Genomic DNA, 121,896 nt, shown 5'->3' on the forward strand with positions numbered 1-121,896 from the left:
ACCCACACAAACACAAAAACAAATCAATGGATTTGTCTGAGAAGCCACATGGTACATTAGAAAGGTATTTCTATACAACATGGACCATCTGGATTCTGCTATCAATACTTACTAGTGCTGTGACTTTGAATGTCTCCCCTTCTCGGGGAAACCTGTTTTCCGCCTGATAACATTAAGGGATTTGGAGAGTTGGCCTCTAAGCTATAACTGAGGTCTGACAACTATGATAAACTCTTTAACATTTGAAGCAAATTTCTCTTATCACAGAAAAACATAAGATCATCATAAGAAAAACAAGTGTTTAGCGGAGAAGGATCTAGTGAAATATCAGAAGACAGGAGGTATTTGTAAGTTGCAGAACAACTGCAACTTACAAATTGCAGTTGCAGGCTGAGGAACAGAGTTTCCCCCTTCTTTACTGGCCATAAGCCAGGAGCACATCAGTGAAACTTGCTGAGGCTCAGTGTCTGCATCAGGGAAACTGGAGGCACACACCTGCCTTGCCTTGACATGAGGAGATAACGAAGATTACGAGTGAGAACACACTCTGAGAAAGAGAAAATACTGAACGTGTACTTTTTTTCATATTGTTTTTAAGTTTATTGGCCTTGTCAAGAACAATTCTCTTTAGTTTTTAAAATTAACTTTCTTTTCCTTTTCCTTTTATTTTTTAATTTTTTTATTTTACCCTTTTGTAATTAATTTTTATTGGAGTAAGGTTGCTTTACAATGTTGTGTTAGCCTCCACTGCACAACAAAATGAATCAGCCATACACATACAGATATGCGTCCCTTTTGGACTTCCCTCCCATTTAGGTTACCACAGTGCACTAGGTGAGGTCCCTGTGCTATACAGCGTGTTCCCATCAGTTGTCCGTTTTATACATAGTATCAATAATTGAACATGTATACTTTGTAGCATCAAAAGAGTTTGTTCAATTCAGCCCATGGCGATTCTGCATACCAGTTTCCATCTTTACTGGGACCATCCTATAGAAAAATAGTCATTCTAATAATAATAACAGTACTTCTAACAGCTCCGTTTATTGTCTTCAAGGTGCTAAGCACCGTGCCAAGCATTTAAATGCATTATCTCATTTAATCCTCACAACTCGGCAAAGGCTGTGTCATCAACCACATTTTACATTTGAGGTACTTAAAGTTTAAGGCAGTAAAATACATGTGTAAGGTCCCACAGCTGACTAGGGTGAGAGCCTTAACTCCAGCACAGCTCTTTACAAAGAGGTAAAGCTGCTCATAACCTCTGTGTTGAAAAAAATTACTCAAGATTAGAAAAGTTCCAGATTCTTGAATCCAACTTTTTGATAGCTTTTAATACCATTTTATAGCGCATCCCATTACCTCCACGGCCTCTCTCCCAGATGCCTCTAGGCAATGACCTACCTGGGAAGGGACGTGGATAGGTGGTATGAGGCAGGATAGCATTGACCTACCTTACTCTCTCATTTTTTTTCCACAACAACCTATGACATAAAATGGGTACAATTTCTAATCCTAGTTTTAGAGATGGAAAAGCTCAGGCTCAGAAAGTTTTCTTTTGATATCTTATCGCTCCTTCTTTCCTAAACAGAGTCATCTCCTGCCAATTTCTGTTGGAATAGTTTTATTTTGAGAGTTTGGAATAATACCAAGTCATCTAATGGACCCCTGCTGACTCTTTTGCCCCACTGACCTCACCGTTATCATTTCCATTGACCCTTTCAAGGGAGAAAGTGCATTTTTTTAAGTGAACCAGATTAGTTTAGTCGTTTCCACTGTTCATTTTCAGATTAGCTTAGTCATTTCTGTTATTCATTTTCCATCCTACAGCTCTATGCTTTTTTCTGAACTTTTGCTGTAAATTTCACCCCTGAGGACAGTTTTCTAGTTGGTCAAGATGTGAGGATGTAACTGCTTCTCTTTCTTAGACACTGGTCAGCCCCACTCCCTCTCCCTGCCTGCTGAGGGTCATCTGGCCCCGCTCCTGCTGCCCGAGTGACTCAGCCTAGACATGAATGCCTCCCCACCATGTACTCTGTACCGTGAGTGAGACCATATATTATGTTCTATATGCAACACTACTGTATACCATACACATGCATATGTAGAAGACTGAATTAACATGAAATGAACAATATTTTCAGTCATAACAATACTTTATGTATAGGTGTATTCACATATACATGTACGCATGTATTATATCATGGCCATCACAATTTTGTATGTATCCACATAGGTCTTGCTCACAGGTAAGTCTTGAACCACTGATCTGGGTCTTGGCTGAATGCCTGTGACCACCCCGGAACACAAGAGTATGGGAGGCCTGTGAGGAGCTTCTGGGAGGCCGTCTTCTCCTTGCCTCCCTGCCTCCCTGCCTCCCTGCCTCCCTGCCTCCCTGCCTCCCTGGAGAGGCTGTCATCATGAGACTGTTTCCCATCTCCTCCTAAGTTCTGATGAGGTAAGAAGCCTTCAGGCTCCCCGCTCAGGATACGGCAGCAGAATATAAAGCCCCTGAGCTAGAATTGGCTCCTCAGCAAAGGGTGTCCTATCACTCAAGCTACAGTCATTTGGCCACTTTTGTTTGGGTGTTACCCTGGGAAAGAGCCACAGGGAGCTGGCACCTTTAGCTACTCTTCCTTCTGCTGTTAGTGTAAGTAATAAGCTGTCTTTATCTGAAAATGATTCATTGTCCCTTTACCAGTTGAATCTGTCAGGCCTTAGCCCTTGCCTTATGCTTGACAACATGTGTGTGTTGTGTGTGCATGGATGTGTGTACGTGTGTGGGCATGTGTGTGTGTGTGCATGTCCATGTGTGCATGTGTGTGTTTTAAATAAAAAAGAGACAATGTCACACCTCATCTTTCTCCATGCCCAGTCCTTGTTCATAAAACTATTCTTTTCACCTTTTCTGGTTTTAGTTTATCTCTTCATAAATTTTAAAACATGAAAATATTTCCATTCCTTGTTTTTCAACGCTAGATTACGGTTCACAATGAATGTGATGACTCAGCTCTCTTAACACACACTTCCTACCTCTGCTCCCATGAGCCTTTTCCAAACTGCACTGTTTATTTATCAAATACTTATGTAGTCCTTACTACTGCCAGGCACTCTCTAAGTGCTTTATAAATACTAATTTTTTCCATCTTCATAACAACTTTGAGGTAGACACTATTGCTAATTATATTTTATAGATGAGAAAGGAAAGGTGCAAAGAGTTTAACTCATTTAATCAAGGTAATAAAGCAATTAGTGCCAGAGCTGGGATTTGAACTTGGCTTGATGACACCAGAATTTGGACTTGAAAACACTCATCTATATTGCCTGTCTTTGTTGGTCTATCAGGTTGTTCATTTAAATGACATATGTGTATTTCTATTGCTTGTTCTGGGTTTCCTTCATGAAAGATGAAAATATTAGTCTCTCTCTCTTTCTCTCTCATTTCTATTTTCTAACTTCTGTCAGTTTTATTTTTATGTTGTCAAGTTTTTAACAGTCTCGGTCTGTTTTGTAAGCATAATAATGTTTTCCATAGTTTGTTTATGGTTGAATTCCAAAGTTTAAAAGTTAAATAATGATATTTACATTGCTATTACTAAAAATATTGTTCATTTCATGGTAAAGTGTCTGCTAGGATTCTCTCTCTGTATGGTCTCATGATATGATCCCTGGACAACACATTTTCAGAGCAGTGAGATAAAATATACTTGGTTTTCATCAATGGCTTAAAATATGGTACATCTGACTTTGTTTCACATTTGAGCCACAGTTTTCAAGCTTTCTGTTTTTCTTGGAGTTTCTAATTGTCTTCCTTGTTTTTCCTTTGTAAGAAGAATAATATGCCTTTAACATATCTTCAAGTTCATCCAAATCCTCAATTATAATGTCTATGGCATGAAATACTCTATTTTTCCTCCAGAGAGATCCTTTCTGGAGTTCTCTGATTTGCTGCTACAATCTCAAAGGCTGCTCTCTTGGTAAGCTGCAGAGCTGTCCTCCCAAGAATTTTATTTACTACATCTCTGGCTCTCCAGCCTGTTCTCAAGATCCCATTTCTCTTTTTGCTTCTTTGTTTCTGGTTACCTATTTTGTTGGAGTATATCCTCAAGCAACATTAGCCACCAACTGTTTCCTCAGTTATCTCTGTAAATGACTATTATTCAGATGTTTTCTCTGTCTCATACGTTTTGTTTTATATTATCTGCCTTTTAATCTTTTTTCCACTGCGTCTTGAAATTTACTTTATCTTTCATCATCTTTTTTTTGCATTTTAAAAAAATTTTTATTTTGAGATCTTTGTGGATTCACATACAGTAATAAGAAATAATACAGAGATCCTGTGTATACTTTACCCAGTTTCTCCCAATGATAATATCTTGCATAATTATAGTACAATAACATAATCAGGAAATTGACATTAATAGAATCTATCAACCATGTAAATATTTCACCACCTTAATATGCACTCATTTGTTTATGTGTGTAAACACTAGTTCTACGCAGTTTTACTGCATGTGCTGATTTATATGACCACCACCACAGCCGAGACAAAGAACAGTTTCATTACAAGATCCTTGGTTCTATCCTTTATAGCCACAGATACCTTCTTTCCCCTCCCCACTCAGCACCTAACAACCACTAATCTGTTCTCCATCACTATAATTTTCAATATAGCATTTCAAGAAATAATACAGTCCTTAAAAACGCTATTTAAAGAGGACTATACAGTATGTAACCTATGATGGCCTTTTGTTTCACTTAAGATCCATCCAAATTGTGTGGATCAAGAGTTCTTTTTTTTATTGCTTTTTATCCCGTGTTATGGATGAACCGCAGTTTGCTTAATTATTCATCCATGGAAGGACATTTGGTTACTTCCAATGTGGTCTGTTACTAACAAAGTTTCTAAGAATATTCATGAACAGATTTTTGTATGTTTCCATTTCTTTGGGATAAATGCCTAAAAAGAAATTGCTAGGTCATGCAATAAGTGCATTTTTCACTTTTGTTATAAACATCTGTATTCTTCTCTAGAGTGATTATATCATTTTATATCCCCGCCAGCAATATATGAGTGATCTGGTTTTTCCACATCCTTGCCAGCATTTGGTGTTGGTACTTTTTTATTTTACCCATTCTAATTGGTGTATAGTGATATCTCATTGTGATTTTAATATACATTTCCCTAGTGGCTAATGATTTAAACATCATTTCATGCTTTTATTTGCCATCTGTATATTTTTTGCAGTAAAATATTTATATCTTTTGCCCATTTTCTAATTTGATTTTTTTCATTTTTTACTGGTAAGTTTTTGAGTTCTTTATATATTCTAGATACAAGTCTCTGTTGTATATGTGGTTTGACAATACTTTCTGCCAATTTTCAACTTGTTTTTTCAACCTCTCAACAGAGTCACAGAGCAAGAGATGAGATCTAGTTTATCAATTTTTCCTTTTATGGATCATGCCTAGTCTAAGAATTCCTCACCTAGCCCTACAATCATTCACCCAAGGAAGGAAGGACATTTGGACTGTTTCCAGTTTGGGGCTACTACTAATAAAGCATTATTAAAACATTGTACATGTAAATATGTGATGCATTTTGAGTTAATTTCTGTATAAGGTATGAGGTTTAGACCAAGGTAAATTTTATTTCATTTTTTTGCTTATGGATTCTCAATTGCTCTCACACCATTCATTCATTTATTGAAAAGACTTTTCTTCCTTCATTGAATTGACATTTTTTAAATAGATTTTATTGGAGTATAATTGCTTCACAATACTGTTTTAGTTTCTGTTGTACAACAAAGTGAATCAGCCATATGCATACATATGTCCCCATATCCCCTCCCTCTTGAGCCCACCCCTCTATGTCATCGCGAAGCACCGAGCTGATCTCCCTGTGCTATGCTGCTGCTTCCCACTAGCTATCTATTTTACATTCAGTAGTGTATATATGTCAATGCTACTCTCACTTCGCCCCAGCTTCCCCCTCCCACCCCATGTCAAATCCATTCTCTATGCCTACATCTTTATTCCTGCCCTGCAAATGGGTTCATCAGTACCATCTTTTTTTTTAAAGATTCCATATATATGTGTTAGCATATGGTATTTGTTTTTCTCTTTCTGACTTACTTCACTCTCTATGACAGACTCTAGGTCCATCCACCTCACTACAAATAACTCAGTTTCGTTTCTTTTTATGGCTGAGTAATATTCCGTTGTATATACGTGCCACATCTTCTTTATCCATTCATCTGTCGATGGACATTTAGGTTGGTTCCATGTCCTGGCTGTTGTAAATAGTGCTGCAGTGAACATTGTCGTACATGTCTCTTTTCGAATTATGGTTTTCTCAGGGTATATGCCCAGTAGTGGGATTGCTAGGTCATATGGTAGTTCTATTTTTAGTTTTTTAAGGAACCTCCATACTGTTTTCCATAGTGGTTGTATCAATTTACATTCCCACCAACAGTGCAAGAGGGTTCCCTTTTCACTACACCCTTTCCAGCATTTATTGCTTCCAGATTTTTTGATAATGGCCATTCTGACTGGTGTGAGGTGATGCCTCATTGTAGTTTTGATTTGCATTTCTCTAATAATTAGTGATGTTGAGCATCTTTACATGTGCCTCTTAGCCATCTGTATGTCTTCTTTGGTGAAATGTCTATTTAGGTCTTCCACCCATTTTTTAACTGGATTGTTTGTTTTTTTGATATTGAGCTCCATGAGCTGTTTGTATATTTTGGAGATTAATCCTTTGTCTGTTGTTTCATTTGCAAATATTTTCCCCATTCTGAGTGTTGTCTTTTTGTCTTGTTTATGGTTTCTTTTGCTGTGCAAAAGCTTTTAAGTTTAATTAAGTCCCATTTGTTTATTTTTGTTTTTATCTCCGTTACTCTAGGAGGTGGGTCAAAAAAGATCTTGCTGTGGTTTATGTCAAAGAGTATTTTTCCTATGTTTTCCTCTAAGAGTTTTATAGTGTCTGGTCTTACATTTAAGTCTTTAATCCATTTTGAGTTTATTTTTGTGTATGGTGTTAGGTAGTGTTCTAATTTCATTCTTTTACATGTAGCTGTCCAGTTTTCCCACCACCACTTACTGAAGAGGCTATCTTTTCTCCATTGCATGTTCTTGCCTCCTTGGTCGTAAATTAGGTGCCCATATGTGCATGGGTTTATCTCTGGGTATTCTATCCTGTACCGTTGATCTATATTTCTGTTTTTGTGCCAGTACTGTACTGTCTTCATTACTGTAGCTTTGTGGTATAGTTTGAAGTTGGGGAGCCTGATTCCTCCAACTCCGTTTTTCTTTCTCAAGATTGCTTTGGCCATTCTGGGTCTTCTGTGTTTCCATACGAATTGTAAAATTTTTTTTCTAATTCTGTGAAGAATGCCATTGGTAGTTTGATAGGGATTGCATTGAATCTGTAGATTGCTTTGGGTAGTATAGTCATTTTCACAATATTGATTCTTCCAATCAAAGAACATGGTATATTTCTCCATCTGTTTATGTCATCTTTGATTTCTTTTATTAGTGTTTTATAGTTTTCTGAGTACAAGTCTTTCGCCTCCTTAGGCAGGTTTATTCCTAGGTATTTTATTCTTTTTGTTGCAAAGGTAAATGGGAGTGTTTCCTTAATTTCTCATTCTGATTTTTCATTGTTGGTGTATAGGAATGCTAGAGATTTCTGTGCATTAATTTTGTATCCTGCAACCTTACCAAATTCATTGATTAGTTCTAGTAGTTTTCTGTGGCATCTTTAGGATTTTCCATGTATAGTATCATGTCATCAGCAAACAGTGACAGTTTTACTTCTTCTTTTCCAATTTGTATTCCATTTATTTCCTTTTCTTCTCTGATTGCAGTGGCTAGGACTTCCAAAACTATGTTGAATAAGAGTGGGGAGAGTGAACATCCTTGTTTTGTTCCTGATCTTAGTGGAAATGCTTTCAGTTTTTCACCGTTGACTGTGATGCTTGCTGTGGGTTTGTCATATATGGCCTTTATTATATTGAGGTAGGTTCCTTCTATGCCCATTTTCTGGAGAGTTTTTATCATAAGTGGGTGTTGAATTTTGTCAAAAGCTTTTTCTGCATCTATTGAGATGATCATATGGTTTTTATTCTTCAGTTTGTTAATATGGTGTATCACACTGATTGATTTGTGTATATTGAAGAATCCTTGCATCCCTGGGATAAATCCTACTTGATCATGGTGTATGATCCTTTTAATGTGCTGTTGGATTCTGTTTGCTAGTATTTTGTTGAGGATTTTTGCATCTATATTCATCAGTGATATTGGCCTGTAGTTTTCTTTTTTTGTGATATCTTTTACTAGTTTGGGTATCAGGGTGATGGTGGCTTTGTAGAATGAATTTGGGAGTGTTTCTCCCTCTGCAATTTTTGGAAGAGTTTAAGAAGGATCAGTGTTAGCTCTTCTCTAAATGTTTGATAGGATTCACCTGTGAAGCCAGCTGGTCCTGGACTTTTGTTTGTTGGAAGATTTTTAATTACAGTTTCAATTTCATTACTTGTGATAGGTCTGTTTATATTTTCTAATTCTTCCTGGTTCAGTCTTGGAAAATTGTACCTTTCCAAGAATTTGTCCATTTCTTCGTGGTTCTCCATTTTATTGGCATATAGTTGTTTGTAGTAGTCTCTTATAATCCTTTGTATTTCTGCAGTGTCAGTTGTGATTTATCCTTTTTCATTTCTAATTTTATTGATCTACGTCCTTTCCCTTTTTTTCTTGATGAGTCTGGCTAAAGGTTTATCAATTTTTTTTATCTTCTCAAAGAACCAGCTTTTAGTTTTATTGATCTTTGGTATTGTTTTCTTCGTTTCTATTTCATTTATTTCTGCTCTGATCTTTATGATTTCTTTCCTTTCACTGATTTTGCGTTCTCTTTGTTCTTCTTTCTCTAGTTGTTTTAAGTGTAGGGTTAGATTGTTTATTTGAGATTTTTCTTGTTTCTTGAGGTGACATTGAATTACTATAAACCTCCTTCTTAGAACTGCTTTTGCTGCATCCCATAGGTTTTGGATCATCGTGTTTTTGTTGTCATTTGTCTCTAGGTATTTTTTTATTTCCACTCTGATTTCTTCAATGATCTCTTGGTTATTTAGTAACGTATTGTTTAGCCTCCATGTGTTTGTGTTTTTTATAGTTTTTTTCCTGTAATTGATTTCCAACCTCATAGCGTTGTGGTCAGAAAAGATGCCTGATACGATTTCAATTTTCTTAAATTTTCTGAGGCTTCATTTGTGACCCAAGATGTGATCTATCCTGGAGAATGTTCCATGTGCACTTGAGAAGAAAGTGTATTCTGACACTTTTGGGTGGAATGTCCTATAAATATCAATTAAATCTATCTGGTCTATTGTGTCATTTAAAGCTTGTGTTTCCTTATTTATTTTCTGTTTGGATGATCTGTCCATTGGTGTAAGTGGGGTGTTATAGTCCCCTACTATTATTGTGTTACTGTCAATTTCTCCTTTTATGGTTGTTAGCATTTGCCTTATGTATTGAGGTGCTCCTATGTTGGGTGCATAAACATTTATAATTGTTATATATTCTTCCTCGATTGATCCCTTGATCATTATGTAGTGTCCTTCCTTGTCTCTTGTAACGTTCTTTATTTTAAAGTCTATTTTATCTGATATGAGTATTGCTACTACAGATTTCTTTTGATTTCCATTTACATGGAATATCTTTTTCCATCCCTTCACTTTCAGTCTGTATGTGTCCCTAGGTCTGAAGTGGGTCTCTTGTAGACAGCATATAGATGGGTCTTGGTTTTGTATCCATTCAACAAGCCTGTGTCTTTTGGTTGGGACATTTAATCCATTTACATTCAAGGTTATTATCAATATGTATGTTCCTATTACCATTTTCTTAACTGTTTTGGGTTTGTTTTTGTGGGTCTTTTTCTTCTCTTGTGTTTCCCACCTAGAGAAGTTTCTTTAGCATTTGTTGCAAAGCTGGTTTGGTGGTGCTGAATTCCCTTAGCTTTTGCTCGTCTGAAAAGCTTTTGATTTCTCCGTTGAATCTGAATGAGATCTTTGCTGGTTAGAGTAATCTTTGTTGTAGGTTTTTCTCTTTCATCACTTTAAGTATATCCTGCTACTCCCTTCTGGCCTGCAGAGTTTCTGGTGAAAAATCGGCTGATAATCTTATGGGGATTCCCTTGTATGTTATTTGTTGTTCTTCCCTTGCTGCTTTTAATATTTTTTCTTTGAACTTAATTTTTATTAGTTTGATTAATATGTGTCTTGGTGTGTTTTTCCTAGGGTTTATCGTGTATGGGAATCTCTGTGCTTCCTGGACTTGGGTGACTATTTCCTTTCCCATGTTAGGGAAGTTTTCAACTATAATCTGTTGAAATATTTTCTCAGACTCTTTCTTTACCTCTTCCTCTTCTGGGACCCCTATAATTCGAATGTTGGTGCATTTAGTGTTGTCCCAGAAGTCTCTGGGATTGTCTTCAATTCTTTTCATTCTTTTTTCTTTATTCGGCTCCTCTCTCTTTATTTCCGCCATTTTGTCTTCCAGCTCACTTATCCGTTCTTCTGCCTCAGTTATTCTGTAATTGATTCCTTCTAGTGTATTTTTCATTTCAGTTATTGTGCTGTTAATCTCTGTTTGTTTGTTCTTTAGTTCTTCTAGATCTTTGTTAAACATTTCTTGTAGTTTCTCAATCCGTGCCTCCGTTCTATTTCCAAGATTCTGGATCATCTTTACTATCATTGCTCTGAATTCTTTTTTGGTAGATTGCCTATTTCCTCTTCATTTATTTGGTCTTGTAGGTTTTTACCTTGCTCCTTCATCTGTGACATATGTTTTTGCCGTCTCATTTTTTAATTTTTTTTTATGAGTGGGATTGTGTTCTTGTCTTACATGTTGTTTGGCCTGAGGCTTCCAAACACTGGAGTTTTTAGGCTGTTGGGTAGAGCTGGGTCTTGGTGCTGAGATGAGGACTTCCGTGAGACCTCACTCTGATGAATATTCCCTGGGGTCTGAAGTTCTCCGTTAGTCCAGTGGTTTGGACTTGGAGCTCTGACTGCAGTATCTTCACCCAACCACTGGCTGGTGAACCAAGATCCCCCAAGCCACGTGGGGTGGCAAAAAAAAAAAAAGACAATAACAAAATAAAAAATAAAATTAGACTAGGAAACTAACAGTTATGTTAGAAAGACTATAAAAATAAAAATATAGATGAATCAACAACCGGGAGGTACATCAGTACCAAAATAGTAAAAAAGAGGAGGAGGGAAAAGAAAAAAAAGGCAGGGAAAGGCCTTGGCTGTGAAGGGTGGGGCCTAAGCAAGGGCGAGGTTTGGGTGGTGAGTGGAGCCAATGCTTAGGACCCACAGGGCTGGAAAAGGCCCTGGGGGCTGTGGAGGGTGGGGCTTACACTCAAGGAACAGAAGGGGCCCAGGCGTGCCCCCCACCCCTGGTCTCAGAGGGCGGGGCACCTCACCTGGGAGCCCAGAAGGCTTGCTGTGCTCAAGTGGGCAGGGCAAATGCCCTCCTCTCCTCTCCTACTCCTCTGGTCCCAGAGGGACCCTCCCGCCTGCCTTTCCTGATCTCCCGGCCTCTCCCTTATGCCCCCAAGGACCCACATGGCCTGGAGGGGACCGTGAGGGACAGGGGACTGGCCTGGGAGCTTGCAGGCTCCCCATGCCCGAGTGAGCAGGACAAATGCTCTCCGCCCCCTCTCCCGCTCCTCCTGGAGGGTCCCTCCTGCCTGCCTCTCCTGATCTACTGGGCCTCCTGTCTGGGCTCCACTTCTCCTCCCCCCTCAGTCCCCCCACATCCTACCAGTTAACTTGGGGGTTCCTCCCGTCTCCTTGGGCGTCAGGGTTCCCCACCAGTGGCGGGCAGGTGCCCTAGTTGTGGGGAGATGCTAACTTGGCATCTTCCCACACTGCCATCTTGACTCCACCCTCCGAATTGCCTTTTCACATTGGTAAGAAATCAGATGGGCATATTGGTGTGGGTCTATTTGTGGGCTTTCTATTCTGCTCTATTCTATTCCACTGATCTATTTCAGAGAGTGTGTCCTCAATCATGATCTTCATTAGTCCCTCATATCAAGGTGAAGCAGGTGTCTTGGTTTCAATTGCAATGACGTAGTCACTGAGGCTCAGAAGGTTCTGGTGATGTGCCCTTGCCATTTAGCCAGTAAAGAAGGGATATTCTGTTCTCATGCTTATCCCATGCTCATTCTGCAGCCCGCAAATGCCTACTGTCCTCTGCAGTTTCACTAAATCCTCCCTTTAATAATGAGGCAACACCTTCAAGCCCATTTTACAAGCCCAGCATTACCCTGATACCAAAACCAGACAGGGATACTACAAGGAAAGACAGTTCCAGGTCAATATCCCTGATGTACATAGACGCAAAAATCCTCATCAAAATACTAGCAAACTGAATTCCACAGCACGTTGAAAAGATCATACACAAGTATGATCACATGCAAGTATGGCTCAACATAACACAAATCAATAAATATGATATACCACATTAATGGAATGAAGGGTGGAAATCATACAATAATCTTAATAGATTCAGAAAAAAATGGCAAAATTCAATATCCTTTCACGATAAAATCTCTCAACAAATTCGGTATAGAAAGAATCAGAAACAAGACAAGGATGCCCAGTGTCATACTATACGATCTCACTTGTATGTGGAATCTAAAGAAGTCAAACTCCATAGAACCAGAGTACAACGGTGGTTGCCAGGGCTAGGGCCAGTGGGGTGATGGTGGCCAGGAAGGGGAGATGTTGGTCAAAAGGTACAAACTTCCAGTTATAAGATGAATAAGTTCTGGAGATCTAATGTACAGCATGGTGATTATAGTTAATAGGGCTGTGCTGTATACTTAAAATTTATTAAGAGAACAGATCTTAAGTGTTCCCACCAACACAAAAAAGTAACTATGTGATGTGATAGATGTGTTAATTAAGTTGAAAATGGTAATCGTTTCACAACGTGTATGTAAATCAAATCATCACACTGTATACCTTTATAAAATCACGTTGTGTAACCTAAATGCATACAAATGTGTTTGTCAATCATACCTCAGTAAAGCTGAGGGAAAAATAATGAACTCATGACATCAAAACTAGAACAGAAGAAACCAACCAAGAGACAAGGATGGGATCCCACAGTTGACTTTGAACGCAAAACCACACGTGATTTCATAAGTTTGCTACATGGAGTTTGAGCGGCAGCAGCCACACATTTCTCAGCCTAATTGCTGGTTACTCATTGTTCCAAAACACAGCCAGATATTTTGACTGCTTCGGAATCTCAGCATCCCCATTTTAATGAATCTGATATCCAGGCTGCTGTTGTAAACAGACGCCTGTCAGTAAGCGCTTTGGAGGGGCCAAGGCACAGTGTGTTCAGCCCAAGACCTTTCCTCAAGTTCCCGTGGAGAAGCTCTGGAATCTGGGGAACTGTTTCATTGAGAATGGGGTACTATGTGGACAAGTCAGCATGAACCACAGCTATTTTAGCAGTGATCAGTACTGGCTATGCAGACAGCTGGAAGGAAGAGATCCTCTGGCTGTGATTTATTTTCTGCTGTGTCTCCCTTGATATATTCTAAAAACAAAACATAAACTATTTTCACTGTAGGGAAGGACAGCAAACACATGAGAGCATTTTCTTTTTCATTGTTCAATTCCAGTGGTAGTTGGTTTAAATCATGTTTTTCCATTGATTAATGTTATTTTCTGTTTGGAAGTATTGGCTTTTGTTCTCTTGATTAAATAGAAAACATGAAATTTGAACAATTCTTAAAGTAGCTTTGAAATTATTTTGTTAATAGACACAGAATCTAAAACCAAGACAGTTACTGTCAAGAAATGAAGCCTTGTGTTTTACCTGAATTAGAAATGGAAAAACTACTAGTGACTTACAGACTGTTTTAATCTAGACATTAGCCAGTGTTCTCTGGCTTTTCTACACTTTTAAGTTTCTTGAAGCAGGACATGTAAAATGAATGCTAGTCACATATTACGCATTCTAATCTTGGAATGTTTGTAAATTTGTGCAAAATGAATGCATTACATATTTATTTTTGCAATCTGAAAAGGGCTAAAATATATGAACTGTTTAATGTTAGTTTAGTTAAGAATGATGTAGGTATTACAATTCAGAAATTCCTGCAAGATTTTCTTGAATTACTTGGCAGTTCCTGATTCACACCATGGGGCCAGATGATCTCAAGCTGGGCAGGGTGGTGAACCCATCCCACTGTCATAAACAGCCAACCATGAAGCGTGGCTCCCTACGACTACCAAAATCTAGACCTGGATCACACACGCCACTTTGAAATTGCCTTTGCGTCTAATTTTACCATGAGAGATATAGTCCAGATTTTCAGTTCTGAAATAACCTTCCTTGTAGATTTACAAAGAACATTGCCATGAAACTGAGCTCTAATGAAATGTCCTCCTTAGGGGCCAGTCTTTCTTTGGGAAATGTCCACTGAAAGGATGCGTTCAGAGGAATTCAGACATCATTCCATCTCTGGATCCTGTCCAACTAGCACACAGGCCCATTTGGCACTGGTCGTACCCCAGCTTTCCCACAGACTCTGGAAGGGCTCCAGGAGCTCATTTAGGCTCTGCCTCTACATATGGATCCAAGCACCAGAAAGGAATCATGGAGGAGACCAGTCTCGGGCACCAGAGTTGCAGAAGAGACCTGGAGAATATGTAAAGGACACATGTTAGCCGTGGTGGTTTATACAGTAATCTGGGAAGCCAGACCTGAGGCAGGGACCACATTCTGGACCCCAAAGAAGGCAGAGCCAGATATTCAGCAGTGGCTCTCAGGTGCTGGTATTCAGGGACCTCCAAGCAGCCAGAGCACCCCACAAACTGAACATGATCGCCAGAGAAAATGAGAAATATAATATGTGCATCTATGTGCACATAACAGAAAAGAGACTTATAGAAAGAGGGTAGGATTTTTCTTCAAGAGCCAGTGAGATGATGGATGGAAGGCTACCTGACACCAGTCCACGGTAATGATCTTTAGCAAGTCTCTTGCAACCTCCGTGCCTCAATTTCCCCATCTGTACAAAGAGGGCTCTGGAAGAAGCAGTCCCTTAGGTAACTTCTAGTCCTTTCATTTATTTGGACTTAATAACATTGGGAGAGAGTCACTTTTCCAATGGCCATTTCAATTACAAATCCTCAGCAATTCATAGATCACTATAAGTAAAAATGATATAAGCGGTACAGATGTATGTCCAAAATGGATATTCACTTTCCTTTCGAAGAAGGTAAATTATAGCTCTCAAGCCTTTTCTGTCTGTGGGGCATGACCTTCTTTCGCAAAATGTTAACAATCACAAAATATAGGTTAAAAGATGAGAACGCAATACAGTACAGTTCATAACTGAAAAACATACAGTTACTACCTAATCAATTTAAAAAGTTGAATATCACAGAAAATGAACAAAAGTTTGGAACAGGGAAGTAACTAAAGATGCAAATAGTCAATTAACAAATAAATATTTTATTTTAATAGCTGTCATGTAAATGCTAATTCATAAAATGGTATATCCTTATGTCGTCAGTGAAGTGAATCAGCCAAATACAGGTAGAACTGTAAATTAGTTCTGTTTTCAATTTTCAGAGAGAAATTAGGCAATATAAAGCAAGAACTTTAAATATAGTAAGTCCTTTGAGTCAGAAATTCTGCTCCTCAAAATACATTCTGAAGAAATAATCAGAAGTGTCCATAAAATGTATGTAGTAATGTTCATTGAAGCATTGTTTACAATAATAAAATTAAAAACAATTTAAATCATTAAGTTTATTTTAACACATCCAAATGTTGTCATTAAAATTTTTGATTTGAAAACACTTAATAATATTGAAAATGCTACAATGTAAAATGAAAACAGAAGGATATATAGCATGATTCCAATTCTGTGATTACAGCTGGCCCTCTGTATCCATGGGGGATAGGTTCCAGGACCCCTGCGGATACCAAAATCCACAGATGCTCAAGTCCCTTATGGTATAAAATGGCATAGTACAGTCAGCCCTCCTTATTCACAGGTTTCGGGCTAGGGAGGGCCAACTATATAAAAATAGAGTAATGTGTAGTTTCATTTTGTTTTACTTTACTCTGTTTTCCAAATATACATTACTTTTATCATCATAAAATACATTTTATTTTAAAATAAATCAACATTGAAAAATTCTTTGGTAATATCTACTCCATCTTAACATGCCCTATTCTATGATTGAGCAATTCCACTCCTAGGCATATACAACAATGCATACATATGTTCACCAAATTTTATATCTTAGACAACATTGATAGCAGCACTATTTATAATACCACAGAGCTGGAAACTGTCCAAATGGCCATTAACGATAGAACAAGCTGATAAATAGTGGTATATTCCCACAATAGAGTACCATAACCAATAAGAATGAATGATACACAACTACACACAATGATGCAGATGAACCTCACAAATATCATGTGGAATGAAATGAAAGAAACCAGACATAAAAAACATATACTTTATGATTCCATTTATATAAAGTACAAAAAATGGCCAAAATAACTAAGCTGTTGGTTACTCAAGGGAGGTGTTCAGGGAAAGAGAGTGAAATGGTTTCTGGGGTGCTGCCATGTTCAGTATCTCCATCTGAGGGTATGCAGTCCCTGAAAATCCATCCAGACATACATCTCTGTGCCCTTGTGTGTGTATCTATTATACTTCAATAAAAGGTTTAAATATAGATTAATGAAATATTCAACTAATAGGATAGAGGAAGTGGGAAAGATGGGAGGGAGAAGAAAGGAGCAAGATAAGCGCAAACCTGGGTGCCCAAGATAAGAATACCTTTTCCAAGTGAAGGAGAGAGAGGTTAGGGAAAGGACATAGGAAGAAGGAGGAGGAGCTGACCCAGCGTGGTCCTGCAGTTTGCACAAGAGCCTCGGTGAATGGTCGTGACCTCTCAACCACACTCCTCCTAAACTCACACCACTTCATTGACAATCGTTTTACCCTAGCCATTCCCTTGATCTGGAAGACCTGTTTTCTTAAATCTGTCCTTGGCTCACTCCATTCAAGTTATTCAAGGTGTTCAAGTATCACCTTCTCCAAAGGGCCACTCGCTGACCACTTATTTAAAGTAAATAACATCCCTCCAACCACACACTCATCCACTAGTCCCTAATCCTGCGTTATTTGACCTCATAAGACTTATTGCTATGTGTAATTAAATTGTATACACACACACACAGTAAAGGAGATATATAGATAGATGTTGATATATAGGTTTAGGTATAGATACAGATATTTGTTTGCGCCACTAAAATGTAAGCTTTTCAGGGGCAGGCACTTTACCTTATCCCATTTTTCTCTCCCTAATGCCTTAAATAGTTTCCAAAATATCAAAGTGCTCAGTAAATACATGTTGAAGGAATATTTTTCCCTTTGGCCACACAATGCGGCCACACTTTCCTAGGTGCCAATGTCATGTAAATGGAAATACCCTTTCCTGGTGACTGCTCTCTGTGCTTTGCTCTCCGTGGGAGCCCAACAGGATTCTGAGCATAGGGTGAGGCCACAGTTGCAGCTTCCCAGGATAATTGGAAACAGACCCAGCAACTGCACACACTGAAGTTAAGAAAGTGGTTGTTTGGAGAATGGTGGAGCCCTAAATGCTTTTGTATTTTTGTTGAGCAATCTGAGCTGCTGGGCACATTTCATGCAAAGGGTCAGCATCATACTTTTCGAGAACTCCACTTGAGAAATAGTAGATGAACAGAGGTCAAGATAATTTGAGTCCATATGGACCTCTCTAGTACAGGGGATTGGTGTAAAATGTGTTCTCACGGGCTGTGTGTAGTCAAGATTCAAAAATTCCCAGAGTGTTTGGTTCACATGTGATTTCCTTATTTCCGTATTGAATTACAATAGCTCGAAGGCAGGAATCTGAGGTTCTCATTATGGCTAGGGGAGCTCAACTGGCCTGTCCCAGTTCTGGGAGATAATGTTAAAATTTACCTATATGTTGACTTGTGACTCAAGTAACTACCTCATTTGATGTTTATCACAATTCATTGAGTCGGACAGGGCAGACTTTCTAAGTGTTCCCTTATGCCGATGCAGGAGCTGAAGTTCAGAAGCGGTGGCTCATTTGCCTAACAGTGTCATCCCTGTTAGGACAGCTGCCCCATGTGGCCAGATACGCTTATTAGGTCATCACATGTTGAGATCAGAGGACTAGTAGATGGCGCAACTGGACCTCAAATCTTTCCATTTTAAGAAAACAATAAAATCCTTAATATTTAGCATGTTTTTCCTTTTCTTATCTATTCTTTCCTTCCATTGCATAATCTGGTCCCTAGACTTTGTGTATTTATATTTTGAGAGCTCCTACAGTTCCCTGAGTCTGGATCATTTTAAAACAAGACAAAACAGGACTGAAAAGAGCAGACAGAGAAATTCGCTTTTCAGTAAAATCTCAGCCTTATTCTTAGTAAGTATATCTGGTTGCCATTTATTTTCAGGGCTTTGCCAAATAGCTATATGGCTAATAGCCCTGAGCTAGCTTCCCAAAGCACTTAAAAATTTCACTAGGTGTCATGAACTTGGGGAGTGTTTGACTTCATAATGTGCGCCTGGGTTCCTCAACTGTGTCTATAGAGACTCTTTTAACATTTTCATAATCAATTTACTTAAAAGGTCAATTCTTTCCTTTTGTCTTGTTTGACTAACAAATGTTCGAACTGTGCAAACAGGCAGAGTATTCTCTATATGTTCCTGTTAAAAAGGCACCCTAAACCCCTTTTAGTTCATCCTGTGCCTTGTGTTATTCTTTGACTGCTCCAGGCCTGCCCAGCTCTAGGCTGATCCGATCTGTGGCTGATCCAATCTGTAGCTCATCTGTGGGCCCATCAAGCTCTGAGATTACAAAAACCCCAGGGAGTTGGTAGGCTCCTTTTTTCCCCCCCGCGCAGCATGTGCGATCTTAGTTCACTGACCAGGGATTGAACCCGTGCCCCCTGCAGTGGAAGCGTGGAGTCCCAACCACTTGACCGCCAGGGAATTCCCGGTAGGCTCCTTGACATTGGCAGGAAGACACTGAATTTGATCTGCTGTCCTGAGCCCTATATCTGCTGCCTTTAAAAGCCTCTGCTTCTATGTTGTGCAGACCTCACCTAAGGCCTGTTGGCCCAGCTCTTATGCTTTGGTTTCCAGATTAGAGTCAAATTGCCCCAGTGATATTAGAACTCTCTCAAGGTGCCTTTCCAATGCTGGTCTTCTCTATATCCTGGGCTCAGTTCCCTCCACTGTGGGTCAGGTTATGAAAATATAACTGTACCGCGAGCCCATGGCCTATGTCCAGAGATTCTGCTGCTGCAGCTTTCACACTCATTATTTAGAGCTCCTGAGACACCAACACCACTCTGGACCATCATGACCTCTTCAAAATTGTGATATGAGCTATTGGATATTTCCCTTATGGGTAGGAGACAGACCCACAGCCAGAAATGTCCTCTTAACTCCAGATATATTTACTCCAGCTTGCTCCTCAAGCCAAGCAGGCCTCGTGGGCGAACCTATATCTGTCATAGCAACTGCATCCTCCCCCATTCTTCTGCTGCCTGTGGAAACCCTATCTGTCATAAAGCCCCATGCCAAACTCACCTCTTTCAGGATGCTGCTGGATTCTCTAGCTGCTCTGACACTTTATAATCTTTGAGTGGCAACTTTTTTTTTTTTTTATTTTAATTTTTGGCTGCGTTGGGTCTTTGTTGCTGTGTGTGGGCTTTCTCTAGTTGCAGGGAGTCGGGGCTACTCTTCGTTGCTGTGTGTGAGCTTCTCATTGCAGTGGCTTCTCTTGTTGCGGAGCACAGGCTCTAGGTGCACGGGCTTCAGTAGCTGTGGCATGTGGGCTCAGTAGTTGTGGCACACAAGCTTAGCTGCTCCGCAGGATGTGGGATCTTCCCGGACCAGGGATCGAACCTGTGTCCCCTGCATTGGCAGGCCAATTCTTAACCACTGTGCCACCAGGGAAGTCCCTGAGTGGCAACTTTATCCTCCTTATATAGTCACTCATTCATACCATTTGCATAATCATCTTACTTAAGAATAAAGACACTTGTTTATCCAGTGATGCCCTTTGTTTGTCTTATCATGGCTATTTCTAATTAATGCACTGATACTTTGGCCTGCCTCATCTTCCAGTGAAAAGCAATTAGAGAACACGGGGTTAGTATAGAAAAGTCCTCACCCTGATTAAAAGAGGTGGTTTGAAAGTTTCAGGGTGTCTTAGTGCGGCTGCCGTAACAAATACTATAGATCATGTGTTTATACGACAGAAATTTATTTCTCAGAGTTCTGGAAGCTAAGAACTCCAAGACCAAAGTACTGACAGATCTGGAATCTGGTGAGAGCCTGCTTCCCGGTTTGCAGGTGGCCATCTTCTCATTGTGTCCTCACATGGTTGGGAGCAGAGAGAGAGATCCCATGTTTCCTCCTCTTTTTATAAGGGCATTGATCTCATTTATGAGGACTACACCCTCAGGATCTAATTGTCTCCCAAAGATCTGACTTCAACACCATCACTTTGGTGATTAGGCTTCAACATATGAACTTCGGGGATATGGGGGTGAGGACATCCAGTCTATAGCACATGACTTCCAGGCACTTGGATGTACCTCTGGGGTGTCACTATGTCCTGGAAAACCACATGGTGGGAAGACTGCCCATCAAGCCATGTGGTCAGGGTGTCTTGGGTGACTGAGTGCAGAAAGCATTTAGCACAGGCCTTACTCTGCATTCTATGCCTCACTGGGTCCTGCGAATACAGAAACATACTCCATGTGGTCTCACAGTTACTATAGGACACATAAATGACTCTCACTGTGATACTGTATGTGCAAAAATAGAGAAACTGGGGATATATTTGAGGCAGAGAGAGAGAAGGAGCATTTAGCCCAATCTGGAAGTCTGAGAATACTCTCTGGAAGAAGCGACACCAGAAGTGAGTTTTCCCAGGATGATTAAAAGTTAAACAGAAAGAAAAGTGAGAGAGGCACTGTGAAAAAAAATGTTTCCAACTTGTTATGGGTTGAATTGTGTTACCCAAAAAAAGATCTGTTGGAGTCCTAACCTAGTACCTCAGAATGTGAGTGTATTCGGAGATCAGATCTTTACAGAAGTAAAATGAAGTCATTAGGCTGGGCCCTAAGCAGATATGCCTAGTGTCCTTATAATAAGAAGAACTTTGGACGTAGAGAGCCATAGGGAGAAAGCCATGTGAACATAAAAATAGCCATCTACTAGTCAAGGAGAGGGTCCTGAAACAGATTTTCCGAAACAGCTCTCAGAAGGAAGCAACCCTGCCCGCACTTTGATTTCAGAGTTCCAGCCTCTAGAGCTGTGAGACACTATATTTCTGCTGTTTCAGCCACTCAGTTTGTGGTATCCAGCAAACTAATTCACAGTGTGAGCCATTTGGGGGTGACCATAAAAAGTCAGGTACCCAATCCTAGATCCCACCAGACTGGCTGGGTCCTGTTTGCCCATCTCATGCCCGTCAGCTTGTTCCCCAGACAGGCTCTGCTGCTCTCCAACCCCACCTTGCTTTGTCTGAGTCTGAAGAATTTGTGGACACTCACTCACCACAGTCAGCATTCAATCATTACTAATCAGAGCTCTTTCCTTATTACCATCTTTGTCATCTACTCACATAAACAGCAGCAGTACAGTGAAAAGCACTTAGCACCTTGTACGCAATACTCTGATGAAGAATATTCAGCTTTTAAGCTTATGCCCTGAGGCCAGATCCTATTCTTGAGAAAGAGGAGGAATTCAGGTTGTTGGATTTCAGTATCCATGGATTTTGGCCCACTAATCTGATCTTTTATTATCTTTAGAAAGCTGGAAATGAATAAACAAACACATGTCTGTTCCTACTTAGAGCTGGATGGTTGGTGTCTATAAAACAGCCTATCAGCAATCCTTCCTTTACTCTGAGGTACTTAGGCAGCAGTGAGGCATTTCTCCATCATTAAATCAAACTGCCTGATTCTGCCCGCTGGGTCTGCAGGCCACAACAATAGGGGCTTCGAAGGGGAACTGCTCCTTTGCCCTAATTCTATGCTGGATCTGTCTCTACTGTGCACATCCACAATCCATCAACAGGGGACACAGTCTGTTGATGAAAAGGGTGGGCTGAATGGATGCCACTCGTTTAAGTAAGTGCAATGATGGGAGTGTCCATTGTGACCCTGTGTGCTTCAACCAACATAGCCCATCCTCAAACTGAGATGCCCGTGGTCTTTCGTGACGAGAAGATACCTCTGACAGGTGATGCACCCTTTGTTTTCCTGACCCCCTGCACTGACTCACCCAGGCTGGCCCAGTTATTTCATGTTCCTGACCTTAACACTTCTTACCCTTCTTTTTCTGTCCTAGCCCTACTGTTTCATTTGGCGGCTGATGTAGGTCTTTCCAGTTCAGTCCCAAAACCTCAGAAAACTCTGCCTTTTCTGCTCTGCCACCTAGAATGGGACCCCAGCTCAGATGGTAGCACCAGCCCTCTTTGGCCATGCCTTTCTCTAGGTAGGGGTTGACCAGCTGGCCATTCCCCCGTGTTCCTAGGGACATCCCATTACTAAGGAGATGTGATTCGACCAGTAATTCTCTCTCTTTTTTTTTTGGCAACAAATTTTATACATCTTTTGAGCAGCTGTTTTTTAATTTGCTCTTTAAAAATTACTTTTCCAATGAGACAAGTAATATAGGAACACACTTATGTGCTACATCTCCACACCTGAATACAATCCTCCACTGATGATTTATCATGCATATATGTGAATTTTCAGCCATGTTGTCCATTAGGGAACCACTAGTCACATGTAGCTTTTTAAATGTAAATGATTTTAAATTAAATAAAATTTGAAATTCAGCTCCTTATTCATAATTGCCACATTTTACACACTCAAAGCCATACGTGGCTAGAGGCTGCCATATTAGACAGTACAGATGATAAGACATTTCTATCATCAGAAAGTTCTATTGGACAGCACTGATCTATAGAAATAGTCATCTCTGTGCTTATGTGATGTGTGCCTGTTTTTGTTTTACATAAATTTACCACGTGGCACATATTGTGTTGTAACGTTTTTGTCACTAAATAATGTGTCTTGCAGATCTTTTAATGCCACTGCATGTATATCTCCCATGTCATTTTAGCATCTGCCATTTCTATATTGATGGAGTATAGATTGTTCCATTTTGATTTTATTTTATGTTTGCAATTACAAATGATGTTACAATTAACATCCCTGCACATCCCTTTACCTGCCTGTTCATGAATCCAAGTGATTATTTTCCTAGGAGAGTTAACAAGAATTTCTAAGAAGTAGAATTTCTAAGTCAAAGCGTATGTCCATTTTTAGTTATTACAGTTACTAAAAATTACCCTTTAAAGCAGCTATATCAATGTGCAGTCCCATTAAACCTGTTACCTTGTTATCACCAATTTTATCGAACTTTGAAAATTTCACCATGCTCATGGTTTTAAATGATATCATTGCTGTTTTAAATGGACACTTCTGGATAAGAAATTGACTATCAGTCAATACAAATTACTGACAATTAGTATTTCCTTTACTGTGAACAGCCACTTCAAATATTTTGATGATTTTTCGATTTGTGTTTGTCTTTTATTGAATAAAGGAGGTCTTCATATATTTAGGATATTGGTCTTATATCTATTACATATGTTATTAATATTTACTTATAATTATTTTTAATTTTTAAAATAATGTCTATAGTTTTTTAACCTTTTAAAAATGTTTTTGATTTTACAGTTTTAAATGTTGCTGTCATCATATTTGTTAGTCTTTATGAGTTTAGTATGCATTTCTTATTTTAGGTCTTTTCTACTCCTAAATCATAAACATCCTCTCTCCTAGATTATTTTTAGCTTTTAAAATTACTATTGTTGTTTAATTCTATAACCCATCTGGAACTTATTTTTATGAATGGTATGTGAAGTAGAGAACTAACCTTTTTTTACATTTATAGCTAAAAGTTCCCACACGACTGTATTAGATAGCCCATTTCTCTCCATTGATTTTAAATATTATTATTATCTTATATCAAGTACCCACATATATGTGAAAATGCCTATACTTTCTATTCTTTAATATGTCTGTCTATTCTTGCACATTGTTTTACATTCCTTTTCTTTAAATTAAATTAGACAATAAGGAAAATGGTTACTTATTTTCCTTTTTCAAATTGTCTTGGACATAGGAATCAGAATTAGAATTTCACATTCCATAAAAAACATCATAATATTCTAATGAGTATTGAGTTGAAATGATAGATTTCTTAAGAAGGCATTGATATATTTATAGTATTGAGTTTTTCTTTCAGTGAAATTGGTTTATCTCTTCATGTATTTAGCTTTATTTATGTGCAATTAAATTTTTATTTATAAAGAATTTTATTCATAAAGATCTGGTATTTCTTGCTAGAGCTATTCCTAACTGTTGCATAGGTTTTGTTGTTATTGGAGATTAATTAAGTTTATATGATATGTTTGTTAATTGGTTACTACAGACATATTGAAATACCACTAATGTATGTTTTTTTTCTATTAGATGGTGACCATAAGTGGTCGTTAGGACTGATGGAAAGTGTGGTGCCCACAGATTTTACCCATTGGTTCTAAACCATTGTATTCTAACTTGGAGCATGCTACCTTAACGTGGTCAGTGTTTTACGGTAAATACTACATTTTGAATGTGCCCCATTCTCACAATGAACTGTGTCCAGATTGATGTCTCACCTGTTTCTAAGGGTTATTTCTCTGCTTGCTGTGGAAGTGGTTTCTGCAGCATGTGGTATGTGAAAGGACCCACTTCACCGTAAGGGGAGTTGCTTATCTGAAGTGATGTTGTATGGAATCCCATGTAGGTGGATCTAACACTCTAAGCCTCAGATAGTGATGATGACCAAGACCCTGAAGGCAGAAAAAACAAACCAATACCCCGGATACATGTCAATCATGGTCAGGATGATGCTTTGCCCCTTCCAGGGTAAGGAGGCCTGATGTAATCAACTTGCCACCACGTGACAGCAAGGTCTTCTCAATGGAGGTCACTGGTGCCACATTGCGTGTTCAGTGTTAGTCTGTTACTGGCAGCTTGACATTAGCTAGATCAGCCCTGGTAAGTAGGAGCTCATGCTTTTGAGCAAGCCCATTCTTCCAGAACCTCCATCCTTGTTGTCATAGCAACTCTGCTCATGTACCCATTGTGCCAGCACTAGGGTTGCCAAAGATGTAAGCTGTCTCATCTCACCTGGTTGAGTCATTCTCACTACTTGGCTGTTTGTGCTTTTTCTATTGTGAGTGCTCTCAGTGGCCATTCACATGTAATACAAAAGTCTTCACACTTTCCTTTTCCGTAGTTCCATCCACATGCATGTTCCTCACACCTTCTCATTTTCTATCTTTCAAGCTTTCTCCATCCAGGCCGTTGACCAACAAGCCAAGAAACTTGAAATGTTCATGAATTTACGTTTATCCTTGCCTAGGATGATTTCTCTTTCTGCGCATAACGTGCAACAAGGTATACTGCCCCAAACTCTGCCCATTTTTTTTTCCCCAAACTCCGCCCATTTTGACGTTTTCCCTCGCCATTGTTTTTCCGGACTACTCTTGAGTGGGGCTGTAATGCAGCAGCAGTTCATTTTGGGTTTCAACAAACACAGCCAAGCCTGCCCCTCTGTGAACCGGCTTTTCTTCTTTCTCTGTTAGCAAATCATAAGTGACCACCCCTCCAAGCAGCCATGCGTGTGAGCTGAGAGAGCGGCACAGCACACACGTCGTAGATGACATGGAGGTCCGGGCCCCCTGCGCATGCTGCCAACGTGTGCTCTCTGCCTCTACTCACGACCCTACCACCAGGGATGGAGTCCTCATTGCCAGCCACCCCAGTGAAAGATCCAGCTTCCAAATCGCACTGGAGGGTCTCATTCCTACGACCACTCACAGTATCAACAGTATCAGGTCAGATTCCCAGGACACAGACTCTGAGATGAGATCCACATGCAAAATATTCATTGGGAAGGGCTCTCAGGAGATACATCTGCAATAAAGTGAAGAAAGCAGGAATGTGGGAAGAAGAGACTGAAAGTCAGTGTAGGTGCAACTGAGCGCCTATCCTTCCTTGTGGGCACTCCAGAGCTGAGATGGCCCTTCAGAGCTCTCCCAAAGGTAGGCAAGGCAACCAGGCTTTTGAAACTCCACAGTGGCCAAGCATTAGCCCTGGTCTGCCTCTCTGGGAGGGCAAAGGCTATTCCCAGTGAGAAAATGCAACCTAGGCTCCTGGAACATCAGTGGGAAAACCAACGGGACCCAAGTAAGTTCTGTACATTAGTTAATAATATTATACAAGACAGCCCTCCACATTGCAGGTTCCACATTAAAAATAATAATGATAATATTATTACTATACCAAAGTTAGTTTCTTAGTTTTGCTAAATGCTCTATGGTTATGTAGGATGTTAACATAGGGGAAACTGGGTAAAGAGTAAAGAAACTATACAATTTTGCAACTCTTCTGTATGTTTAAAATTATTTCAACATAAAAAATGGTGATAAAGATAAGTTGAAAGGAGAAATGAATAAATGAGAGAAAAGGGTAATGGATTTACATGCACTATTAGAGAAGATATAAAAGGAAATATCTTCTCCAAGAAACATAAGGAATGACAGGTGCCAAGGTAGTAAATAATGCAGTCATCAAAGATATTAATAAAGTAGTTTTAGTGTTTCAAGTATGCTTGAAGCCAATTTTTATTGGATTGTGAAATGAAAGGAGATTAAAGAAACATAGATTTTGTTTTGGGGGAACTGTATCTAAAGGGAAGAAGAGAAGTGATGAGTTAAATGAAATATTGTGCATAGGCTTAAATGAGTTATATAATACAGTGTAAGTGTGGGATATGATGAATAAGCTTACTGATGGATATAAAGGATACAATTTTAACATTTGCCTTTAAAATTCATTTTCAATTCAAATGTTTTTCTGGGGAATTTCCTCATGTGATGTATCTCTTATAATGGAATGGAAATCAAAAGGAAATTGGGATTTCCTCTACATAAATTTGATAAGAACATTCTATACTTAATCTGTGTTTTCTGAAAGTTCTCCAATTAAGCTACTTGGCTTCAAGCATACTTGAAACACTAAAACTACTTTATTAATATCTTTGATGACTGCATTATTTACTACCTTGGCACCTGTCGTTCCTTATGTTTCTTGGAGAAGACATTTCCTTTTATATCTTCTCTAATAGTGCATGTAAATCCATTACCCTTTTCTCTCATTTATTCATTTCTCCTTTCAACTTATCTTTATCACCATTTTTTATGTTGAAATAATTTTAAACATACAGAAGAGTTGCAAAATTGTATAGTTTCTTTACTCTTTACCCAGTTTCCCCTATGTTAACATCCTACATAACCATAGAGCATTTAGCAAGAGTTACAATAATAGCTAACCTTTATTGAGCACTTGCTATGTGTCAGCACTGTGCTAAATACGTTGACTGCATTATCTGAGAGAAATTAAGGAGGTTGCAGAATGAAAGAGACAGGGCAGAATAAGTAATCACCTCAGGACCGGCTGACTTTATAAAGAGAACAGGCATCTCTGTAGCCTCTCAAATGAGTGGGAGATTAGAATAAGAAACCCATTAGAAAGCACAAATCACATCTAGTAACAAGAGACCTTCTTAAGACCCATGTCCTCTGGAAGGCTGATTTATTTTCATTTATTAAATGCAGGTTTCCCTTCTGGAGAGGCTGTGCAGGGAGTCTGTACACATGGGATCTGTTTTTCTCTGCACCTATTACACATAATACCTTAGGAAAACAGCCAAATTTTCTGATATGGGAGGGTATATATAAGACGGTGTGCCTAAATTCCAAGTTAGGTGGTGCATTTGAAATTCATTCTGAGGGGCTCTGGGTGCATTTCTAAAAACCCAGTCAGCCTTCAGAGCAGCAGAAACCAGGGCACAAGGGGAGAACGGTGCACAAGGGTGAGTCTCAGAGTGAATTTTTTCAATATAGCTAATGTATCGAGCGATAGTAGGTAAACCAGTGACTTGGGATATATAAGTCTGGAATTATATTCCCGTCTTGCTCTGTTCCTTCAAAATAGAAAAAGCTTCCAACTCCTGGAAAGAGTAGGATAAAGAAGCAATTTTCATACTACCTGCATCACATTGCTGCTGTCTAATAGGCTGAGAAAAGTGAGAAGGGGTCCCTCTTCTTTGGAGGCAGGACATTTCAAAAGAGCCACTGACCTGCCTTTTAAAGGCAAACTGAAAGACAATTGCATGCTGTGAGTTTAGGAATCCAAAAAGAAAATACATTAGAAGAAGCACGATTCCATAGCAAACAGAGGGATAGGTTTTACATAAGTATTGGCAAACAGAGCACATGGGAGACCAGCCTGAACCCAAGGAATCACACCTGGTTCCATCTCACCTGTACTAGATTTCTATGGCTGCCATAAGAAATTGCCACAAACAACACAAATTTGTCATCTTATGGTTCTGTAGGTTCGAAGTCTGACATGGGTATCACTGGGCTAAAATCAAGTTGTCATCAGGGCCGCATTGCTTCTGGAGGCTCTAAAGGGAAGATCTATTTCCTTGCTTGGATCCATTTTCCAGGTTCCAGAGGATGCCCTTGGCTAGTGGCCCTTTCCTCCATCTTCAAAGCTTGTAATGTTTCACTTTTGACCCTTTCCCCCTGACCCTGCTCACATCATCACATCTTTTTCTCTGACCACAGCCAGGAGGTTCTCCAATTTTAGGATTCCTGTGATGACATCGGGCCCACCTAGGTAATCCAAATCATTTTCCCATCTCAAGATCCTTATCACATCTGTGAAGTCCATTTTGCCATGAAGATAATATATTTACAGGTTCCAAAAATTAGGACAGGGACACCTTTGAGGGCATTATTCTGCCCACCACATCACCCATGTGATATATCATAAGAAGTTCATGATGGGAATGAAAAGTGAGATAATTACATCTTAAAACAAATAACTATGTGCCTTGGTTTTATTTACACATGAACTAAAGATGTCCATTGATTGGTCAGGATTCACGCAATGTATCCCTATGGCAGTATATTATCTCGATCCATCTGTCTGGGGAGGGATATACTGGGTTTCTCCTGCAAATGGACCACTCTTGGAAAGTGGGAGGTGTAAGGCTGCAGGAAGAAGGTGCACTGGGTCCTGGAAAGCAGGAGTCAGGGAATGGCAGGCCTGGCTCCCTGCAGGGGCTGATAGGCAGGCAAGCTGGGGAGATGCCCAGGGCTGAGACGAAGGGCTCGGAGCCCCCGGGGAGGGGCAAAATGAGGGTGAACAGCCCTGTGAGTGAGGAGCCCCTCCCACTCACACTCCTTCTTTCCCAAACTCTGCCCGGTCTAGGGGGCTCCCAGCTCTGATAACCCCAGCTTTTTACCCCATCCTTTCTCCGGAGAGTCATCTTTCCCCAGACTCTCACGCTCTCTCCCTAGACTATTAGGAAGATAGAGAAATTTTGTTACTTTCCTGAGATCTGGGCAAACACGGGCCCAATTTTAGCTTATATTTCTCTCTTGAAAAAAAATAACCCAGGTCTATTGGCCCCAAAATGCACATTTCAAACATGATTAGAGCTCTTTTTTCCAAAGTAACTCCTTTTACCGTAAATTACAGATAACTTGATATTCCATCCCTAAAGACTTTAGTATGAATCTGTAAACACCTTCTGTAAGCATTTTTCTACTAAGCCAAATCCACATTTCCCACTTAACAGAATTAATAATGACTCATTCAAACCAACTAATATCCAGACCAAATTCATATTTCCTTATTGTCCAAAAATATTTTTGGTGGGTTTGTCTCCACTAGGTTTCAATCCACGGCTGCATGTTGTGATGCACCTTGAATAAAAGACCAGAATTTGTGCAGAATCTGGTTCACATAGCACTAGGCTTCCTGGCGCTACTCTTTGGAATTTCTCAGAGACTGGGCTTTAATCCCTTACAACACTAAAGTTCTCAAATTTAGGACCTGAGTCTTTTTCAAAAAACAATACAGCAATGATATGGTCCTAGTGGGTTGAGCACTGACTGACAGTCAATTCTGAACATTTCCATTAACTCCTTTTCAAATCCTCCCACAGCATTGAACGTTGTGAGCAGCCACCCCACTCTCTAGTGGCAAATGTTCTGTCTGAAGTTGTCTTCTACACCTCACCTAAAAACTCAAGTTGTCTTTGCTTATGAGGGAAGTGGGGGCATCTTGAGGAGTCTTGAGTGCTTCGGGTAACTTTAGAAGTACCAGCCAGCATAAGATCCTGGACCAGCTCATGGCACATTAGAGAAGAAGGTAGAAGATGGGGAGGCTGGTGGACTTCAGGACAAGTTTGTTCCAGGGTCCAGGGTTCTGAAGGATCTGAAGTAGCAACTTTCTCTGAGGTACTCTGATGTGAGGGTAATTTGACATGCCCATTTCAAACAGAACATGCCCACATTGCTTTTGTTAAACTCTTTTCTACAAGCTGTTCTCCCCAAAAAAGAGGAATTCTGGGCTAACCTGAGGAGTCACTTTGCAAGAGATAAGGTTTCTGGGTGGGAGCCAAGGCTGCTGAGAACATGCCAAAACTTACTGCTTGGTTGAGCGGTTTCTTAGTTATGGTGGCCAGCTGGCTACTAAGAGGAAAGTCAGGAACCCTTTTGCCTATCAGATACTACTCAACTGAGCTAGACCACAGAAAGGGTGATCCTGTATTGACATCTTCCACCAAAACTGCCTCCAAAGAATGGATTATGTTCAGAGTCTGCAAACATGTCTTTGGCTGGTGTTTCTGCGCCTTTGGGTAATTCTTTCCATGCCCAGATCTGATTAATCTGACACAGTGGTAAACACGGTGGGAGGTTCGTTACAGGGAGACAAAGAGATCAGATCATGAGGATGGGCAGGTGAGTTCAGCATCAGGGAAGAGCCCAGAACACCCACGGATAGTGTCTTCAGAACTCCGGGCTCCTCATAGGTGAGAGACACAGGGGAATTATGACAAGGGCCACAAATCACAAGGAGGCACCAGAGTAGGATGCAGGGAGTGTATTAGAATAAAGCAGCTGACTGGGAAGGTGAGGCCAGACCCATCTTTCCTGGTTCATCCCTGCTAAATTTCATTAGCTCCTTAGGTATGGTGCACAGAAGGAAGAGGAACCGGAACTACTAGAGGGCGAGGCAGCAGCTTGGAAGGGAAAGATCATGGGCTGGGAATCAGGAGTTGGGGCAATCTGGGTCCCTCCCACCTCTGGCCAAGGGCCTTGGGTACAGGCCATTGACTCTCCTAAACTCTAACTTTAGAAGAATACGATTTGTCTGCCTACCCCACGGGCATGCTATAAGCATCAATCAGCTCCCCGGGGCTATGATGGCCATACTGCAAATCTAAGTCCTCACAATGGGATGCAGCTCCAAAGAGATTGGGGAACATCCCAGATTTCTGTCTTGGCCTTATTCTAGTCTGTGCCTCCACTCCAAGTGTACACATGCAGCCACACATACATACCATTTGTACACAATTTACCTATGTTTCCCTTCAGCACGCACTGTTTGACTACCTCAATGGATTTTTGTAAAAGTGAAAAACACAAACATTTTGTCTAGTTGTGTGGTTGCAAAATCAATACGTATAACTGTAGGTGGAAAGATAAGGGAGATGTTTTACAAAGTAAGAGTGTAGTCAGAAGTAAATTCTTTGGGCATGCAAAATGAAAAGAAAAAATAGTGCCAAAAACTTATTCTAATTGAATATTTGTAGCTCGTTTCCACCTGGCAAAAGGTACTACAAATAAAGAGATGAGAGATAAAGCATGACTCTTCATTGGAATTAGATGTCACCCACAAAATCTGTTTCTTATATACTCACAAGCTATGATTAAGATCTCCCCTTTTCTTGACATTTGGAAATTAATTGTCTACACATATGAAGGCTTGAAATGCTTATCATTTGAATTAGTAAAGTTTTTCCGTTTCAGAAGTCTCCACTGCTCCTTCATGTCAGGCTTTGAACTGAAAGTTTCCTCTGAGTGCCAATTAAGACCAAAGAGACAATATTTTCAACGGCTAAATTAACAAAAATTTAAATGAAGTTACCTTAAGATAGTCCTAAACCTTGCCAGTTGTAGTGTAAATTGGTATAATCTTTCTGGAAAGTAACCTGAAATATCCATCAAGAGCCTTAAACTCTCTATTTCTTTTTAGTGTATTAATTCTACTTCTAGGAATCTAGAAGCTTGGACAAATACACATGAATAATACTTTACATATCCATGTGATTCAATATTCGCCGGCTTTCATTAAAATTATGAATTAGGTCTATATATATATTTTTAAATTTATTTATTTATTTTTGGCTGTGTTGGGTTTTCATTTCTGTGCGAGGGCTTTCTCTAGTTGCGGCAAGTGGGGGCCACTCTTCATCGCGGTGCGCGGGCCTCTCACTATCGCGGCCTCTCTTGTTGCGGAGCACAGGCTCCAGACGCGCAGGCTCAGTAGTTGTGGCTCACGGGCCTAGCTGATCCGTGGCATGTGGGATCTTCCCAGACCAGGGCTCGAACCCGTGTGCCCTGCATTGGCAGGCAGATTCTCAACCATTGCACCACCAGGGAAGCCCTCGGATTAGGTCTATATTTATTCAAAGAGAATGATGCCTGTGATATTTTGATGTGAGAGAAAAACAATTTTTAAAAACCTGCAAATGCTGAACTCCTTATGCTATAGGTATATGTGTGAGTTTGTGTTTGTAAGTACATCTCATTCATATGTATAAGTACAATAAAAGCAAACTGGAAACAAACAAAATCCCACAAATGTGTGTACTAAAATTGTAGATAACTTCACTTATTTGGATGGTTTCAATTATTTGAGATCTCAGAGTATTTATTACATTTATAATCAGAAATAATAAACCTACTTTCATTTTGAATGCACTCATGGTTGAAAATTTAGAAAATAAATAAGAACTACAAAACTAAAAATCACCATCGTAGTCCCCAAATAGAGATATCATCTATGTATATTTTCTATTTTTCATTCCAGATTTAGATGGATTCAAAATAAATGTGAATGTACATTTATTTTGTAGAGAGAGATACACAAATGGGAATATATAATACTTGAATTTGAATTTTTATTTTAATTGATACATAATAGTTCATCAAACTGATGTGACTGGCATTATTTGTGCAAAGATTCTCTTATTGTTAAATGTTTAACTTGTTTGCAAATATTTTGCTACTATGATAACACAGTGATGGAATCTTTGCACGTGGCTCCTTGCACAGTCTCCGGTTAATACTTTTGGATAAAGTAATAGAAAAAAATCGATGAGCTGAAGTGCATGTACATTTAATTTTATGTATCTATATGTATATACATTTGTATATATAAATAATCATATGTAATATATAGTCATATATAAATAAATGATTGATGAACTGAAGTGCAGGCACACAAATTTCATAATCACCAGTTATTTTTCAGAAGTTTACGTCAGTTTATGGCCCCATGTATAACATGCTGTGAATAACAATAATAATTATAGTAAGATCAGTTAATGTGCCAGGGACTCTTCTAAGCATTTTGCATGCTGAATCTTTTATTCTGCCAAGAGCCCTCTGAGGCATTATTAATCCCATTATACAGATGATGAGGCTGAGGCACAGAGAAGGTAAGTGACAGCCGGCAACTAGATTTCAAACCCAGGTGGATATGCTCGTATCAATGCCCTGACCACTCTGCTCTAAGACCTGACACAGTATGGATGTTACCCTTTCTCCTCCTTCCGTCCTCACTGTTATTAACAATCTCTGTCGTCTTTTCAGACTTGACCAGTAAACAATATTCTATTATTTTCATTTATTTTATTATAAAATGTATTTTTATATCCCCATTGGCCACTTATACATGTCCTTTGCACATTATTTTTCTTATTAGGATCAAATAGATCTTATTTTCCTATTAAAGTAGCATCTCTGTAGATTAGAAGTAATAATACACTGTGTTTCTTGTTTGTTGTATTTTTTCTCTTGGTTTGTTCTTTGTCCTTAAACTGCATGTATGGTAGACCACCTTTTACAGAAATTTCCCTTTTTCTGTGCAGTCATATTTATCATTCTTTTCATTTGTGGTTTCTGCTCAGATAATAATCTGTATATATTTTATTCTATACACTTTTGATTCTAATATGTTTTTAGAAACAGTTATTTTAATCTACCTGAAGCATAAGTGTAAAGTGTGAGGTAAGAATCTTATTTTTCCCCAAGCGGCAAATTAGTAATCCCAACTATCATCTTATAAATAGAAGAAATAAATTTTCTTGTAAAATGAATAATGACAAAAGCCAGAGTGATGTGAGAAGCCAACACTGGGGAGAAATTGTAAGGAAATGGTTTCTTCTTTAAAATCCAAACCCCATGCTCCTAACAGTTCAAGGAAGACACGCTCCAGAATAAGAAGTCTTGCTGATGACACCAATCAGAAATTGCCCCTCTGCATCCTCAAACTTTCTTCTCCTTTGATCCTTCATCCAATTCCCAGTGCAATCCTCAGTCACTCACCCCCCCACTGCAGATGGGACATCCCTTTAATTTTTTTGATAGCAGGACTTTTCCTTTGTTGGTTTGTACCATGGATTTGAGTAGCATTTTTGCTGAGAACTTTAATTAAAGACCAGAAAAGAAATTGTGGGCGACATAAAATAGCACACTTCTAAGAGGTGAGGCTGTCCTCTGATCTTGCTCCTTCCCATGAGAAGGCCTGGTGCCCTGGTAGGTGGCCCTCTGGCCTGGGGAACTAGCCCACATCTGCTCTCATAGCCACAGTTTAACACTTGGCCTAGTCCCTGAGGCTGCTTTCCTGTCCCCCTGCTTTGTCCCTCACTATACATATTCAAAAGACCAGGAGGTGGCTCTTGTGTATGTGGCTCACCTTAGCAGAGCCTGAAGAACCAGCTGGGCTCTGCGTGGAGCAGATGCTGCACTTCCCATAGGTGGAAGCCAGCCAGCAGCTGGGCCCACGGTCGCTGCCTGGTCCTCTCCTTGGCGGCATTACATTCCACATTTATTTCCAACTTGAACTTCTCTTCATTTCCCACATTCTTTGCACATTTGTTTCATATAATTTTTCCCTTTTTGACCCATTTCAATTCAAACTTTACAGCTTATTTGGTCTTATTCCATTATCTCTAGCATGTCTGGACTCTTTATCATAGTTTGTGGGTGCCCGGGAATACCTCATTAAGTGGTCTAGAATGTATAGGCATTTTTAGAACTAAGCCCCAGTGTCCTAGGAAAACAGTTTCTCTTAAAAAAGGAATAGGACAGGGCTTCCCTGGTGGCGCAGTGGTTGAGAGTTCGCCTGCCAATGCAGGGGACACGGGTTCGAGCCCTGGTCTGGGAGGATCCCACATGCCGCGGAGCAACTGGGCCCGTGAGCCACAATTACTGAGCCTGCGCGTCTGGAGCCTGTGCTCCGCAACAAGAGAGGCCGCGATAGTGAGAGGCCCGCGCACCACGATGAAGAGTGGCCCCCGCTTGCCACAACTAGAGAAAGCCCTCGCACAGAAACGAAGACCCAACACAGCCATAAATAAATTAAAAAAAAAAAAAAGGAATAGAACAAACACAAACTCTTTTCTGTTAAATGTCTTTTTTATACCAGGCATTTTAAATATTATTTCAAGGGAACTCCCTGGTGGTCCAGTGATTAAGACTCCAAGCTTTCACTGCCGAGGGCCTGGGTTTGATCACTGGTCAGGGAACTAAGACCCCACAAGCTGCATGATGTGGCCAATAAATAAATAAATAAATATTATTTCATTTAATGATCATACTATTTCTCTAAGGTAGGTATTATTCCCATTTTACACATGATGAATCTGAGTTCAGAGAGGTTAGGTAACTCGTCCAAGATCACTCAACTTATAATTGGTGGAGTAAGGATGCAAACCAGTTACGACTTTCTTTAAAGCCAATGTTCTTTCCACTCTGTTGCCTCCCTGAGTCTCAACTATGGGAACTTGTCTAGATTTCATTTATGATGAAGAAGGGAAAGGTCTTGAGAAACATTAGCTGTTGATGATGTAGCATGAAGTCTCATCCCCTTTTCCTTAATGAGCAGTTTATTCTTTCAGTTTATTGGGCCATTTATGGTTGTTTCATGTCTTCAGAGATTCAGCAAGAGGTTTAAATCACCTCAATTTGAATTTTAAACACAGGACTGTGTTTAAGTCCAATCCACTTAAGGGGAATTGACAAGTAGGGAAGACTGATCCCTGCCCCAGGTATCAGTAGAAGCAGTAGAAGGGCGCCTTCCTCGAGGGGTACAGTTCAGAGTGGATTAACTTGGACATCAGAGGACCGGGCTCCAGTCCAGACCTTGCTATAAGTAACCCTTGTAAATCCCAGGCTCCCTGAGCCTCAATATCCCTCTCTGTAAAATGGAGAGGGCTTGACCATCTAGAGGATGACAAGTAGGTTTTAATTCCCATGCTCAAGGGAAGGAGTCTGTGATAATGACAGAAGTCCCCCTGATTTGGGCACAGAAGACTAGAGTGCAAGCATCTTCCATTTCCTAGATCAGGAAACCACTAAGATCCCTGTAAGTTATGACGTTTGTGGCAACATAAATCTGCCCCTTTGGCCTTGTCTAAATTCAACAGCCTCATAAATGTAAGCCCACCTGGACCATCATGAATATAGGGCATCATGGGACATGAAAACAGGCAGAGTGCTGAGCTGGTCCTCAGAGGGGGGGTGCAGGAAAATTAAAGGGAGAAATGCTTTCAGACCCCCTTCGCACCCTGGAGCCGAGTTGGAGCAATGGTGCAGTATTTGAAGCTAAGAACACACGTGTCTCAGGAATGTCAATTTTCTTCAGTGGTTAAAAAAAAAAAATGTAAAGCCTTGGGCTTTCACATTAAAACAAACAGATCTTACAGAGTAGAATAAAACATATTTACATGATTTTTTAAAAATAGGGCAAGGAAATTTAGTGCTCGCCCAACCTGCTCTGCTCTCAAGGGCCTACATGACCTGCCTCTTTTCTATTAGTTTTCCGTGGAACACTTGGAAAGCACCAGTAGGAAGAGTACCAGGAAAGTGATGACCAAATATTCAATAGGGAGAGGCAAAACCGATGGAGGCCCCAGGAGCTTGTCTCTACTGGGGAACAGCCCCACTTGGCACTAAGAGCCAAGATGTGACCTCAGCAAGCTCTAGAGAAAAGCCCAGGCCCCCACTGGGGCCTGTGGGACAGAGCATGAACGCTGTTGAGCAGTCTCCCTGAAACGGAGCCATTGTTCTGATGGGAATGGCAGAACTTTTGTCTCTCTCCTGCATAAACTCATGGCTATTCATTAGCTACAGTCCCCATCTTCCAAATGGCTCTCAGGTCAATATATCCACTTGCCACGTATTTACCGAGTATCTACTATGCACCAAGCATGATGTAAATTCAATAATCCATTTAATATCCTACTAGTATTTCAAACCCATGACTGCCTTGAGCCTGGTCTTCCTTTGTATGGCCATCTTAGTAAATGCCACCATCATCACCCCGTGATCTAAGCCAAAGACGCAGTATCATTCTCTTTCTCCCTCCTCTAAGTCCTGTCCATTTTAGGACCAACTCAGAACCTAGCAAGAAGGAACACTTGAGTTGTCTCCTCTCTGTGTTTCTGGAGCTAAGATTCATTCAGTCACAGCATCTGCTTCATTCCGAAAGCAGAAACCTCTGATACTTTCCCATGGGCTTGGCAAGCAAGTCATCCTTCTCCCAATTTGCCCCAGTGCGAACAAGGCTGAGTTCCTGGGGGCAGCAGCAGTCGAGTTCAGCCCCCGTGAACATGGCCAGCATTGCTGAGGCTGGAGGACAGGTGGGGCCTCTAGGTGGAGCAGGTATGGCTGCAGGGGTCACATCAAACCAGTTCTGGGTGTGATTTTGGCAGCTATCCTGCCTAGGGCTTAGCTTCCCTCATGCTTGATCATTGTCTAAACACTGTTCCGTGGTCTTCCTAGGGGTGCTCTGAATTATCCAGCAGCCTTTCCACAATCCCTTTTCTTGATGTAATCAGCCAGGGTCAGTTTCTGTCGCATGCAAACAAGGATTTTGCCCAAATGAGTATCAGGGTTCTAAGTATCACTTCCTGATGAAGAGAAGGAGGGGACAGAACCACAGGTGACTCCTGGGATGTGGTCTTAGCAGTAAGGACAAAGACAAACAAGGCACAGGCCAGGACTCTGCAGCCAGACAGGAAAACGCGAAGTCTGGACAAATGTTCACAGTGATGCCAGAGAGGAGGAATCTGACCTGAGCTGAGTCCCCAGAAGTCCTGTGGAATTAGAATGAGAAATAAGTGACCATAGCAGTGAATGGGTAGGCAGAAGCACTGGACCAAGGAGCTGAGAACAGAGGCAGGGCAGCCCAAAGCATCCTAGATGCTCCTGGGTCAAAACCATGGGATCAGAAACTAGTAGGGCTCCCATCACATCCTTAGTTCCCTTTGACTTCCGTGGTTCCTCCATGTCTGGATTCACCCTCCTTTGTTCCTGAGGTCTCCATGAGTCCCAAGCCTCTGAATTGTCCACACACAGACTCAATCTCTCCCCGACCTGGTATACTGTTAGCCCTGCTTATGTGGTCATTTCAGTAATGTCAGTCTCTCTCACTGGACTCTCCCATTGGACTGCAAGAAGGAAGAAACCATGTCTATGTTGATTCACCACCATATCCCCAGGGCAAGCCAACAATAGGCTACTTGTTATTATTGTCTAAGAGAGGGAAAGTCAATAGTTACAATAATAATTAATAATAAAATAATATAATTAGTAATAATTGATGTAGTCTTAATATTCCATCCTCACAAGTCAATGAGGTAGTCATTATTGCCCCTGTCTCACAGTTGAGAAATCTCACACAGATAAAGTGATGCCATTGGCCCACATATGAACTTGACCCAGGTCTATCCTCACTCATGTTCTACAGTCTCCTGCCAGCCCTTGCCCTCAGATGTAACACAATGAAACGGGCCCAGGACTTGTATTAGGTACCACTCCTTTCTACCCATTTGACTTTGGTGGCAGTCATTCTCCCTCTTATGTTCTAATCCATGGCCTAGGAAGTTAGGCTGAAACAGGGGGTGAGTCTGGTGGCAGCTGCTGTCCACAGGCCTCTTTTGTTTGGCCAGCATATTGTTTTAGTTGAATTTGAATGCCCTTGGGCAAGGAAGAGCTCTACAATTTTCAAGCTGCTCACCCGATTCTACCCTCCATTTTAAATTGTCAGGACCCAGTTCAAGCCTTAATGTCATCTGCTTGGAGTCTGTAAGCCTTTGAACCTTGAACTCCTGGACCAATGGCCTCTACACCCTAATTACACACGACTCCATTGACATTCTTGTCCCTTTCTGCCCCCCACATTTCTTGATGAACCCAGAGTCTGCCTCACGTCCACCAGGAAGCCAGTGTTACAGGAATGCTGTCTTCTCATCTTGTCAGTATATCTAAGGGTTATTTTGAGTATTTCTAGGATAAGCACTCAAGATGTGAGACCCTTAGGAAAAACAAAAAAAGACATCTACAAAAATACCTCGTATTATTCAGAGGGATTCAAACCATATGTTTCTGCTTCTTTTACTGATTCTTTTACAAGTAAACCATTAAAATGCACTCCTCTAAGAGCTGTTTGATGTCCCAAGAGCTCCCAAACATTTTACAAGCTGTTTTTCTTAGAACCAAAGGATACGTTCAACCTACCTAAAAGATGTGGAAGGCACCCAAATCTGAAGGATTCTTTCACAGCCTTTGAATTGGATGCAATAAATTGCCTGCCTCTAACTCTCCATGATGGATGAAATTTGTAACTGTCCTTGTGAAACCACTCATTTGGTTTCTGGGAGCATTAGAAAGAATGTCCGTGGAGGGAGCCAAGACCTTAGGAAAATTGTGATGTTTGTAAAGGTGGCTTCTCTGATGCCGGATGCCTTTCTCTCAGCTGGAAGTTGCTGTGGAGCAGCAAACAACTGAAGGCCAATGTTCATAACCGGCTCATCTCCAGGATCTCCCTCTCGTATTTACTTTCAAAGTTTTGTTTAACAAGTGACGTTTCTTTTTCTGTTCTAACCAGCAGATGATAATCATCTCACCACCCACAATGGATCTGAGTCCAGCAGAAAGCTAAGTCCTGTTACATCTTCATCAGCCTGTCCTATCTTGTTGAGACTCAGTTCATAACTTTCCCTTGGCTTGTGAAAAGAACCTTATTATTATCCCATCTACACTTTCTGGGGCTTTTAACAGACATGTTTCCCTCTCAAGGTATTAATTTTTATTCTGACTAAAAAAATACAATAGTAACTTAAACATCTCACTTTGTCCAGAAGTTTAGACTTTGAAAATTCCCCATGAATTCTCTTTTTTTCATATATTTTATTGAAGTGTAATTGATACATAACATTTTATTGGTTTCAGGTGCACAACGTAATGATTCGATATTTGTATTTATTGCGAAATGATCACCACAGTAAGTCTAGTTAACATCTGTCACCACACACGGTTACAAATTTTTTCTCTTGTGATAAGAACTTTTAAGACCTACTCTTTTAGTAACTTTCAGATATGCGGCACAGTATTGTTAAATGTAGTCCCCGCACTGGACAAGACATCCCCATGACTTATTTGTTTTATAACAGGAACCCTTGAATTCTCTTACTAAGTCTTACATATTATTCTTACAATAGCTATGGGACAACCTTCTCAGCATCCCGTCATCCAGAGAAGATAAGTGACGCTCCAGGGGAAAATAAGGGCAAAGAGGAGACTCAGGTTCCTTGGTTAAAAATTACTGCACCTCTACTTTGGGGTCTTTAAGCACAAAATACTTAATGGAGCTCCACAGTGAAATGACCCTATGAATATCTGTGATTGAATCGGTAAATGAATGAGTGAATTTCTAGCACTAAGGAAGCCACAGTGGGGTGAGGGTTACCTGAGAGGTAGGCATCTAACTATCCTAATTTTAAGGTTAGCCCAAGGGGGGAATTAGCCTTTCCGGTGAGTTGATGAGAACCTATAAGACTAAAGGGATACAAGTAAGGCTGAGCAGGTTCATTCTACTTTAAGAAAATACAAACTAGTCAAATTAAGAGACTTCTGGGACTGGTTAATTGTGTACAGCAAAAAATAGCCTTGGGCACCTGGTTCTTTTCACGGTGGAAGAGCTGTTTAGACAAAAGCCAGCACTTGGCCATCATTACTGGTTATCCAATACTTTGCAAAAGGCCTCGATGTTTGTAGTGCCAGGGTGATTTAATGTGAAATATAGCTTCAGTCATGCTTTGGTACAGATGACAAAGAACACGGGTGCTCTTTCTGGCTCCAGCCACATTCCCACCCTCCTCCACGTCCAGAGCACAGAAAGAGGGTGACTTAGTGAACTGGGAAGTTCCATGTCCTTGAAGATCCAGGAATGTGTCCTTCTGAGCCCAGTGACAAACATTCACACAGAGCAGCACTGAGCCCTTTTATAAAAGTTCCACCAGCTTCAGCTTCAGCTTAATATTCATTCATCCAGTCTAATGTCTCTTGACAAAGAAGGAGAAGCATTGCAGGAGGTGAGGAGTCCTGCTTTCTGTCTGTCATCCATCAAAATCGCCCTCTTCACTTCCAGCTACAGGCTCATACTTTCCTTGAAATTCTTATGCAAAATGTCACTTAAAAAAAAAAAAATGGAAAGGACTTGTTGACATCCTTAACCTGGTGATCACTGCCTCAGATTATCAGAAGTTCAATACTGCCCGAGCCACCCCACATCATGGTCGGCATCTCACGGAAGGGAGTCTCAGAATCTCTTTCTCTGTCCACAGCCTCAGCCCTGAGTTCCCAGCCTCCTTCATCTGGACCAGGCTTTCATCCAGTTCTCTTACTCTCATACCATCCAGACTTAGCACAGTTTTCTTGTGAAGGGCTTAGTTCTACCTTCTTACCTAACACCCTCCCAATACACACACACACACACACACACACACACACACACACAGAGGCTTCTCTGGATCCATCCTTTGCGTATGTCCATAAATATCCATAATGTATTATTATGGTGACGCTTGTTGCTCAGAGAAGGCTCTCACTAGTTCCTCTGGGCATCAGATGCAAACCTTGGCCAAGGCATCTTTCTCCCAGGTGGTACTCCTGCGTGCGGGTCCCCAGGCGATGGCTGATCCCTAAACAACCCAAGCATTGCGTGTTACTCACAAACACAGGTTTCGGAACCTGAGAAGCTTGTGTCCCAGTCATGCCGGCACTGCATCGTGCCTATGAGAATTGAACAACTTCTCAGTCCTCTGCCCTAACTTTGGTTTAAATCAAAGACAACTTACTTATTCAAAGTGTTGTTGACAAAGATTAAATGACGTTATCCTTGCCAGGACCTGACATTTTTGTCCTGCCTTTCTCCTTCTGTGCAGTCTCAGCCTCCTGTACCCTCAGTCACTGTGGCACTGCTCAGGGGCAGCCCTTTGTGGTTTCCCTTCTCGCTCTGTGGTCTTGTCCTGAGTGATGCCATCCAGCCCAACAGCATCGCTTCCCACCCACAATCAGGTGATGCACAGATGTGTACCTCCAGTCAGGCCCCTTCTCTGAGCTCTGGATGTGGATATCGCATCATCACCTTGATGTCTCTTCCTAGGTGACCCAGGAACTGTCAAATCAACATTTCCATGAAGGCAGCCTCCCCGACTCCTGCCAATCAGTGTTCTCTCTCTCCGTGAATGTCAGCACCACCCACCCACCTCTGCGAGGCACAGCCCTCCTCCCATCACGTGCTTTGCCCACTGCCTCTCCACACACAGCCATCACCAACGATTGTCACCTACCTGCAATAGCAATGGGGATCTTGGTGCTATAAAGTAGCGTCCATCTCCCTACACTTTTATCGATTTATTGATTCGCTTCATCCACTCATTCTTTTGATAAATATTTATCGAGTGCCTACTAGTACACTGTTGATTTTTTGTCACCTTGATTTTTAGTAGTTTTAAACACTTAAATGAAACATAAATTATATTTAGATAGCATCTCCTAGTCTCCAAAGGGCTTTCTCATTTCTCATAACAACACAGTGGAGTAGGAAAACAGAGATCAATAGACCCATTTTTCATATGAGCCAGCAGAATCCAACTTATTCAGGGATAACCCACAAATTCCCATCGGGGATAGGATGGAACCTAGATGGCAGGTCTCACATTCACTGTACTTTCAACTTCACTCTGCTCCTTCCACCAACTCACCAGGTGGCAAAGTTAATTGATTCTCCCTCAGAACCTTGGCCAGTGGTTCTCAAGTTTGGCAGACATCAGAATCATGGAGGTCTTTTAAAGTGCAGAGTGTTGGGCCTGCCTGCAGAATTTCTGATCCAGCAGGTCTAGGGTGAGCCTGAGAATCCACATTTCTAACAAGTTCCCAATGAGCCTGATGCTGCTGGTCTAGGGACCACACCTTGAAAACCACTGATGTGGGCTAACCTTTCACCTGTGCTCTTACCCCCATTTCTTTTTACCTCCTTGGAGGAGAATCTTGACTCTACCTATGTTTTCTCCCTTGATGCCCCTTTGAGCAGAGACAGCTACCCTCCATATAAGGTATAAGGACCATCATTTGTGTCCTTGACGTTGACAAGAAGATATACAATGGTGCCCACGCGGAGGCTGCTTAGTTCTCAAGCTTCTGCCAGCTGACTAAAGAGATTTGTCATGTGGGTGCTTGTCAAACTCCACTGTTAGAATCTCACTACCTCTCAGAATTGTTCAAAGTATGGCAGAGGAAAGTAAAGTTTATGGAGAATTTAGAGACTCTTGTCCATCCTTTCCTCTAGATACCACCAAAGACTAATTCCTGGATTGAGCCAAACCAGCTGAGAGCTCCCACCTGGCCCCATGGTATGTCCTCCTCTGCACAAGGCCTTGAGAGACACTGGTTTAGTGACCTGCGCATTGGGCTGGGCCACCACGCACACCTGGGACCCTACAGGAAACGGCCTCTGAGAGCACACTGTGAGCTGCTGTGAGTGGCAGCCTCATCGCTGGTACCAGGAGGAAAGTCTCTCCCAATTTGTACCCAGCATCATCGTGCTTTCACTGAACAGATGGCTTGGCTTTGCCTCATGGACACTGCAGCTCTTAGAACTAGTTGTGATTGTCTCTTCTCTTTGGCCACTAGGGGACTTGACACCAGCTCTTTGACCCTCCTTGGAGGTCTATGGGCCACCCACCTGTCTATTTCCACCTTGTTTCATTATCATACTTATTTGGAATGTGTGGGGGTTTTTTTTATATATATAAATTTATTTTATTTATTTTATTTTTGGCTGCATCGGGTCTTCTCTGTGGGGTTTTGTTATGTTATATGACAGCATTTGACCCTTCCTGAAGCATGACAGGTACTGGAAGACAGGTGGAACTGTGGACAGACAGCTGAATATGCAGAGAGATGAAGGCACTGGAAAACTCACTGCTGGTCAGCGGCAGGCACTCTCCCCACCAGGCCAGATGCAGCTCTGCACAGAGACGATGAGAGCAAATGTCTAGACCACAGCCTAGAGGGCAGACCATCTGATTTTGTTTCAGAACTTCAAGATGTCCTGTTGGAAGGGGCTTTCAAATGTTACAGACACCAGATATGCCATTTTTTTCTTGCTAAATTAGCTTAAGAAACTAATGAATTCATACATAAACCCAAAACTGGCTCTGAGCTTTGCGAACTAATATCTTCTGATAGCATTGTAATTGGTACAATCTTTTCCCGGAGAAATTTTCCAAAATATATTAAAGTAAATACAAAGGTTTATACTGTCCTTAATATCTAACATAAATATGAAAAAAAAATACTCATATGCTGTTCATCATAGCAGTGTTTCTCATTACATGATGAAAAGGCTAATAATGACACAGGTGATATGAAATATTAGGGAGTAATCAAGTATTGGTCAACAAAACTATAGAGCAACATGAAAAATATAATTTAATATTAAGTAAAATCAAAGACATAAAACTAATTGTTGGACATAAGAACAATTATGATAAGAAATATTCCTGGAAGAAATGATGACAGTGTATATGGTAATGAGATTTAAAATGATAGTTTCATCTTGCCTCTATTTTCCAAAACATTTTATTATGTGGTCATATTATTTCACTTTAGTAAAGTACATTAAATAAAATTTTAAGTGTTACCACTGATAGTAGAAACTCAAGTTGTTCAAGAGCATATACAGGCAGCCCACAGGCCTTGGCTCAGGGCACATGCAGAGATGCCAGAGATGGACAGAAGTAAACAAAAGCACAAACCATGGCTCTTGTATGGGCAGCGGCTGCCAGGCCCACAGGAGGGTCAGGGGAAATGAATGCCCAGTGTGCCAGAATCTCCAAGTGTCCGTGGGTCAAATTCCACACACCAGCTGTTGGTCCAAAGCTTTTATTGTCAGACCATAACCTCGTAGAACACTTGGCCCCACCCACTAGCCTGTGGTCTAGACACTTGCTGGCTGGACTTTTCCACTGAACACAGAAACCAGCCCACAATTGCGGCTGAATCACATATTTGAATGTGGGGCAGAATTTGTCTCATTTCGGGTGGCTTTGATTTTCCGAATCTTGGGAAGATAAATATGACTGAATAAGAAGCATCATCTGTGTGATGGTCACAGAAGAGTCGTTAAACAGCCATCCTAGCCTTCAGAACCACATCCAGGGAGGTGGGCAGTGGGCTGGGGCCTCCTCTTTCCCTCTTAGCTCTCCTTCTGCAAGTGATACTTTGAGACCAAGTGATCCTGGGAAGACCATACATTACACGGAACATGGACATCTTTAGGTTCTCAATGACATTCATGGACTCCTCCCTTTGAATATTTTCTCCTACTTCTCACCAGTGGAGTAGCCTCTGATATGTTCTGTTTTAAAGGGAAGCTCTCTGATCCGTGGAAAACTCAAAGTTGTGAATTGGCGCTCCTCGACCATCCTGAGCAGGCTGGATGCTGCAGAATCTCCTGGACCCAGCAAAATCCATTGATGTAAAGCAAATCAGAGAGCCAAGAGCAAATCAAGATGCCACGTCTGATGAGCCTCATCGGCTTGGGAGCTCTAGGAAGCCCAAGTCAAAGATGAACTCCTAGCAATGGCTGCATTTTCCAAGAGGAACCCCCTCCCCTGAAATGAGAGAACGGTTGAAAGCTCAGTCAGTCAATATGGGCCTGGTACTGACCTGAGAAGGAATGGAGAGAATATATTCACCATGACTTTCTTAGCCACATCCAGGCTCCACGAGCCTATTTCACTCAGTGTTTACTCAGGTCCTTTGCAACCAGAGGTTAATGCTCTGAGTTAGGGATTCTGAAAGCAAAATATCACAAGCTTTGCCATCTCATTCTCATCCTTCCTATGCTCCTCAGAGCTCCATCCCCAGAAGTCAGGCATCAGCAACCCACATTGCCAGTAAAGCGGTTAATGCTTAAACCAGGTCAAAGGATGGATATTGTCCCTGATTTTAAAGACCTGCAGGATTCGGCCTTACATCCTGCCTGCATGCCCCCAGGTCCCTACATCCCCACCCAAACCATGCAGTTCTTAATGAGAAATCTCTGGGCAGGGGAACTCTATTTGTGTTTTAACTCTCAGTTTTTATGAGGGAAAGTGACTTTCTCCATTGTCCCTAGTGAAGTCACCCAAACCCTCTTGCCTTTTTTCTAAATTCCATCTTTCCAGCATCTTCATCATCTCTGGGACCATTCCCAAGAAGGCCTCTGGCTTCTCTAAATCTCTCCTAAAAGCCTTCCTTTTGTACCAAATGAAAGCAAGCTGACACATTCCTTGGACCCAGAAGTCTCTAGCTTTGCGTGGACTGCAATTTTTCAAGAATAAAAAAAAAAAAAACATGTCTTTGAGGAATGAGTCAGCGGCATTAAAGTAACTCCCTGTGCAGGGGATTGTCTCCACAGGCTTGATACCTCGGCCCTGCTCTAGACATTTCCCATACTGGGGAAAGGTCTGAAATGTTAATGCCTTGGGACCCTGCCACAGTTTACAAAAAGCACCTTCACCTTCAAAAGCTTCTGTGTTAAGCAGAGGTGATTAAAACCAGGTCCTTGCCAAGGGCGTTCTTTCACAGTTCTGAACAAGTAAGGAAAAGCAGAGATGATTATCTGGCCAGCTCAGCAGAGATTTGCTCCTTTCTGTAAAAATACACATGCTGACAAAACAACAGCTGTAGATTTACAATTTGTCTGTTTTGATCACCTTTCAGCACAGGAAAACCTGGCTTGTATACTCCATTAGAGGGGCTGCTGTGGGGATTGTCATGGGAGACAAGGCCCGGCCTGGGACCCGGACCAGAGATCAAGCTCGGTTATCACCTGGAACATCACCCTTGAGATTCATCTGGAATGTCCCAGCACCCCCGGGGCAGAAAGGCCCTCTATTCTCTGTGTTCCTGAAACCCCGTGATTGACTCTTTGGCAACTTATTGTGAGGTGTGTGGTGATGTGTGCGTCTGTCCACCTCACCCAATAGCTCATGAGTTCCTTGTATTTCAGTGGGAGGCCATTAAGCCTTTCCTGACTTGTTAAGGGCTTCTCCCTGGAACACCAGGAGAGCTTCTCTTTCTTTTAAAGAGACATAAAATGGGAAGAATCGGTACCTTCATTTTCATCCAGACAAAGCAGTGCTCATTCAGGCTACTGACAAGACAGTCTAAGGCAGACCTCAAAGATGTTGCGGGTTCATTTCCAGAAAACAACAATAAAGCAAATATCACAATAAAACAAATCACAATAATTTTTTGGTGCCTCAGTAACATAAAGTTATGTTTATACTATACTGTAGTCCATTAAGTGTGCAATAGGATTATGTCTTTTAAAAAGTGTATGTACCTCAGTTAAAATATACTTTATTGTTAAAACAATCATCTGAGCCCTTAGCAAGTCGTAATCTTCTTGCAATAGTAACATCAATGATCACTGGTCACAGATCACCAAAACAAGTATAATAATAATGAAAAAGTTTGAAATATTGCGAGAATTACCAAAATGTGACGGAGACACGAAGTGAGCAAATGCTATTGGAAAAAATGGTGCCGATAGACTTCTTTGACACAGGGTTGTCACAAACCTTCAATTTGTAAAAAACCTTAATATGTGTGAAGCGCAGTAAAGCAAAAAAGCACAGTAAAACGAGGTCTGCCTCTAATTGTAAGACAGATCCAAAGGCACTTCTCTTCATAGGCAGAGTTCAACTAAAAAAGTCCCAGTTCATGGATACGGAAGATGCACGAACGCCAGAGAGGTGAGAGGATGCTCTCGCCTAGCACATTTGGCCATTCGGTAGCACCCACCCTCTTTCCCAGAGAGGCCTTAGGAAAGGGTGCTCTCCACCATATTAGAAATCCAAACCACGTAATTTAAAACAATGAGGTGCTATTTGCAATCCATAAAATTAACAAAGTTTTTAAAAATAATAACAATTTTCATAAGGCCAAGTTCTAAGGGATACTCTCTTGTACTACTTTGTGTGTGTGTGACAGGAGGGGGTGAGGTGTATTGATACACATTTTCCAAAAATCAGAATATATTCAAGGATCTTAGTCAGAGGTATAAACAAAGATTTGTGTTTTACCATGTCCACTGAAGCTTTGTTTTAAAATAAGAAATTGAAAACAAACAGCTGTGCAATAAATGTGGTGATGTATTAGTATAAGCTAAGCGGTGCAGAATTAACAAGGAAATGTTGAAATTTCAATGGCTGGACACAACAAAGGTTTATTTCTTACTCGAAGTCTGATGTATGTTGAGCATCTCCAGACAGCTTTCCCCCAAGCAGAGACCCTTGGATCCGGGCTGCTTCCATCTGCCATCTGCCATCTGCCATCCACTGTCACTGAGGAGGGGACAGAAAAGCCTGGAGAGCGTACTTTGAATGGCTGCGTGGTGCTCCCTCAACCGAACATGCGCTGTTTCACTAAAGCCATTTGTGGCAGAGTCATGTCATGGGTTCTCCACAACAATTCCTCTCCCTGAGCATTTGGGAAATGTGTGTTGCCAGATCTCCTCTGCAGTTTGATTGGACCAACAGGTTGAATTCTGGACAATGGGATGTGGGCAGAAGTGAGGATGGCACTTTGTGCCTGGGACAGCACTCCAGGCTTATCTGTCTTTGGCCAGTTGTACCTTGAATTTCACGTTTTTAAAATGAGTTTCCTCTTGCTCACCAAACTCTCGGAGTCATTTTTTGCCCCTCTGTTTCACACCCGCAGAATCCCTCGGCATAGGCTCTCACGTTTATTTCCAAAATACCTCCAGCATCTGACCACCTGTCATCACCTCGACCCTGGTCCAGACACCACCACCTCTGCCTGGATCTCTGCAGTAGCCTCCCCTGCCCTCGGCCCCCTACACTCTTAACTCCACACAGCGACCAGAGTGAACTCGTTAAAACAAAAAGCTGGTTATGTCATTCCTCATTCAAAAGCCTTCAATGGCTCCTCATTAGACGCAGAATGAGAGTCAAAGTCATTACAGTTTCTTTTTTTTATTGAAGTATGGTATTGTACAATATTGTATAAGTTACAGGTGTACAACATACTGATTCACAATTTTTAAAGGTTATATTCTATTTATAGTTATTATAAAATATTGGCTATATTCCCTGTGCTGTACAATATATCCTCCTAGCTCATTACAGTTTCTGATAAGGTCTTCGTGGTTAGCCTGCCCCTGCCTCTCCACCCCGAGCCCCTGTCCCATTATCTCTCTTTCTCACTTCCTACCGCTCTGCTTCTTGCCCACTTTGCACCACTCACAGTGGTCTCCTCCTGACATCCCAGGAGAGCTCCCAGCACGGGGAGGTGATGCTTGCTGCATGCCCTGCCAGGGACACTCTCTGCCCAGCTCTGCATAGGACTTCCTCCTCATTTCCTTCAGTGCTTTGTTTAAATGCCACCTTCACCATGAGGACTTCTCCGAGCCAACTGCTTAAAATTGCAGATCTCCCTCCATGTCTCCTTCCCCTGACTTAATTTTCTGCATAACACATATCACCACTTGACATATTTTACATTTTCCTCATTTTTTCTTTATACTATGTCTCCCCAAACAAGAATGAAGGCTTCATGAGGAAAGGAGTTTGGTCTGTGTTGTTCACTGCTGTATTTCCAAACCAAAGGAGATAGAAGGAAGGGGTAAGGGGAAGAAATAAGTACATTTTCCACACAGTGTGCTTAATCACTGAATGAGGACACATAAAATGGTTCAAAGGATAAAGTTCTGGTCGTGGACAAAGCACAGTATGAGACAGCTCAGAGGAGAAGAATCAGGCAGAGGGAAAATGGCATTTTTCTTGGTGTGAAACTTGCCTTGTTTACATCCGTCCATATGAGCATCCCACTTACAGCTCTGTGATCAGCCAGATAACACCAAAAGGCCAGTGAGTTACTGGGTGTGGAGAAAAGCACTTGGGCTGGGGGCCAGGAGACTCTGGGTCAGTCATAGCCATGCTTTGGGTCTAAGATTTTCCTACTGTGAAATTAGAGGGCTGATACTATAAAACATTAAGAGTCTAAAATTCTTCAGGAACTGGATTTTATATGTATAAGTAAGATATTTCTATTTGGAAAATGGACTTCACAGAGATTAAGCAGATTCACTGCATTAAAGCACATTTTGATAGCACTCTCTTGTGTATTAGCATACAACAGAAAAAAGATCACCACGTCAGACCAGCAGGACAGAACTTAAGAACCCTTTGTTGAGTCCGGGATACTTTTCTATATGATTTCTTAGTTAATCTTGGATTGCTGACAACAAATTCTCGAGGGGAACATCGGGGCACAGAAAGGGTAAGCAAGTGTTCAGAGTTAGAAGGGGTACACACCCAGTTAATATTCAACTCTCTGCATCCTGACCTAACTTGAGTGAATATTGGACTTGAGAGGCATAGCATTTTTGGGAGGTCATGCTGCTTCAGAAAAAAACTTAAAAATGCCACAAGTCTTTGCTTTTCCTCACCAACTGTGGCCTAAATACAAGGGTCCTTTAGAAGACAACAAGAATGACAGACAAGTGCCAGGTGGAAACAATTAACCCAATGTCCTATCAGCCCAGGTGGCTCCAAGCCCAGACACTCCATCTCCATCCACCAAACTATTATGATGGATAAGGAAGGCCAGTCCCCAAAAGACAGACATTTGAGATTCTTTGAGATTCTAGGCCATGCCCTCATGTCACCTTTTAAAAAGAACCAGCTTGAGGCCAGAGGGCCTTCTTTGAAATTGTGTTCCCTGTCCAAAGTGGACCCTCCAGGCTCCTGTTGGGCTGTGACCAGTGGATGCATTTAATATGGAACAAAAGCAGATGATGGTGGTGTGAGGTTTTAGTGCTGCCATTGCCTTAAATGATAGGAATTGTCAGCATGCCCAGAGAAGACGGCTATATTGAGATATCCCTAGAGTCAACACGGGCCACTTCCTCTGCTTCCGGCCTCCACAACTTAGCTTTCCAATGTCCCTTCAGAGAGGCATAAGAATGGGGGCCTGCTCCAAGGAACTGACTGAGAAGCCACAGCTTCTGTGTTTCTAGATGAAAACTGCCCCAGGATCTCAAAATACTCAGAGCAGCAACAGAACTCCGCACTTATTAGCTGTGGAACCCTTAAGATAAGAAGCCACTTTGAGTGCAATGAGATGCATAATAGAATATCCAAGTTAGAGAGACCAGGGCACCCGGAAAAGAAATAAAATTTTACCTGACTAGATCAACAAACTAAGGAAAGAAAAAAAATCACGACTAAGTACAAAAGTTGTAAACAAAATGGAAGAAATGAATAGCTCAGTATCTATATTTGAAATCAATGTGAATGGGCTGAATCCAAATGTAAAGACATTCAGAAAGTATAAAATTAAAATTGAGCCATAAACCATCTAGAAAAAACCTAAACATTAAAAAAAAAATAATTGAGGACTTCCAGTTCTACAATGATGGAGTAAATATACTTATTCCTATTCCTCCTGCTGAGTACAGCTAAAAAGCTGGACATCATAAAACAAACATAAGAAGGCTGAAAAGCAGAGAGAAAAAGGCAGACTGGCTAGGGACTTCAGAACCCCAACCATGATATGGTGGTGAGTTCCTTGGGTTTTCTTTTGGATTCACATATTTTAGACTGGGTGCTAGAGAAGACAGCAAGCTGGAAATGCCAATAGGTACAGAAACAAGGGCCCACCAATCCTATTTTTTTTTTATAGCCGAAGGACCAGAATTGGGGTAGCATCACAAGACAGAAAAGTTTTTGACAATTACAATTTTACTCCAGCCAGACACCACAGAAAAAACTGCAGCCCCACCTTCCTCCCCACCAGCACAGGCAAACACTTCCACTCTCATTGGGGTGTAATAAGGCTCCCCTCAAACACCGCCAGCCCTCCTCAAGATGGTGGCAAAGTAAACTAAGTAGGGAGCCTGGAATTCCATCCTCGCTAAACAGTAATGAGCTCCTTCCCACTCCCCAGAGTCAGTGGACACCACATCAGAGCCTGGACTTTAATGCCCACCCAGCAGTAGTGGGGCAGCCTTCCCACTCACGGCTGGGACGGTGCCAGAGGATGCCTGCCAAAACACAAGATTTGATGAATATCCAGAGTCTCATAACATAATAGCTGAAGTGTCTAGGATTCAATTACATATACAGTTAAATATATATATACCTGCGTGTGTGTGTGTGTGTGTGTGTGTGTATACATGCTTAAATATATACGAGAAAGTTGGTTCTATAATATTAACGGTGATTATCTTAAATAGTGGGAATTCAGGTGATGCTCACTTCTTCATAGAAAACAGAACAGGATCACTTTCTCGTTGTTCCTGTGTCCTCTGGGCAGTCGTTCCCGTGAAGTGATGCCAGCAGTTGTCCCACAGGCCCTTGGGAGGGCAGGGGGACGCTCTAGGGACAGGTGAACACACTTCTCTGTCGGGGCCACTTGAACAACACTGAACTTGACACTGGGAATTGTCCCTGAGAAATGACGTGTTTTATTTTCCCTCATTGGGGGCCATGCCAGCGGCATTCATGCTGCACTTGCTAAATACCTCGAAAGCAGGCTGTGGCTGCAGCCAAGTCAGGCAAACGGCTGGCTGGGTGCCAGTCTCCCCAAGGGTATTCTTGGAACCTCTGGCTGAATCCTCAGAACCTGGTATCCCCTGTGGCCCAGACCAGGCAGCCAAGACTCCCCTCCCAACTGCTGTACCAGAACAGGCCAGGGGCTATGCAGAGGCAGAGAGAAAGAAGCCAGGGATGAGGTGGCTGAGATCGGTCCTTTTTAACATTAAAAGAAAATCCAATTGTATTTCTGCAGGCCCTGAAGAAATGGAAAAAAACCCAGAGGCCTTTACTGACACAATTAATACTTTACTTAAAAGTCAATAGTCAAGCCAATGTTTCTACATCAAACCAAGCTCGATGAAATGCAAATAGCCTACAAAGAATCTGCTGATTCTTTTGAGAGACCATAGTCAACCTAGTAAGCAGACTGGCTGCACAGCAGAAGTGGAACCACCCTGGAAGGGAAATGGGGACTTGGAATGTGCTGGCAGAGGACTGGGGGTCAGTTTCCTGGAGCCATAAACCACCAGGGCAATCAGAATCAGCCAGCCCCTCAGTAATCAGGAACTGGACCATCACATAGGGCAAAAATAAGACAGCACCTTTAAGGGAATATCCACCTAAAAGCCTGCATCCTGTGTTAGTATGGTGGCGATTATTCTTCAAGGGGTGTGTATGAGTGTGTGTGCATGCACTATTTGTGTATGCACATAATTTTTGTGACTCATTTTTTTCACTTAATAGATTTTGATCATCCTGCCTTCTGCACAGATATAGATTAACTCATCCTGCCTCAACTGCCAAGCGAATTAGGAGTTCATTGCAGGGCTGAGTCACTGGGTTGGAGTTTCCTGGTTTATGGTGTAGGCCAGAGTCAGCCGAGGTTCCCTGAGCCCCTGTCCACTGGGGCTCAGAGCCTGCAGGCACATCCTCTTCCTCCACTCACAGGCTGAGCAAAAGGAAGCTCGGCAGGCCGTTAGCAGGGTCCCCAAAGTCTTTCCCTCTGACCCTGCTTTCTGCATGATCCCCAGCACTCCCAGCCCTGATGCTCTAAGTTGAGTGAATTACAGGCTCTCTGCAGAAGCCCATCCCTTCCCCCTCAGATATGAATCCTAAGTATCTGGATATCGCTGGCTCCAATGCCATCAGCCTCCTATCCTCCAAAACTTCCTTGATGTCTCAGGACCATTTATGGTATCATTTTCAGTCTTCCAACTGCTTTGCAGACATTTTTCAATTTCTCCATTTCCAAGATAAACACAGGGACCCAACTTACTAATGTGAATCTGGAAAATGTGCATTCTCAAAGCACCATGGGAAGACAGAAGAGCTTGTTCAAGGGCTCAGACCCATGGAAGAGCATGATGTAGCCAGAGAATCTTAAGAATGTGGGTAGTGGAAAGAGCAAAGGACAGTGGGAACGTGCATTCAATAAGCATTTATAGAGCGCCAGGTTTCTGCAAAGTGGCAGGGGATGAAGTGAAAGGGACAGCCTGGGGCCAGAAGGTATAGGACTTTGAGAGATCCACGTGACATTTCTTCTGTGGTGTTAGGGTCCTCTGGAGTTACCGTTGTCACATGATGGTCAATGTCCCTAACCAGACCCTGTAGCACCGCTGGGAGCAGGTGTCATGCTGGTCCAGCTTCATAGAGCAGGAGGGGCCGCCACAGAGGTGAAGCCCTTGGCCAGAAGAAAGCTCAAATAGTACGAAGTTCCACTAAAACCCAATTTTTAAAATTTTTTAATTTTTTAAAATTTTTTCTTCCAGTTATATTGAGGTATGATTGACACACAGCACAGGATGGGTTTAAGGTGTACAGCAGAATGATTTGACTTACATACATCATGAAATGATCACAATACATTTAGTGAACATCTATCATCTCCTATAGATACAAAAGAAAAGAAAAAGAAAAATATATATTTTCCTTGTGATGAGAACTCTTATGATTTGCTCTCTTAACAGCTCTCATATATAACATACTACAGTATTAATTATATTAATCATGTTGTATATTATATCCCTAGTATTTATTTATCTTATAACTAGAAGTTTGTACCTTTTGACCACCTTTGTCATTATACAAAGATATTACATTATTATTGATTGTAATCCCCACACTGTACATTTCATCCCTGGGACTCATCAGTAAAACTCAATTTCTAAATAAAGTTATGGGATCAGAAATCCAAACAGTGAGCACTTAAGAGCAAGGATATATAAAACAAGAAAGTGCTGCACTCGGCACTTTTTTGGATGGGTGAGAGTTATGGCCATTGTGCTTTTAGTGCCTGGGAAGGGTTATAAAGAGCTGGGGGAAGGGGATTTTCCATATGCTCTTTCAAACACACACACACACACACACACACACACATTTTAACACTCTTGATTTTTCAGATGTTCCAAAATTTTAAACAAATAAGTTACTTGGATGGAGACGTGGAGTGTGCCAGTTTTCACCAGCAACCAAAAGAACCAAAAGTATGAACATGTGAGGCAGCTTCAGGACACAAAGCAGGAGTCTGACCCTTGGTGGAAAGAGTGGGTCCCCCTCAGAGCCAGGCACTGGGAGGACAGGCATGTGAAGAAGGGTTCCCACATAGGAGCCTTGCTTCACTAATTGGACAGAACACCTGGATATGGGATTGTGAATATCCACCCTTCCTGGTGCTCCCAGACGGATCCTTCCGTGTACGAGTCCAATGCCCAGCTGTGGGGAGAGGAAGCTCTGGAAAGTCAGGAGAGCATTCTTGTTTCCCATTTAGGCTGGTCTTTGGGACATGAGGGGTGGGAGTCAGATCTGGAGGGACATGTCCTACTTTACAGTCAGTTTTAGAAGGAGCCTTCTCCAAAGGAGGGTGAGGATGGCCAGGGTTAGAGACCAAGGTCCCTGGAAGGGAAGACAAAAGGTAAATCTGGAGGCAGGTCTTGGTGGTTGCTGTGATAAGTCCCCTTGCTTCATCTTCAGACCATTCCTATTGCCCCTCGCCTTCCCCGGTTGACCACTTGACAAGCTTCCATATGACTCTGGCCTGGCCTGAGACCTACTGATTCACAGAGATTCCCAACTGGAGAAAATGCACAGGAGTAGGAGACCTAGTCAAAGGGAAGACCAGGTCAGGGATTCGCTTTTATTTTAGTCTAAACCATAGACAAGGAAAATCAGAACTTTCTCTTATTCAGGGTTCCCCATCCACAGGCTCTTCTTTTCCAGTAAAAAAAAACTGAGCTGGGAGATATTTCAGGATTCCACAGTCATGTCTTTCACCAACACACAATTCATTCTTGCCTTAGAAATGATCAAAGGAAACCTGCTTATAAACAACACTGCCATATGACCAGAACCAGGAGAAAGATTGGGGAAGAGGTGTTCTCATGCCCAGGGGCTGCTTCGCCATGCTTGGAGGGCATTTGCAGAAGAATGAACAATAGAAATATGTATTTGTCATTCATTCATCTATTTATTCTTCAATCAATAGCTATTTTCTGAGCATGTTGGGCACTGAGGGCAAGGGAGAAAGACAACAATTAATTCATTTAACAAATATATATTGAGTACCTACTGCACATAATAATTGCGTAAATATTGTGTGTCATCACTTGGACTCCAATCACACAAGGGGACTGTCTATGTTCCAGGGAGTAAAGGTGCACCTGTATTTGTTAGGTTATGTCTATACCCCAACTTTGGTGGACCTCATGCAGGTTTAGCCAACGATCATTCCTCTAAGGTTGATAAGGTTATGATGCTATGGAATAAGAAAGCAACTGCTGTGTTGTAACGCCTAGGACAGATTTGACAAGACAGGAACTTCCTGCTACAGGGAGCAAACGATGTGTCACCTTCAACAAATGGAGAAAATGCTGTAATCTGTTCAATTACCAAAGCACAGCTCCACTTATGATGTAATTTGGAATTCTAGGTCTACTGAGTCTTATGCTCTTTATGGATTTATGCCTGCCAAAGAGATGATTTTCAACTTGAAATGTGATCAGTGTTTGACTTTGGAACTGGCATTCTAATGTAGCTTATTTAGTCCTCATGGCCATATATTAATGCTAGCTCGATTTAGAAATCTGAGGGACAAATGGAATCATGGGATATTTTTAAATGCAACCCTATTTCTAAACCAGTAACCTCTGATCCTACATATTTTGCTTGGTGCCCAGGTTGGGAGCACGTTTTTACTGCCATGCATGCTCCCAGCTTGTGCGTTAATAATGGGTACAAGTTTGGTATTATGCCAGCCCTGTCCTGGCAACCATTTTTGGATGGACTATTTCCAGCGAAAACAATAGCTTACCAAGCAGTTTTAAGGGAAGTGCCCGGTTAGGAACATAAATTCACAATGGTTGATAGATCCTCAGCTTTAAGGAAAAAACTAATCATCAGTTCCAAGCTGCCTGAGAAGAAACCACTCCAGAATAAGAAATCACAACTAGGAAATGATAAGCCATTATCAAAAGCAGTCCTTGAAAATCAAAGGAAATACGAGACTAAGAAAGCTGCAAAGCAGGAAATGACAAGAACCAAGATATAGCACCTACCCCCGCCCCACAGAGCACACCAAGGAACACTGTATCTCGGTTAACATCTGGAGACTGTGAGACAGATGAAAACCTCAAGATCCTAAAGAAGACCCGAAAGCAACTAAACCTTGAAAGAGCAAGCAGCAACTGAAACATGGCTAGAAAAACAATGACTTGGAGAAAATTTAAAAAGATACCACCCTGCTCCAGGTAGATTTGGAATTGGTTATGTTAAAGATTCAGAGAAGGTAAGTTTTAGCATAAATCAGTGGAAACACAACCTGTGTATTAAACCCTGTAGAGCACTCTGAATGTCGCCTGGCCACTATATACCCATACTTACTGCTCATCTATAATGCACCCATTTATCTAAGATTTGGCATATATGTGAAATTAGTTAATAATGTCCACTAAATTGACTTTTCCTACCTCTCAATACATGTTATAGAAAAGAGACATGTGTCATATTTTAGATTCCACATATAAGTGATATCATATGGTATTTGTCTTTCTCTTTCTGACTTATTTCACTTAGTATGATAATCTCTAGGTCCATCCATGTTGCTGCAAATGGCACTATTTCATTCTTTTTTATGGCTGAGTAATATTCCATTGTATATATATATATGGCATATATATATATGTATATACACACACACACACACACACACACACACACACATTCATCTGTCAATGGACATTTAGGTTTTCTCCATGTCTTGGCTATTGTAAATAGTGCTGCTATGAACACTGGGGTGCATGTATCTTTTCAAATTACCGTTTTGTCTGGATATATGCCCAGGAGTGGGATTGCTGTGCTCATATGGCAACTGTACTTTCAATTTTTTGAGGAACCTCCATATGGTTTTCCATAGTAGCTGCACCATTTTACATTCCCACCAACAGAGTTGGAAGGTTCCCTTTTCTCCATACCCTCTCCAGCATTTGTTATCTGTAGACTTTTTAATCATGGCCATTCTGACCTAGCACAGGGAAATATATTCAATATCCTGTGATAAACCACAATGAAAAAGAATGTATATATATGTATAACTGAATCACTTTGCTGTACAACAGAAATTAACACATTATAAATCAACTATACTTGAATAAAATAAATTTTAGAAAAGAATTATAAAATACAAAAAAAATTAAATTAAATAAACCTTTGAGAAAATGCAAAAGAAGAAAAAAGAAAAGAGACGTGAATTTCTTAGCTAAGCTCAAGAAATTGAAAGTCAGGTATCATTGTTATTCAGTATGATTTACCATCTATGGATAAAGGCATTTTAAATTTAAATAAATGTAACCCATTATATTGGTTAAAAGTAGTGCAAAACAATCAAGGTGAACTAAAGTTTGTTTCTCTAACTTTAGAATGAATATTAGTTTTCTCCTGAACTTGTTGATCAGCATAAACACAACAGAGTAATTTTAAAGAAAACTGAATTGCTTTATAGTTCACTTCCTTCAAGAATCTTTAAAGTTTTCATTCTTAAACCAAGACTCAGGCTTTGTTCTATCCAGTGAGGAGCCTGAATATATGTGTAGGTGTCATTTCTCCTCACAAAAAGGAATTGAGGCAATCTTTTTGGTGGCCTGGAATGGTCAGAGATGGCACTGGACACAAAATTCTGGTGTGCGGGAACCCCACCCCCTATTTATTTGTGCATATGTACTTTGTGCCTCCCATGAGCTAAGCTTTGTCTAAACATAGTCGAGATATAATAAAAAGTCCCGTGTGGGGACTGTCAGGAAAGACATTAATAATACATGTTAAAGTTTCTAGCAGGTAAAAGAACTTAAAAGAACTAAGAAACAAACACAAAAGAATGAGAACATGGAGAAAAGAATACAATGTGGCAAGAAAGGGACCTCCAGAGAAACTGCTTTGAGAAACCAGAGGGTGGGGTCCCCTCAGCTCCTGACTGGGAATGACACTTGCAGAGGAAGCCAAGGAAGTCACGTTTCCTCCAGCTCCAAATTCGTGGTGGTCTGGACACCAAAATGCTCTGCAGGAGCAGGGATCTGTGAAGCACCCAGCAGAGGCAGGTGTTGGCTGAAGTTTCTGGGGAGGGTACCGTCTACCCTTAGAGTGGTAGGTCTTCCCTGGTTTTTCTCCATTTTCCGTTTTTATCTTGAATGCAAATTTGAGTTGTTTGCACTGTTGCAGGACACAGGATTCATTTTTTAAACTTTATGTAGCTGTTCCTACCACCCATGCTGTAACTCATTTGGAGAACTATGCTCCTTCCCTGTGTGGGTGACATGATGCTGTCCTCAAACTTTACAACGTGGAAAGCAAGCTGTGATGGGGGCGTGTGTTCCTGCTGTCGTGCTCTTTATTGCTGCATTGATGATGACCAGGGAAACAGGATGCTGATGCCACAGGACGCCTTCAGACTGAGGTCACTGGGAAGTAAATGGTTACTTAGAGCAACAGCTCCTTGGAGAGGTGGGAATCTCTCCCGAAGGGAAAAGGCGATTCTCCTGGAAGAAATAAAGGCTCTCAAGGCAAAATTTCTTGCCATTGCCCAAGGAAGGATAATAGAAATAAAGGGCTTAATTTCCTTCCTGTATATCTTAGTATAAGCCACCCAAGCCAGCTATGGCCCTGGTTTCCCAGCACAGAACCTCTGATGAGGTGAGCCAGACACCACATGAAAAGCAAAGGGCAGCATCTACTGAAGGGAAACAGACTTTCCCTACAGTCCTAGAGAAAGTGTTAGAATTCCTCCTTGCACTGCTGTAGCCCTATGACCCACATCCTTTCCTTAATTCTTTGGCAAGAGAAACTGCAGGAAAAGCCTTCACTTCCCTCAGCTCCTGGAAAACCATTTGGAGTCTGGTTCCTGTCATCCTTGCAGCAGGGTCCTTTCCCTGGGAGAACCTGATTAAGTAACGTGACCAAGAGATTTATTCTCAGGCTTGAAACCAAAGATAAAGGAAGGGCCTGGGAAGGCAAAGGAGAAATAAGAGTCATGTTGAACTTCACAGGTTCCATTTGTGGTTTGGGAGGGGGATGGGGGAGGGAAAAAGAGAAAAGAAAGATGTTTCTGCCTTTGCTTCTGCTCTACTCCAGCTAGGAAAGCATACAGTGGTCCATCCTGCCCGACTCCTCACGTTGCCCGGTTGGTGGAGGTGTGGTGACCCAGGTAGCACATCTGTCATTCATACTGTCTCAGAATCAACATCGTACGATCTCAGGTCTCAGGGAATCTGCTCTCTATCCATTCTATAATCAGAAGCTGTCATTTTGGTCACATACAGTTTATTGAGCCCTTTCACATTTGTTCACTCAAATCAGTTAACTGAGAGACAACGTGGGCAAAGCACTGTGGGAGACTCTGGGCTCTAATAGTGAATAAGACAGCAATGGCTGTGTCCTCAGGGAGCTCCTAGCCTAGTGGGGAGACAGGCATGAAAAAAGTTCATAAGTCAATGATAGTGAAGTAATTGTATGTTGTGATAAACGTTGTGAAGAAAACAAATAGAAGCTAAGATGCAATATATGTTAAATATTGTATAAATGCAAATGGGTGCAATTCCTAAATTAAAAGGCAGAAGGGGAAATGGGAGTGAGGGCATTAAGCCCTGGATACAGGGTCATGTTTGGAGGGGATGAAAATGTTTTGGAACTGGCCGTCTGTGCATGGAAGAACTTATATATTGAATAGTTTAGTGTATGTTGGTGGAATGGGCCACCAACAATATTAGTGACCTTCAAATGCCAGGACGTGTAGTCCTTTCCTCTGAGTGGTTCAGTTGTTCCAGAAAAAGACCCTACAATCTCCCATGTTGGAGATGGAAGACTAAGGATGTCTCTAAATCAGTTAGCAACTAACTTAATTTTCCTTTTTCTCACCCATTTTTCTTATTTGCCTGTCTCCAAATACAGAGTCTCTTTGTTCCAGTTTCTTTAGCAAAAGAAATCTCAAGTGTCCTCTTTGGGTGACAGAGGTGGCTATATAAATTGTGACACCAAGTACAAAATGAAAATGTGAGTCCCCTTGTTCAAAAAGCTGGAAAAAAATGTTGTTAAAAGTTCTTAAATATAAAGCTTTTCCCTTGTTCCGTGATCTGAACTGTCCTAAAATCATTTAGGATTATGGGTTCAAGTTTTTATTAGTTGTCATTAATTATTTTAAAAATTAATACTTATTTAGAATTAATAATTAACTATTTCTTTGGCTGACCACTACTCCCTATATTCCAAGTCTTCTTCAATTTAACATGGCAACAGGTTTGAAGATAGTGCTCTATTGCTTTCAGAAATCCTCTCTTGCTTTTGAGAAATATAATTCCAAATTATATATTATGGAATTATTATAATTCCATAATGATTCTTTTTCCTTTATAGAGAAATTACAATCTCTGTTATTTTGCTTTATTAGATTTTAGGACACTCTTTTTCTGAAACATCATCACGATGTGTACATGTGGCTTGTCTGTTACATTTGTCCTACCTAATACCTAGTGGTCTGTTTGGATTTGAGGACTTATGTCTTCATTTCTGAAAATTTTGTCTTCTGTTATTTATTCCTCCCTTCAGTTCTGTTTTGTTATTTTTTTCCCCTTGCCAATTGAATTAGGCAGAATTTGGAACAATATGATAAGCCCTCTCTGTCTCACTATGCTCCTTTAATACTTTCCATTTTCTTATCTTTGGGGCTATATTTTGGAAGAATTCTTTGTTGACATCCTCCAGCTTACAAATTCAATTTTCAGCTACATTAATTCTGCTCTTTAACCCACTTTTTTATTTCTTTGACCTTATTTTCTTTTCTCCAGATGTCTAAGAGTTTTGAATTAATTTATTTAGAAAGTACTCTCATTTTTGCATTATTATATCATTTGATAACATTAATTATACTTATTCTAAAGGATTATACTTATTCTAAATTATTCTTGTTTTGATGCTTTAAACTTTGCTTCCTGAAGCAATATCTTTTTCATGTAATTTGTAATTTCACTGTAGTTTCAAAGTAATTTGACATGTCCTTCTGATGATGTTGATTTTCTTCCAGTGTTTGGAGGTTCTTGGTTGTGTGAACATCTTTGCATTTGTTTCCTTGACTGTGGAATAGATGGACATATATAATTTCTAAGTTAGGTTTGCCAGATAGATAGGTATAGATATATATATAGAGAGAGAGAGATGTAGATATGATATAGATAGGTAGATATTGAATGAATGGCATCAGTCTTCCCAGGAAGGCAATCTATTCTGGTATTTAAATATTCAATATTTCATGTATTTTGGGTAGTGGACTAACCAGCATTGCCAATTACTAACTCTCTGACTTTGAGTAAATTATGTGTCTTCTCTGCTACTCAACTTTCTAATCAGAAAAATGGGTACAGCATAAGAATTAGGTGAGGATTAAGTGTAACCTTGCAAATCTGTACACTATTGCCTGGCATATAGTAAACAGTAACACAAATGTTAACTGCTGTTTTAGTTGGTTCAAATCAGAACCCAGGAGTGGAGAAACTGACACCCAAAGAAATGAGTCACTTATGGTAGAACTGGTAATGTGATGATAGATGAAATATTTTGGTGAACAGGAAATGCCCAGTGCCTTGCTCACTGTCTCCTCATTGAAACCTGCCACTCTACCTACGTCTCTTATCCTGAAATGTCAGGTGGGAGTAGCCCTGAGGAACACCATGCAACCCCAGGCCTGGCAGGAGAAGAATCTATAATCACTGGGTGTTGCAGCTTTCTGCTGAGAACGGGAACCCACAGCGTCCCTTGGGGTTTCCATCCTCCAGGCCCATCTGTGTTTTTATTTTGATTTCCACTGGTAGGTTTGAGGACAGCTGAGCATCTTCTTTCCTCCCAAGAACAGAGCAAGGCAAACTGTAGCCAAAATCAGCAGCTGTCGGCTTGCTTAATAGGGAAAATATCTCCCAGAGCTACCAAGGATACATGATAGAAGGGGATTGAAGAAGCTTGAGGTTCTTTTCCCAAGACATAAAGCAAATTTTAGTACAAAAAAATCACAATGCTCACTTCTACGTGGGGACCTCTATGCGTTTTTCCAGAGGCACTGTCCAACCATTTGCAGTGGGCTGCACTGGTCCATAAATACATCCCCAGTTGTTTCTGCTTGTCTGTTCTTTCTGCATGGCCCCAAAGCTCCTTGGAGCTGAATTCCCAGGATATCCTGCTTTCAGGAGAAGCCCTGCACCCAGCCAGGAGTTCATCCCTTTCCAGACTAGCCATCAATCTTGCCCCCCAGGTCTAAAATCAACCTGTGAGTACAGACTTGGTGCCAATTTGTGGGCATTGGGTTTGCCCAAGTGTGGAGAAGGAGACACAGTGCTGAGAAGATGGGTGGTGACCTTGGATGTTAATTAATGCTACCCGATAGCAGCCAGCTCCTCAGTTACAGGCCTGGCAAATGAGAAACCAAACCGGGGCAGGGTAAGCCATCCCCCGCCCGCCGGCCTCACGTTCCAGTCCTGCTCTCTTCCCCGTGTTTAGGGCCCCACCCTAGAGTATTTAGTTAAGCCAAATCGCCACCCCCACCAGCACCACCCCGCTGCCTGGACATCCCCCTCCAGCTGAGCTGCCAAGAGGCAGGCTGACTGCGGGGCGGGAGCAGACTTCCAGCTCTCTGAGCGCTGGAAGGAGCGAATGAGTCCAGCTGAGACCTCTTCTTCTTAAGTGCTTCCAGCCCAGCCAGTCTGGACAGAGCAGATCTGCAAACAGGAGTGAATACGGGTCAGAAGGGAAGGGACAGCCTCTGGAGCTGGGGCCAAGGCTGGAACATTGCCCTTCTAGACCAGCTTTTACCCGAGACTAGCCTGGCAGCAAATCAAGAACACGATCCTGAATCGGGACTCTGGACGAAGCATCAGAGCTGAGCCACACACCAGATCAGGCCAGCCTGACATATCGCTGCTCTGGCTGGATTCTGCTCGCCAGAGGCCAGCTTGTTCCCAGCCCACTATTGTGGGACTGTCCTTCCTGCTATAACCTCAACCCCATTCCCGGAATTAGGTCTTATGCAGGTCTCTCTCCTCTTCGGGAAGGGCTTTTCCTGACGATGGTCCGGGCTTTGCGTGGTACCAGTGACTACTTCAGGATTGCAACTATCAATCAATATAATCAATATAATATCAATATAAAAATATATTAAGATATAAATTTACAAATGTAAGCAAAGAAAAAGTATAGATTAATTGGAAAGAATGAGATCCAACCTCAGGATTCCCTTGGAACTTGATTTTCTTAGTAAGTTTTACATCAGTTTCCCTTTATTTCTGCTTTTCTCTTTCCTATAACAAATAGAATCTGTATGTTTCGGGCATGGGAAAGGATTCTTATCCCTGAGTGTCCACGTGAAAAGGCCGTAAGTACTTACAATGCTGTGGTGTGAGTGTCAGCCCCCAAAGCCCTGCTCAGTGACACCAAACTAGTTTGCCAGTTTCCTGATGAATCTCTCATTAGTATAGGCGGACAAGGGCCAACTCAAACCCAGTGGCCCAAGCACCCTTTAACTGGATGGGGGCAGGGCAAACGATTCCACTGGACTTAGGTAAACCCTAGAGCTGCTTCCTACAGCACCAGCCGAACTTTTAACCTTCTGAGAAAGACGGCGCCTGAGATGTTCATGGGAATGGGCTTCACAGACAGGGAAGAACACCAGGAAAGAGAAAGCCCCGCACAGCATGTCTATAGCCCAGCCCCCGACTCAGAGCTCCAGCCCTTGCCTTTCATCCTCAGGCCAACCCAATGTGGGTCACCCTCACCCTTGTCTTCAGGGCACGAATGGGACTGTCTAGTCGGGATTGGAGTCTTCCCTTCAGATGTTAGGAGTGCAGGAGCGGCTGCAGGTGAAACTCCAGGCCTGGTTCATCAGCTTGAGAATGAAAGCTGAACAAACATCCCCTGCCGGCCATGGCCAGGCCCAGCACCCTCCGTGAGCACAGCGTGGCTTTGCTGCCCTCCTTCCGTGCCTCAGAGCCATCGGTGAGACGCCATAGCCTCTCACTCCTAACCTGTAGAATTACTCATGCTCAGAGGTGAGAGACCCAGCGTGTACCCACCAAGCTCCTGGAAAAAGGGAGCCAGCCTTGGCTCGGGCACCCAGGGTGACATGGTGACTGCTTTCCCACATGGCTGCCCCTGGGGTTGCTAAAACAGAATGAAATGAAATCTGTCCCCTGCAACTTCTACCTACAGATCAAAGTTCTACCCTATGGTGACTACACAGAACCAGTTTGTTTTCTCTACCACATTGTAGTTCTTTCAACATCTGGAGACAGTCATCGTTTTTCTCTCAAGTCTCCTCTTTTTTTCAGATTAGACAGTGCTCTTGGATTACACAGTTTTTTCACACTTCTCTATACAACATGGTTTCTGATTCCTCAAGATGTTAGGCACCTCCTAATATTTATTTTCAAGGTTCTTCCTGTAGTGCAATGGACAGTTAAAATATGAAGTTCCAGACCAAGTAGCCAGCACAGAGGACAGCAGAACTCTCTCTTTCTCTGATCCACACTCCATTTCTCCACTAATGCAGTCCAGATTTGCCTTCTTAGCAACGTGATGTTGGCTCCCAATGAAGCTGTAAGACACCCAAACTCCGAAATATTCACTACCTGCTATTTACCCAATTAACTTCTGAATGAAAAATATTTTATGTTATCACTGTTAATTTTGTCTCTACAATTAACACAAATTTAACTCCTAGTCATGGGTCTCCTGAAGGCATTGGAAGACCCTCCTAAAGAAAAGTGTCATGGTGGGTCCTGGCATGTTGCCTAAGATGGGAGAATATACAAGAAGACAAAGCATCAACATGGCCCAGCTCACCAGATAAGGCCTCACTTATTCCTAGTAAAACGGAGCAGAGAAGACCCCAAAGCATTGAAATGTGGAGATGAGGCAACAGGAAGCCAGTCGGCTCCAGAGAGGATGGGAAGGAGTGCGAGGGACTCTGGAGGTAAGGGGCAGCCCCGGATGCCTGGGCACTTGGAAGCCAAATGGGAACCAGTGGGTCTCTGGCCCTGGAGGAGGGGCCTGGGTGACACAGGCCTCCTTCCCCACCTCCATCCACAGTAGCTAAGACAAAGGCTTCACTCTGGCTTAGTTACTTCTAGAAGAAAGATTGGTAAGGAGATTGAATGTACACCTCACAAAGGACCCGATTTACTACTCCTAAAAGAAATGTCGAACCTTTTTCATCTTGATAATATCCAGACTCCCAGAGGGACATCCATTCATTTCAATGAAAGACAATAACATCTTCTCTGCTCTGGAACTACAAGCCACAGTCTGCAGGAAGCAACTCCACTTAGGAAAGCGGCACCAAGAAAACACTCCCTACAAAGACAAAGGACGCATTAAATTGATCCCTTACAAACACATCTCAACTGCAGTGAACTGTCAAAAAGAAAGGCAATGTGTTGGATTTTCTTTCATCACATAAAGGAAGTCCTTAAAGTGGAGCACTGGGATTTTACTAGCCAGTGCATCAGCAGCAAGGAACACAAGGTAACCTTGACCTCCTGCAGGATTCCGCAGATTTCAAAGTATCTGTGCAGATGAGTGGGGTCAGCTGTGACCAAGTGTTTCTATAGTTAAACCATCCATGGATTAGATTGTTGCTAGTCTAAGCTTCATTGTAGGCAACTTCAAGGTGGTAATAACAATTGAGAGGTCTCGCGTACCATACGGCCCATGGTCCCAGGAGGTGTGTGGAGGCTCTCGCATGAGCAGTCTTCATCTCGTGTTGGCCCAAAGGCATGGTATTTGGCAGATATTTTACCCCATTTCTGGTTTGCAGTTGTGGCAATTTGTTGTTTCGTTAAAGTTGCTCATTTTCGCTCCTTTCCCTTTTTAGATTTTGTTGTTATTTCAGTAGTGTTCAAAGCATCTTTAAACCACAAATTTGTGTCTTGAGATTAATTATTATTTAATTAAAAGGAAAATTCACAGTGCACTTTATATTAAACAGATGTATACTAACTAAAAATAAGCAGCCTTAATAAAAGGTAGAACTTCCAAAACATTCTGAGACGAAAAAGAAAAAAAAGAAAAAACAACCAAAATTTAAGAAATGTTGCAAAATTTGAGAAGAGAGTAAAACAACAATAATAGCTGAGAGAGCATTTACTCCAGGCCAAGCGCTATTCTAAACACTTTATTAATATTAAATCATTTGAATTTTCAGAGTTCCATGAGTTATGAGTTTTAAAGAAGACAAACCTTAGACTTAGAAACAGTAAGTGACTTTCTCATGGTGGCTCTTCTAGTAGCTTTAAGAGATGGAATTTGGGGACTTCCCTGGTGGCACAGTGGTTAAGAATCCGCCTGTCAATGATGGGGACAGGGGTTCGAGCCCTGGTCCAGGAAGATCCCACATGCCACGGAGCGACTAAGCCCATGCGCCACAACTACTGAGCCCACGTGCCACAACTACTGAAGCCTGAGCACCTAGAGCCCGTGCTCCACAACAAGAGAAGCCACCGCAATGAGAAGCCCATGCACCACAACGAAAAGTAGCCCCCACTTGCAGCAACTAGAGAAGGCCCGTGCGCAGCAACGAAGACCCAACACAGCCAAAAATAAATAAATAAATAAATAAATTGATTTTAAGAAAAGAGAGATGGAATTTGAACCTAAGAGCCCATGCCCTTAACTACTATACTCTACTGCTTTTCCCTTGGTACAGTCTATTAAATACAAGTCATAAAATTAGATTGTATAAATAAGACCAAAGGTATAACTGGTTATAATGACTATATTTGGGTGGATCTTCTCCCTCAGCTCCGGTCAGTGATAGCCTCCCTGTGGCTAAGCTACTAACAGAAAACGCCCCCGATCTGCCCCTCCTGGAGGAAGCATCTGTGCTGAGATCTGAGTTCAAGGAGAACTGAACGCTCCTTCCTGAGGGAAGAAGGGAGGGAATGTACAAGGATGGACAAGGACCCAGGCCTACATCTCCAGGAGACCAGGACCGCAGAGGAAAGAGGAAACTGGCCAAACTTTGACCATTAGGGAGAAGGGAGGAAAAAAGAAAGAAGAGAAAACTTTCCTGTATTGAAATATCCAGGGTTTTTTTTTTTATGTGAATTTTTTAAAAAAAGTGGCTCAGATGACCTACCCCCTCCCAAAGGCAGCAAAAAGATAAATATAAATGTTGACTGTCTTATTTTAACTGCTGTGTAGCAAATTTAAAACTTTATAAATCACAGAATGTCAGAGGTAAAAAAATGGTAAAGGCCATCAGCTGCGCCCCTTCATTTGACACCTGAAGCCTGAGTGGGAGAGAAGGCCTGACCCACGAAGGTGAGCAGCAAGCTCCAACACAGCGCACAGGGCTGCTTGTACAAACACGGCACCCTCTCCTTTCCCGGCAGAGCCATGTCCGCCTGTGCGTGTGCAGGGGCAGAGCCCCCTGAGTCCGTGTGGCCGTCCCCTCCAGGGTCTGTGCATTGCAGGAGCAGTAATCCCATCAGTCCACAAGTCTGACAGGCCATGGCTTTCTGACCAGGGTTCCAGGGGTCCAGGGAAAGCTCCCAGGAAGCGGCACAAGATCAGATGAAGCAATTGGGAAACGAAAGGGAGCCCCACCCTGATGAGACGGTGTCAGCTCAGACTTGGGAGTCCTCCAGGCCCAAGCAGAGGAGAGCATGATGTCATCCCCCATCAGAGCTCAGGCTCTCTCCCTGCTGCTTGGCTCAGGTGCAGCCTCTCTGTCACTGGTCTAATGACCCTTTTACAAAGGGCATAGACTCTTCTAGGTGTGGTTGAATGAATTTCCAATCCCATCACTTACCAGCCTGGACAAGTCACTTCATCCATGTGAACTTCCATTTCTCATCTCAGTCAACACATGAGATTATTACTAAATGAGCAATTATTTGATGGCAGGTCTTGCTGAAATACTGACTGTACAACACGAATCAGATAGTGTTCCTTTGCAACTATAGTACATCTTACATGTATGTAAAATGTATCTTGATTAAATGTGTGTTACTATTCAAAGGTGTGGAAATAACCTACATTGTTGGCAGTGGGTCTGGGTAGGGAAGACAGATTAGAACAATGAATGGAAATCAGAGCTTAGGTTCCATAATCACACCAACAAAAGCCACTGTCTTCCCGGAAGAAGAGAGGGCTGGCTGCCGTGACCTTGGTGCCTCCCGTGCTGTGATTCTGGGTGAGTGTGGGATTCCCGTCTCTAACCCTTGAACTCCCCCCGCTGCTCCACAGCCTTGCAGACAACACCAACGGGAGTTCGGGGCTCAGTGAATATCTGTTCTTTCTCTGTTCATTGTCTTCACAGGAAGGTTGGAGCTACTTTTAGCTGTGATGCCTTTTCCTCTATGAGCTGAATGCTAAGAGATGGAGTCCAGCTAGATAAATAAACCAAGTCCCTCGGCAGAGACCCTTGCCGTCTTCCAGGGCCAAGAGAAGCTTCCCATCAATAGACAGCCGTGCTGGGCAGCTGAGGGGCCTCCTCACGTTTCAGGGTTTGGAGGAGGAGAGCCATGGGGAACAAAGGATGCTCAGCCTGTAACTATCCCAAATCATCATTCCTCACTGTGCTAAAACCACATGAGGCCTGGGGATTCTTTTTTGCAGAGGAGAAGCATTTGTTCAGGGCTGGTTGGATCCTGGAAAACAGTGGAGGGGGAGGCAGAGGACCCATACTGAAACCCTAAGAGGTTCTCAGGAGAGGCCACAGGGAGGCCAACGCCTGGCTCTGTTCTTAATATGCACACAGAGCCATGGGGACCAGACAGGCCTGTCTCAGAGAAGGGTGATGGCTCAGCAGAGGAGGCAACACAGAGTTTCAGCTCCAGCCGTCTGCTGCAGGAGAGGAGCTGTGAAGGGAAGGGTCAAGTTGATACTTTGAAATAGAGTGATGGCCAAATGCCTTTGCCAGATGCCTATGTCATTTTCTGCTAAGCCTACGCAGACAGGTGGCAGAACAGCCATTTAATGAGTTGCCACCCAGGTTCTTGCTGTGGTCCGTAAAGTGGACATGCCCTCCATCCAGGGCCAGGCCTGATGCTGCTGAGCGAGGGACCTGCTGGGAAGGAAGAAATCTCCAGGCTGTGTGAGGATCAAGAGAAACCAAAGCACCAGTCTCGCTGCCCCCAGATCCCTGAAATATTAGGAAGAAGGAGCAGAAGTAAAAGGGGATCCTTGGGAGCAGCAGAGAGAGGCAGGATGTGTGGCAGGAGCAATGAGAGTAGCATACAGACCTCTTGCACGTGTGTCACTGCGCTCACATTTCCATCCTGGCTCACTGTGCTTCAGCCGCAGAGCCCGTCTTTCAAAATTTCTGATGAGCCAAACTCCTGCCTTCACCGCATCTTCAAACCAGACCAGTTCCAAGTTCACACACAGTCTGTGCTTCCCACCCCCCGGTGGTTATTTCACATCCATCCCTCCCACCAGCTGTTTCATGCATGAAGACAGAGACAGTGATGCAGTCTTCACTAGCACAGCGCCTGGGTCATGGAAGCCCCCAGGAGATACTGGCTAAATGGATTAATCTAAACCAGTGGTCCCCAACCCCCAGGGCCACAGACTGGTACTGGTCTGCGGCCTGCTAGGAACCGGGCCGCACAGCTGGAGGTGAATGGCGGGCAAGTGAGCAAAGCTTCATCTGCCGCTCGCCATGGCTCCCCATCGCTTGCGTTACTGCCTGAGCCATGCCCACTCACCCACGCCCCACGCCCCCCAGCCCCATCTGGAGAAAAATTGTCTTCGACAAAACTGGTCCCTGGTACCAAAAATGTTGGGGACCGCTGATCTAAACAATCATCATCTAGGACAAGCATAGCATTCCCACTTTAGGACAAATAAACTGAGGCTCTGATTTTTTTTTTTTTTCCTAATCCTAAGCGTAAGAACTAGGAGTTGATCCCAGAGCTTCTAAGTCTCTTTCACATGCTACATTCTCAAAGTTAAGTCATATCTTCAGTTGGGAAGGACTGCCTTCACCATTTTTAAAAATTTTTTAAATTTTTTTAAAGTGAAGTATAGTTGATGTACAGTATTATATGTTATAGGTGTACAATATAGTGATTCACAATTTTTATACTCCATTTGTAGTTATAAAACATTGGCTATATTCCCTGTGTTGTACGATATATCCTTATAACTTGTTTTATACATAACAGTTTGTACCTCTTAATCCCCTGTCCCTATATTGCCCCTCCCCACTTTCCTCTCCCCACTGGTAGCCACTAGTTCGTTCTCTTTATCTGTGAGTCTGTTTCCTTTTTGTCATATTTACTAGTTTGTTTTATTTTTTAGATTCCACGTGCAAGTGGTATCATACAGTATTTGTCTTTCTCAGGCTGACTTGTTTCACATAGCACAATACTGTCCAGTCCATCCATGTTGTAGCAAATGGCAAAATTTAATATTTTTACGGCTGAGTAGTATTCCATTGTGTGTGTGTGTGTGTGTGTGTGCGCATCACATCTTCTTTATCCATTCATCTGTTGATGGACACTTAGATTGCTTCCATATCTTGGCAGTTGTAAAGGAAGGGCTGTTGGTCAATTCACTGAAAATCAATTTGCCAGAAGCCAATTTATAATACACATCAGATGAATATCTTAAACATGGTGAAGCAGGCTGTTGCAGCTGCTTTTCTGATAGAAGGAGAGACAGGGGCAGAAGACTTGGCCAAGGCAGTGCCAATTACAGGGTCAGGACATAGATCCACAAAGGGGGCATGATGGTAAACTGCATCTAAGGGAAAGCCCACCCACTCATATATAAAATGATGTGTACAAATGTGTGCAAATGATGTGTGCATCATGCACAAAGGGGGCATGATGGTAAACTGCATTTAAGGGAAAGCCCACCCACTCATATATAAAATGATGTGTGCAAATGCAGAGGGACTAAACCTTGCAGCAAAATCCACAATAAATCAGGGAGCGGGTCCTTCTGTAACTTGGAATTTGGTCACTTGATTCTCAAGGAACTAGCCATTGGCAAAATGTATTTCAGTGAACTGTTCTGCTTCTCACAAAAAGGCCCTAAGAGAGATCTATACCCTTGGCTACCAGAGCATTCACTTTGGTCACCTACCCAGGTGTAGGAAATTTAAAGAAAACTGAACTGACTCAACTCTCCACAGTTCCCTTTCCTCACCTCACAGCTCAGCTCCTTTGAACAGAAGGCTGATGTCATTTCCATAGTATGTTCCAATCCTTTTTCCTGTCCCTTTCCATCTTCACTAAAATGTCCTTTCTTTGGGTTTCTTTCTCTCTCATTCTCTTGCTCTCATCCTCACTCTCCTGCTCGTTGTTGCTCTTTCTTCCTATAAACAACGATATAAATTACCACTTACCGTGAGCTGCATAGTGTATTCTTGGTCTTTATGGAGACAGCATGCTCCATAATGGATCACCTTTGTGGAAAAGTGCAATCCCTGTAATTAGGAGCACTTTGATGGAGAACTCAGGCTCTATAACTCAGGAGATCATAAGCATTTCTGCTCTGGTGAAGTTCAGTTTAATGCAAAAGAAACATGTGTTTCCTGTCCCTTGTTCTAAATCGACTGAGCCACTTGTCTAATTTAAACACTCTATCAATTACGTACATCCTCCAAAGATAGGGATGAGGTCGATGTACTTGATATGTGCTTTTTCATATGGCTTGAATCCATCACTGTCTTCCACAAGGCCCCTTAGCTTTATCCTGAGTGGACAGAGGCCCCATAACTCTCTGATCTACTCCATTTTCTCTAACACCCCTTAGGATTCTTGTTCTGACAATTTGGCCAAAGAATTATGGTTGACTTTCAGAAGGCATGGATTGAAGGCTAACCTAGTGCTGCATCCCTCACTCTCCTATGTTTTATTAGCACAACCATCAAATTCTCTCCAATTTCTATTCTCACTCTGTCCATTACTATAAGAGACTTGATGAGGGAAATGTCAAGGAAGGTAGATTGGGCATGAGTGCTTGTGGCAAGCAAGTATGCATCATTTTTGGCTAATTTAGCACACTGAATTTGGGGGGGGGAAAAAAAAAAACTCTTGTTCCAAACATTCAGTTTCTCTGGTATCTGAGCGTTCAAGAAAAGTTAAAACCTCTCTTTGGACTTTAGCATCTCCAGGTGTAGTTCCCCTTAACTTCTCAAATCTTGTTAGGGAAATTGTAGTCTAACTATCAATTAGACTCCCTTTCATTATAAATCAATAAGCATTTATTTCATTTTAGTTTTTGTTTTCAAAAGCTGATCTTTGGTCTCATGCTGATCCATTACATAACATATTAAAAGGATATACAAACTGAAAGGGAAATAAGAGCTCAGTGAATGCAAGCCCCTTATTTTATAAATAGGCTGAAAACAGGCAAGGGGTGGCAACTGAGATATAAATAGAACTAAAATTATTGAATATTTGTTCCTTTTCTAGGTGTTGGAAAATATAACAAAATCACAAATAAGACAAGCCTATAATCACTGCTACTACGTGGCATTGCACAGAAGTTTCAGCTAATGCAGTAAGGCAAGAAAAATAAAAATGTAATTTTGGAAATGAGAGAAAAAATTATACTTGCAGATTGAAAGGATTATATACCAAGAATAACAAGAGGAACAACTAAATATTAAAACCATAATAGAATTCAGTGCAGTGGGTGATTAATAATAAGAACATCACAGAAATCAAGACCTCTTTAATTAAAAAAATAGAAAAAATTATTTTTAAAACTTGCACAAGCCCATAAGATTCCTAAATACTACTAGTAAGAAATGCATATGGCACATATAAATAAAACAACCATACGTTACTGAAGGCTATAAAAGACTGGATCAATGAAAGACAAATCATCTTTGTTTCTAGGTGAGAATGTTGCACACTGTAAAATCATCAGTTCCATCAAATCAATTAGTAGATGCAAAACAGTCAAATCAAGATTCCCACAGGATGTTTTATGAAACTCAACAAGCTAAAATTCTTCTAGCATAGAAAACATATAAGTATAAACAATAAAACTTTAAGAATAGTTACAAAGAAAGGCTTGCCATCCATCCCAGGTTTCCAAATGTATTTTGAAACAATATTGATGGAAGAATTGTTAATTAATTAATGGAGCATGAAAACACTAGAAATGGATACATATATAGTATATGACAAAAATAGTATATCAAAACAGTGGGGAAAAGGATGCATTATGATAAATAAGTAAACAAAAAACCCCAAAATTCTATACAACCAACAACCAATTTGAAGAAAAAAATAAAGTGAATTCCCTCTTTGACACTATATGCAAATGTGAGTTCTAGCTTCAATAAGAGATAAACATAAAACTGTCAATGGGATAAAAGTGTATATATAGGAGATTATTTTTTATAAATTTTGATGGAAAAATCTTAACAGGTACATACTCAAGGCATCATAAAGAAAACTCATAAAAGATTTTGTTACATAAAATTTAAAATTTCTGTATGGCAAAAGGTATCATAAACAAAGATACCATAAACAAAAAGCAAGTGACAGAGTTACAGTCAGGGAAAAGTATTTGCAACACTATTAACAATGTCTGATAATGACTTCCAAGATATATATGGAATTCCTATTAAAAAAAGAAAAACATAAACATATGAAAAATTCAGTACTTGAGTAAATTTTAATACAAATAATGATGTGGCGGGAGAAACCAAGAGAAGAATTAGATTACCATTGAGACAAAGAAACATCCACGGATTTGAGGAAAATTGATGTCTTTAGTATTGTTTTCCCATTCAAGGATATGATCAATCTCTCCATTTATTCAGGTCTTACTTTCCCTTTCAGAGTTTTATCATTTCCAGGTCACTCTCCTGATCCTGAGTCTTCTATTGCCCTAATAATAGTACATTCTGTTTTATATCACATTAAATAAGGAATAAATAAGAACTCTAGTAAAGGTTCAAGCAACATTCTCTGAAAATGGTGGAAGGACATAAAAATCATGTACAAGGGATTACTGAAATTGGTCTTTAAAGAGGAAGACAGTTTTTCACACATGACATATAAACAAATGTGAAGATAAAGGAGTTGATGATGATTGATGCGTGAAGGAACCAGCTTGGGTCCTGTTACAGAAGATGCAGAGACCTGCACAGCAGAGGATGGGCCAGAGCTAAGAGTGCTTTCAGCATACACCACCTCTCTCCTTCTTTTCAGTTCCCTCCACCCTAAGACCAGAGCCCTTGGGTTTCTCCTTTTTTCACTCCCTCCTCCTACCCCCAGGTTGACAACTCAGAACCCTGGGTCTCTTGACTGGAATAAAAAGCCTTGAACCAAAATGCCCAGTGCAGGAAAGCACATTTCTGCCTTGTCTATCTTCAGGTCTCATTGGCTTTACATAGATGGGTGTGTGGGCTCTACCTTTGATGTTTACTCTCTTGGACTTGGACATCTCTTGTCATTGCACATTGGTAACTAAATTCTGTTTCTTCCACTTCGCTCTGATATTGCTTTGGACTCCACCAGCTAATTCGCCAGCCTTCCCATTGTTTTCCTGGCTGTCCCATCTAGTGTTGCTTTAAATATCTTGTTCAGGTCTTTCCAGCTGTGAGGACAGATGCTGCCTCTACAGGTGCATATTAACACTGTTGTCCTCCAGAAACAGAGATGGTTGGACCTTCAAGTCCAGGTACATCAATTCTATTTAAACCTATCATTAGCTTGATGAAGCTAAACTCCCTCAGAGTCCAGCATTAAATGTGACCTATGGATGAAGTGCTTCTTCTCCTTTACCTCGGAGAAAAGTGCTCTTAACAAACTGAGAACCTGAAGACAGCTAAATATCAGCCCAGCAGTCCATGTCTGCAGACACATAACAGAGTAACTACAATGGCATAACCAGTAGCTAAGCCACCTTTAAATAAAGAGGCTCATCTTGAACTTACCACACCCCTCTGATTCCCAGGAGGTAGGTTGTGATCAGCATATGAAAATGAAAATTGCAGTTCCAGGAATTGGGGCAATCCAGGGATCCCTCAGTGGAAGGTGCGACATTTCAGAGAAATGAGTAGGCGCCCCACTCAGCTTCTATTTTAACTTCTCATGTATCTGTCTGGAAAACAGAGTTTGGAAAGTTAAAAGCAGCTTTCTTCAACTCTCTAGCAGGTAGGAGTCTGGGTCATTTAGTTTCTGTCAATCAGATGAGTTTTCACAACAATTTAATTTGGAATAGAATTAAGGAAATTCTGCAAATGGACAAAATACACCAATTAAAAGACTGAGATTGGCAGAGTACATTTTTTTTAAAAAATGAGTCAAATATATATGGTCTATGAGAAATTCACTTCAAATAATATAACAATACAGACAGATTGAAAGTAAAAGAATGGAAAATATTTATCATGCAAATATTAGTTAAAGAAAGCAGGAGCAACTATATTAATAGCAGATAAAGTAGATTTTTCAGAGCAAAACTAATTACCAGAGACAGAAAGAGACATTATTTAATGATAAAAAAGTTGATCTACTAAGAAGACACAGTAATGCCAAGCATGCCAAATAACGGAGTTGCAAAATATGTAAACTAAAATATGACAGAACTGAAAGGAGAAATAGACAAATCAGTAATTATAACTGGAAACTTCAAAACTCATCTCAAAAATGATAAAATAAGACAGAAAATGGACAAGGGCACCATAAACTAATAGGAACTAACTGACATTTATACAACACTTGACTCAACAGCAGAATACGCATTCTTTTCAAGTGTCCACAGGACATATGCCAAGGTGGATACTATCTTAAGCTTTACAGCTGGACTCAACAATTTAAAAGAATTAAAGTCATAGAGAGTGTATTCTCTGACCACAATAAAATCAAACTAGAAATCAATGACAGAAGGTTACCAAGGAAATCTCCAAACACTCAGAAACTAAACAGCACACTTCTAAATAATCATATAAGTCAAAGAGCACATCTCAGTGGAGATCAAAAATACACTGAACTAAATGAAAACAAACATATAACATCAAAATTTGTGTGACACAGCTGAAAACAGTGCTGAGAGGGAAACATAGCACTAAATGCATGTGAGGGAGCTTAAAAAGAAAAGAGAAAAACTCTCAGTAGCTTAAGCTCCCTCACCCCCTTAAGAACCTGGAAAAAGAAGAGCAAAATAAATCCAAAGCAAGTTTCTGGAAATAATGAAGATAAGAGTAGAAATCAGTGACATTGAAAACAGAAAATCAATGGGGAAATCAATGAAACAAAGAGCTTTGGAAAGATCGATAAAATTGACAAACCTCTAGCTAAGTGGACAATTTAGAGAGAGAAGACACAAATTTCCAATATCAGGAATGTAACAGGGGATATTACTATAGACCCTTCAGAAATTGAGAGGGTGATAAAGGAATACTATGAACAACTCAACACACATAAATTTGGAAACTTAGATTAAATGGACCAATTCCTTGAAAAGGACAAATTATCACAGCTTAGCCAATATAAATAAATAGTTTGACTAGCCCATAACTGTTAAGGAAATTAGTTCGTAATTTTAAAATCCCCCAAAAGAAATCGCCAGGCCCACATGGTATCACTGGAGAATTCTGCCAAATGTTTAACTCCATATGGAGGTGAATTAATCCATTAAGGGCTGAAACCTGGAACAATGAAGACTAATGTTCACATAGAAACTTGCTTACAATGCAACTAGAGATTATCATACTAAGTGAAGTAAGTCAGAAAGGGAAAGACAAATACCATATGATATCACTTACATGTAGAATCTAAAATATCACACAAATGAACCTATCTACGAAACAGAAACAGAATCACAGACATAGAGAACAGACTGGTGATTGCTAAGGGAGAGGGGGTTGGGGGAGGGATGAAGTGAGAGGTTGGGGTTAGCAGATGTAAGCTTTTATATAAAGACTAGATAAACAACAAGGTCCCACTATATAGCACAGGAAACTATATTCAGTATCCTATGATAAACCATAATGGAAAAGAATATTAAAAAAGAATGTATATTTATGTATAACTGAATCACTTTGCTGTACAGCAGTAATTAACATGACATTGTAGATCAACTATACTTCAATTTTTAAAAAAACTTGCTCACAAATATTTACAGCACCTTTGTTCATAACAGTTAAAAACTGAAACAACCCAGATGTCCTTCAGCAGGTAAATGGTTAAATAAATTAGGTATATCCTTACCATGGAATACTACTCAGTAATAAAAGAAACTATTGATACACACAAAAACTTGGAAGAATCTCCAGAGAATTATGGGGAGTGGAAAATGCCAATACCAAAAGATAACATACCTTATGATTCCATATATATAACAGTCTTATGATGAAAAAAATTATAGATATAAAGAACAGAATAGTGGTTTCCAGGGGTAAAAGAGGGGTGGGGGCAGGAGGAATTGGCCATGATTATTAACGGGCAACACGAGGCATCCTTGTAGTGATGGAAATGCTGTGTCTTGACTGCAACAATGTCAGTATCCTGGGTGTGATATTGTACTATAGATTTATGGTATGGATGTACACAATTTGTTTATCCACTGGAGAAAACTGAGTAATGTGCACACTGTACATTATTCCTTACAATTTCATGTGAACCTACAATTATCTCAGAATAAAAAGTTTAATTTAAAAAAAGGAAAAATATTACCTGTAGGCAAATGGAAACAGACAAAATGAATTAATGAATAAATGAAAGCTCTGTTAATTCTTTTCACTACAAGTTGTCTTGCACGAACTCCTCAGAGTCTGTCCCAAATAGAGACTTTTAACTCTAACTAAATAATCTGCTCCCTGTCCTAAAGATGGAATCAAGGTGGAGTTATCACCATCCAACTCAATAAACTGCACATTTCATCCAATTCACCTCTTCCTTTGCCAAGGTTCCATCAGTTTGCTTTCTCATAAATTCTACGCCAGCTTAAGGCCTGAAGCAAGGAGGCTTTAGACATACTTATTTCACTATTATCACTAAAATAATCTAATTCAACTCACAAAACTTAATTGGAAACAAGATTGATTGTTTGCAAATATTTGTTGAAAACCTCTACCGTTATATTATTGCCAAAATGAAAATGGGTCTAGAGACTGTCATACAGAGTGAAGTCAGAAAGAGAAAAACAAATATCGTATATTATCGCATATATGTGGAACCTAGAAAAATGGTACAGATGAACCGGTTTGCAGGGTAGAAATAGAGACACAGATGTAGAGAACAAACGTACGGACACCAAGGGGGGAAGTGGCAGGGGGTGGTGGTGATGGTGGGATGAACTGGGAGATTGGGATTGACATCTATACACTAATATGTATAAAATGGATAACTGATAAGAACCTGCTGTATAAAAAAATAAATAAAGTTAAATTTTTAAAGAAAATGAAAATGGGAAGGAACAGTCTCTCAACGGCTCAGTTTCCAAACCTAAACTCAATAAGAACCCCTTTTGCTTTCACTTACCTCTAATACCTTGATTCAGGTTTTAGACAAACTGTATGTGTGCCCCGTACACAGCATATAGGAAAATGAGTCCCCTCCCCGACCCCCTGCTAATGACAAGGTTTACTACTGTGAGCCAGGAGTGACCTTCAGAAACAGCTACCCTGTGGGCTAATTATGCTTAGAAAGTGGAATAAAACACTAGCTAGGCTGAGGGTCACTGTTGCTCTTGGCAGACATTCCACACCGTTCTATTCAATGAATCGGTGGCCTCCATTACATCTATTTAGGGTCCATTTTGTAGTCCGTATAACCTGTCAGTCTCAGAGAGAAGCAAAATCAGAAATCCTACTAGGGCTAGCCAGCTGATGAAACCAATGCTTAAAACCCCAGACTGATACCATACCGTCTATGCTCTGTAGATCTGAAGCCTTCATCCTCAACCAAGTACTTTTCCAGATACTTGAGTTACCTTTAAAGTTCTTTCCCCAGGAACCATCTTTAATCCATCCAGTGGCCCCCTAATGGCTTACTTCCATCCAGAGGTAGGACAGCTCTCCATTTGGAAATGAAGTCCTCAAACTTTATAATTTCCATAACAGAAAATTAGACCAGGCTGAGCCCACTGTGTCCTGGGTCAATAAGAACTAGACATAGCAGGTACTAGAGTGCCGACCCTGCCAGGTGATAGGATGCTGCCCTAAGTCTTAGCATCACGTGCTCTGTTTGGTACCCCACCCAGCGGTTGCTTTGCTCCCAATCACTACCGAATATGTCCAGTCTCTGTGACTGGGTTTCTGCTCTGTCTCTAATTTTGTAGTCGAGTTCCCATTTGGCTGTGGCCCAAATTTTTCTAGCTGTCCAGGCCTCGTTTTTTTCAAGGGCTGAAACCTGATTCCTTTACCTCCCAGCTACTGACAACTCAAGATGTTATCACTCACCTGACTTTGAGTTTTGCCAGTTCTCAAAGATTCAAGCTCATGTTTCCAGAATGCCATGAAACAGAAAGTCTTGATTTTTCTGCACTCACATAACCAGATCCATCCCGAAAAGGAGAGAGTAATCCTGATTCAGACTCATCTTGGACAATTCTGCACAACTGGGATAGTCGATTCAATCTAATTCAGTGACAATGTCTTGAGTTCTCACATGTGTCTGGCACTTTTCCAGTTGTCGGAATTATAAAGATTAATATGACACAGCTCCTGCCCTCCTGAAGCTTGTTGCTGATTGGGTAAACACACATATAATCCCAGATCTTTAATCTCATATGGTAAATAATTTGATACGTTATGAATTTGTGGATCATTGAGAGTAGGGCATGGATCCTCCCAGAGGAAGAGGGGAGAAGGTGTGGACAGAGGAGAAGAGACATAGCAGGGGCAAAAAAGGGAGAAAGAGATTCCCCAACACGAAAAAACGCACATCAGGCAGAATTATGTAAGCAGCAGGCTTGCACTAACCCACTTGGGGCACCCCAGGAAGGAGGAGGCCCTCACAGCCTGTGTGGCAGCCTCAGGGAGACTGGGTTCTCAGCCTCAGCAAAGAGCCCCCCACCCAGGCCTGGCATGGAAGCCCAGTACTGTCTGACTGGAGGGAGGCAGATAAGAACCCAAGTGGACTTGAACAAGGAATGAATCAAAGTGCACGTGATAAAAAAGAGTCCTCCCAGATGCTCTATTGGAAGTAAGGCCTCCACAAGCCTTCACAGAATTTTGGCGTGGGTGGAATAAACCCCAGAGGTCAGATGATGGATTTTTCTGCCAGCCCTAGCAGAAGTGTGGTTCAAAGCTGATTATAATTGATTTTATAAAAATAAAGCACTATGACCATTGAGTGTGTGTGTGTGTGTGAAAGATAAACGCTCTCTACAGTGATGAGCACAGAGTCAAGAAGAAATACAGAGGCGGGCACATGACATAGATGTGGAGTCCAGTGAAATCTTTATGGAGAAGTCAAAGGGTAAACTGAGTCTTGAGAGTGGGTTAGAGGTTATCGGGTAGAGAGGGAACACAAAGGAGATCCAGGTAAGATGAACCATGTGGAGGGTGGGGACTGGAGTAAAAGCTCAGCAGAGGGACACTGGCAGATTTGCCTCTGGGGCCAGGCCTACAGCCCTCTTAGGCTTGGCCTGCTGCTGTTCTCTGGTTTCTGTTTGCAAATAGCCCCCCATATCTTGCACTTGTTTGTGGGGCCCACTCTGGCCCTCTGTCTCCTCTTCAGGAACTACCCCAGAACCACAGCCAAAAGAGCATCTCTTTTACTTTGTCATTAATACAGCATTCATAATCTTTCCTCACAGCTGGGATGATAGAACATTCAAACTGAAGGTGGCTTAGCAATAACTTAGTCCAAAGTTGTCCTTGTGCAGATGGGGAGAGTGAAGGCCAGAGAAGGGAAATGGCCTACCACTTGTCACACATCTAGATAGGGGTGGAGCTGAAATCTGCATCCAGGTCCCTTGATGGCTAATCCTGGTCTACCAGGTTAGCAGCTATTTGCATGACTTGTTCACCTTGTTCTATGTGGATGGGTCCCCAGGTGCCCCTCAGCGTTGTGTGGCATGCTCGCCGCACTACACCACTGAAAGGGCTATGGGCTTACTGTGGCGGCTTCTTTCGGGGATCCGTGCCTGCCATGGTGGGAGTTCACGATGGTGTAGAGAAACGACTGGAAATGGCACCAGAGCTCTCCCACCTCAGGGGATGACAGTGGATGCCCAGTGTCAGGGGAAGAGAACCATGTCTTCTTCAGCAACAGAAATTAGCTGGCCAGAGAGAGGAATCAGAGGTGACCCTGCTGTTTCCCTTCTTGTTCTGACACCACTTCTCACACCCACTTTGCCCATCCTCTGCCCTCCAATTCTCTGCTGCCGCCACCTAGGGGCCATGAGATGGGAAAAGCATGTGAAGAATATAAGCCGAGGACAGAAAATGCGGCTCTTGTCACTGAAGAAGCAGCGCAGGCTGAGTGAGGCCCTTTATACCCCCCTTATGGACAAGGCCGGTGGCCATCAAGCCCTGGACACCAGGCCCCATCCCCAGGTGGCATCCATCACAACGGTACAACGGTTGACTAAAAACCCATCTTTAGAAAGGCACTTTTCCTTGAAAGGGAACTTGAGAGGCTCAGATGCTTGGAAAGTAATGAAAACCTTCTTGATGGAGAAGCTGATTAAAAGGAGAAGAGAGACACATGAGCCATGTGGAGGTGTCCAGTCCCAGGGCCCAGGCCAGGCAGAAGCCTTCAGCCAAGGGTGACTGCCGGCTGAGCTGGAGAAGCCAGCTGGAGGACAGCTGGGGGCAGTTCCTTGCATTTGGGCTAGAGCCACTCTGGGAAGCCTTCAAAGGAACAAGTAAGAACTGGGCTAGGCAGCACATGGCCAACTGGAGAGTTTCAGAAATGGGCCTCTCGGATACTCCCCAACTCAGATCTTTATGCACTGAACTAGTTTCATGCCAGAGTTACCCAAACAGAGATGCTAGGCTATGATGCCATCTCTAGATGGTTACGATTCCCTGTTGCATCTAGTGTGTACATTCACCTGGAAGGGGGAGTAAAATTTAGGAAGCAGAGTAGGGCTACGGGGGGAAGCCTGGCCCTCATGGTGCTGTCACACCCTGTGTCACACCCATGGCCTCTTCAGGGGTGAAAGGGACTTGGAAAGTGAGTGGTATTGAAGCCTGTCCACAAATCCACAAATTCTTTGACACTCCTCTTGCCAAAAAGTGGAGACTATTCTCCCTCCCCTCTGAATATGGGCCAGTCTTAGTGACTAACTCCTAGCAAATTGAATGCACTGGAAGTAACTTGAAAGGCTAAATCAGAAAAGGTGATATATATCTTCCACCTCACTCCTTCTCCCTCTCTCTCTCTCTTTCCCTCTCTCTCTCCCTCCGCCTCTCCCTCTCTCTCTCTCTGACTCTCTCCCTCTCCCTCTCCCCCTGTCTCTAAGGATGCCGGCCACCCTCTCGTTAGGAAGCCAAGCAGCCACGTGGAAAAGCCACAGGTGGGTGTGAGCAAGTGAGCCATCCGACAGTCGGCAGGCGTGGGCCGTGCAGTCGCCCCCGATGGTGCTCAGTGGAGCAGATAGGAGCTGAACCCCCCGAGTCAGGGCCAAACTGCAGATTCATGAGCAAATGAAATGTTGCTGACGGAAGCTACTAAGTTTGGGGGTGCTTTATCACACATCAATAGAGAACCAGACCAGAAAGCTTCTTGTTCCAACATCTCATTGCTATATTTGGAAACTGAAGCCCTGGGGGGCAATGCTTGGTCAAGGTTGCTCAGAGATGAGATAGAGCTGCCGCTCAGACTCCGGCTTTCCGCCTCCCCGGCCAATGCCGTGTCCTCTGCCCCACATGAGGATCTGTGGTCTGTGTTTGCTGCCTGAGAGGTCCCAGGAGAAGTGAGAGATGGGAGCAGGGAAGCATCTCCATCCCACCAGGTGGCCACACCTGAGCAGCCTGTGCCTTCTCGTACAGATGGGAGACGGTGGGCTGGGCCCAGCTCCCTGCTACCCAGGTTCCTGGGAATGGGACCTCCTTGCACGACGGCTGGTCCTGTTTGCATAAAGCACCCTGGGTGCCCACCAGAGGCTGGGGAGACAGAGGTAGCGCCTTCTACCAGGTGTCGGCACACTGGGAGGCAAGCTCGCACAGAGGCAGGTGAAGCTGTCCTGCTTCTGTGTATCCACGTATGGTCATTAAGCCCACATTCAGCCCCATTACTCCAACTCTGCACCCTGTGTCAGCGCCTTCCCCAGCCAGCCATGGCTCCTCCACAAGTGCTCACCACACGTGAACATGGGGCACAAGGGCCTCAGCCGCCCAGGCTTTTCCCTGGAGCTCGTGCAGAGCGAAGGCAGTGGGGGCAGAAGCGCCTACAGGTAGAATCCTCTTCTGCAGCACAAAGGGCTCCGGGGTCTCCCATCAGGGGGTGCACTGGGATGAGACAGCATCACGCTTCCCCAGTCCCTCCCTCAGCTGGGGCTCCCAATTCATAGGGCTGGACAGGCTCACTGGCTCCCCATGGCTCCAGTAAGACCCTGAGGCCAGAGACACTGGAGGTCAGTGTGGTCTGTGGGCATTAGGCACTCTTCACAGAGAGCAGAGGCTGCCCAGACTGCAGGGAGTGAGGGTACTGCCTCGTCCTCCGGGGGGCTGGCATTCCGGGTAATAATTAAGTCAAGGTGGGACCTTCCCAAGGAGCTGTCTCCCCGCAAGAAAGTGTACAGTCACCAAGTGGTGAGGGGCGGCTTCGTGGGGGTAGGGGCGGGGAGTCCAAGAGCTGGACTTGGCCAGTGCAGGCTCCTTGCTCTAGGCCTTTCCGAGAGCCCATCCCCGGGCCCAGTGGGAGGAGCTGTGGGTGAGCCCAGCCTTCCCTAGGTGTGCACTGCGGCCTGGGGCTCTGGACTCCCCCGGGAGGCCCCCTAACCCTCTGCTACATGCTCACTGGCTCCAGGAATTTGCTGCTGCTTAGAGCAGGGGATAAAGAGCAAACCCTCTTTCCAGCATTTTGAGACTTGCCATGGTTTAACACGTCTGGGTGGCCAGCTGGTTGGGCTTACAGGGCTGCCAGGGCGTGGGGCACACCCCCTCATCCAGCTCAAATGCCCAGTTCTTCATGAAATCATTTTCCTTTTATTCTTCTTTGACACATCACATGAGCTTGAACTTATGTCATCATAATGAAAGGCAGGGAGTTCCAGGCCGAGGGACCTGTACTGACTGTTTCCTGCATGGCCCCTGTCATTCACCCAGCATTTTTTCCTAGGTCTCGGGGACTCCCAACAGCCCACAGGGTGTTAGAGATCTGAGACCCTGATGGCAGATAAAGAAATCCAGGCCAGAAAAGAAGGGAGATTAAGTCCCACACCAAACTGAATGTCTTATCCATTCAAACCGATGACTCCAAAATTATATTTTACCAGGATTGGTATAGCCCACCTGGAGAATTAAAGAATAAAGGTGGTTTTCCCTATGTCTGTCTGCCTCTCCCTCTCTCCATCTCTATCTTCAATTCCAAAAGCTGTAACCAAAAGCACAGCACACCTCTTCAAGGTCTATCTTCCCTCTGATGCGGACCCTACAAAAAAGCCAGGATCACACAGGCAACGAGCTTTAGTGAAGGAGGGGAAGGTGGATCCTGGTGGTCCCACGTGTTCACCTGCGGGGGGAATAGCTTTCCTGCCTCTCTCACAGCATCCTCCCAGAAAAGACAGGAGAGGGAACAGGGCCACTTGCAGCCACCTGCCCTGAATGGGAAGGGGAGACCGGAAACCCTGTAGTCAGGGCCTGGGGGTACAGAACACAGGAACAAGCTGCCCAGCTCTCCATCCATGGAGCCAAGCTTCTCCCAGGGGGGGGGGGTCTGAGGGAAGGAAGGAGGAGGGAGAGAGAGAGAGAGGGAGACTGAACCCCCAGGGCTGCAGCTGCTGCCACAATGGAGCCATTGAAGCTAATAGGAAGCTTCCCGGCCCCTATGGAAGATTGCAGGGGCGGGGAAGAAGAGCACAGAGGGTGGGGGCCGCCAGGAGAGCCCCACATGAGAGGGTCTGACGTCCAAGGAGCTGGAAGGAAGGAACTGCGCTATGGGGGAAGGGGCCTCCTGACCTTTAAGTCTGCCCTCAGTGCCACAAAGCGGGGCAGGCCGGACTGCAAGCTGTCCCCTGGACTCGGGCTCAGGCCTTCATCTCATTATCTGCCCTGCCCCGGAGGCATCAAATGCCCATTGTTCGCAGATTCCCCACCCTGCTGCCTTTCACATCCTTGGCTGAAACATGTGTTGTAGGCACGATGACGGTGGGAGAGGGACTGAATGGAGACCTCCACTCCCTGTCCCCCTCCTCTACTCTCCCTCACCTCCGCAGACTCCTTCTTCTTTATTTATTTTTTTTAATATTTTTTGAAACTTTTAAAAAATATTTATTTGGTTGTGTCGGGTCTTAGTTGCGTCAGGCAGGCTCCTTAGTTGTGGCATGTGAACTCTTAGTTGCGGCATGCATGTGGGATCTAGTTCCCGGACCAGGGACCGAACCCAGGCCCCCTGCATTGGGACTGCAGAGTCTTAACCACTGCACCACCAGGGAAGTCCCCCCTTCATCTTTAGAGCCCCAGTTCTTCAATGCCCATGGGGGCTGGAGACAGGGTTCCTCTCCTCTCCTCCCTGGAGCAAGCCTGCAGCCCCTAGGAGGTACCTGGTCCACTTCTGGGCGTTGCTGTGAGGCCAGCATGTGGTTCCCTTGAGTTCACACTAGGCTCCGCATCTAATTTGCTTCATGACTCAGGCAAGTCCTCTCGCCCTCGGACCCTGCAGGTCTATCTTCTGTACACTGAGCAGGTTGGAATGGATGATCCCAGGACGAGCATTCACTTCTTTTAGTCGATTACTAGCAGTTGGTTGAACAGAACCTCTGGCAGGAGCAGGTTTGCGTTTTTGACCTCCTAAACATCCCTCAAATCTGTCCACTCCTTCCATCTTCACCCTCACCACCTTATTCCCAGTTGCCTTCCTCCCTGCCTGGACCACCACAATATTCTCCAGGCCTCCTGTCCTGACCTCTTCCAATTTATTTACTTAAAAAAATTAAATTTAAAAAAAAAGCAAACCTGATTATATCACTCACCGCCCCCCCCCCCACTCCGCCCCTGCTAAAATCCCACAACTACTGAGCCTGCGCGTCTGGAGCCTGTGCTCCGCAACAAGAGAGGCTGCGATATTGAGAGGCCTGCGCACCACGATGAAGAATGACCCCCACTTGCCGCAACTAGAGAAAGCCCTCGCACAGAAACGAAGACCCAACACAGCATAAATAAATAAATAAATAAATAAATAAATAAATAAATAAAAAGCCCATTTGTCTGCCTTCCTGTTCTCTTAAAAAAAAAAAAAAAAATCCCCATTATTTTTAAGCTAAAGACCCAAATGCTTCCCAGGGCTCAGGGAGCCTTGCACGATATAGTACTGCCTCTCAGCCTTCTAATTACCTTCTTCACTTTCCTGCTTCCCTTCAGACAATAAGGTTCCCAAGGTCAGGGGCCATGCCTGGTTTTGTTCTTTAAACTATTTCTGGCTTGTGACTTCATCTCAAGTTGAACCAGTAGTATTAAATGAGTGAGTGAGTGAATGAATAAATGAGTACATGCTCAGAGGAGGCAATTGTCTTTACCTCTGAGAGGTAAAGAGACAGCTCCCCTGCCCCAGGCAAGCCCTGTTAGTCTGATGCCTGAAGTTCCATCAAAAGCTGGACTAGATCCCTCCCAGGGCCCTTCCAAATCTACAGAGTCTGTGTTTCAAAAGGTTTGATGTATGTTTATAAGACATACACGACCCACCCATGCTGGCAAAGGCTTCCTTTTATTGAGCAGCCGCAATGTGAAAAGCATCTTATGTTTGGGGTGGACCCTGGATGAGTCTGTGCTCCAGCTGAGATGTGTGAGATTCGGCAATGGCCCTGCTCAGTCGGTCATTGCCACGATCTGCACCACCAGGAGCCTCCTGAGAAACACTGGAGCTATCTGTCTTTCAACCCTGAGATAACTACTATACAAGGGGACACAGGTCCCCCAGGGAAAGAGAGTCAAAGAAGTTGCTCAAGCCAAGGACACAGTCATCAGCACAGACGCCCTGGAGGGCTCAGCAATGCTCCCATATCTACAGGGTGCGGGTCTGCAAGAGGCCTCCTTCCTTGAGCCCACACCCGCCGTAGGCATCACCAGGCAGCCACAGATCTTTCCTGGCCTCGTGGGAGAGCAGTCCTGTGGCCAAACATCCAGGGCCACTGTCAGATTGGCCAAGGCCACGGGGACTCTGCTGGCACCAGCTCTGGGCTAGGGAGACGGGCTGAGGCTGAAGATTCAAAGTCACAATCAGGAGAACCCACTCCTGAAGGGAGAGAGAACTGTGGAGTCGGAAGAGGTGAGGACACGTCTCCTGAGCTCTGCATCTGTGGAAGGAGATATCTTTATATATAGGAATCCATCTCCTCCTCTTTCTGACCCACAGAGCAGACAGCATGATTCTCCCCACCTTGAGGACAGGAGGTCCAGAGGGACAGACAGTCTCTGAAGCCAAGCTGTCTCTTTCTGCTGCTTCCTGGTCCTTAGTAAACATCCGCCCAAAGAATAACCTCATGAACCAGCAGAGCTGGTCTCTTCTGGAAGCTGTGTGGTCTCGGGCAACCATTTCTCTCCTCTGAGATCCATTTCCCTCCTCTGTGAGATGGGCAGGGCTTCCCTTCCCCGGGGTTGCTGCAGAGATTAATTGAGCCTCACACAAGGCTTGCACACAGCATGTCACCAAGACACGTCCGTTCTCCTCCGCTCCCTTCCCTTCTGGGCACCGTTTACCCCTTTACAAACAGGGCCCTTAGACTAGATGCTCTGCTGGGCCCTTTGGATTCTGCTGTTCACGTGTCTGTAAGAAAGACCTTGGGTCTGGCCAGGACCGCTTGTGGAAGGGGAGCCTGACATGGGTCTTTGTGGACACAGAGGAGTCTTTATTCTGGAGGACTCTTGATTCCTCACTCTGACTAAGCCCATTGGTGCATGGAGGGTGGAGGGCGGGACGGGGAGGGGGAGGGTGATAAAAAGAAAGGTCTTAAGGAATGCTGGGGAAGGAAGAGAAGCCAAATGTCTGGATTGTGTGACCCCAGGCTGCAGCGCTAGAATGATTCTCAAAACATTCTCCTTTATGAGGAAGTTGGAATGTGAGTCACACTCCGCGCGCTCCCCCAAGGGTTGCTTTGCTGAGAAAGACTGCAAATTGTTCAGCTAATTAGCCAGCATTCTGAGCTAAGCCTCAGCCCAGAGCAGGCCTCCAGCACAGGGCACCCCCAGGACGGATCCGCGGGGGCTACTGCCCCCTGTCGTCAGGAGAGTGAGCTACGTGGGAAGGGGGGTGCCCAGGGTAAGGAAGGGAGGTCCCCAGTGTTTCAACTGCTGCCAGGAGATCATGGATAAAGGAGCAAGTGGCCCAGCATTGTGCAGTTTACAAAGAACCTTCCGTCCACAACGGCTGGATTCTTAAAACAATCCTGTGAATCCAACAGATCAAGGTTGTACTGTAATTGCTTTGCGTATAAAGACACTGAGGCTTAAGCAGTGCATGCAATTTGCAAGGCTGCGGAGTAGGGGCGGGGAGGAGCCAAGGCAGGCTGGCAGCTACGGGGCGATGCCATCCCCACTCCACCACATTGCCTTCTGGGGACATTATTATCTGTGCATTAGAGGTTATGCGTAGATTGCGGGGATTCTTCATGAGGCTTTTACAAAGCTATCATCCGTCTAAGGTGGCTTATAAACACATCCCTGGAAACAACGGGGAGAGCCAGATGAGTTGTGGGGTAGAGATAATTGCACTGAACTTGCACCATTGTCTGCAGGGAGATGGCTGCAGCCCACTTCCCAAAGGGGTTGGCCAGCCATGACAAACAGGACTGTGCCCTAGAGCCTTTAGGAGAATCAGTCACTATGCTCAGGTCATCCCCCCAATACATTTCAGATATATTATGGGAACACAAGAAAATAAAATATTCAGTGTTCAGTTTTTTGAACTCCTAAGCTAGGTCTCAAAACTCACATATTAGACAGTAGTGAAAAAGGCAAAACTGTTGATTTACAAGAGCCAAGTCATGGTAAGACAAATTGGGCCTCTAAAGGGGACTCCTCACCCTCTGGGAAGCAGGGATAACTTTCTTCCCATACAACAGATTAGAGAGAAAAAAAAGAGGTGGGCCTAGATCTGGGGAGAATAGATGAGCCGCAGCCCTTGGCCTAGAAGGAAGGAGGTTGGGGACTGGGGGACCAAAAAGAGAGAAGGTCACAAAGTGTCAATATTGAAAGAACCTTCCATCCAGCACCAGGGAGCCACTGACTGGATGGTAACCTTCTGAGTGGCCTGCACATCCCCTGGGTTGAAAAGCTAAGTGAGCTGTTGCTTTCACTGCTGACAAGTGAGGTCCACCCAGAGGCAGGGGTCCCCTTGCTGCACGCAGAAATGATTCCCACCAACCCATGGGGGGTTTTGCAGCCCCTCGCCCAGACTGTTTCATCTACTGAGCATCTTTTCCAACTTTCACAAGTCCCTTGGGACGGAGGCTGCCATCCCTGACACCCAGAGGAACAGACGTGGGATATAATGGGAAGCCCCCAGCCTCTGAACTTGGTGGGACTGGACAGCGGTGACCTTCATCCCTGCCACTTTACGATTACATTTTATCCACTCCACGGCAGAGTGGAAGTAGAGATGGTTGGGTCCCAGTTTGATCATCTGTAAGACGAAATTCAGGGATCAGACCATGTCATGTTCAGCTTGCGTTGTCCAGTACCTGCTACATGCACACTCCGAGGAGAACTGCCTGCCCACTGCCCTTCTAGGGGTCGGGGGCCTCATTCAGACCACAGGAACTCAAGTCCCAGTCCCAGTACTGGCTAGACTTTAGGCAACAGGAGGCACAGAGGTCTGACTAGCGAGAACTTACCAACCTGAGCTCTCTGAGCTCTCCCGTCCCTGTGGCTGGGATGGAGAGGCGGGGATGGGCTGCCAGGTATTCTTATGGGTCACATCATCTCAGATGCCCTTGGCAACATTCTGAAATAAGGTTATAAATAAGGTTATAAATAAGGTTATTCAGGCTAAATAGATCTTTCCTCAGAACAGGAGCCCTGAGAATAAAAGATAGCAGAGTTTTCTCTTAACTGGGAGAAAACTATCAAGGTGCCTATACATACACGGGCTGGGTTATCCTCATAAAGGAAACATTAAAGGAGAACTAGAAGTGGGGAGTGCAGGGCAGGTGATGCTGGGGAGGCCCTCCCACCTCACCCTGGCAGTCCCTGTGTGATGGGACACATGTCACCCCAACCTACTCTCCCCTTCCCTACTGTGGGACCCCTGCCGGGTCAGGACAGGCCGACCAGGGCTGGAGCCTGGGATAGAAGGAAAGAAGAAAGGGAGCAGATACTCCTCCTGATGGCTGGACTTCCACTCTCCCACTTCTGAGCAAGCAGGCCCAGTGCAGAGATGGCAAGATGGCCAGAGGACTGCAGAAAGGGACGTCGGAAAGAAGAGGCTATTGAACACGCTGAGTCCCTCTTCTAACGCCTTGGGGGGCCTATCACCTCCGTAAGAAGAGCAGCGCCTTACGTTATAGGGCACTCAGGCTTCTCACGGTGCCCTAGAAAAGTGACACACACACCGCCAGGGGCTGGGTGGGGAATCACAGAGTGTAGAGTGAGCCGACATGAGCGGCCTGCAAGGATGCCAAGCCTGACACCTGCTCCTTCGCTAACCCTCAGCACACCCCTGAGAAACAGGTTTTCAGATAAGGAAGCAAAGGCTTGGAGCCAGGAGCCAGGCCTAACACACGGACAATTCAGGAAGACACATTTAAGCTCATTCAGAGGAAAAGTCGTTCAAGTTAGAAATGGGATTCTGTGATTCCAGTTGCCTGTGTCTCTGACACTCTGTGTGTGTTGGGGGTGGGGAGGGGGAAGGGGGGCGTGCGCACGCGTGATTACTAAGTGCCAGTAAAATCACAAAACACAGAGGCTTCATTTCTAAACTTATTCCCTCAGGGTCAATGTTGCCTCCATTAAAATGATAAAGAACAAATGAATACACAGAAATAACTGGCTTTGTCAGGCAGATATCCAGTGTGTTTGCATCTTTAGCTTCCAGCCTTTGCCAGAGCTGGTGCTTGCCTTTTCCGGAGTGTATAGACACGTGTGCGCACACATGCACTCACACTCACACACACGCAGCGCTCAGGGCCCTGTACTGGGCTACATCTGGCGCTGTCTTAGGCACGTTCTTCCCCACAGAACAGCCCTGCCCTCTCTCCAGGCTGATTGTCTTTTATGATCAATGAATGGTTCGAAGGCCCACAAATTCCGCAGATGGGCCTTTGAAGAGCACTGCCCTCAAGACGACTCTAGAGCATGCGGATGAGAAAGTGCACAGATGCATCTGCGGGGGAGCATGGTGCCCGACTCATTCTCCAGAGCCAGGTTACTGGGGCACCAGCCATCCGACTCACCAGCTGTGTGACCTGAGGTGGGTGTCTTAGCCTCTCTGAACCTCGGTTTCTTCATTTGTCACTGGAGATAATAACAGCACCTGCTTCCTAGAGTTGGTGTGGGGGTTAAATGGTCCTCACAGAACAGGGTTCAGAACAGCATCTTTCCCACGGGAACTCCAGACCTTCCTCCTGCAGGCTCAGACCCCCAGGACCTCCGAGCCAGCGGAGGGTTTAGATCTTCCTTCCCACCAGCAGCCACACTCCAGATGGAGTCTGGAGGCTTTAGTTGTCTGGGCCTTTAGTTTCTGTGTAGTTGTGCCCCTGGGAGCTGGTTCCTTTTTAGTTTTTTGAGTGAAATCTCCCTGTTGGGCCTGTGAACGTTGCCTTTGGACCCCTGCCCATCTGGCTCAGCCGTGACTCCACATCTGCCCTGTTCAGGGGTCCATCCCATCCCCACCCTTGTTCAGGGGCTGTTTCTCCAAAACAGATACTCCCAGAATTGCATTGCTACCATGCCCCAAACTAGGAGTACAAATCCCGTTCAGAGGCTCCTGTGGCCGCATGCCACCCGCCAGATGCAAAAAGAAGTAAGCCAGAGCAACCTCCTGAAACAGTTCAGGAACTAAGCAAACTACACCATTTGAACTCCATGGACAGAGTTTTAGAAACAGTGGCCCATGGAGAAAGGCAAATTCTCATTGGGCCAAAAGGGGGGAAATAATCCTGCCCACTCCACACACCTCATGCACGTGGCCCATTTGAACTTGTTGAAGACTCACAAGAACTTGATAGGCTGTGGGAGTTGAATGGCCCCGCAGGATGTGCTCTGGGCCTCACCCTGGTGGTCCTGGCCACAGAGCTAGTCAGCTCGGCACGTGTGGTTGTCACTCCCGGTGACAGCCTAAAACTACTGCCTATTTCTGAGCCTATTTCTGTTCTGCTTTTAAAATCCATTAATGGTTTTCAACTTTTTTTTTCAATATGTAATAACATAAACATTACTAACAATAATAATAATAATAATAACCAGAAATCATTGAAACCTACATGCCCAGCACTGTGCTAAGAACTTTACTTATGTCACCTTGTCTGATGTTTGGTGACACACATTAAGCAGGTAGTATTGTCACCCCACTTTCCAGAGGAGGAAGCTGAGATCTGGAGAGAGGTACACAGCCAGTTAGTGACAGGGGACACGAGCCCAGTTCCTCCTCCAAAACTGATTTTTCTGGATTGTCGATTGTCAGCAGCATCTCCTTGTCTCTGCTACACTGTCCTCTGCTTCGCAGGGATACACCTGGGGCCACAGAATCACTGTCCCAGTGGGTCCAGGTTAGCTTCCGTTGGTAACACGGGCACTGGGATCTGGTGCGGAAGTGGAGAAAACTCGTCCTGCAGCTGCTTATGGGTGGTGTTCTCTCTGCCTCCCAGGGCTTCTGCTGAGAATCGTTCTCTGGGTGCCGCAGGTAGGTGACACCCACAGGCAGCCAGCTCTCAGGTTTGCAGGTGTCCTGACAACACCTGCTTTGGAACTGGAGGCCCCAGGGTCCCCTCCCTATCTGTTCCGGAAGCCCTAAGGAAGTCTTCCCGACCTTCACTCCCCCAGTCTCTCCCACGGTTCAAAAAGCCCCCAGTTGCCCATAGTAAATCTCTCTCTACTCAAAATACCTAGAGTGATTTTGCTTCCCTGCAAAACCCTGAGCAAAGGCCCTCAGCAGAAGCTCACAGGGTCCCAGGCACTGCCGGCCGGAGAGGCCGTCCACGGCTCCTCCCTGCACACCCTCTGCAGGAACTGTCTGCTCACCCCAGGCCCCTCCCTGCCCCCCACCCTGCGCGTCCCACCTGCAGGCTTAGATCTCATTTCTCCAGCAAGTCTTTCCTGACCCCAGGCCCCAGGAAGGCCTCCTGGCTCCATGCCCCTTGCACCCTTTGCATCCATCCTCCTGCTTGATGTCAAGCTCCATAAACACAGCGACGGTGTCTGTTTTGCACACCACTGTACCAGCATGGGGTCTATAAATACATTTGCATTAATGAGTAAATAAATAAACGTTGAAGGTCTTTGAGGTCATGATGCCGTGGGTATGAGGAAAGAGAACATAATGTCTCTCAAATATGTTGTTTTATTAAGAATGCGTATTGGCACTGGCTCTGAGCTGGGTGAGCTCCAGGGGGTAAAAGGTGAACCCAGCAGGAGCCCAGATCCAGGAGGGGCGAACATGCGTGTCTGGGAGTCTGGTGGTCTCTGTGCAGCTGCATTCTGTTAAGGTTTCTAGTGACTCCTGCTTCCCTGTGTCCCTCTAGGGTCTGCATTTGTGCCTGGAGAAAAGTGACAGGAAGGCGTCCACTCCCAGATGTCAGGAGGGCTGCCTCTGCATTCAGCAGATGGCCTGTTGAAGTTCCAGAACTTTCAACAAGAGGAACTGATTGATATCAGTTCCTTGAACAGTCTACATAAAGAATGAGTTTATGGCACTTAACCATTTTTATATATTTCATCAAGGTCTAGTAAAGCAAACCTTTTTTAAATAAGGGCAGTAACTATCCCACCTTGTCATCACTGTGAGGGTGGAGAGCACGGAGCCAGAGAACCACTAGTCAGCCACGCCCACTTGAAGCTGTAACCAGACTTTAGCTCGTGAAAGCCTGTAAACCTGTTTTTAAAACCCATACCATTTTGTATAAGTTACGCTGGAGAGTGAAGGGAAATCCAGCTTTTCCACACCATGTGTCCTCTGTGGTTGGCCTCATGCAGCTGCCTCTCAGCTCAGACCCCGTTGCCCAGGGTCTGTAACCTGCTGCCCTCAGGGCAGTGGTTCTGGGGCTTCGTCTCAGCCTACCATCCAAGAAGCAAAATCATGAGGCAATAAAGCTTAAAGCTAAGAAATCACCAGGAGAGGACACAAAAGCAGTGAGAGGATAGGAGCCAAGAAAAAGTGAAAGAAGCCACAGGGAAACAAAGCCACTGCGTTTCTCCAAACCACACTGGACCTCTGCTACCCTCTAGTGGACACTGGCCATACCACAACCTCTGCTGACGGAGCCCAGAAGCTGACAGCCGCCTGAAGCTGGGCTCCACTCAGACACTGCCGCTTTCTAGTTGGTGACCTTGGAAAGTCACTTAAAATCGCCCTGCAGAAGTTTTCTCATCTGTAAAGTGGGGGTAAAATAGGCCTTACCTGTAAGATTGTTAAGAGGTTTAAATGCCCAAGATGGGGTAAAAGGGACCAGATTTATCCTCCAATCTGAAACTTAGTTTTTAAGACAAAGCCCATAGACCGGATGGACTGTGATCCCTGAGAGTCGGCAAACAGATGATTCCTATCATTGGCCACCTCACTGCCCGGAGAGTTTCCAGGCCACAGCACAGAGAGGGGACCCTGGACAGCTCACAGACTCCATGAGTTGAGAAGACAAAGCTGAGAGTCCAAAGAAACCAAGACAGATACAGAGTTCCTGAGGCAAGAGGGAACTGCATAGAGAGACAACTCCAAAAAACCGCAAAGTATCCAGCAGAGTACTGATCGGCACAAGTGTACCAGAGCCTGGGAAAGAACCGCCTGACAGGATGAGAGAGAAGAAGATCCAGCATCCACACAGAACCAGAATAGTGTATCTTCCCACCAGCCAGGCTGGAAACCTCACATACCATGAGGCATTAGGTTCAGGAGTGGGAAACAAGTACCCCTACAGTAAACACAGCTCCAATTCCCCCTAAGAAAGTTTAAAGGCATGACTTGACAGGATCTAACTGTTTCTAAGTAACTTAACTGTGTCCCAGACAAAGGTCAAAAATGCATACAGGGAAACAAAAATATCTTGCACACAACAAGAAAAAAGTAACAATGTCTGGCATCCAGTAAAAAATGACCACACATGCAAAGAGGCAGGGAAAATGACTCATACTGGGAAGAAAACTCTATCAGTGGATTGAGTGCCAAAACATAACATATCAAAATTGATGGGTTGTGGACAAAGAAATACTTGGAGGGAAATTTATAGCACTAAAATAGGTTAGAAAAGAAGAAAGTCTCAAATCTATGATCTCAGCTTCCATATTTAAAAAAAAAATAGAAAGGAAAAGCAAATTGAACTCCAAGTAAGCAGAAGAAAGGAAAAAATAAAGATCAGGGCATAAATCAGTGGAATAGAAAACAGAAAACAAGAGAAAAAGATCAATGAAATTAAAAGCTGTAGGGGTTGTTTTTGGGGGTTTTTGCTGTTGTTGTTTGTTGGGGTTTTTTGGTTTGTTTTTTTGGAAAATCATAAAATTGATAAACCTCTAGTCGGATTGATGACCAAAAAAAGAGAAAAGATCCAAATTACTAATATCAGGAATGGGAGTTATGACATAATTGTAGACTCAACAGATGTTAAAAATAAAATAAGAGAATATTATGAAAATCCTGAGGCCCATATATTGAACAAGTTAGATAAAATGGACAAATTCCTTGAAAGACATTATCCATGCTCACTCAGGAGTAAAGAGATAACCTGAAAGAGCCTTGTATCTATTTTTTAATTGAATTTTTACTTCAAAACCTTCTCACAAAGAAAACTCCAGGTCCAGATGGCTTTATTACTCCTCAAATGGCTTTATTTATTCCTCAAATATTTGAGGAAAAAAACTAATACCAATTCTATATAAACTCTTCCAGAAAATTGTAAAGGAGGAAATACTTCTCAACCCATTCTAAGAAGCCAGCATTATCCAGATAACAAACCCAGACACAGACATTACAAGAAAACTACAGACCGATGATATCCCTATGAATACGAAAGCAAAAAAAGAAAAAATAATTTTTTAAGCCAAACAAGACTTTAGCAACTGAAATCTAGCAACATAAAAATATAATCCATCATGACCAAGTGAGGTATATTCCAGGAATGCAAGGTTAGTTTATGATTTGAAAAATCAATCAATGTAATTTACCATATTTATAAATTTAATAAAGAAAAACCATATAAGCATCGCAATAGACATAGTAAAAAATTTTCAAAACTCCAACTTCCATTCCTCATAATAACTCTAAGAAAACCAGAAATAGAAGGAATTTCCTCAATCTGGTAGAGGACCTCTATGATAAACCTACCATTCATATTACAGTTAGTGGTAGAAGGCTAAATGTTTCCCCCTAAGATCAAGATCAAAACAAGGACGTCCATTCTTACAACTTCTACTCAACATTCTTCTGGAGGTTCTAGTAAATCCAACAGGGCAAGGGAAAGAAATAAAAGGCAGAAAAAGGTATCACATTACAATAGGTCCAGGATTAACCAGAGAACAGTTACCTAGAACTCCCAGTTGACAGTACTATCTTTCTAGTTTACCTCCACTGTTAGAAGTAACAGCTGAAATAATAATAGCTCCCACTCACTGAATGCCTACCTTAAGCCTGACATAAATTGTCGCTTTGGATATGCTACCTACAAGCTTTATTAACGCCACAAAAGGAAAAAGAAACTTAGTAACCGTGTTCCGATGAGGAAAATGTGACTCACACATGTTAAGTGACAGTGGGGATTCCAATTCAGATCCATCTGGTTTTTTTTTTTTTTTTTTTTTTTTTTTTTTTTTTTTTTTTTTTTTTCAAAGGATTTTCTTATTTATTTATTTATTTATTTATTTATTTATTTTTGGCTGTGCTGGGTCTTCGGTTCGTGCGAGGGCCCTCTCCAGCTGCGGCAAGCGGGAGCCACTCTTCATCGCGGTGCGGGGACCGCTCTTCATCGCGGTGCGCGGGCCTCTCTCCACCGCGGCCCCTCCCGTCGCGGGGCACAGGCTCCAGACGCGCAGGCTCAGCAATTGTGGCCCACGGGCCCAGCCGCTCCGTGGCATGCGGGATCCTCCCAGACCAGGGCTCGAACCCGCGTCCCCTGCATTAGCAGGCAGACTCTCAACCACTGCGCCACCAGGGAAGCCCGATCCATCTGGTTTTAAACTACTCACAGAAAGCTAGAATTTTTTTCCGTAAAGAAGCTTCCAAGGAATGACCCAAATCAAATGGTTTCTGCCAAATCTACCTACAAAAATTTAAGCTCCTAGTTAATATTTTAAATCCTGGATCGCTATTAAATTTCATGCCTGTACTAACTCCTGCCTAATAAAATAGCTGTCTGGAGTCTTGTACCGACGAAGATTGTGCAGCCAAGTTTGGGCTAAGTGAGAAAGATTGCAGACTGGATTCTAACGTTGTTTGTATTTGTTGGAATTCTCCAGAGAAACAGAGCCAATAGGTGGACAGAGAAACAGAGAGAAAGAGAGATAGGGAGAGGAGGGAAGGAAAAGGGGAAGGGGAGGGGAGTGGAGGGGAAGGGAGAAGAGATTTTTAAGGAATTGGTTCACATGATTGTGGGTGCCGTCAAGTTTGAAATTCACAGGGCAGGCTGGCAGAAAAATTCTGGCGGGAGTTGATACTGCAATATTGAGTTCCAGGGCAGTCCAGAGGCAGAATTCATTTCTCCCCAGGGGACCTCAGTCTTTTCTCGTAAACCCTTCAACTGATTGGATGAGGCCCACCCACATTATAAAGAGTAGTCTGATTTATCCAAAGTCTACTGATTTAAATCTAAAAAGGACCTGCACAGCAACACCTAGACTAGTTTTTGACCAAACAACTAAGCACCATGGCTCAGCCAAGTTGACACATAAAAGTAACTATCACACAGTCATAGATCAGAAAGACAGTGCTCTGTAGAGCAGTGGGTCTCAAACTTTAGCATGTTTGGGAATCCCCTGGGGGGCTTGTGAAAACACAGACCCAGTAACTCTTCCACCCAAGTTTTACATATCTTGAATCAGTTTGAGACAGACATTCAGACAGTGCTGTTGGAGGGGAAATGAACTGCTCTGTAAGGTAGGAAGTTCCCCATGAACAGCGGGAGATTCAAGCTGGAGGACCCTTGGTGGGAATTTCATAGAGAGGATTCAGGGAGCAGCTAGGACACTTCCTCTCCTCTCACACTGTGAAGTTCTATGAATCCCTGAATTCCAGCCCAAATTCCTGGGATGAAGCTTAAAAGGAAGAAACAAACTTTAAAGAAATAGAAGAAGGTGCCAGAGTTAATATAATTATTATGGATAGCCCTTATAAAAATCACACGAATTGTGCTCATGCATCTTTCATGCAGAAATCCAAAACCAGGTCATTAAAGCAGATTCGGGGTCTCAGTAAGTTAATGAATAAACAAACAAACAAAAGTCTACGCCTTCAGCAAAACTGTTCCAACTTGCATTAATCTGGAACTGAATGTCACATTTAATTCTGCTAAGGTTTGGCAGGGCCCCAGGCAGGGAATTGTTTGCATTCCATCAAGAAAAGCTGCTTTGGGTGCTAAGGAACCAGTAGTCTTAGTGGGGCCTGACTAGGGTGGCTAGAAGGTAGTGTTCCTCTTGGTGGGCTTATGCAGCATGAGTGAGTTAAGGATCACTAGCCTGAATCCCAAAGGTAGCTCCCTAACCTCACTCTCAGCCTGGCCCAGCTCACCCCTCAGCCAGTGTTACTGCTAGAAACACCGCCAGCTTGTGCAGCAAAACAAAACTACGTGTATTCCCCGTGCAGCTGTGATTCCCGTTGTACCATGCATGACCCAAAGATCAACTCTAAGGCTCAGTTCCTGCTTTCTGAGAATTAGTGGACACAGCCTTAAACTTGGAGCCAGAAGACCTGAGTTTAAGACCAGGCTCCGCCCTTGGAGGACTCTGTGATTTGGACAAGTCAAATCACCCCTCTGAACCTTTGTTTCCTCATGGGTAAATAGGGCTGAAATTCCTGGCTCTGTATGCCCCCCAGAAGGTCTTTGCAAGGGGTTATTAAGATGCAACTCCTCACATGTGGTCCAAAGAAAGTTTTGGACCCAACTTGCCTGGGTTTTACAATATATGTCACAAAGATAAAAATATGGCATAAAATGTTCATAACCTTTCCTGTATTTCACTTTTATTGGCAGCGTGAATGGGAGCAGGATCCTGAATCATTTATGTGTTCAGCCAGGGGACCAGCACGGTAGCTGTGGAGGTGGAAAGTGGTTGTGAAAGGGGGGTGGGCCCGAGATTTTAGGAGAGACCAGAAGAGGGACTGTGGTTTGTGAGAGGGGCTGAGGGAGAAACCGTGATGGCAAGGACCGCAATGAAACACTCCTGAAGATTTTGTGAGACCTTATGCTGTGTTTTGTGTTTCCCATATGCTAGCCCTCCAAAAGGCTTCAAGTCTTCTGTTACTCTGAAATGCTTTTGGAGTTGAAACTGCATTTCTTTTGATTCATCACAGTGCTAAGACTGGACCTTCACAACAAGGCAAGCAGGCCCAGATAATTTTTGGTTATACGTACTTAAAAGTCAATGCATTTTAGGATGAAAGCTAGGATCTCTATATACGTACATGTAGGCATAATAATAATGATAGTAATAATAATTTCTGACATTTCTCATATCTATCATTTCCAAAACATTCTTGTATGTTGGATACAATGCATTCTACGTGTTCTGCAAAGCAGAGACTTTGTTCCCCCCTCAGAGCTGGATGTTGTACACAGAAGTCACTTTTCCTCAGGGGAGTAACTGTAAGAATTCCATGTCCTAGAGAACAGATTGTGGTTGCCAAGGGGGAGGGGGGGTGGAGGAGGGATGGATTGGGAGTTTGGGATTAGCAGATGCAAACTATTATATATAAGATGGATAAACAGCAAGGTCCTACTGTATAGCGCAGAGAACTATATTCAGTATCCTGTGATAAACCATATTGGAAAAGAATATGAAAAAGAATATATATATATAACTGAACCTCTTTACTGTATAGCAGAAATTAACACAACATTGTAAATTGACTATACTTCAATAAAACTTAAAAAAAAAAAAAGAAAGAATTCCATGTCCAATTAGAGCAGGTAAGGGAAGCTGTGAGATGTTTGATTGATGGGAACGTGCTGACTCCTCCTGCTTACGTGAGACAAGGATGAACTCTAACTTCAGATCTGGCACCGTGGTCCTGTTTTTGCAGTGACATGTTCCCATCTAGACATAAATGTCTGTTTATACATAGACATAGACAAGTACATTTCAGTTAACTAGATCCAGCCGGTCTTGCTAGCAGAGAGTGGTTTTGTCTCTTATGAACTCTGCTCTTCCAGCCTCCAGGGATGATGAGTAAATGTCAATTAATAAAAAGGACAGCACTAAGAAAAACGGTGGGCTTCACCTACGTTCCTAGACTGTTAGATGAAAACAAAGGCCGAGATCAGATTAGCCGCATCTTCATAATGAGGTGAATGAATTGGGGAAGAGGAGCGTTTTGGATAACCACAGCTCTTATCCCGCCTTAGAGATAAGGCCTGGGCCCACCGTGGTCCCCAGCCATATCTGGGGCTCTATAACTGGGACCTGGCCCCCCATCTCTCTCCCAGTTCTGCAGGGAATGAAGTTCCTCTTTTACCTAAAGGTGCTTTTCCACTTTCCCATACATGCTTACGTATGATGCATCCAGATCTCAGCTCCAGGCCTGGCTCCATCCACATCAGCCCAATTTGTCTACAGGTGGCCCTTTAGTTTCTCAATGTGTCTTGAGTGAGCGCAGCATTGGTGCCGGGGTTTGTAAAAGCAATATGGTTACAGCAAGAGGAGAGAAGAAAAGATTTGGGGCGTGAGATGGGGTGAAAAATCAGCAGCACAGTCTGCAGGGTGTGGACCTTTAAAATGCGGAGGAAAGTCTCGGTCCCTGCTGATGGGCCAGGAAGAAGAAGACCAGAAGCAGTGGAGGACGGGCCAAGGCCTTGGCCTAGGAATGAAACTTAAAATTGCAGCTGTGTGGGGGCTTCCCTGGTGGCGCAGTGGTTGAGAGTCTGCCTGCCAATGCAGGGGACACGGGTTCGAGCCCTGGTCTGGGAGGATCCCACATGCCGCGGAGCAACTGGGCCCGTGAGCCACAATTACTGAGCCTGCGCGTCTGGAGCCTGTGCTCCGCAACAAGAGAGGCCGCGATAGTGAGAGGCCCGCGCACCGCGATGAAGAGTGGCCCCCACTTGCCACAACTAGAGAAAGCCCTCTCACAGAAACGAAGACCCAACACAGCCATAAATAAATAAAAATAAAAAATAAAAAAAAATTGCACCTGTGTGAAAGTGGCCTGTCCTCCCGCCCGCCCAGGATGGCGCTTGAAACGCACCCACTGTTTGTGGCCAGTTCTTCTCACTCCCTTAAAGTAAGCAGATATAGAAAACAAGAGCAGGAGAATCAGCCAGGCAGAACTTACTCCACACACTGGGGGGACCCATGGACAAAATGTGAGCGATCATAAAATACAAGCAATGACCTCTGTGTCTGTGGCGATGCTGCCACAGTACGGGCTGGTGGAACCCACAGCACCGCAGGGTCAGAGACAACCTCCAGCCCCCAGGCCAGCAGGGTCCCTCTGTGCCCCCCACCCCACCAATGTGGGGTCCTAGCTCCACCCACTGCAGTTCATGGTCATCTTCCGAGTGCAAAGGCTTTGCTCAAATTGCCACCCCAGTGAGTGTGTGACCATGAGGGTCACTACTCCTGGCTCTAGTCCCCAGAGCTGCAGCTCTCCTTCCTGCGTGGAGCGGAGACCCCAGGAGAAACGTCCCACACCAGCTGTGGGAGTGACAATGCTCTGTGTCACCAAGTCCAGTTTCATTTTTACATTCACACATGTAAAGTTGGGCCTTGGGAAGGATCTTTCCAAAAGGAAGAAAGCATACAATTCTCTGATTAATCAGAGCCATAGTCAAATCAAAGAATTCACCGAAGCCACACTGAGGCCTGAATTATCAATTGTGAGAGACAGGTCTTCTATCCAACCATATCAAACAAAGTAACTGCGTAACGTTCAAATGCTTATTTATTTGTAGGGCTGGGCCAAGACCGAGAAAATATCTAAGTGAAAATTCAGAATCATCTGAACTTGGCATTTCCAATAGATCTAAGGGCTCGCTTATGTTCAATCCACTGACTCCTAATTAGGAAAGGAGCAGAGAATTCCAAAGAACAAGGTCCCTTGTCTTTCAGAATGGTTATAGGACTTCCAGATGGCATATTGAAAGGTATGGCAATGGAGGCAAGCCTGGGGGGTGGGATAAAACAGGTGCTTGAAAGCCAAAATGAGATGCCACACAGCACGGTTTGAGTTAATAGCGGCAGCGGAAAACAAAACAACCCCTTGTGACCGCCCTGGGTTGAGAAAACAGCCAGGTCATGGGACCCATTCTTGCAGGCCCTGGAGCAATCAACGGCTGGGCAATGTGCTGAAACCTGGGAGGGAGCAGCCTAGTGACACTGAAAGGCCAGCTTGGGGGAGGTAAGGACGCCCCCACCACTTCCTTGCTGCACACCCACATGCAGAGAAGGGGTTTCTGAGAAGGAGCCGGGCGCACCTGGGCCGGGAAGGGGACGGCTGCCTCGATGCAGTGCACCGCTGCCCAGCACAAATGCCCCCTTAACCACGAAGCTGCTCTCTCCACCTCCTGCCTCCGCCTCCCTGAGCCTCAGATCTGGATCAGCGGCGTTCAGAGGCTGCACACGTAGTGTGGAGGAAAGCACAGTGCTTGCAGGAGCAGATGCCCCTGCGCCCAGCCCCCAGTGGTGCTGCTGTCTAGCTGTGGGTGTTGAGGAAGGCTCTCGAGCTCTCTGGGTCTGCTCGTCCTCACCTGTGAGGAGGTTCGGGGATGCCCACCTTGCAGAGGACCGAGAACAATGTAGGGCTCAACAGACTTAGCTCTTTGCATCCTGTCCTGTCCTCGGTTGCTCTCGAATCTCTTGGCTGGTCTCGGGGTCCCTGCCACCCTGTGGGCGCTGAGGACAGGCCTGTGACTCACTCCTCCTGCTCCCCTAGTGCCCAGCGTGGCTCTGGGTGGGTGTCCTTAGAGAATCTCTTCTTATCCACACCCGAGGCCTCAAATCCCCCACCCAGTGCTCCAGAGGCCCCTCCCTGCAGCTCAAAGAATTTCCCCTGGGGCCACCTCCCACCCTCTGCTTCAAACCTCCTGATGCCTGGCCAGGCTTCCTGGGTTCTAGCCACTGTCTCAAATTTCAGAGCTCATCTTTTCTCCACTCTACTCCCTTCTTTCCTTCCTTTTGCATTAATCTTTTTGCCTTCTCTGTCTCCTCTCTCTCCCTCCTTCCTATCCTTCCTTCCTCCCTCCCTCTCTCTCCCTGCCTCACTTCTTCCAGTTGATGAATGGTTTGCATGGCCCTCTGAGCTTTGATTTCATTTTACTCCCAAAGACACTGCCCATCACCTCATTCCCTTACTCCCAAATCCTTCACTCAGGGCCCTGGGAAGTCATGTCCTCAGCCAGGATCTGCTCCCTCCCCCAGACACTATCTGAAAGTTGGCAACTGTAGTGGACATTTGATTTGCAAAAGTAAAGTCAGGGGAGGTGGGTTTGTTCTCTCCAGTGAGACCCTGGACATCTATCTGCCTGCTCCAGGCCTGGCCTACCAGCCTCCCTTCCAACCCCTGGACAAACTTGCATCCTTCTAATGTATCCTCTTCTGTTTAAGTTACTAGAATAAGTCCTTGTTGCTTCCAACCAAAGAACTCTTGCTGCATGAGTGAAGAGGGCAAGACACCCAGGACAAGAGGGAGCAGGGAATACAGGCCACAGGGGACCCTATCTGAGGCCATTTCAGTCATCGAGGTGAGAAGTGATTAGTGCCTAAGCTGAGGCAGGAGCAGTGGGTGTGCTGAGAAAGGGATGGATCAAAGGGCTATTAAGAAGGCAAGGAAACAATTGGGTGTGGAAGATGAGCCCACCCCCAGGCTCCTGGTCAGGGTGTTAGATGGAAGGTGGGGCTCGTGCAAAGGGAGCATGTGTGAAATGTGAAAGCCTCACTAAATACTTGCTCTGGCCTCCAAGTCCTTGTGGATCCAACTCTTTCTCTCCCCAGATTGCAGATTTAAAGCCAAGGCCAGGAAAGCCTTGTTAAAAGCAGGTTTGCTCTGATTCCTGGCTCCAGGAACTAGAAGGGCTCATTGCTGGGCCAGGGATGTTCCCTTCCTAGGCTGTCTGCCTGCGGCTGGAAGACTTCTCTGTGTCTGGGGGACTACGCAGTTCCCAGGCCTGCGCGTGGCACGGGGGCTCTGGGAAGACACAGAACATGTGACAAAACAGACGGCACGTGTTCCTTCAGCCACTGGAAAACAGAGCCATGGACAGACCAAGAGGAGGCTGCCGACACTGGAGGTGCGTAAAAGGTGGGCTTGAACACGGTCACCCTGGAACAGTCGTGTTCCGTGTGTCCCATCCCCTTTTCAGAGCTTCAGCAAAAACCCAAGAAAATAAAGGTGCATGATTCAGGGTGAGCCTGACCTTCCTCCACAAGGACAACTGGCAAGTGGTCCTTGGGTGATCAGGGACCAGCCTAAAAATGAGCTGACAACGGATTCTGGAATACTGAGGCCGGGAAGACCCAAATCATGTCATCGTCTGGACAATGAGAATAAGTGAGACTCTGAACCAGGTGGAGGGCAGCATTTACAACACTGGGCTGCTGTACACACAGATCACATGGCAGATGCCCATTCGCTTGACCTCTGACCTTGGAGAGCTCACTTCGCCTTTCCCAGTCTCAGTCTTCTCTCCTTGGGGTTGTGGATTCGTAAAGCATTGACAGAGTCCTGACACATGGTAAATGCTCAATAGATTGGAGCTTTTATTTTCCTAAGACATCACTCTCTCTTTCTTTCCTTTCTCTCTAAAGGCGAGGCATTGCCCCACAACCTGCATCCCGCACAGCAGCGAAAGTCCAAGGAGATGGCATTCTCCTCCCACCCCTGCCAGTGACCAGCTGGACTTAAGCAAGTGTTTCACCTCTCCAGAACTGAGCTTCTCCTCTCCTAACGAGTGGTGAAAAGAGATGATGTGCGGGTCCACTTCCTGCAAAAACGCATGGAACTGAAAGTTCTGCATTGCGTGGTTCTCCACAGTATGTGCTCACGCAACTGTGTAGTCTCAAGGCATCAGGAGTTCCCCAGCGGCTTTCATGCACAGGTAATGGGAAGGGCTGTCTTCACAGCTTAGTGTCAGTACCCAGATATCCTCGTGATAAAGTCAGCTTCAGAGTCTAAACTGCAATGTAATCCAGGTTCAACAACTCAGTATGAGAGAAGAAGTCTTAGACACTCTGGGAAAACATCACTTCTGAAAAAGATAAAACTAGCAAATAGGGCTTCCCTGGTGGCGCAGTGGTTGGGAATCTGCCTGCTAATGCAGGGGACACGGGTTCGCGCCCTGGTCTGGGAGGATCCCACATGCCGCGGAGCAACTGGACCCGTGAGCCACAACTGCTGAGCCTGCGCGTCTGGAGCCTGTGCTCTGCAACAAGAGAGCCCGCGATGGTGAGAGGCCCGCGCACCGCGATGAAGAGTGGCCCCCGCTTGCCGCAACTAGAGAAAGCCCTAGCACAGAAACGAAGACCCAACATAGCAATCAATCATCAATCAATAAAATAAATCTTAAAAAAAAAAAAAAAACTAGCAAATAGTCCCAACAACGTTAATGGATATTTTTATTATGTATAAATAATAATGAGAGACAAAAATCTTATCCCTCTTTTCCCGTTATTAGCATTTTAAAATGCACAAAACTTAATAAAACTCATAAAATGTCCCTAAATACGACTCCATTGCCATTTAGTCTTGTTCACTGATGACATTTCTATTTCCATTAAAGTATTCTTATAAGACTTCTTCTCCATGTCATCTCTGTCAACTCACAGTTGGCAATTTATGTTGTCTGCTTCCCCTCCTTATCTCTGTGACACATTCTGGAATTCAGTCTTGGTAAGTGTCTGTCCTGAGAAGCTTGGTAAATTGTATCTGGCAAATCCCCGGAGATGTCTGCTCATGTCATGATTCTGCTGTTTTAACACAAGCATCAGCACATTCACATGGCTCAGAGGAGGGCTCTCGTCACTCTTCAGTTCTAACACCCGCAGGTCCCACCGTTTAAAGGGCAACCTAGTACTATGTGCCCAAAGAAAACAGAGGGGCAGTGGGAGGGGGCAGCTAAGAGTCAGCCTGCATGGTTTTAACTGAGGTCACATACATCGTTCCAACACCAGGTCTCTGATTCATTGATACTAACTGAGGGTCCAACAGTTCAATTCAATTCTGACACTAACTACCCAGAGCCTATGCAAATCCCACAGGTTAAGGGCTCAGTCCCACAAGACTGTCCCCACTTTAGATACCAGTTGCAAACGAAGTCCCCAGACCTGCCTTTCTGCCTGGCTGACTACAAATTCAGGGTTCCCATGACCCCCTCAGGTTTATAATTTGCTAGAAGGAGTCAACTCTACTTACAAGTACAATTTTATAATGTATGATGGATTAAATCATGGCCATTGGTGATTGAAGTCAATCCCCAGACCCTCTACCCTACTCAAAGGTCAGAAGGTGAAGCTGAAAGTTGTAACCTTCTAATCAAGTGGTTGGTTCCCGTGGCAACCAAACCCCATCCTGAAGCTCTGTAGGGGCTGCCAAGAATCAACTCATTAGCATAAATCCTGGTGTGGTCAACTCATTAGCATAAATTCTGGTGTGGTCAACTCATTAGCATAAATTCTGGTGTAGTTGAAAGGGGCTTGTTATGAATAATAAAAAACGCTCAGGAAATTCCTAAGGTTTTAGGAGCTCTGTGTCAGGACCCAGGGACAAAGATCAAAAGTCTATTTTTGATTATACCACACAGCCAGAGCCGGGCTGGAATGCCAGAGGTGCCAGGTATCACCTGGCTGACTGGACAAGGTACTCACTCTCTATGAGCATTGGGTTCTTGGTCTGTAAACAAGATATCCTCAAACCTGAAGGTAGGGTAGGCTGTGAGCATCAGGAGGATAGTGTGAAAATGCCAAACAAGTGTGAGTTAAGGGCTTCCCTGGTGGCACAGTGGTTAAGAATCCGCCTGCCAATGCAGGAGACACGGGTTCAAGCCCTGGTCCAGGAAGATCCCACATGCCACGGAGCAACTAAGCCCATGCGCCACAACTACTGAGCCTGCGCTCTAGAGCCCACGAGCCACAACTACTGAGCCCACGCGCCGCATCTACTGAAGCCTGTGCACTCTAGAGCCCGTGCTCTGCAACAAGAGAAGCCACCACAGTGAGAAGCCTGCGCACCGCAACGAAGAGTAACCCCCGCTCGCTGCAACTAGAGAAAGCCCACACACAGCAACGAAGACCCAACACAGCCAAAACTAATAAATAAATAAATAAATAAATAAATAAATAAATAAATAAATAAATAAAAGGGTGAGTTAAAACTCTCCATGATGACATTCTATTTCACATCTGGCTAAAATCAGACCTAGCCAGAGTTCTCCACCACAACTGTAAGTGTAGATTGCCACTAAAGAGAATTGTTTGTTAGTTTCTATAAAGGTAAACATACATCTACCCTATGACTCAGCAATTCTACTCATAGGTATTTACCACAAGAAATAAATACCTGTGTCTACAAAAGAGAACTGTACTTGAATGTTCATAGCACCTTTCTTCATAATAGTCAGTTAAAACCTGGAAATAACAGATGAATGGGTAAATGAATTATGGTATAATAAAAACAGATATAAAAACCCAAATGGAAGAATCTTAAATTTTTAAGAAGCCAGACACAAGGATACGTACCTTATGATTCCATTTATTTTAAATCTAGAATAGTCAAAACTAATCTTTAACACACAAAAGTAAGAACACAGTTGTTGGGTGGTTGATTGGAGGGGGTACAGGGAGCTCGCTTGGAGACTGAAAATGTTCTAGCCTTTGTTTCGAGTGGTAATTACATAGATATATATGATTATCAAAATTCTCCAAACTGAAAGATTAAAATCTTCCATGGTACTGTATATTGGTTGTGCCTCGATTTTCAAAAACCTTTTAAAGCTCTCTCCTTGAGGATCATGGACCTAGGAACTGAATGGAAATCTGTCTCTCGGTGGGCAGAGGGGGCCCTGGGCTATAAAGGACAAAGTGGAGTCCATGTCTAATTCTACAACCCAACCCTCAATTCATTGCCAGGGACTTGCTAAGGAAGGGTTTCCATGCAGTCGTGGACATCTAAACTTGCCTACAGAGGCAGTGTCTATGAAATGCATTCCCTGAATCAGGATTCTTGCCTGCCTCCCCCAGTTCTGAGCTCCCACACCAGAAACTCCTGGGACATAACAAGGAATGTCATTCATCAATGCATCCCCAGGGGCAGGCACACCACAGGCGCTCTATAAATTCTTAACTATACTAAATTGCTAAATACCAAGGTCGGCTATGGATGACTCAGAAAAGCCAATCTTTGGCACCAAAGTATCCAGTTTGTCAACATGCATTGACTATATTAACCATATAACTATACAATTTCTACAAATCAACAGTGGTAGGGGTGGGATAGCTTTCTCCTCATGCCACACACCAAAGAGACAACAAATGCAGCCCCTCACTCGGAAGCTGTGTTCTAAGGGAAGCAGAGAGATGGCGCATTGATGTTCTTGTTCTCCTCTCTCTCTCTTTCTCTCTCTCTCTGAGAACTTCTGGCGTGCTGCCATGCTGATCAGAACAATCATATAAGCATTTGGTGAAGTGGTTTATTAGGGGGTAAAAAGCCACATGAGGTCCTTCTCCACTCACCTCACTTCTGCTTTCTGCAACTTTCTTTTGCACTGAAGTGTGGGGAAGAGATAGAAGTAGAGGTTACAACTCCTGCTTCCGACCCATTGATCCCAGGATAAAGTCTCCCACCAACAAGTCCCTTAGGTAGGTCAGAGTTGAGGGTACCTGCACCATTCCCAGCATCACCATGGAAACATCTCCACCCCTGGGAAATAATGAAAATTGCTGGTATAGAGTGAACTAGATTTAAAAAACAAGACAGAGTTAGCGCTGAGAGAGGAGTGATAAAGGGATCATTTTAATTAGGAAGTAAGAGGTCATACCACCCACAGGGGTTATGGGGATGTACGTAGGCACCATTTACAAATCTAATATTGAAGTTGAGCTCAGCAGTTTGGAGTACCTATTAACCACATTCCCGTGACATTCACCTACCTGGTGTACATACATTGAATTTTGCTACAAATAAGGGCTCTCGTCCTGCACGGCTGTTGTTAAACATTTACCAGCCAGCATGCTATTGTCCCAGAGCCCTGTGTACCTGCAGGAACTGTTGACCTTTACACTGGAAAGTGGTATGGTTTAGTCCATATCTCTGAACAACCCCCTGGCTGTAGTGTGGCATCTGGAGCGGCAGGTGGAGGGGTGAGAGGCCGGGAGGTCAGCTGGCAGTCGATGGCACACATCAGAGGATAAGCAGGCAGCCCTGGGGTCGGCCACAGACACAGGGGTGATAAAGAGGAGGCAGATGAGGGCAACGCCAGGAAGTGGGAACAGCAGGGCTTCTGCTGACCTGGGAAGGGCTGAAGGAAAACTAGAAGCAAAGTCTGCTCTGAGGTTCTGAATCTGAGTGATGGGTAGATAGTGATGTCATAGAAGGAGATTAAACTGGGGACCAGGATCGAGAAAAGATGAGTCTCTTTGAGCTGTTTTGAAATCAAAGTAATGGGTGGTACCCCGTGACCCTGAACATAGGGTGTCATCCAAGCAGAGATTGGAGGAAAGGTGTCTGTGTCCTTTGCTAACAGATCATCTCCCCTGCTCAGCATGTTTTCACCTTGTTTTATGATCTGAGCGTCAGAGCTGGAAGAATGTTTGTGACCCTCAGACCCTCTCACCTCATGGAGCAGATGAGATCATTAGGAGGTAAGCAGACCCCAAACCTGTCACTCCCAGGCCAGCTCCACAACCCTGACACACCCCAAAACCAGGGCTGGGACAGGGGTCTGTTAGCGGCAGCGCTTGCCCTGTCAGCAGGGGGCAACTTGATCTGCCATCAGCTTTGACAGGACAGGCCCTTGTGCTGGACGCAGGGGTGAAAGTGAAGGTAAAGCGTCAGCCCCAGGGAGCTCCAAGGGTGGGGAGGAAGCACCAAGGGAGAAGAAAGCCACTGCGAGGCGCCCGAAGGTTAGCCTGGAGCCAGCTTTCACCTCCTGCCCAAATGTGCCCAGGCTCTGGCTCTCAGCTACCCTGAGAGGGACAGGGCGAGCTTCCACTTGGGCCCAGGACCGAGAGGCAGAAGAGTCTGGGTCCAGCGGGAGCGAAGTAAGAGAAGAGGCCACATCTGTCCAGACACTGAGGTGTGCTGGGGCAGGGTCAAGGCAGGGCGGGGCAGCAGGCTAGGAAGAATTCAGCCACTTAGAAATGGGTGACTCCAAGGCGGAGGCCCTGCAGCCACCAAAAGAGTGACAGTGCTCAGGGGGCGGCTCTCCTGAGGCCATTTATCCTGGTTTGGAGCATGAAAGGCTTCACATTTATGGGGTTCCCACTCGCCCATCCAGGCTGAATACACGGTGGCAGAGCCAGAAAGAAGAGAGTGCCTGCCCCCTACCAGCTCAAAGAGTATAGTTTGCATCTTCATTTGTTATAAATGTCTCTTGTGTGCCAGGCACTGTTCCAGGCACTGGGAATACCGGGGTGAGGGACCCCACAAAGTCCCTGCCCTGAGAGAATGCATATGCTAGTGGAGGGGAGACAAACAGTAAGCAGGCATACAAATGAGAATACGTATGTATGTGTTAGGGAGAAACTAAAGGAGAATAACAGACCCTGGACAAATTCCTCGCGCCCTGTTTACTCACCCATAAAATGGGACTGATGTCCCCCCAACAGGACTGTGGTGAAGCACAGGTGGGACGTGATGTAGTCCACCCCAACCCTGGAGGGAGGGTGAGTGAGGCAAATTCAACCACTGGCGCTTTTGCCCTTTTTATTGTGGTCCATACACATAAAATTTACCATTTTAAACATTTTTAAGTGGCATTTAGTACATTCACAATGTTATGCCACCATCACCACCATCCAATCCATCCCCAGAACTTTTTCATCATCCCAACAGAAACTATACCCACTAAACAATAACTCCACACTCCTCCTGCCCCCAGCCCCTGGCAACGTCTATTTTACTCTCTGTCTCTATGAATTTGCCTGTTCTAGGACCTCATAAAAGTGGAATCATACAGAATTTGTCCGTTCGTGTCTAACATTTCACATAGCTTCACCTACAAGAGGAATCACTGGATCTTACAATAATTCTGTGTTTAGCTTTCTGAGAGATTGCTGTTTTCCAAAATGACTGCACCATTTTTCATTCCCACCAGCAGTGCACAAGGGTTCCAATTTCTCCACATCCTGGCCACACCTATTATTCTCCTTTTTTTTTTTTTTTAGTAATAGCCATTCAAGTGGGTGTGAAGTAGTCTTTTGCTCTCTTTTATATAATCACAATAATTATTGTCAGAGTGTTTCCTGCATATATGTTCATGACATGCCTGCATTGCTCTGTGCACTATTCATTTATAGCACACATTTTTGTCCAGGGTTGTATACACCAGCCTCCGCACTCTGTACCTTATGGGCAATTTAAGGCATTGTCAAAGGTACTCCCAAATGTATAACTATCTCTATGCTTCTTTCCATGGAAACAGAAGTGTCAGGGGACTGGCAGCCTGTATAGAGAGCTTGGTATTGTGTCACTTTCAGACCTAGGATGTTAAAAGCCAGTCCTAGCCCTCTCCTCCCCCATCACCCTGCCACTCCTGTGCATGCTAAACCCTGTGCCCAGGAGGAAGGCAAGGCCAAGGGCAACTCACCCAGGCTTCACACTCATATCTATGAGCCATTGCTCTTTTTCAAAACAACTGGAACCAGTGTGAGTGGGTAAAGAACAGGGGAAATACAGAGCCTTTAAACAGTCCCTGGCCAGACTCACCTGGTCCCCCAGATCTGATCCTCTGTGATGCTCAACCTCAAACAATAAATAACACAGGTCCTGGAGCAGGACACACTCACAGGTGTAATTTATATCTCAAAATCCAAGCAAGCTCCAAAGAGCAGCCAAGCCTACAGATATAAATCCCAGCTCATTCATGCGCTGACGTTCCATGGTCTGAAAAAAAAAGCAAGAAGATGCTTTCCTGGGTAAGAGTTACACACAGCGAGGTCTTGAACTCCCAGGGAGGAGCACTTCCCGGCACTTCAGCGAAAGCTAGGCAGAGATTGGGGGAAAGACGTCCGTGTCCTTGGCTACAGGTCGTCTTCCCACTCAGCAAGATTTCACCTCATTTCACAGTCTCAGGGTATCAGAGCCAGGGGGATGTTGATGATCCTTGGACTTCTCACCTCATCATACAGATGAGATCATCGAGGCCCAGGGTTTCCATGCAGTAAGCAGCCCCAAGCCTGTCACTCCCAGGCCAGCCCCTTGACCCCGACACGCCCACCAACATCTATTAAGGGCGGCACCTATCCTTCCTCAAATGGGAGACTTTGAGATCATTGTTGACAAATTGGTTTTTTTTTTTTTTTTTAACTGACATTTGAGTCCCAGCTGATTCTTTTAGCAAGAACAAAACATTGACATGCCAATGGGTGGGTTCAGACATGAGACCCCCTTCAGTGCAAATATGAAATACATCATTATGTATTATGTATTTCATAATGATGTATTTCATATGGCAGGCTCAAAAGGAGAAAAGCCAAACACTGATCATATAGCGACTAGAAACTGAAACTCCTCCTGTGAGGCAGGAGAAACTTCCTTGGAAGAAGACAGGGCCAGCTTCCTAGAAGCACACACACACACACCCCAAGCTCCTGGGACCGGAGAGATGGAGTGACCCCCCTGGGGAGGCCCACAGCCATCCTGAGTAGCAGCTACACCTCTGCTCCCTGAGTCCCCTGTGTTCGGGGATCCCTCCCAGGTCTCATATTGGAGGGCCTTTCTTCTGCTACACATTTCCTTGCTGGACAAAAATAAGAGCCAGTTTAACAGAGACAAAGGAATATCCACTGAGCACTGCCATGTGCCCAGGCTGGGCCGGGAGCTTCACGCCTTGAAATTAAAAGGTGAGACCCCCCCACCCCATAGATGGAGGGTGGAGCTGAACCTCAGACCACACACTGCCAGCAGAAGCAGCCCCGTGCCCATTAGTCCCCGGCCTCCAACCCTGTCTGAGTTCTAACACCTACAAGGCCCAGGCTGATCTCCTCAGGAGCTGGTTTAGGGCACTGAGGCCGCCTGCTGTTTGCTGTTGTTGTTTCCCAGTTGATTCTGATGTGCAGTCAGGATTGAGAGCCACTGTTAGACCAGCGGTTCTCAACATCACCAGCACAATAAAGTTACCTGAGGAGCTTTAAAAAAGGGTACTGAGCCTGAGTCCAACCCCCCCCCATCACCCCCATCCCCCAACAGACGTTCTGATTGAATTGGCCTGAGGTGCAGCCCGGGCATTAAGATGTGTAAAAGCTCCCCAAGTTGATTCCTCTGTGCAGTCAAGAATAAGACCCAGCGTCTTAGGTGACACTTAGGGAAAGAGAGTCTGGATTTCTCAGAAAAGTCCAAGGACCCCATCCTCTGGGTGCTTAACCCCATAGGGTTCTGCCCACCTCATTCTCCACCGTCAAAATCTCTGGTTTCACCTGCTCCTCAAACACCCTCCCACACAGAGAACGCTGCAGCCGGTGCTGCAGAGCTCGGGTTGGCCTGTGTCCTGCACTGGAACTGCCTCTGAGGCTCTTCTCCTGCATCCTGACTTCCCTCATCCCTGTGTGAACTGTGAGACCAGCTGGCTTCCCAGAAGGCCCTGCCAGAGGCCTTTCAGTTCCTTCTGGTAGATTTTCTGGGTTATGTTACCTTTGCAAAGTATTAACAGCCTGACTTCTGAGGAAATCAAGTTCCCAGTCTTCCGAGGAGGCCCCAGTGACTGGGAAGCACTGGCAGCCTAAGAAACCTAAGCACAACGCAGAGACGGTCCAGCCCAAGAGCACAGTGAGGCAGGGAAGGATGGCTGATCTGGAGCCGGGGGGGTCTCATCAGAGTCACCTGCAGGGCTTGTTAAACCCCAGATTGCTGGGCCCCACCCCCTAGAGTTTCTAATTCAGTCGGGTGGCAGGGTTGGGGTGGTGGGGGGCAGGATTTGCATCTCTAACAGGTGATGCTGTGCTGCTGGTCCGGAGAGCATCCTTTGAGAAACACTGGTCCATAGGCTGCAGCTTTCTACCTTCCTTGTAATTGCAGTTTTCCTCTAAGGATTCTCTGAAAGGCTAAATAAAATACCCCAACTTCTTGTGCTTTGGTTCCCCTCCCCCATCTCCTGTAGAAGTCAGAGTATGCAGTGGAAGGATGGACAGTGTAGCAGGCAGAGTAATGGTCCCCCACAATGCCCATGTCCTAATCCCTGGGACCTGTGAGTGTTATGTTACATAGAAAAAGGGAAGTAAGGTTGCAGATGGAATTTAGTTGCTAATGAGCTGACCTTAAGTTAGGGATACTAGCCAGAGCTATCCAGGTACACCCAGTGCAAGAGCAGTGGAGCCATTTTCCCATCTGGGAGAGAAATGAGGCAAAAGAAGAGATTTCAAACGTGAGAGGGACTGGACCACATTTGACAGCTTCGAAGATGGAGAAAGGGGGCCAGAAACTAAGGAATGTGAGTGCCTTCTAAAAGCTGGGAACAGCCCTCAGCTGACAGCCAGCAAGGAAATGGGGCTGTCAGTCCTACAGCCACAAGGAACTGAGCTCTGCCAACAGCCTGAATGAGCAAGGAAACAGATCTTCCCACAGAGCCCCCAGAAAGGAACCCAGCCCTGACAACACTTTGATTTTAGCACAGTGAGACCTGTATGGGGCTTCTGACCTCCAATACTATGAGGTAATAAATTTGTGTCATTTTAAGACATTAAATGTGTGGGAATTTATTACAACAGCAATGGGGCTTCCCTGGTGGCGCAGTGGTTGAGAATCTGCCTGCCAATGCAGGGGACACGGGTTCGAGCCCTGGTCTGGGAAGATCCCACATGCCACGGAGCAACTAGGCCCGTGAGCCACAATTACTGAGCCTGCGCGTCTGGAGCCTGTTCTCCGCAACAAGAGAGGCCGCGATAATGAGAGGCCCGCGCACCGCGATGAAGAGTGGCCCCGCTTGCCACAACTAGAGAAAGCCCTCGCACAGAAACGAAGACCCAACACAGCCATAAATAAATAAATAAATAAAACCTTTAAAAAAAAAAAAAAATTCCGCTACTTGCTTGTAGCAACTTTTATTACAACAGCAATAGGAATTTTTACAGAAGGGATGGAAACAATAACTGAAACTAACACTTATCGCATGTGATTTAGTTATGACTATGGCTCCCACTCGGTTCAGTAAGGAGAACCATGTACCTGGGTTCCCCACATGTACTCAATAATTGGGCTCCCATTGCAGCCTCAGAACTTTGTGGTTTTACATCCCTGTGTGCTGCTTCTGTCCAGTGTGTGTGCCCTGGTGCAGTCTTCTCTGCCTCAAAGTTTCCAGAACCCCATTCCAAGGTAGTCTGTTGGACCAGGTAAAACAGGTGGGAATTATACAGGTAGAAACTGTAGGTGGAAGGAACAGAGAGGTGAGGTATCACAGGAAAAGCAAACAGAGGAAAAGTGAGGCTAGCTTTTAAAGTTGAGAACATATAGGTAAGGAGCTGACAAAGGAAGCGGTCAGAATGTGGGACTTGATCCCAAGTGGAAGATTATGTTGGCATCCGCACTGCCCTAATGCAGCCTCTCCCTGGAAACCTCCAGTGATGGGACCTCGCCATGCTCAAGACATCTCGGCTAACCATTGCGCAGCTCACAGTGTGACAATTGATGGAAACTTCCCAGCAAGGAAAAAGGGATGTGTGTCTAGTGTGGTGAGGCACATGGTGAATGTCATCACTGAGATGAGGAAGGGGCCTGACCCCACCCACGTTCCTTCCCAGCCAGGGACAGAGCCCCTTGTAACCAAGCAAGGAGTTTCCTGTCCCTTGGCCTCTACATGGGCTACAACCATGACTGATGTGGCCCCAGCAAGTCTCATACACGTGCTTCAATAGCTGTGGATGGCATGGGGCTGGCATCGTCTGGGGCACTTTGTCCTCTCCATCACTGAAGGCTCCACATCTGTGGCTTCAAGTGCTTCCTGGAAGTCACTTCCAAGGAGCCTCCCTGGATGGGCTCAGCCCTGTAGTTTCTCTCCCATAGCACTAAGTTCATGCAGCTTTTATACAATAGTTTTTAACTATATACAACTTCATTCTCTCTGTACAACCTAGCAGGGGGCCTTCCATATATAGGCATTCTATATATTTTTGTTGGCAGGTGCACAATTCCAGTATATTTTTAGCCTAAAAAATCATTTATTTAGCAGCATGCATTTTATAATCCTGTTGTGGTAATATGTTTTTCCCTATATGCACAACTATATAACTTGAAGGATTTTCTCTAATATATTAGCATCTGGAGGGAGGTACTTCCTTAATTTTTATCCTTGTTTCTTTTTTCAAGATACACTTTTATTTTTGTCTAAGTAATAAAAAAGTAACCAAGCTTAATATGTCAAGGAATAATCAGTGTCTTAATAAAGCAACAATAACAAACAGCTATTTGTTTCTCTAATTCCTCTCCCCAGTTCCACTCCCCAAAGACAAATGTCAACTCTTCTGGCAAATTCTTCTGATATTCACTTTCGTATATTTGGTAATATTCATGTTGCAGTTTTTGACTGATCAGCTGTAGGCATGAACTTGTGACATCCTCCTCACTACCCCTCCTCCCATATTCCTAAAATATAATCATTCTGGATACTTGTTTTCTTCATTTCTGAGAAACTCTCTTGTGCTACATCTTCAAAACTTTTTTTCCCCTTGCTCTGTCTGTCTGGAACTCCTATAGGTCAGTAGATGAACCTCAGCCTTGCCCTTCTATTTCTCTTTCTTTGTCTTTTGTTCGGCTTGATTTTAGCTTCCAACCATTCTATCATTTTTGTTTTGTTTGCTTTATTTTGTTTGGGTTCTGTTTGTTTTTCTTTTCAAAAGTTTTGTGCTCTGGTTATTTTTTCATTGTGTTCTGTCCTTGTTTTATAGATGTAACATATTCCCACCTATCTCTCAAGATGGTAATAAGAGGGTTTATTAGTTTTAAGTTTTCTATGCTTCCTACATTGCCTGCACCTTCTCTCTGAGCCCTCTTTTTCTGTTTGTTTTAGGCCCTCTCTGTCACGTTGGCACCTTCCTCAAATATCTCATGGCCCTGCGCTGTCCTTATACCTAGGACAAGGTACTGCAACTGTAATTGGACGTGTTCTATGGAGATTTCAAGGACTTGTGGGTTTCACCGGAAGGTCATTGGAATTTTGGTTCCTCATAAGTTAGGGTCCAGGTCTTCCCTGGGGCTATTCATACTCTCCAGAAAGAGTCCTCCAGCTGCCTGCCTGGGGATATAGGTCTGCCTGCTGCTATTCTAGAGTCAGAGAGGAGAAAAAGTCTGAAGAGCCCACAATTCAGCACAAGTCTGACTTTAATCCTTGTCTTCTGTCCTCTGCTTTGCCTAGCCTTCCAAGGCCTGACACACTGCTACCATCCAGTTCATCTGGAGAATAAGCCTCTGGTCTCCATTGGCTGTGGAAGCAGGAGAAGGGCAGGGCAGAGAGGAGGGATGGGGGTCCCCAGATGATGTGGGTGCATTGGGTCTTCGTTGCTGCACGCGGGCTTTCTCTGGTTGCGGCAAGAGGGGGCTACTCTTCTTTGCGGTGTGCGGGCTTCTCACTGAGGCAGCTTCTCTTGTTGCGGAGCATGGTCTCTAGGTGCGCAGGCTCAGTAGTTGTGGCTCGTAGACTTTAGAGCGCAGGTTCAGTAGTTGCGGTGCACGGGCTTAGTTGCTCCGCGGCATGTGGGACCTTCCCGGACCAGGGCTCGAACCCGTGTCCGGTGCATTGTCAGGTGAATTCTTAACCACTGCGCCACCAGGGAAGTCCCTATTTACTGACTTTCAACTATCCACTCATTTTTAGCCCCACGCCTTGCTCTTTAGTTCTTGGTGTCCCTGGGTGCTGAGCCCCTCAGGGATTTGCAGGGTGAAAGGCACACTGCTGACAGGAAAAACCTACTGCAGGCAAGTAGCTCGAAACTTCCCATGTTCTGAAAACTCAGTTGCCATGCCTCCATCCTTCACTTGAATCCTCCTCTCTGCTCTTACCTTGTGTCCTTGGAGTGAACACTTTTTAAAGTTCTCATGCTGCACTTTGATGGGGGCAGAGGGGAGCCAAATATCTACCACTAAAGAGCCACATTCACCTGGAAGCCCCTGTGTTTTCAAAAATAAACTCTTTTTTAGTTATATCAGAAAATATATTTTTTTGATATGTGGATGACCAATTGGGTGATGTTGGGTGACTGAACAGAAACAAATGAATAAAACATGATTTAGTACTTATGGGAAGTTACAAATGACTTTGGTTGACTTACGAACAGAATTCTCATTTTTCCTGACAGAGCCTTGAACATCTTTTTATAATTTAAACCACAAAATCAGAATGTTCAGAGACACAATCATTAAAAGCACTGACACGGAACGGAAATTGTAGCTTCCCCCTCCTAATTTCACTCCAGCACTTCCATTTCAGGGTAGGTGTGGTTTTCTGGGAGAGCACAACCAGGACCCTGATGAAGGAGCCTGTGTTCTTTCTCCTGAGCCTCCCTTGTGGCTCTGATTGATGAGGAAAACCCATTCCTCACAGCAACAGCAGAGGGAGACCCTGTCTGAAGCGACTCTACGCCTTTGACTAAAATATTGTTTCCGCTGCACGTTGGGGCCCACTCCCGGGAACACTGGGCATTTAACCTCCTAAATGCTACAAACCTGGACTGGTATTTAGTCTCACTGTGTCCCCTGGGAGGACTGATGTCAGAGACCAATTTCCAGAAATCTGTGATCATCAAGAAGGCCAAGCCCATGGAATGTTTAAAACCTTCCACAGCCACACCCCATAAATCTGTGTCTTGACAGATGGTCCCAGAAGCCCAAGCTGCACCGGCAGGGCCATCTGACCACGTCTGATGAGGCTTACTCAGCAAAGCAGGTGGTGCCTGTGTCAGACCCCCACCAGGAATAGCAATCCCTCACACTGTGAGGGATTCTGAACATTATGAACATTCTGATTTTGTGGTTTAAATTATCCCTCCTCTCTTTCAAGATGTCTTCATTGAAATGGACTTCAGGCTATAAAGACCTCAGCCTCAGTGACTCAGAAGGATCTGAAGAGTCCAACTGCTTCATTATAAACACAGAAAAACCAACACCCAGGAAGCATGACCTAACCAAGCTCATACTGATCTTAGAGGTAAGTTGGAATTCACCCCCAGGTAACCTGGCCTGAAGACCACTGTACCATCCCTCTGCCAGAACCAGGGTGTCAAAATGACAGCTGCCAAAGCCCTTATCTGAGCTGCAGCGGGGACAGACCCATGCAGCTTGGGTAGCCCCTCTCCACCCCATTTCAGAGCAGATATCTCACCCCACCCTGCACAGACAACGCCTGGTGGACCCTGGGCAGCTATATCTCCCTGGGAGCTCAAGACTTGCAAGAAAATCATTAACACAACCCTGCACGCAAGCTGTGCACAGATTCTGGGTACCCCCCTGCACTGTAAGGGAGCAAACACAGATTGCACCAAACTCAGAGAAGGAGGGAGAGATGAG

The 121,896-nt window shown here is 43.8% G+C and overlaps 1 pseudogene; it reads left to right on the forward strand.

The window, feature by feature from the left end:
- The first annotated feature begins 56,940 nt into the window (after nt 1-56,940).
- On the forward strand, nt 56,941-121,309 carry LOC103014731 (eukaryotic translation initiation factor 2A-like; annotated as a pseudogene).
- Nucleotides 121,310-121,896: the final 587 nt, after the last annotated feature.

The sequence above is a fragment of the Balaenoptera acutorostrata genome, chromosome 16, assembly GCF_949987535.1.
Source record: "Balaenoptera acutorostrata chromosome 16, mBalAcu1.1, whole genome shotgun sequence".
Taxonomy (NCBI): domain Eukaryota; kingdom Metazoa; phylum Chordata; class Mammalia; order Artiodactyla; family Balaenopteridae; genus Balaenoptera; species Balaenoptera acutorostrata.